A 144,179-nucleotide genomic window follows, 5' to 3' on the forward strand; every position below is an offset into this window, starting at 1 on the left:
TTCCTTGAGCAGTAGTTTGTGGTTCTCCTTAAAGAGGTCCTTCACATCTCATGTTAGTTTTATTCCTGGGTATTTTATTCTCTTTGTAGTGATTACAAATGGGAGTTCATTCATGATTTTGTTCTCTGCTTCCCTATTGTGAGTGTAAATGAATGCTTGTGATTTTTGCACATTGATTTTGTATCCTGAGATTTTGCTGAAGTTGCTTATCAGTTCCAGAAATTTTGGGGCTGAGATAATGGTTTTTCTAAATGTAAAATCATGTCATCTGCAAACAGAGACAACATGACTTCCTCCCTTCCTATTTGAATACCCCTGGGCCTGAGCCCCTAGAAAGAGAGGTGGCCGCAGTCTCTGTGGAGCACCAGAATGGTAATTCTGTGGAATATGGGCAGCCAAGACAAATGAGTTTCCCCCCAGCAAAGCACACCCTCTCTGCCAAGGATCAAAATGCTTCGTTAAATGGGTTCTGCTCCCAATGCCATCCTACTGGGTGAGACCTTCCAACAGGGGTTGTCAGGCACCCTATACAGGAGCAATCCTACTGGCATCAGGTTGGTGCCCCTCGAGGTCAGAGGTCCCAGAAGAGGTAACAGGCACCCGTTTTTGCTGTTTTCCAGTCTCCTTAAGTGACATCTCCAGGCACATGAGAGAATTCATTGAATAGGGCCCAAAGTGAACCCCCAGAAAACAGCAGCCCCTACTGAAGAGAGACCTGGCTATTGAAAGAAAAACAAACAAGCAGAAAGCAACAACAACAAAAATGCCCCCACAAAAACCCCATCCAAGGGTCAGGAGCCTCAAAGACCATAACTAGACAAATTCATGAAGATGAGAAAGAATCAATGAGAAAGTCCTGAAAACCCAAAAGGCCAGAATGCCTCTTCTCCTCCAAATGATGACAACGTCTCTCCATCAAGCACACAGAACTGGACAGAGGATCAGATGGGTGAATTGACAGAAATAGGCTTCAGAAGATGGGTGATGAAAACCTACACTCAGCTAAAGGAGAATGTTCTAACCCAATGCAAACAAACTAAGAATCGTGATTAAAAAGTTGGAGGAATTGCTAACTAGAATAATTAGTTTATAGAGGAACACAAACGATCCGATGGAGCTGAAAAGCACAGCACAAGAATTTTGTGAAGTATACAAAGACATCAACAGATGAATTGACCAAGTGGAAGAAAGGATATCAGAGTTTGAAGACCACCTTACTGAAATAAGACATGCAGACAAGAAAAGAGAAAAGAGAATGACAAGGAATAAACAAAGCCTCCAGGAAATATGGAACTTCATAAAAAGACTGAACTTATGAGAGTCCTACAAAGAGACTTAGATTCCCACACAATAATATTGAGAGACTTTAACACCCCACTGTCACTTTTAGACAGATCGACAAGACAGAAATTAACAAGGATATTTAGGACTTGAACTCAGATCAGGATCAAGTGGACCTAGTAGATGTCTACAGATCTCTCTACCCCAAATCAACAGTATATACATTTTTCTCAGTGCCACATGGCACTTATTCTAAAATCAACCACATAATTGTAAGTAAAACACTCCTCAACAAATGCAAAAGAAAGGAAATCGTAGCAGTCTCTCAGACCACAGTGCAATCAAATTAGAACTCAGGATTAAGAAACTCACCTAAAACCACACAATTTCATGGAAATTGTAAAACCTGCTCCTGAATGACTCCTGGGTAAATAATGAAATTAAGGGAGAAATGAAGACGTTCTCTGAAACCAATGAGAACAAAGAGACAACATATCAGAATCTCTGGGACACAGCTAAAGCAGTGTTAAGAGGGAAATTTATAGCACTGAATGCTGACATCAGAAAGCTAGAAAGATCTCAAATTGACACCCTAACATCACAATTAAAAAAGATAGAGAGTCAATCTAATCCAAAAGCTAGTAGAAGGCAAGAAATAACTAAGATTGGGGAAGAATGGAAGGAGATAGAGACACAAAACCCCTCCAAAAAATCAACAAATCCAGGACCTTTTTTTTTTTTTTTTTTGAAAAAATTAACAAAATACACTGCTATCTAGACTAATAAAGAAGAAGGAAGCGAAGACTCAAATAGACACAATAAAAAATGCTAAAGGGGATATCACCACTGACCCCACAGATATACAAACTACCATCAGAGAACACTATAAACACCTCTATACAAATAAAGTAGAAAATCTAGAAGAAATTGATAAATTTCTTGATGCATACACCCTCCCAAAACTAAACCAGGAAGAAGTCTGATCCCTGAACAGATCAATAACAAGTTCTGAAATTGAGGCAGTAATTAATAGCCTACCAAACAAACAAACAAAAAAAGGCCCAGGACCAGACAGATTCACAGGTGAATCCTACCAGAAATATAAAGAGAAACTGGTACAATTCCTTCTGAAACTATTTCAATTGAAAAGGAGGGACTCCTTCTTAACTGATTTTATGAAGCCAGCATCATCCTGATACACCAAAAAGAGATACAACAAAAACAGCAAAACTTTGAGCCAATATCCCTGATGAACATCAATGCGAAAATTCACAATAAAATACTGGCAAACTGAATCCAGCAGCACATCAAAAAACTTATCCACCATGATCAAGTTACCTTCGTTCCTGGGATGCAAAGCTGGTTCATGCATGCATCAATAAACATAATTAATCACATAAAAAGAACCAAAGACAAAAACCACATGGTTATCTCAATAGATGCAGAAAAGGACTTTGATAAAATTATTTTGTTTTGCGCTTACAGTTTTCAGTAGGAAATCTGTGATTATTCTTACATTTGTTTATATGTCAGGGGTCTCATAGCCAATCCCCACACTTTGTTTCACTAGAATGACTCAGAGGAATCCGAGACAGTTGTATTCATGAAACAATTTATTACAATGGTCAGCAAGAGAGAAATTTGGAGGGTAAATATATTCAGACTCTGCATGTATTTTTTTTTTTCCTCCTCTGAGGGTCCACATTTGAGTGTGTGTTTTCTGCAGCAACAAAAATGCAGTAATACATGTGCAATGTTTCTGCCCTGGGAAGTCCATCAGAAACTCAATGCCCCCAAATTTGAATAGAAGCCAGTCATGGAGGCATTCTTTGCCAGCCACAATTATCACAACTTCAGACTCTTTCAAAAAGTAAAATAAGTTTTTAGTGTTTGAGGAAGGCAAAACAAACTTACCAGTTTAAGGAAACTTCTGGCATTTGGGTTCACAGATTACAGCCAAAATATAGCCCTGTTAGTAAACTCTTCAAAAGATCAACCCTGCTATGTTAATTCCTATTTGCACTTTGTCTAATATGTCCTTACTTGAAAACTATTATCAGAATTTTTTCAGGTGGCAAGATAAGGCCAATCTGCAGTATTAACATTAGTCACATCTTCTAATGGCCCCGAGTTTCACCAGATAAAACAGATCCGATTAATGATATAGATCTTTATTAGGAACCAAGTGGCCTTCTCATGTTTCTATATTAACCTTTTCCCCTGTCCTAGAGCATTAATTTAGATACAGATAATATGCTAATAATTTATACAGACGTCAGCTTAGCATGCAAGGCACATGTCTATGGCAAATGGTAATATCTGTAACAATTCTGGTGAGTGAATTGATGTTGATTTGAATATTTTCAGAGCTAAGGCAATAGCATGGTCACTTAGCTAAAGCCAGGGAACACAAGCAAGAATCATAATTCCAGAAGACACACATGATACCTCCAGCACAGGTATCCTTTGTAAATACTTTTTTTAATTGATATGTAAAAATTTTAAATATTTTTGGAAAGCATGTGATATTTTGATACCTTTATACAATGTGTAATGTTCGAATCAGGGTAGTTGGGATATTTATCACCTCAAGTATTTATCTTTCTTTGTGTTGGGAGCATTAAAAATCTTCTAGCTATTTTGAAAACTACAATACCACCTTTTTTTATCCATTTATCCATTGACTAATTCTTAGGTTACTTTCATATCTTGGCTATTGTGAATAATGATGGAATAAACACGAAAGAGAAAATATGTCTGGAATATACTCATTTCCTTCTTTTGAATATATACCCAGCAGTAGGATTATTAGATAATTTATTATTAGATATGAAATTTAAAGTAGTTTTTTCTAATTCTGTGAAGAAAGTCAGTGGTAGCTTGATGGGGATGGCATTGAATCTATAAATTACTTTGGGCAGTATGGCCATTTTCATGATATTGATTCTTCCAATCCATGAGCATGGAATGTTTTTCCATTTGTTTGTGTCCTCTCTTATTTCCTTGAGCAGTGGTTTGTAGTTCTCCTTGAAGAGGTCCTTTGCATCCCTTGTAAGTTGCATTCCTAGGTATTTTATTCTCTTTGTAGTAATTGTGAATGGGAGTTCACTCATGATTTGGCTCTCTGTCTATTATTGGTATATAGGAATGCTTGTGGTTTTTGCACATTGATTTTGTATCCTGAGACTTTGCCGAAGTTGCTTATCAGTTTAAGGAGATTTGGGGCTGAGACCATGGGGTTTTCAAAATATACAATCATGTCATCTGCAAACAGAGATAATTTAACTTCCTCTGTTCCTATTTGAATACGCTTTGTTTCTTTCTCTTGCCTGATTACCCTGGCCAGAACTTCCAATATATGTTGAATAGGAGTGGTGAGAGAAGGCATCCTTGTCTTGTGCCAGTTTTCTCTCAGCATTTGCTTGACTGTAAAGGATTCTATTTCTCCTTCACTTATGAAGCTTAATTTGGCTGAATATGAAATCCTGAGTTGAAAATTATTTAAGAATGTTGACTATTGTCCCCCACTCTCTTCTAGCTTGTAGGGTTTCTGCAGAGAGATCTACTGTTAGTCTGAAGGGCTTCCCTTTGTGGGTAAGGGAAGCTGCCCTTAACATTTTTTCTTCATTTCAACCTTGGTGAAGCTGATGATTATGTGTCTTTGGGTTGCTCTTTTCGAGGATTATCTTTATGGTATTCTCTGTATTTCCTGATTTGCATGTTGGCCTGTCTTGCTAGGTTGGGGAAGTTCTCCTGGATAATATCATGAAGAGTGTTTTCCAACTTGGTTCCATTCTCCCCGTCACTTTCAGGTACACCATTAAAACGTAGGTTTGGTCTTTTCACATAGCCCCATATTGCTTGGAGGCTTTGTTCATTCCTTTTCATTCCTTTTTTCTCTAATCTTGTCTTCATGCTTTATTTCATCAAGTTGATCTTCAATCTCTGATATCCTTTCTTCTGCTTGGTCAATTCAGCTAGTGATACTTGTGTATGCTTCACAAAGTTCTTGTGCTGTGTTTTTCAGTTCCATCAGGTCATTTATGTTCTTTTCTAAACTGGTTATTCTAGTTAGCAATTCCTGCAACCTTCTTTCAAGGTTCTTAGCTTCCTTGCATTGGACTAGAATATGTTCCTTTAGCTTCGAGGAGTTTGTTATTACTCAACTTCTGAAGCCTACTTCTGTCAATTTGTCAAACTTATTCTCCATCCAGCTTTGTTCCCTTGCTGGTGAAGAGTTATGATCCTTTGGAGGAGAAGAGGCATTCTGGTTTGTAGGATTTTCAGCCTTTTTGCGCTGGTTTTTCCTCATCTTCATGGATTCATCTACCTTTGGTCTTTGATGTTGGTGACCTTCAGATGGGGTTTTTGTGTGGACTTTTTTTTGTTGATGTTGATGGTATTCCTTTCCATTTGTTAGTTTTCCTCCTAACAGTCAGGCCTCTCTGCTGCAGGTCTGCTGCAGTTTGCTGGAGGTCCACTCCAGACCCTGTTTTCGTGGGTATAACCAGCTGAGGCTACAGAACAGCAAAGATTGCTGCCTGTTTCTTGCTCTAGAAGTTTCGTTCCAGAGGAGCACCCACCAGATGCCACCCAGAGCTCTCCTGTATGAGGTGTCTGTTTACCCCTGCTGGGAGGTGTCTCCCAGTTAGGAGGCACGGGGTCAGGGACCCACTTGAGGAGGCAGTCTATCCCTTAGCAGAGCTAAAGTGCTGTGTTGGGAGATCCACTGCTCTCTTCAGAGCCAGCAGGCAGGAACGTTTAAATCTGCTCAATCTGCGCCCACAGCCACCCTTTCCCCGAGGTGTTCTGTCCCAGGGAGATGGGAGTTTTATCTATAAGCCCCTGACTGGAGCTGCTGCCTTTCTTTCAATGATGCCCTGCCCAGAGAGGAGGAATCTAGAGAGGCAGTCTGGCTACAGCGGTTTTACTGAGTTGTGGTGGGCTCGTCCCAGTTTGAGCTTCCCAGAGACTTTGTTTACACTGTGAGGGGAAAACTGCCTACTCAGGCCTCAGTAATGGCGAACACCCCTCCCCCCACCAAGCTCGAGCATCCCAGGTCAAATTCAGACTGCTGTGCTGGCAGTGAGAATTTCAAGCCAGTGGATCTTAGTTTGCTGGGCTCTGTTGGGGTGGGATCCACAGAACTAGACTACTTGACTCCCTGGCTTCAGCCCCCTTTCTAGGGGTTTGAACTATTCTGTCTCACTGGCATTCCAGGCGCCACTGGGTTATGAAAAAGAAAAAAAGAGAAACTCCTGCAGCTTGCTCATTGTCTACCCAAAAGGCCTCCCAGTTTTGTGCTGGAAACCCAGGGCCCTGGTGGCACAGCACCCGAGGGAATGTCCTGGTCTGCGGGTTGTGAAGACTGTGGGAAAAACATAGTGTCTGGGCCAAAGTGCACTGTTTTTCATGGCACAGTCCCTCACAGCTTCCCTTGGCTAGGGGAAGGAGCTCCCCGACCCCTTGCACTTCCTAAGTGAGGCAATGCGCCACCCTGCTTTGGCTCACCCTCCGTGAGCTGCACCCACTGTCTACCCAGTCCCAATGAGATGAGCCAGGTACCTCAGTTGGAAATGCAGAAATCACATGCCTTCTGCATTGATCTCACTGAGAGCTGCAGACCGGAGCTATTCCTATTTGGCCATCTTCTGGCTTTACTCTTATACTTTACCTTCCCACTAACAGTGTATGAATGTTTCCCTATTTAGGCATCCTCATCAGCACTTGTTATATTTTTGTCTTTCTAATAATAACCATTTTAAATTAAGTTAGACAATATCTCATTGTGGTTTTTGGTTTGCATTTCCTTGATGATTAGTGATGTAGAGCTTTTTAAAATATACCTGTTGGGTATTTGTGTGTCTTCTTCTGAGAAATGTCTATTTAGGCTTTTTGCACATTTTATGAATTGGATTATTTCTTTTATGTTATTGAGTTGTGTGAGTTCTTTTTATATTCTAGTTATTAATCCCTTGTGGAATAGATCGTTTATAAATATTTTCTTGCATTCTGAAGGTTTTGTCCTCACTTTGTTGAAAGCTTCCTTTACTTTGCAGAAACTTTTAAGCTTGATGCAATCTCATTTGTCTATTTCTGATTTTGGATTTTGTTGTCTGTTCTTGTAGGCCTCACCCAAAAACTTTTGCCCAGATCAATGTCCTGAAGTGTTTTCCTATAATTTTTCTTAAGTAGTTTCTTAGTTTCAGGTGTTCCATTTAAGTTTTTGTTTGTTTGTTTGTTTGCTTGTTTAGAGATGGCGGCTTGCTCTGTGGCCCAGGCTGGAGTGCAGTGGCACGATCTTGGCTCACTGCAACCTCCCCCTCCTGAGTTCAAGCAGTTCTCCTGCCTCAGCCTCTCAAGTAGCTGGGACTACAGGTGTGGGCCACCATGCCTGGCTAAACATTTAAGTTGTTAATCCATTTTGACTTGATGTTTGTATATGGTAACAGATGAGAAATCCAGTTTTATTATTAAGTGTATGAATATCCAGTCTTCCCAGCACCATTTATTAAAGAGACTATCTTTTCCATATTGCACAGTTTTGGCACCTCTATTGAAAATTAGAGAGTTGTAAAAGCATTGATCTGTATCTGTGTTACCTATTCTATTTACATCGTCCGATTCTATTCCATTGCTCATGCTTTTTCTTATGCTAGCACCATGCTGTTTCAGTTAATATAACGTTATTGTATAATTTGAAATTAGATTGTGTGATTCCCCTAGCTTTTGTCTCCAACCGCTGTTGCTTTTTGGCCTCTGTGGTCGCATAAAAGTTTTACTATTTTTTTTTTTATGTGAAGAAAGCCATTGGCATTTTCATATGAATTGTATTGATTTTCTTTTTTATTTCAAATTCATGGGTACAAGTTTGTTACATTGATATATTCTGCAATGCTGAGGTTTGATCTTCTCTTCAACCTATCAAATAGTGAACATAGTAGCCAATAAGGAGTTTTTCAACCCTTGCATCCCCTCCCTGTCTCCCTGCTTTGAATTCCCCAGTGTCTATTGTTTTCATCTTTGTGTCCGTGTGTACCCATTGTTTAGCTCCCACATCTAAGTAAGAACATGTGATATTTAATTTTCTATTTCTGTTTTAGTCCCCCTAAGATAATGGGCTCCAGCTGCATCTATGTTGCTGCAAAGAACATGCTTTCATCTTTTTTTTTTTTTTTTTTTTGCCTGCTTAGTATTCCATGGTGTATGTATACCACATTTTGTTAATTTGATTGAATGTTGATGGAACCTAGGTTGATTCCATGACTTTGTTATTGTGAACAGTGTTGCAATAAACATGAAAGTGCAGGTGTATTTTTGATAGATTATCTATTTTCTTGGCTCTAAACTTAGTGATGAGACTGCTGGGTGGAATTGTGGTTCTACTTTTTATTCACTGAGGAATCTCCAAACTGCTTGTCATGGGGCAGAACTAATTTACCTTCCCACAAATACTATTATTGAGAGGTGAAGCCAGCTGGGCTTCTGGGTCGGGCGGGGACTAGGAGACCTTTTCTGTACAGCTAAAGGATTGTAAATGCACCAATCAGCACTCTGTAAAAATGCACCAATCAGCACTCTGTGTCTAGCTAAAGGTTTGTAAACCACCAAACAGCACTCTGTAAAAACGCACCAATTAGTGCTCTGTGTCTAGCTAAAAGTTTGTAAACGCGCCCATCAGCACTCTGTAAAAACACACCAATCAGCACTCTGTAAAATGGACCAATCAGTGCTTTGTAAAATGAACCAATCAGTAGAATGTGGGTGGGGCCAAATAAGGGAACAAAAGCTGGCCACCTGAGCCAGCAGTGGCAACTTCCACCCTGTGGAAGCTTTGTTGTTTTGCTCTTCACAATAAATCTTGGTGCTGCTCACTCTTTGGGTCTACACTACCTTTATGAGCTGTAACACTCACTGCAAAGATCTGTGGCTTCACTCCTGAAGTCAACGAGACCACAGACCCACCAGAAGGAAGACCTTCTGGACACATCTGAACATCTGAAGGACCATACTCTGGACACACCATCTTTAAGAACTGTAACACTCACCACGAGGGTCCGCAACTTCATTCTTGAAGTCAGCGAGACCAAGAACCCACCGTAAGGATCCAATTCCAGACGCATTATATGTTCCCTGCACCCCTGACAATATCTATTATTTTTTGACTATTTAATAATAGTTATTCTGACTGGCATGAGTTGTTATCTCATTGTGAGTTTAATTTCCATTTCTTCAATTATTAGTGATGTTGAGCTTTTTTTTCAATATACTTATAAGCCACTAGTATGTCTTTTTTTGAGAAGCATCTTCTCATATCCTTTGCTCACTTTTTCATGGGGCTATCTGTTTTATTTCTTGTTATGTTTAAGTTTCTTGTGAATTTAGGACATTAGTCCTTTGCTAAATGAATAGTTTGCAAATATTTTCTACCATTCTGTAGGCTATGTGTTGACTGTGTGGATAGTTTATTTTGCTATGTGGAAGCTCTTTAGTTTAATTAGATACTGTTTGTCAATTTTTGCTTTCATAGCAAAATGTGGATCCCGTTTAATTTCCTGCATGAAGCTAGTCAATTTCCCAGTACCACTTATTGAATGAGGTCTCCTATCCCCCGTGTTTAGTTTTATCTTTTTTTTTTTTTTTTTTTTTTAAGATCAGTTGGGTGTAGGTATGTGGCTTTGTTTCTGGGTTCTCTATTCTGTTCCATTGGTCTATATGTCCATTTTTGTAAGAGTGCCATGCTTGTTTTTTTGTTTTTTTTTTGTTTTGTTTTTGTTTTTGCTTTTGTTTCTCTGTAGCCTTGTGATATGATTTGGCTGTGTCCCCACAGAAATCTCATCTTGAATTGTAATTCCCATAATCCCCACATGGCCGTGTGTCATGGGAGGGACCTGGTGGGAGGTAATTGAATCATGGAGTGGTTACCTCCATGATGTTCTCATGATAGTGAGTGAGTTCTCACAAGAGCTGATGGTTTTGTAAGTGGCTTTTCATCTTTTGCTTGGCACTTCACCTTCCTGCTAGCATGTGAAGAAGGGCATGTTTGCTTCCCTTTACTCCATAATGATAAGTTTTCTGAGGCCTCCCCAGCCCTGCGGAACTGTGAGTCAACTAAACCTCTTTTTTTAATAAACTAGCCAGTCTCAGGCAATTCTTTACAGCAGCATGAGAACAAACTCATCACGCTTTAATAAAGTTTGAAGTGAGATTACATGATGTGTCTTGCTTTATTCTTTTGTGTAAGATTGCTTTGGCTATTTAGGCTCTTTTTTGGTTTCATATAAATTATATAATTATTTTTTAATTCTGTAAACATTATGTTGGTAATTTGATAAGAATAGTGTTGAATTTGCATATGTCTTTGGATAGTATATGGATTTTGATTATATTGATTCTGTCAATTTATGAGCATGGAATTGTCTTCCTTCTGTTTGTGTCATCTGTAATTTCTTTCATCTTTCTTTTGTAGTTGTCTTTATAGAAATCTATCAACTACTGGCCAGGCAGGGTGGCTCATGCCTGTAATCCCAGCACTTTGGGAGGCTGAGGCAGATGGATCAACAAGTCAGGAAATCAAGATCATCCTGGCTAACACGGTGAAACCTTGCCTCTACTAAAAATACAAACAAACAAAAAAAAAAAAAAAAAATGAGCTGGGTGTGGTGGCAGGCACCTGTAGTCCAAGCTACTTGGGAGGCCGAGGCAGGAGAATGGCATGAACCTGGGAGGTGGAGCTTGCAGTGAGCCAAGATTGCACCACTGCACCCTAACCTGGGAAACAGAGCGAGACTCCACCTCCAAAAAAAAAAAAGAAAGAAAGAAAAAGAAATCTATCAACTACTTGGTTAGATATATTGGTAGGTATTTTTTGTAGTTTTTGTAAATGAAACTGCATTCCTGATGTGGTTCTCACCTTGAATGTTATTGGTGTATAGAAATGCTACTGACTTTTGTACATTGATTTTGTATCCTGAAACTTTACTAAATTCACCTATCTAATCTAGGAGTCTTTGGAGCAATATTCCGAATTTTCTAGGTAAAGAATCATAACCTCAGTGATCAAAGATAATTTACCTTTCTTTTTTCCTATTTAGATGCATTTTATTTCTTTATCTTGCCTTATTGTTCTGACTAGGACTTCCAGTACTATGTTGAATAGGAGTGGTGAGAGTGGATATCCTAGTGTTGTTCCAGTTTTCAGGGGCAATGCTTTCAACTTTTGCCTCCTCAGGGTGATGTTGACGTTGGATTTTCTCATAAATGGCTCTTAATATTTTGAGTTCTAGTATTTCAATGCATAGATTTTTTTTAGGGATTTTGTCATGAAGAGATACATGATTTTATCAAATGCTTTTTCTTCGTCTATTTAGATTTTATACAGTATTTTTTTTTATTAATTCAGTTTATTTGGTAAATAATATTCATTGATTTGTGTATATTGAGTCATCTTTGTATTTTAGAAACAAAGCCCCGCATTTTTTATGAATTATCTTTTTGATCTGCTGCTGGATTCTGTTTGTCATTTTTTTTTTTTTTTTTTTGGTGGGGGGGACTTTCATTTCTTTGTTCAGACAACAGCAAAGAAATAAAACCAGAAGCTTATTGTCTTTGGTTTTAATTCCTTTATTGTGTCATTGCCAGATTTTGTTATCAAGATGATACTGATTTCATTAATTAGTCAGGGAGAAATGCTTCCTGGTCAATCTTTTGGAATAATTTCTGTGTGATTGGTATCACCTCTTCTTTGTACATCTGGCAGAGATTGATTATGAATCCCTCTGGCCCAGGGTTTTTGTTGGTGGGTAGTTTTCTTATTACAAATTCAATTTCATAACTCATTATTGGCCTATTTAGTGTTTCAGTTTTTTTCTGGTTCAATATTGCAGGTTATGTGTCCCTAGGAATTTACCCATTTCATTTGGATTTTCTATTTTGTGCATATAGAAGTGTTCATGGAAGTGTCTGAAAATCTGTTCTGTTTCTGTAAGAAGATTTATAATGCCATCTTTGTCATTTCTCATTTTACTTATCTGGATTCTCTTTTATCTATTTTACAATCTACCTGGTGGTCTATTAATGTGGTTTATTCTTTCAAAAAACTAACTTTTAGTTTTATTTACAATTTGTATGGCTTCTTTGGTCTGAATTTCATGTAGTTCTCCTCTGATTTTAACTATTTCTTTTTTATGATAGTTTTGAGTTTAGTTCATCTTTGATTTTCTAGTTCCTTTATGTGTGACATTGGTTTGTTAATTTGAGAGTTTTCTAACTTCTTCATGTAGGCATTTAGCACTATAAATGTTCCTTTTAACATTGTTTTGGCCATATCTCAGAGATTTTTGTTTATTATGTGTCTTTTTATTTGTTTCAAATAATTTTTTGATCTATGACTTAATTTCATTCTTTACCTAGAAACAATTAAGAGGCAAGTTATTTAGTTTTCATGTATCTAAATATGCAGGTACTGGAATGTCAAAGGTCACCATTCATATTCAACTCAAATAACAATACCCCAATATATATTATAATAACCTCTCAAAGGTCAAAGACAAAGAGAATCCTGCAAGAAGTGAGAAAAAAGGAGAAAAAAAAACCACACACATAAGGGAGATTCAATATTCCTAGAAGAAGACTCCTTAGCAGAAAACTTACAGGCCAGGAGGGAGAGGGCAATATATTCATAGTACTGAAGAAAAAATAGTGTAGTAAAAAAATGCTGAATCCAGACAAGCTGTCCTTTAGAAATGAAGTAGACAGGGCAACTTCCCCAGACAAACAAAAGCTGAGGGAATTTATTAATACCACACATGTCTCATAAGAAATGCTAAAGAAAGTTCTTCAAACTTAGAAATATGTTAAAGTGATTGCTACACAAATATTGTCATCATTGTGTGTAACCCATTTATATCTTCAATAAGAAAAGAAAAAAACTATTAAAATGATAACTACAACAATTTGTTTAGAGATAGACAATATAAAAATGTAAATTTTGACATCAAAAATTCAAAATGTGGGGGCAAAGGAAGTTAATGTTTACAGGGTTTTTTGTTGGTTCATTTATTTTGTTGTAATAAAAGTTAAGTTGCTATTAAGTTACAAATAACTTTTTATAGCTCTAGGATTTTTATAAGCTTCATGTAGCCACAAGGGGAAAACCTCTAGTAGACACACTACAAATAAAAAATAAACAATGAATCAAAACATTAGAATGTTTTTCTCTGGTAGACTAAATTACATAACCTCAAAGAAAGTTAGAAGAAAAGGAGTAATAAAAGAGAGGAGTCACTAAACAACTAAAAAACAAGTAACAAAATGACAGTAGTTAGTTGTTAACATTTAATAATAATATTGAATGTAAATGGAATAAATTATTCAATTAAAGACATAATGGGGCCGATTTTGATTAAAAAACAAGAGTCAACAAGATGCTTTTTACAAGAAAATCACTTCACCTATAAAGACACACATAAAATAAAAGTTAAGGGATGGAAAAGGATATGCCATCCAAATAGAAACCATTTAGGAGCAGGAGTAGCTATGCTTATGTAACATAAAATGGACTTGGTCTAAAACTGTAATAAGAGACAAAAGAGTCATTATATAATGATAAAGGTGTCAATTCAGAAAGAGAACATAACAATAGTAAATATATGTGTACTTAACACTGGAGCACTAGAATATATAAAGCAAATATTGTTAGATCTAAATGGAGAGCAATACTGCAGCACAATAATAACAGAAGACTTCAACACCTTACTTTTAGCAATGGACAGATCATTTAGGCAGAAAATCAACAAAGAAACATCACAGTTAAACTACTCTATACCCTAGAACAAGTTGAGCTAACAGAACACTTCAGAACACTGTATTCTACAAACAGCTACAGCATACACATGTTTTTTCTCATCAGCACGTGGACTATTTCCCAGGATAGACCTTATGTTCAGCCACAAAATAGGTCTCAAAAATTCAAAAAATCAAAATCATATCAAGTATGTTTTCTAACCACAGCAGAATAAAGCTATGAAATCTATAACAAGCAGAGCTCTGGAAACTGTACAGGTATATGGAACTTAATGTGCTCCTGAATGACCAATGGGACAATGAAGAAATTAAAAATAAAAATGTAAAAGTTTTTTAAACAAGTAAAATAGAAGCTCAACATACCAAAAGCTATGTGCTAAGTAAAAGCAGCACTAAGGGTGACGTTTATAGCAAAAACAAAACAAAACAAACAACAACAAAAAATCAAAACAATGGAAAGATATCAAATAAATAACTTGATTATGTACTTCAAGGAAACAGAAAGGCAAAAACAAACCAAACCCAACATTAGTGTAAACAAGTTTGTACAAAATTTTTGTATACTTTGTAACAAATATTTTTTGTATCTAGAGCTTGATTCATTTATATTTATTATTAAGATTATATATTATGACTTATTTTTGTCTTTTCTGTTTGTGCTGTTTTTCTAATTTATTTATCTTTCTTAAATGTTTCTGGATCTATAGTTTTTCTATGCCTTACTACACATTTGATTTTGGTAGTGTTCTTTTAGTGACTATTTGTATTATTTTAAAATGCATACTTAATATAGCAACATGAAAAATTAATGTACATCTTCAACTTTTTCCAGTTCATATATGAAACCACTTCTTGAGTTTCAATCACTTATTTTAGGATGTATTGATAACCTTGTCATCTACCCTGTGCAATGCTGCCTCAACTACCATGGAGTTCCTTAGCCATTGGGTTTATAACCTGTAAATCTGTTTCAGATGTGCCTTTGATTAGTCAACAAGTAATTGATTATGTACAGGAAATATCATTGTAAAGAAAAAGTAATACATCAGTTATCATCTTTGATTAAGCCTTTTTTGTTTTATTTTTATTCTCAGCATCCTAGTCCTTAATATCCTCTGATAACAGTATAAAAGAAGTATGAAATAATAATTGCAAATGCACCAATTACTTCCAAACCAGCATGAAAGTTGTTCAAAAGAACTTATTTTTAGATACATTTCTTCTGGGGAAAAAAATGTATTCTGCGATTAGCATTTCTAAATGTATCTTTATATCATGCCATGGTTACTAAAACATTTTACATAAAACATAATTTGAAGAAATAAAGAATGCCCTTTAAGATGGGAGGCTGAGAAAGAAGAATCACTTCAACCTGGGAGGCAGAGGTTGCAGTGAGCCAAGATCTTGCCACTGCACTCCAGCCTAGGTGACAGAGTAAGACTCTGTCTCAAAAAAAAAAAAAAAAAAAAAAAAAAGATATAGATTATTAAGTGAAGTCTTCTCATTGTACAATAGATCTCTTCAATTTATTCCTCCTATACGAGGACATTTTGTGACATTTTGTATTCTTTGACCAATATTTTTCCACCTCATTCCCCTGGCCCCAGTTAACTACCATCCTACTCTCTACTTCTAGGAGTTTATCTATTTAAAATGCATATGTAAGTGAGGTCCTATAGTATTAGTATTTCTTTTCCTGGCTTATTTGACTTAATATAATGTCCTCTAGCTTCATTCATGTTCTCATAAATAGCAGAATTGAATTCTTTTTAAAGGCTAAATAATATTCCATTGTGTATATATGCCCCATCTTCTGTAGTCATCTGTTGATGGACACTTAGGTTAGTTCTATATCCTTGAAATTGTGAATAATGATGCAATAACCATAGGCCTGCACATATTTTTTTAACATACTTATTTATGTGTTTTTGGAAAATCACTAAAAGAGTGATTTTAAGTGTTCTCACCACAAAAAAGTGATAAACATGTGAAGTAGTGCATAGGTTAATTAGCTTGATTTAGCCATTCCACAATATTTCAAGCCACCTTATTGCACATGACAAATTTATACAAGTTTTGTCAACAAAAAAAATTAATTTTTTAAAAGAAAATAAAACATAAAATAGTCAAACATATAGCAAAATTTCAGACATAAATCTAATCATATCAATAACGGCAACAAATTCTAATGGACTATATCCTCCAGTCAAAGAGGAGAGATGTTCCAACCAGATAAATAAATCAATGTAAAATACTATGTTTTATATGATTCTATTAAAATTAAATATCTAGGAAAGACATCTTTATAGAGACATAATGCAGATTGTTTGTGGGTGGCTGGAAGGATTAGTGACAGTAGACTGCAAATGAGTACAGGGCGACTTTTTGAAGTGATGGGAATGTTCTAAAAGTGATTTATAGTCATGGCAGCATAACTCATTCATTTACTAAAAAAATCGTTGAACTGTACAACCATAATTCTGTGGCATGTACATTGTAATGAATAAAGCTATTAGAATATAATTCATTAAAGCATTCCATGCAGTAATCAAAAAACATCACCGAAAATCAAGAGGGCAATTTTCAAATGGTCTCCCAGTCTGCCTTCTTCCCATTGGCAGGATTAACATTTAGGCCACAGATTACACATGAAATTCTTTGTATTATCAATTACTTCATTATTTTTAATTGAAAACTCATTCGAGGTACACATTTAACTTGCTAATTATAGTGCCAGTAAAACTGATGATATACAAATGTGCTATAGTGGATCTAGTTCTGTAGTTGATAAGAGCACACAGCCTTTTGACTAATAGATAAATCTGCTCACTTACGTATCAAATATAGTACTGTGGGATAAATGTGTCTTTCAAAATTCATATGTTGAAACTTAACCACCAATGTGATAAGTTTAAGGTGGAGCCTTTAGGATGTAATTAAGTCATGAGGGCAGATCTTTATGAAATGACATGAGGGAGTGGATTGATCCTTTTTGTTCCTTCTTCCATGTGAGATTGCAGTGTTTTTCCCTTCTGGAAGATACAACAAAATGATGCCATCTTTGAAGTGGAGACTCAACTGGAAACTCAACATACTAAAAACTATGGGCTAAGCAAAAACAGTATTAGGATTGTTGTTTTTGGCAGATACTCAATCTGCCAGCACGTTGACCTTGGATTTCCAGACCTGTGAGAAATAAATTTCCATTCTTTATAAATTACCCAGCCCTGGGTACTTTGCTACAGCAATACAAACAGACTAAGATGGAAAATTTTCTACACATGAACTCTAGTAAAAACATCACTTGGATATAAATATATTAAAACATTTTTGCAAAAAGACTATAAAACTATTTCCCCCACATGTAGAAGAAAATGTGCCAGAAGGTCATGTTTAAAATTATATTCTTAATGGAAATTAATTACCCAGACACAGTTGCCTTGTTACCAACAATTCTAGTAGATAATCTGTTCATTAACTTGTAAAAGTTTTATGACTCGTAAAACCTTCATAAATAGTCCATTCATATCTAATATAAGCCTTAATTTTACAAACAATCATATAACTTTTGCAAGGTACCTTCAAATCCATATTTATGTAACCCACTTTGAATTATAATTTTGTAATGCTGAACTGTCCATATATTTTTATAATCAGTTTATACCTAGCAAGATACTAGATACTCTGCAAAAGTTTGATACTGCTGCTACTACTGCCGTTACTGCTGCTACTACTATTATTACTGCTACTACTGTTATACTACCACTATTAATACTAATGGCTAGTATTTGTTTTGCTCTTATTATATTCCGGACATTGTGCTAAATGGCATATTATTTAATTTAATTCCTATTGTGACTCATCTATGTAAGTGCAAAGTTACAAATACTATTTTATCCATATTGTGACTCATCTATATAAGTAATCTTATTTCACCATTTTATAAATAACAAACCTGGGGTTTAGAGTAAATAAAGTGGATAAATAAAGTATGCTACCCCCAGATAATGGACTATTATCTAGAGCTAAAAGTAAATGAGGTATTAAGCCATGAAGGACATGGAAGGAACTTAACATGCCCACTTATCACTGAGTAAAATAAGCCAATTTGAAAAGGTTACATACTATATGATTCCAGCTAGATTACATTCTAGAAAAGGCACAACAGTGTGGGAATATTGGAACCAATTAAAAATTCAGTTTGCCAAAGATTATGGAAAAGGAAAAGCTGAGTAGGTGGAAGACGAAGGATTTCCAGAGTGGTCAAACTACTCTGTATTATACTATAATGGGGGACATATGTCATTATACATTTGTCCCAAACTGATAGAATGTACACAAAAAGTGAATCCTAATGTAAACTATGGACTCTGAGTAATAATGATGTGTCAATTTAGGTTCATCAGTTATAACAAATGTATCAGTCTGATGGGGGATTTTGAGAATGGGGGAGGTTATGCATGTATGGGAGTAGCGGGTATATGGAAAATCTCAATACCTTCAGCTCAATTTTGGTGTGATCCTAAAATTGCTCTAAATGTTAAAGTCTATTAAAAATATCTGAAGAGAGCTAGAAAAAAAAATGAAATTAATGATCAATGAAAGAAGACTAACTCTAACTGATTATGAACAAATTTTGATTATTTTTATCACACACCACATTCAACATATCAGGAATTCTATCAACTCTACATCCACAATATAGTTAGAATCAGCCCTCTCTTTAACTTTTCCACCGCTATCTTTCAATATAAGTTATTATATTATCTTAAGTGGAATACTGTAAAAATATTTTAGGTAGATTTCTTGATTCTGCTTTCACCCTCTGAAAATTAGTTCTGCAATCATTAGCCACAGGAATTTTCCTGAAATAAACACGCCTTGCGATTTCTCATTTTCCAAACCCCAATGTCTTCCTATTGTGCTCAGAAAAAATACAGTTTCTTATTATTTTATCAGGTTCTATTCACCGCCAACCTCTAAGACCTCACTTGTATTCACTCACCCTCATATGCATTATATTTTATTTACAACAGTCTTTTATTTTTCTTTCTTTTTCTTATTTATCAAACATACCGATATAACTCGTGCCTTGCCTTTATTCTTTCTGCCTGGAATTCTCTGTCCCCATATCTTCAACAGGCTGGTCATTTCTTGTTATTCAAGTCTCAGCACAAATGTCACCTAATCTAACTTCCCCTGCCCCCTTATCATTCTCTATCAGCTCACCCTATCTTATTTGCTTAACTACCTGAAATCTTTTGATTTATTGGATAATTTGTCGGCTTGTGCACCTTACTATAACAAATGCACTCTAAGAGCAGGCAGTCACCTTCCTTGTATGTCCACTGTTGTATTCTTAGGTCATTTTATGGCTTTGCTACCTAAAACATTTTAAACATACACAAAGATAATTAAAAACACAATTTAGTTGTAAACTAGTTCAATTATTTCAAAGAACATTTTATACTATATATGAAAACTTAAAATGAGCTCGTATTTTAACCAAGAAATCTGAGTGCTACATTTTTTTGGATATACTCTTTTATATATGTATAAACAAATGTATAGAATGATGTTAATCACAGAAACATCTGTAATAGTAAAAACAAGACTAGAAACTACGTAAATGTACATTAGTACTAACAAAATAATGTTATTTTTACACAAGGGGACATTATGCAGCTGTTTAAAAAAACATGTCGCCATTCAATGGTATTGTATAGTTTCATATGATTCATCCATGTTGTTGTATGTATCAACACTTCATTCCTTTTTTATTACTGAATTATATTTTATTGCATGGCTAAACCACCTCTTCATAAACATTTCAGTTTGTTCTACTTTTCAGCTATCATAAATAAAAATGCATACCACTCTGCATGGATGCTTGCATAAATTTGGAACACATACATATATCCTGGAAAAATCAACAAGAAAATGTTGAAAACATTTACCTCCTTTGTACAAGCCTAGAAACTATAGTTGGAAAGAGAAATGCACACACATTTCATTGTTTATATACGTCTATGTTTTAAAACATACATGTGTTTAATATTCATAACCATTAAAATAACAAATCTATTACCTTGGGATATAAGCACTCAGCTTTCAAAACTGAATGGATTGCCGATCATTTGATTTTTTGTTAGCTTTGGCTTGTTTTGAATAACTTCTCTACTTTTCTTACAACACTTGAGGTTGTAAACAGGGCAGATGCTCTGAAATTAAACTATGAGCAAGCTTTATCTTGATTTATAAGATTTAGATTCTTTTGAATATGATCTCTTACCTGGTATAAATGAAAATGGTTTCACTTTTTAAAAGTATAAATGAAAGTCAATGTGATCTACATATATCGTAATTAAAAAGCAAACATTTCCTCTATATATTGTGTAAAGACAAATATGCATCTGTGGTTACTGGTTAATTAATAATAAAATTGTGAGAAGTAAATTTATTCAATTAAGACTATGTTATATTAAAATCAAATTTCATGTATTCAGCATTATTAATAGTTTTTTAAATAATAGTCTGTATATCATAAATTATATTAAAATATATTATTTATTAGTCAAGTACTCAATCTTTGTAATCTTTTTCATTTATTTATCTCATATTATTTGAACCAAGGATAGATGAAGAAAATATTTCAGAACAATCTTGTATGTGCTTCAGTAGTTATAAGAGACGATGAATGAGATTCCCAAATGTGATTTTAATTGGTTCAGGGACCTTCTCATTTACAAAATTTAAAAACATAAAGACATATTTTTTCATTACAAGTTAGAATCACACCATTACAAATAATATAGAAACCTAATTGGCATTTTTGTTACAATACTTGAAGTTGAGTATTTGCTACATATGCATATTTATGTGATAAAAAAATTATCTAATGTTCATTATACTATATACATGTGTGACAGTAGGAGAAAAGCATAATGATGATTTTTTATTTTATACAGTAGTGAAGATGCAATAAATTTAAATTTACATGAAAATAAAAACTAAAGAGAGAAGCTATGCTAAGCTACAAAAAAAAAGTTTTGGCATCTTTCATTGCTTATTTTAAAGTAGTTGTTCTAATTGTTTTAAAGACAGTCTTTCTCATGTTTTTGAATTATGAACGTCACATTACCGAATCACTTTTCTTTACGCCCACTGAAAAAGGACCTGGGTTAGATGAGTAGTGCATAATGTAATGTGACATTTGAATATTGATTAGACTTTTATAGACTTTCTCCTTTCTATGGAAGAAGATGTGTATGGGGTAAATGTCAAAACTATTTTATCCACACTAAAGTTCTTAGTCCTAATATTTTCTAAGTTATACCTAAGGACTTATATTTTGGGAGAGCTATACTTAGTTGACAAAATAATTACAATTAAATGCTTTGTTAACTGCTCTTTAAGTTGATTTGCTTGATCAAATTTAATTATTATTTGACCTAGTTAAGACACTTTAAACTCTTAATTAGAATGTTTATCAACATTTTGATATTCTCTTTCTCAACCCTTGAATAACCCCAATGCTTTCTACATAAAAATCTTAGGATGTCATATTTCTAAATACATTTCATCATTGACCTCAATAGAAATATAACTGAAACATTATTTAATCACATTGATATATAAAGCAAGATCCTAGAAGTATGGCCTTACTAGGCTTTCTGATCACACTTTGCTCATCTGCAAATTGGAATGCAAAGTAAAAATTGAATGACTAGTCAAGGGACTTGGATTTGTTTTCCATTGCTTTTGTGGCGAATTACAGTTAGTGGTTTACAACAACATGACTGTTTCCATGGATCAAGAATCCATGCCTCATATGGCTAGGTCCTTTTACTCAGGTTTCACCAGGCTGAAAACAAGGTATTGGCTAGGGCTGTGTTCTTACCTGAAGCTTAGGTTCTCTCCCAGTGGTTGTTGGCCCACATTAGTTGATTGTGGCTATTTTTTGGTAACTATCGGTCTTTTAGCTCTTAGAGGTCACTGCATTTTCTTATCACATAATCCCTATAAGCCATGCTATTTACAACAATGCTGTTTACTTTCTTACTGGCTAGCAGAACAACATCCCTCTAACATATTCTCCTCTCTGATCTGCCAGAAAAGAGCCTCATATAATTGTAACCTACTTACAGGAGTGATCTTCAACCACCATTGACCACATAACGTAATCTAATCAAAAGACAGACTATCCTATCATAGTCACAGGTTTCACCCACATGAAAGTATAGGGCATTATACCTGGTGTATACACCGGTAAGTGGGAATCTTGAGAGCAGTCTTAGAATTCTGCCTACCATAGGTTCAAATCAGTTTAGTTTCAGTTTAACTGAATTTTGATTCTCTCCCTACTATGTGAATACATTAACATGATATAATTACTTCTGTCATACTTCTAAATTTGCTAGTACATCTCATTTTAAGTAGGATTACCCCTAGATACACTTGTGAAGAATAAATTGTTTTAAATATCTATTCTTCCAAACTTTTATAGGAAGTTCAACAACCAAAACTTAACATTTTAATGGTTTTTATTTTTAATTGACAAAATTTACGTTGGTCATGTATTAACTTTGCATTTAAAGATGTAGTAGAATGATCATGGGCTGTGGAGTCACATATACCCCAAGTACAGTTCTGCCTTTATCATTTAGCAAATTACCTTCTCCACAAGCTTCATTCATTTCCTCTGAGACTCAGTTTCCTTACCAAAAACATGAAGAAATAATACTTTGCTCTCAGATTTATTGTGAGAATAAAATGTCAATGAGTGTGAATGTGTTTGGTAAACCCTTCTGCTTATCATAATATATGTACTCAATATATACACTCGGCAAGCCAGTATTTAATATCTTACTACTACTCTCAACTACCTAGAGGTTGGATTGTTGATTGTTACTTATGGAGGTTGCCTTTAAGCAATTATTTCCCATTTGCTCAACTTTATATGACGGCTGTACAGAGTAGATTTTTCCAGGAAGCTTCATCTGCCAACATGAAACCAAATTTCTATTAGTTTAGATTCGACTCTTATCATCATTGCAATTTTAAAGTTTCAATTTAATGGTTTAACGTAAAGTAAATGGTGTGCATATATATTTATGCATCAGAAAACCATTATGTGAATTCATAAGATTTACAAAAATAATTAATTTGCTCTTCTGAAGAGAAAGGTTATATTACATATCAGAGTGAAATAACTGTAATTTTTCTATTTCTTTCCATTATTATCCAAATCATAGAACAAAGTAAAAGCCATTTTACAGTAGGTCCCCAAGTAAAAGTAAGCACACCTATAAAAATTATGATGCTTTCTCTTAAAGATGCTTTGTTCTGAATTATGAAATACTATTAATAGTTTAAAAGAATAGAGATATTATCACTTTAACTTTTAATTATCTAAAAAATAAAAATCTCATTCTATTTTGCACTATGTGGCATTGAGTATTGTAATAATTCGGTAGGTCAAATTATTATCACTTATTAAATGTAATTTTAATTTGGTTTCTTTTGTACTACTAATCTTTGTGAGATTTGGTTTCATTATTTTTATAATCTAATATTGGCATGTTCTGACAGAAAAAAAAAAAACACCTAAATAATGTGTATTTTAAAAGTCAGATGATGCCTTAGGTCCACTGTTAGTGGTTTCTCCAGTGATCAGAGAAATGTTAACAATTTTACCTTGCTATTCTGTCCTTGAATAAACAACGGAAATTCTACATATATCTATGTTTGCGTTAAAGTATCTCATGTGATTTTCAATTCTATGTAACTTTTGTGGAGTACAATAGGGCGTTTCTAGCTCACTGCAGCCTCCAACTCCTGGGATCAAGTGATTGTCCTACCTCAGCCTCTAGAGTAGCTAGGACTACAGGCACACATCACTAAACCCAGCATTGATTTTTTTTTTTAAGAGATGGGGTCTTGCTACATTATCCAAGATGGTCTTGACTGCTGGATCCAAGAAGTCCTCCGGCTTCAGCACCCCAAAGCACTGAGATTTACAGGCACAAGCCACTGTGCCCAGCAATTTTCTGTAACATTCGATATGTATATCTTACCCATCTTTTTCATCTATTTCTTTAGAAATTTTTTGTGGCTTCTGTTCTCTCTCCACTGAATATGTCAATTCCACATTTGACATTGTAATATATAGGAGAAATATGGCAATAAGGCACATGTGAAAAATTAACTTTCAGGATCTTTTCTCCACACTGGCAAAAATGATTATGGAATTATGCTGCAGAAAATTTCAGTCCTTTGTCAGCTGATTGCAATATAGTCTGTTTTAAAATTTTGCTTGCTTTTCTTAATACAAATGATGATCGCAGTACCTGTTTTATTTTCCAACTTTTTAAGTTACTTTAATAGGATATTGTGGGCATTCTTCTGGGTTAGTAGATCCGGATTTTAATCATAATGATTCATAGCTGCTTTTTGTCCTATAGTTTGACTTTACCATAGTTTATTCTATTATAAATTCTTAGTGGTAGCTGTTTCAATCACTATAAGCAATATTGTGATGAACATTTTAGTACATGTATCCTCAACTACTTTTTTTTTTTTTTTTTCAAATTTTGTTTTGTTTTAAGCTGAACTACAATGAAACTGCTTGGTCAAATGTATATGTAGTTTTAATTTTACTAGATGTTTCCAAATTGCTTTCTTGAGTGGGTCTAAAGATGTACATTCCAAGCAGTACTCCATGAAAAACATGTTCCCTTGGTATTCATTATTATGAATCTCATTTCTTAAATGTTTTATAATCTTTTTAGTGAAAAAGCATGGTATATTAATGTTTAAAATTACTTTTTTATACCATGATAACAGTACTTCTTGTTGTAAGAGATATATATCTAATTTAAATATCCTGAAGAAAGAAATGAGAATCAACTGAATCATATTATTGAAAAGTCCAGGAACAGATACTAAAGCAAGACAGGATGAAATAATATGACAAGAACCTGGCTTCTTTTTTGCTCTTGGTTATATAGTTTCATGAGTTGATTTCGGTGTCATGCAGTTTTTAAAATTATGCTTTACTGGTGCATTAACTTTCAAGAATAATGATTTCTATTTAAACATGTTTTATATCTACATTTTCAACAGTTATTTAGACCATTCTATATTTAACTGGTCTTAGTTCCCAGTGCCTGTTCCATTATGTTATGAGTGTGTCATTGTTTAAATTTTCAACTTTTATTTTAGATATAAGTGGTACATGTGCAGGTTTGTTACAGGGGTATATTGCATGATGCTGAGGTTTGGGGAACAGACTCCATCACCTAGAAGTGAGCATAATACCCAACAGGTAGTTTTTCAACTCAAGCCTTTCTACCTAACTCCCCCTTCTAGTTGTCCACAGTGTCTATTTTCCCCACATTTATGTCCATGTGTGCCCGAAATTTAGCCTTCAGTTATAAATGAGAAGATGCGGTATTTTGTTTTCTGTTCCTGAATTGATTTATTTAGGATTATGGCCTGCAGATACATCTGGATGGCTTTAAAGGAAATGATTTTATTCTTTGTATAGTTACATAGTATTCCATGGTGTGTATGTGTCACATTTTCTTTATCCTATTCACATTTGATGGACACCCAGATTGATTTCATGTCTTTGCTATTGTGATTAGCATGGCAATGAACATGCGAGTGCATGTGTCTTTTTGATAGAATGCTTTATTTTCCTATCGGTATATACCCAGTAATAGGGTTGTTGGGTCAAATGGTAGCTCTATTTTTTTTTTTTGTATTAAAAGTGATAAATTTATTATTTTTAGCCAATAGAGAATATACAGACAATCCCCACTTAGTACTTACAACAGTTTGATTTACAATTTTCAACTTTCTGATGGTGCAAGAGTGATATACATTCAGTAGAAACTATACTTTTTTGAATCTTTTTCATCTTTTTCTGAGCCAGCAATATGTGGTAGGACACTGTTTTGCAATGCTGGGTAGCAAGCCAAGTTGCATGTCCCAGTTAGCCAGTGATTGATCATGAGGGCAAACAAATTATACTCTGTGGTATACTGTGTTGCCAGATGATTTTGCCCAACTGCAGGCTAATGTACGTGTTTTAAGCACATTTAAGGTAGGCTAAGGTAAACTCTGATGTTTGACAGGTTAGTGTATGGATTGGTAAGGTGGATAAAAAAGGAGATGGAATGACAGAGCATTTGCATTTCACAACAAGATTCTGATCAATATTCACCAAAAAAAATGACATTAGAAGGAAGGTATGTCCTATGTTCACCCCTAGTCTTTACTACTGTTCATAATGGTATACCTCAAAAATCACCAAATAAACATGTACAGACGCTCTTTGACTTACAATGGGGTTATGTGCCAATAAATCCATCGTAAATTGAAATTATAGTAAATGGTAGCTCTATTTTAAAGTTATTTGAGAAATCTCCAAACTGCTTTCCACAATGGCTGAACTAATTTACATTCCCATCAATAGTGCATAAGCATTCCCTTTTCTCTGCAGTCTCACCAGCATCTGTTATTTTTTGACTTTTTAGTAATAGTCATTCAGACTGATGTGAGGTGGTATTTTATTGTATATTTGATTAGCATTTCTCTGACGATTAGTGATGTTAAGCATTTTTTCATATGTTTGTTGGCCACTTTTATGTCTTCTTTTGAGAAGTGTCTGTTCCTTTCTCTTGCCCATTTTTTACTGGGTTTGGTTTTTTGTTGCTTCTCAATTTATTTAAATTCCTTATAGATTCTGGACGTTAGACCTTTGTTGGATGCATAGTTTACAAAAGTTTTCTCCCATTCTGTGGGTTGTTTGTTTACTCTGTTGATAATTTATTTTGTTGTACAGAAGCTCTTTAATTTAGGTTGCACTTGTTAATACTTGGTTTTGTTGCAATTGCTTTTGGGGATTTAGTAAAAGAATCTTTGCCAAGGCTAATTTTGAAAAGGATATTGCCTAGATTTTCTTCTAGGACTTTTATATTCCTAGATATTATATTTAAATATTTAATCCATCTCAAGTTAATTTTTATGTATAGTGAAAGGTAGGCATCCAGTTTCATTCGTCTGCGTATGGCTAACTAGTTATCCCAACATCATTTATTGAATAGGAAGTGCTTTTCCCATTGCTTTGTTTTGTATGCCTTGTCCAAGATCAGATGGTTATAGGAATGTGCCTTTATGTTTGAGTTTTCTGTTCTTTTCCATTGGTCAATTTGTTTGTTTTTGTACTAGTACCATGCTGTTTTGGTTACTATAGTTTTACAGTATATTAATCGTTTGGAGTCAGGTAGTCTGATGCTTTTGGATTTATTTTTGTTGTTTCAGATTGCTTTGGGTATTTAGGTTTTTCTTTAGTTCTATATGAATTTTAGAATAATTTTTTATTTAATTTTGTGAAAAATGTCTTTGGTAGTTTTATAGGAATAGCATAGAATCTGTAAAGTGCTTTGGACAGTATAGCCATCTCAATGATATTGATTCATTCAATCCATGAGCATGGCATGTTTTGTTGTCATTGTTGATTTCTTAATTTTTCTTCGTTACTTTCTCAATTTCAATATATTTTCAAGTAACACTTTTATTCAGAATGCTGCATGAGTATCATACTGTTTAAACTCGTATATATCCAAGGATGTGCATTATGTTCACGTGTGAAAAACAGATTTGCTTTACAATTTAAGGTGAATGTCCCCATCAAAATTAATATAGTCACATCATCATCTAGTATTTCTCTTTGCACAGGAAACATATAGAGATAAACCTAAATATATTACATAAAACAAATGAAGGGGGAAGAGCCTATTATAAAATCATCAGATCTCATCAGAACTCACTCACTGTCATCACTATCATGAGAACAGTATTGGGGAACCACCCCCATGATCTGGTCACCTCCCCCCAGGTCCTACCCTCGACATGTGGGGATAATAGGGATTACAATTCCAGATGTGATTTGGGTGGAGACACCGAGCAACCATATCACCTCTCCAATTGTTATGGGCAACCTTTGTTCTTTTATCTAATGTGGTGGGTCAAATTTGTGTGTAAAATTCCCGGTCAAGTTCCTGGTGGACATGTACAATACGCTTCTCTGATATTTGAACTATAAAAATGTTTAATTCAAAGGAAGAGATAGCAAAGTAGCAAAGAGATCTTTTTTTTTTTTTTTTTTTTTTTTTTTAGACGGAGTTTTGCTCTTGTTGCCAGACTGGAGTGCAATGGCACAATCTTGGATCACCGCAAACTCCGCCTCCTTGGTTCAAGCGATTCTCCTACCTCAGCCTCCCAAGTAGCTGAGATTGGCAGGCATGCGCCACCACGCCCAGCTAATTTTGTATTTTTAGTAGAGATGGAATTTCTCCATGTTGATCAGGCTGGTCTCGAACTCCAGACCTCAGGTGATCCACCCACCTCGGCCTCCCAAAGTGCTGGGATTACAGGCGTGAGCCACAGTGCCCAGCTTCTTTTTTTATTCGCACAAGAGCATTAGTATGACTGCATCAAAAATTATCACCTATTTAGTACCCAATTTACTGCTAAGTACAAGTTTTGGGCCTCTAATTTAAGGAATAAAGAGTAACGTGTTATAAAGTAGCTTGCTGACTACATTCAGTTTGTGTTTCATTGCCAGAGAATATTAGATCATTCTTGGCATATTGTTTTGCTTGCTTTGCATTTGTTCTCTTATTTAAAAATAATCTTCATTGACGTTTGTCTTTTTCTATGAGAAGAAATGTATATATTTTTTATTAATTTTAAACAAGCCTTAATTATCTATCTAGTAGTAAGTCTTTATTTTCCCTAAGTCTTCATAGCAATTCTACTTGGAAGAAAAGAGAGTTTGTGAAGAGGATTGTTCCTGTACCTCATAAAACTTATATGCCCATTCTATGTCAAATAAAATTAATTATAGTCACGAGAGAAAAATTTAAAATACACCTTCTCAATAAATGGAGTTGAAAAATATTCACTATAAAGAGTTATTGTAAATCAGTTTTTGAAAAATAATTTGCAGGAATTTAACTCAATATGCGTAAATCAAAGGGAACAATCTTTCCCTTGTTTGTATAGGGAACAATCTATTTTTGCCAATTGAGTTATATTTATAGCAAGCATCTAGAAATAATATAATAACCACAGTGAAATTAAAATTATTGATCTTTAAAAACATGACACTATTTTGAAAATGTGGCACTTGCATTGCATAATTTAAATGTCTACAACATATAAAAGTATAATTATTCCATTTTATATTTAATTGCTATATTAAGTTAATTCTGAACTCCTGTAGCATATGTTCATTACAAAAGTGTAATATATTTTAATGAGTATATTGTCAAAACCCTTTAATAATTCATTTTTATTAGCAGTATAGGACTATGCTGACATTTCCCCAGGGTACACTGGGTGAGGTTAAGCAGTCTAAATGTCACAGTTAGTAACGTTGTTAAGACAAAGCCCTTGTAGTAAAATTGCATTTTAGTTCCCTGTTTTACTGCCCTTAACAGTAACATTACAAATAGGCCTCTGTTTTAAATCATGCATTGCATTTATAAGAATGAAATAATAGGGTACAAAATTGTGACTCTTAGATGAACATACTCACTGTCGAATGAGAATATTTGACAGAAGTAGTAATAATCAGTAGTTGGAGGGCAGATATGCAAAAAACGAAGTAGTAATAATGGATATAAAATCAAATGATAAGTTTCATTTACGCTGTGCTTTCAGGAAAGAGACAAAACACACATCACAGACATCTAATGCTATCCAGTTCAGACTAAGCAAATAAATTAGAAGACAGAGAATTTTTACATTTGAAATGTTCATTTCCTAAATTTCTTCTAATGTCCTACATTTTTAATACTTGTGAAAGGGTCTTATGCTATAGCATGCACTTTCCTCACTCTTTACCTGTACCTGAAGGTCTGTAAATAATACATTAATAATGTATTGTTTTAGTAAGTGAAATAACATTTTAAAAATAAAAAGGTTAATATGAATTTTGCTTATTACTAAAATAATATTCTAGATCTGAGGTAGAGGTATCAAAGATTCACATCAGAACAATCAGTGCATCTACTCTAATAATGAAATATTTGCATTAATTTGTTATAACTCAATACAATCATCATGCTCTGAATTCATATACAATAAGAGTAAATAAATACTATGTACAATTTTGAAAGAATGTTTCAAGTTATATGATATTTTAATTTACTATATTTACTCAGCCTACTTTGGATCTTTCTCTCTTTTTTCTCTATTAGTCTAGCTTGTGGTCTATCAGTGTTATGAATTCCATCAAATAATTAAATTTCTTTGCAGTGGTATTTTGTATGAAATTTACCTGTCAGTTGCATTTAGTTCAGCTTGATTTTGATTATTCATTTTCTTCTGCTAGCTTTGGGGGTGGTTTGCTCTTGTTTCTCTAGTTCCTCTAGGTGTAATGTAAGTTGCTAATTTGAGATCTTTCTAAGTTTGGTATGTAGGTATTTAGCACTAAAACTTACCTCTTATTACTACTTTAGATGTGTCTTAGAAATTCTGGTGTGTTGTATTTTTGTTTTTGTTAGTTTCAAATAATTTATTGCATTCTGCCTTAATTTTATTCTTTACCCAAAAGTTATTCAGGATCAGGTTCTTTAATTTCCATGTAATTGTATGGCTTAGAAAGATCTTTTTGAAATTGATTTCCACTTTTATATTGCTGTAGTCCAAGAGTGTGGCTGGTATAATTTTGGCATTTTTTACTTTGTTGAGAATTGCTTTATAGCCAACCATGTGGTTGATCTTAGAGTATGCGCAATGCGCAGATGAACAGAATGTATATCTTGTTGTTGGGTGAAGTGTTATGTAAATATCTGCTGGATCCATTTAATAAAATGTTGAGTTTAGGCCCTGAATAGTTTTGTTAATTTCCTGCCTCAGAGACCTAATACTGATAATGGGGTGTTAAAATCTCCTGCTAGTCTTGTATGGAAATAAAAGTGACTTCATAGGTCCCTAAGAATGTTTTTTATTTTTTTTTAATAAATCTGAGTTCTCTGATATTGGGTGCAGATATATTTAGAATATTAAAATGTTCTTGTTTAATTGAACTGATTGTTATTATCATTATTATTATTTAATGCTCTTTTTTGATCATTGTTGGTTTGTATTCTGTTTGGTCTGAAATAAGAATAACTTCCCCTACTAAATTTTGTTTTCCATTTGCTTGATCAATTTTTTCTCTATCACTTTACTTTCAGCCAATGGATTTTCCTGCATGTAGGATGGATCTTTTGAAGACAGCATATGGTTGGGTCCCGCTTATTTATTCATTTTGCCATGTGGTGCCTTTAAGTGGATGATATAGTTTGGATATATGTCCTCACCAAATCTGATGTTAAAATATAATTCCTAATGTTGGAGATGGAACCTGGTGGCTGGTGTTTTGGTCTTGGTGGTGTATCCCTCGTGAATGGTTTAGCACCATACCCGTGGTGCTATTCTTGTGGCATTGTGTTCTTATGACACATGATTGGTTAAAGGTGTGTGGCATCTCCCACACTCTTGCTTCTGCTTTTGCCATGTGACATGCCTGCTCCCACTTTGCCTTCCACCATGAGTAATATTTCCCTGAAGCTTCTCCAGAAACTGAGCAGATGTCAGTGCCTTGCTTCTACAACCTGCAGAAATGTGAACCAATTAAATTTCTTTTCTATCTAATTTACATAGTCTTGGGTATTTCTTAATAGCAGTGCATACATGACCTAACACAGAAAATTGGTATTTTGGAGTGGGGCATTGCTATAATGATATCTGAATATGTGGAAGTGACTGAAACTGGGTAGTGAGAAGAGTTTAGGAGAGTTTGGAGGACTCAGAAGACGACAGAAAGATGCAGGAAAGTTTGGAAGTTCTTAGAGACTGCTTAAATAGTTGTGACCAAAATGATAATAGTGACATGGAGAGTGAAGGCCAAGCATAGGAGGTCTCAGATGGAAATGAGTAACTTATTAGGAACTGGAGCAAAGGGCATCCTTGTTATGCTTCAGCAAAGAACCTTGATGCCTTGTTTCTATGCTCTAGGGATCTATCTCAGTACGAACTTAAGAGCAACAACATAGGGTAACCTATGGACAAAATTTCTTAGCAACGAATTGCTCAAGACGTAGCATGGCTGCTTCTCACAGCATACACTTAGATTTGGGAACAAATAATTTACTTAAAGTTAAAACTTATATTTAAAAAGGAAGTAGAGCAGATACATTTGAAAAATCTGTAGCCTGACTTTGTAGCAGAGACAAAAAAAAAAAAAAAAAAAAACATTATTAGTAGAGAAATCCAAGTGGGTTGCAGAGCAACCACTTGCTAGAGATATTTGCATGCCTAAAAAGAGCCATATGCTTATAGCAGAGGCAATAGGAAAAAGGCCTCCAAGGCAATTCAGAAGACTTCCAGCTTACCCCTACTATCCAGCTCTCCCTTACTTCCAGCTCACCTTTACTATCATAGGCCAAGAGGTCTAGGAGAAAAGAATGGTTTCATGGGCCGTAGACAGGAAACCACAGCCCTGTGCCACACCAGAAGATTGCTTCTCATATATTTGACTCCCTGGTTCTAACTACATCTCAGAAAGCCCTAGGGATGACTCAAGCTTCTGCTTCAGAGGGTGCAAGTTCTATGCTTTTGTGGCTTCCATGTTGTATTAAGCCTGTATGCATGCTGAGTTCAAGAGTAAAGTAGGTTTGACAGCCTCCACATAGATTTTAGAGGATGTATGAGGAAGCCAGCATTCCTAGTCAGAAGCCTACGACAGGGGCAGAGCTTTCATAGAGATACTTTACTAAGGCAATGCCAAGTGGAACTGTGAGGTTGGAGCCCCCACACAAGTTCTTAAATGGGGCACTCCCTAGAGGAGCTGTGTGAAGAAAGCCACCATCATCAACAATCCAGAATGGTAGATCCACCTGCAGCTTGCACCTTGAACCTGGAAAAGCCACAAGCACTGAACTCCAACCATTGAGAGAAGCTGCAGATGCTGTGCCCTGCAATGCCACAGAGGCAGAGCTTCCCAAGTCCTTGGGAATCCACTTCTTGCATCAGTGTGCCCAGATGTAGATATAGTGACAAATAAGGTTATTTTGGAACTTTAAGGTTTGATGACTTCCCCGCTGCGTTTCAGACTTGTGTTGATTTCTCTCTTTTGCTATAGGAATGTATACCCAGTGCCTGTACCCCCATTGTACCTTGGAAGTAAATACCTGTTTTTTATTTTACATGCTTATAAGTGGAAAAGACTTGGCTTGTCTCAGATGGGACTTTGAAGTTGGACTTAGGACTTTTGGGTTAAATGTAGAATGAGTTAAGACTTTTGGGATTATTGCAAAAGCATAATTGTATTTTGCAACATGAAAAAGACATGGAATTTGTGGGGTCAGAGGTGGAATGATATAGTTTGGATATATGTCCCCACTAAATCTCTTAATGAAATTTAATCTCCAATGTTGAAAGTATAATCTGATAGGAGATGTTTGCAACATTAAGGGGCATCCCTCATAAATTGTTTAGTGCCATCCCCTTGGTGATTTCCTCAGGATAGCGAGTGAGTTCTCATGAGATCTGGTTATTTGAAGATTTGTGGCACCTCCGCTCCCCGCACAACTTGCTGCTGTTTTTGCCATGTGATGTGCCTGCTCCTACTTTGCCTTATTCCATGACTAAAAGTACCCTGAGGTCTCCCCATAAACCAAACAGATGCTGAAGCCATGACTGTACATCCTGCAGAACCATAAACCAATCATACCTCCTTTCTGTATAAACTACCCAGTCTCAGGCTTTCTTCTATAGCAATTCCAGAACAGTCTAACATATGCATTTAGACCATTCATGTTCAAGGTTATTTTTTATATGTGAGAACTTGGTTATATCATGATGTTGTTAGCTGGTTGTTAGGTAGACTTGATTGCATAGTTGCTTTACGGTATTAATGGTCTATGTACTTAAGTTTGTTTTTGTGGTATCTGGTAATGGTCTTTCATTTTCATGTTTAGCACTCCCTTAAGTAGCTCTTTTAGGGCAGGCTTGGTAATAGCAAATCCCTTAGCATTTGCTTGTCTAAAAAGTGTTTTCTTCTCCTTTACTTACGAAGCTTAGTTTGACTTTTTAGTTTTTGTTTTTCGTTAAGGACGCTGAGTATGAGTCTGCGATATCTGTGATATCTTCTGGCTTTTAGGATGTCTGCTGAACGGTCCACTGGTAGTCTGATGCGGTTCCCTTTGTAGGTGACCTGACCCTTCTCTCTAACTTCCTTTAATATTTTTTTCCTTCACATCGACTTTAGAGAATCTGATGACTGTGTGTCTTGGGGACTGCCATCTTGTATAGTATCTCACAGAGGTTCTCTTAATTTCTGGAATTTAAATTGTTGACCTCTCTGATGAGACTGGGGATATTGTAATGAACAATACCCTCAAATACATTTTCCAATTTGCCTTCTTTTCCTCCCTCTCTTTCAGGGAGGTAATGAGTTATAGATTTGCTGTTTTTACATAATACCATACTTCTTAAGATATTTTGTACATTATTTTTATTTTTTTCTTTATTTTATCTGACTGAGTTGATTTGAAGAACCTATCTTCAAACTCTTAGATTTTTTTCTCAAGTTGACCTTCTATGACCGTTAATACTTCTGATTGTATTATGAAACCCTTGTGGTGATTTCTTTTAGCTCTAGAAGATTAGGTTAGTTCTTTCTTAAAATATATATTTCAACTGTCAGCTGTTATATTATTTTACTGAATCACTTAGATTCCATGGATTGAATTTTAACTTTCTATTGAATCTCAATGAGCTTCATTGCCATCCAGATACTGAATTCTACATCTGTTGTTTCAGCCATTCCAGTATTATCTATACAGATAGATAAATTTACATTATATAAGACAAATACTAGAGAGAAGAAATAAAGGAAGAAAAGTGAACAGAGCCTCAGAAAAATGTGGACAATATTACGTGCACCAATATGCATACAATGGGATAACCAGAAGGAGAAAGGAGATAAAAAGGTGAAGAAAAAAATATTCAAATGATTAATGGCTGAACTAGTGTGGAACTTTGGAGGTAAGGAGACCCTCTGGCTTTGTGAGTTGCCAGACTTTTTGTGTTGGTTCTTTCCATCTGTTTGGGCTAATATTCCTTAAATCATTAAAGTTACTGTCCCTGGAATGGTGCTTTTGGCTTTTATATTCTTTGATGCTCTTGAGAGTTTGATTGTAGTGTAAGTTAGGTTCAGTCAGCTGACATTATTTATGGACAACTTCAGTGGACCAAGGTTCAGCTCAACAGTCATGGGCTGCATGTTCTAATCCTGTTTGGCTAGGTCCAAGCATGTGGCTTTGTTCTATGGTACCTCAGGGTTAAGTAACTCTTATGCTGGAGGGAATAATGTGTTTCTTGTTTGCTGGCAACAAGACACCAATGTGGTGTGCTGTCAGATGTGCTTCATCAGGTCAGGGGAGGCAGAATCTGCATGCGTGTACTGTTGGTGTTGTGGCAACACAGTGGGGTACGCGTGTATGTGCTCACACCAGCAGTGGTGAGGTGGTAGAGTCTACATTTGCTATCATGCTGGCAGTGGCAGGGCAGTGATATCTGCTCATGAATGTGCTCTGGCGAGGGCAGGGTGGTGAGGTTCACATGTGTGCCTACCACAGCAAAGTAGTTGTAGGAGGCTACAGGTGAGTGTGCACCAGCAATGTGGTGGGGGTAGGCTGTGAATGAGTGTGTGCCTGCAAAACAGTGGCAGGCAGCTGCAAGTAGGTGTGTGCCAGTGGGAACCCACCTGCAGAAACTCTTGTCTGTTAGTTGGAATCTGCCAGCCAGGGAGTTATGGTGGTAACTACCAGGAAACACCTCTATTGGGAATCCAAGGCTGTATTGTAATTGGGCATGGCCAATCCGGGACCCCAGGAGTGGCTGGCAGACTGGGGGATACACAGATATGAGTGGCGCCATCCCATGGTTAAGACAGTCCCTCTCTGTCCAAGTTCTGCAGTCAAAAAAGGTCATAGCCACCTGGAGGAGTGCGGTGAGTCTTGGGGAATGGACATCCCTGGTTTTGCTTCAGTGAAACCATTTTCACACCAAGCCCTCTGGACTCCACACTGACTGGATTCCTGTCCCTGTCAACTTTCCAGGCAGCTGTCTCTGACAGTTCAAATGTTCATGGGGGTCATGGATTCTCTTGCACCTGGGATTCCGGAGGTCCAAGGAGAGAGTGGGTCATGCTATGCCAATTTACTTCACCCCTTCCCTAGGAGCCGCTCAGGTCCAGGAACAAGTCCTGGCACTCAGCAACTCTGTACAGGGTTCCCAGATTCCTTCCCCTTCGGCCCAAGGTCTGTGTTTTCTCTCTGTCCACTCTCAATGCCTTCCTTCTGAAGATCTGCTGAGAATGTGCTGGTCTTCTTAATGGCCTGATCTCTTAATGGGGTGAAACTCTTCCTGGCTGCATCTGGTTGGCCATCTTGACTCTTACATGATAAAAACACTTAAGCAACTGGGAATATAAAAAAGTGCCTCAAAACAATAAAAGCCCTATACAAAAAATTCAAGAAAACATCATATACTCAATGATAATGGGCTAAATCTTTTAATTGAAATTTAGAAACAAAACATGACACCTGATTTTGCCAATACTATTCCACATAGTATTAGAAGTTATATCCAGAGGCCGGGCGCGGTGGCTCAAGCCTGTAATCCCAGCACTTTGGGAGGCCGAGACGGGCGGATCACGAGGCCAGGAGATCGAGACCATCCTGGCTGACACGGTGAAACCCTGTCTCTACTAAAAAATACAAAAAACTAGCCGGGCGAGGTGGCGGGCGCCTGTAGTCCCAGCTACTCGGGAGGCTGAGGCCGGAGAATGGCGGGAACCCGGGAGGCAGAGCTTGCAGTGAGCTGAGATCCGGCCACTGCACTCCAGCCTGGGCCACAGAGCGAGACTCCGTCTCAAAAAAAAAAAAAAAAAAAAAAAAAAAAGTTATATCCAGAGTAATTAGGAAGAAAAAAAATATTAAAGGCTTCCAGATTAGAAAGGATGAAGTCAAATTGTTTCTGTTTGCACATGACATGTACTTATACAAAGCAAACCCTAAATACTCTACCACAATCTTAGAAAAAATAGACAAATACTGTAGGATGCAAAATCAACACACAAGAATTAGTTGCATTCCTTTACAATAACAATAAAAATTCTGAAAAAGGAAATTAAGAAAACAGTTCAATTTGCAATACCATCGAAATGTATAAAATACTTAAAGATCACATTAACTGTGTAGGTAAATGACCTATATACTGAAGACTACAAGGCATTGCTGAAGGAAATTAAGAAAGACATAATAAATGGAGAAATATCCTGAGTTAAGAAATTGAAACATTTGATATTATCAAGATATCAATACTACCCAAATAAATTTGCAAATTCAATGCAATCAATATCAACATACAAACAATGATTTTGAAGACATGCAAAAATTCAATCCCAAATTTATATGGAATCTCAAGGGACCTCAGCTAACCAAAAAAAAAAAAAAAAAAAAAGCAGCAACAACAACAACAACAACAAAAAACCCTCCGGAAAATGAAGAACAAAGTCACAGGACTTACACTTCTTGATTTTACATCTTTTTACAATGTTACACTAAACAAAGCATTGTGCTGGCATAAAGAGGCATATATACCAATGTAATAAAATAAAAAAAAATCCATAGAAAAGCTTGGATCTAGAACTAGAAATACCATTTGACCCAGCCATCTCATCACTGGGTGTATACCCAAAGGATTATAAATCATGCTGCTCTAAAGACACATGCATATGTATGTTTATTGCAGCACTATTCACAATAGCAAAGACTTGGAACCAACCCAAATGTCCATCAATGACAGACTGGATTAAGAAAATGTGGCACATACACACCATGGAATACTATGCAGCCATAAAAAAGGGTGAGTTCATGTCCTTTGTAGGGACGTGGATGCAGCTGGAAACCACCATTCTCAGCAAACTATCGCAAGAACAGAAAACCAAACACACATGTTCTCACTCATAGGTGGGAACTGATCAATGAGGACAGTTGGACACAAGAAGGGGAACATGTTGTGGGGTGGAGGAAGTGGGGAGGGATAGCATTAGGAGATATACCTAATGTAAATGACGAGTTAACGGGTGCAGCACACCAACATGGCACATGTATACATACGTAACAAACCTGCACGTTGTGCACATGTACCCTAGAACTTAAAATATAATAAAAAAGAAAAAAAAAAGAAAAATAAAAAAGAAAAGCTTTTAAGTACATTATCAAATGCTTTCCAACAAGAGTACCCAGATCTTTCAATAGGGAAGAGTGTTTTCAAAAAGTGCTTTTTGTAAAACTGAATATTCACATGCAAAAGAAAAAAATTGGACCTTTACCTTATGACATATAAAAATTAACTGAAAATAGGTCAAAGATCTAAATGTAATAGCTAAAATTATAAAATGCTTAGAAAAAATATATAAGAGGACTGCTTCATGACATTAGATTTGGAAATACTTCCTTGGACAAGACAGCAAATGCTCAGGTAACCAAAGGAAAAAAAATGAATAAATGTTTTTTGACCAAGTTAAAAACATTTCTGCATCAAAGAACACTATGAAAATAATGCAAAGGCAACCAAAGAATGGGAGAAAATATTTGCAAATCATCTACTTTGTAAGGGAATAATATCCAGAAAATATAAAATATCCCTACATTTCAACAACAACAAATCAATCAATTCAGTGTAAAAATGGGCTAAAGACTTGAATAGATTTTTTTTCCAAAGAAAGTATGCAAATTGCCAACAAGCACATAGAAATATAATTATCAACACTAATCATTAGGAAACATAAAACATCAATAAGATTAAATAGCACATAAAGTAAAATTTGTTTTATAAAAAACAGTCAACCAAAAACAGAAAATAACACAATGTTGGTGAGGATGTGGAGAAATTTTTAGTTTAGGCATTGCTGGTGGGATGGAAAATGCTGCAGCTGCTGAGGAACTCAGTCTGGCCCTTCCTCATAAAGTTTAAGATTCAGCAATTTTACTCCTAGGTTTATACCCAAGACTACTGAAAGCAAACATTTGAACAGATATTTTTACACCCATTAACATAATAGCATTTTTCATAAAGGCCAAAAAGTGAAAACAACCCAAATTTCCATTTACAGATAAATAGATGAGGAAAATGTGGTGTACATTTTTGGTATACACAAAATAGAATATTATTGAATATTGTTCAGACTTAAAAGGAATGAAATTCTGATACAAGCTTCAGCATGGGTGAATCTTACAGATGTTACACTAAGTAAATTTAACAGACATACAAAAAACAAATATTGTATGATACTTTTATGAGATGCGTAGAGTGATCAAATTCATAGAAACGTAATAGTTTGGTGGTTGAAGAAGCTGCAGAGATGTTAATTGGTGAGTTATTGTTTAATGGGTTACAAGTTTATAAAAACAAAAAAATTATGGAGATGAATGGTGTTGATATTTTCTCAATAATGTTAATGTACTACATAATACTGACTGTACACCTAAAAATTGCTAAAATGGTAAATGTATGTTATATGTATTTTACCACAATAAAATCTCTACTTCAACAAGTTTCAAATACAGATTTTATATTTGCCTTGTTTTCTGTGTGTATTAACATTTGCATGAATTCCTATTATTTACTGTCTGTAATCTACATTTCTTAATAGCATAATTTTTTCTGTTTTTAATTTTAATTCACAGTCAGTTTGGATTACTTAACAATGTGTTAGTGGATGTCTGCTTTACTAATTAATTGCATCTATGAAAATAGTTTCATTATCTTTCAACATGATTGATGATTTCAGTAGACAATAGAGTATTATTGAGTAAAAATTTATTGTCCTAAATATTACTCTCATTCCATTGATTGGATATACTTGTATGTGTGTACATGTGTGCATGTGTTTATAATGGAAACAAAAGGAGGTATACATTTTTAAAGAACAAGTAGTATCAATTTATTTATATGCATTGTATATATACCTCATAGACATAAATATAAACATATAGGTAAATAAATACATAGAAAATGGAAACGGTTAGATACACGGTAAAGGTAAATGTGATATTTCATTCATAATGATGTTTAGGTCTTCTGCATGTCCATTGTATGCTCAATAAATTGTAAACTGAACATACAGAAACTATTTTATTTTGGTACATATTTTATAATTTCCATATATTAATATATATATACTTCTGTAAACATAAAGATATATACTTTATAGTGTGCTATCTGCAAAAGTGGTATACCTGAAGAAAACTAAAGATATATTTTCTCAATTATGAAATAATTTGGAAAAAATTTAAACATGTATGCCATAAGGATCATGAGACAAATCATGAGAAGGCTAGATTCTATTCTAGGTAGAAATTTTATAAAGTTTTTTTTTTTTTAAATTTGTACCTTGTAGATAATGACCATTATCCCAGGTTTGTAATAATCAAATTAAATAAAGTGTGTAAAAATACTTTGAAATTTGTAAAAGATTTCAAATATTTTATTGAACTTTAGCACTTACAGAGACAAAACTGACAAAATATGAACTTTATTTCACTTTTTGTCCCAAAATGTTCATATTTGGAAGAGTAGTATTTTAGCAGGTGCTTTTATTTTTGTATTACATGTTTTTAAATTAACCATAATGATCTTTCTAGTCTTTGTTCTATCAATATGTCTTCTCAAAAAGGAACATTCTTTTAAAAATAACTCTTTTATTCCATGATTGCTACCATCTGTTAGCATCTGGGAATTAAAAAATAGGACATTTAACTTATACTATTGCTTCTTCACAAGTTAAAATTAGTGAAATTATTTCCTAATTGTCATGATTTAAGTTCTACATTCTTAAGAAGTTAGAATATAATTACATATATTATTACTGTGTCATGAAAAGCACAAATTGTTTATAAAACACGAAAATAAGTGTACATTAAAAAGGACAGAATAAACAGATAAACAATGGAAAATCCTTGAAGAGGAAATAAACAGGTACAAAACAACGTAAGTAAAATATATGAGACACTCTATATGGACTCTTTATTACATGCATGAAAAATTCAAATGACAAATTAGGGTATTTAACTATTATTAGAGAATAGTGAAATTATGCATTTATATTTCCATCTAAATGGCCACCATGAGGACTTTTAATACAATATAGTAATAAACATCATTTGGGAAAACAGACTTTACTCAAGATTACCATCCATAATATACATGGCTCTTCTTTTACAATGCAAAACCACCAGAGAAGAAAATTAAAATCAATAGTAATCAATGCTGATCAGAAGTCAGGACCCAAATTTGGACTCTAGCTTATATGATGTGAGCTAAAAGGAAGTGTCCCTGGAACACTAGAAATGGATCAGAACATATAAGAATCTTGAATAAAGCAAGGTAACTTCAGAAAATCATTGGTAAAATACAGATATTGGTTGAGGAGATATTATATCAACACATTATTAATTTAGAATAATATTAGTTGAGACTCATTACTTAGAGGAAGACAGTGTATTTGAAACTACTTCTTCAAACTAGTCTGAATTAGGTTTTTTTAGTCTGAGGAGCAATTTATGCCCTAGAATATTATTGAATAACACAGACCAATCAGTCAGTATTTAGGTTAGCTAAATAGCTAGGTGTGATCTAAGGAAGAAACAGTCAAAGAGCCTAGCCGAAACCAGACAGAATATGGGCCTACACAAGGCTGTGTCCCCTGTGGAGTAACATCAGACACAACACTATAGTTTTGGTGGGTGGGTTGATAAAGAGGGTAAGTCAAAGTCAAAAGTTCAGCTGAGCAGGAGAGAGTGAGACTGTTGAGTTGCCAGATGTCCAAGTAGCAGATTAAAATAACAAACCAAAAATGAAACTAATAATTAAGCCTTTAATCACTTACTGTATGATAAGCAGGAGGCTAAAAGTAGAAAATATGCTGACTTCCCCTTTGTTCAGTTTTTTCACATGGAATGGCATGCTAGTTCAGGGGCCAGTCATCTCACTGTTAAAGAAGTTGAAAATAAAAGGGTCTTGCATTTTTATGGATTCTATGCCAGAAAGGGGGGTGATTGGAGTGGAAGTTAATGACCACTGAGTCAGATTAGAGAAAAGTATCTTCAAGGTTTCTCTCTTTCCTCCCCGCCTCTAATATGGAGGCCTTGATTGACACATCTGAAAACCTTAACAGTAGGCTCCAGATAAGGAAACTCCTGGATGAATGGGCTTTAGCTAGGATGCAAATATGTGTAGAAGCAACGCTGCGCACAAGCGCTTGAGTTGAGTTTACTTCCTTCAGAGACTGCAATGCACTGGCTGTGCACTAAGTTTGGTATGACATGGAAGGCACCTTTTTCTCCAGTGAGGCTTCCCGGTTAAACAATTCATGATTGCCTCCCACATGGCTCAAAAAATTACACACAGGTTTTAACCAGCGACTGGACTCCTCAGACTTTACTAAAATAATCCAGAGTACCACTAAACAAATTAAGAAGCAAATAACAAAAACAAGCCCTGTGGTGGTAGGGACTGGTACCCAAAATTGCTACAATACTTTCTCCAAAGTGTCCAGTTTCCAACAATAAAAAATTGCAAGCCATGCAAAAAAAAGAAAAGTGTGACACATTTCAAATGGAAGAGAGTAAATAGGAGAAACTTCCTGTAATTAGAAGCAAATGTCAGATTAAAGAAAGCCTTATACGTTGTCATTATAAATACTTTCAAATGAATAAAGAAAACTGTGATTATTGAGGTAAAGTTTTGATGACCATGTCCATGTCATTCCAAATAGACAATATCAAAAAAAAGTTTTAATTTTTTTGTTTCTATTTTTATATTTTTCTTCCAAATTTTGTGTTAGATTTGAGGGTACATGTGCCACCTAGTTACATGAGTAATTGTGTGTTGCTGGGGTTTAGTGCACAAACGATTTCATCACCCAGGTAGTGAGCATAATACTGGATAGATAGTTTTCAATGCTCACTCTCCTTCCACCTTCCACCAATCAAGTAAGTCCCAGTGTCTATTTTACCCATCTTTGCTTCCATGTATAATTAATGTTGTGCTCCCACTTAAAAGTGAAAACATGTGGTATTTGGTTTATTGTAATGTTTCAATATTTCACTAGAATTGTTAGCATAAATCTGAAGCTGATTCTGACATATTAGGATGCATATGATAAGCCCTAGAGTGACCAATAAGAAAATTATTCAAAAAAATACAGTGAACATATCATTAAAGTTAAAATGCTACATTTGAAAATATTCACTTAATGAAAAATACATGGTAAAGGAAGGGTAGAGAGAAAGGACGTCATGGACGTCCAAAACACATGGACATGCATATTATCTTCTAGGAGTTTTATAATTTTGTTTTACATTTGAGTGTACGATCCATTCTGAATTGTGTGTATGTAGGTCTATTTCTGGGTTCTCCATTGTTTTCCATTGGTCTATTTGTCTATTCTTTCATTGATATACCACATTATCTTGATTATTATAGCTTCATAGTTTGTCTCAAAGCCAGGTATTGTCAGTTTATTGCTGGTTCTGTTGAAGTTTAAATATGTTCTTACTAAGTGATTCTCTGCCTGCTGGATCTGTCAATTATTGAGAGAAGCAGTGAAGTATTTAAGTGCAAGAGTGGATTCGTCTATTTCTCCGTGCATTTCTGTTTGCTTTTGTGCAGTGTATTTCAACATGTTGTTAGGCACATTTCCATTAAGGCCTGTTATGTCTTTTTGAAGAATTTACCCTTGCATGATTATGTAATGCCCCCATTTGTCCCTGATACATTTCCTTGCTCTGAAATCTGCTGTGTCTATAGGACATAGCTCCTCCACCTTTGTTAATTTTTTTAACTGATAAATTATTTTTAGAGCAGTTTTAGGTTCAAAGCAAAATTTTGTTAAAGTACAGTATGTTTCCATATACTCCTAGTCTAAAAAACATGTACAACCTCACCTACAACTGACATCCCATACTACCGTGATACACCTTGGCACATCATTATCTCCCAAAGTCTTTAGTTTACTTTAGTGTTCACACTTGGTTTTGTACATTCTATGGGTTTTAACAAATGTAAGATGACGTGTTCAGAACTGTTGTATTATACATATTTTCAGTGTCCTGAAAAATCTCTGTGCCCTGTCTATTCTTTCCCTCTTCCCAGCAACTTTTGACAGTCTCCATGGTTTTGGCATTTCCAGAATAAATGTCCTATAGTTGAGAAAAATAAGGTAAGGAGCCTTTTCAGATTGTCTTGTTTCACTTAGTAATATATATTTAAGTTTCCTCTCAAAACTAGCTTATTTCTTTTTAGCACTGAATAATACTTTATTATCTGAATAAGAGTTTACTTATCCAGTCACCTATTGAAAGACATCTTGGTCATTTCCAAGCGTTAGCACTTATGAGTGAAGCTGCTGTAAATATTGCTGTGCAGGTTTTTTCATGAACATGAAATTTCAATTCATTTGGGTAAATAATAAGAAACAAGAGTGCCGCACAGTGTGGTAAGAGTATGTTTCTTTAGTTTTGTAAGAAACTACCAAAATGTGTTCTGAGGTGGTTGTACCATATTACACTAGTAATAAATGATAGTTTCTTTTTATTCACATCCTCATCAACATTTGCAGTTATTATTACTTTGAATTTGGGGTATTGTAGTAACTATGTAGTGGTATCTCATTGTGGTTATAATTTGCAGTTCCCTAATGACATATGATGTTGATCATCATTTCATATGCTTATTTACCATCTCATCTGTTTTTGTGAGGTATTTGTTCAGGCCTTTTACCCATTTTTATTTTTATTTATTTATTTTTATTTATTTGTTTATTATTATTATTATTATTTTATTTTTATTTATTATTATTTTTTTAGGTGGAGTCTCGCTCTGTTGCCCAGGCTGGAGTGCAGTGGCACGATCTCAGCTCAATGCAAGCTCCACCTCCCGGGTTCACACCATTCTCCTTCCTCAGCCTCCCGAGCAGCTGGGACTACAAGTGACCACTACCATGCCCGGCTAATTTTTTGTATTTTTAGTAAAGATGGGGTTTCACTGTGTTAGCCAAGATGGTCTTGATCTCCTGACCTCATGATCTGCCCGCCTTGGCCTCCCAAAGTGCTGGGATTACAGGCATGAGCCACTGCGCCAGGCCGCCTTTTACCCATTTTTAATCAAGATCTTTAATTTATTACGATTTAATTTTAAGTGTTCTTTGTGTATTTTGCAGTTTTTTATCAGCTATATCTTTTGGAAATATTTTCTCCTGTTTAGTAGCTTGTCTTCTCATCCTCTTGATATTGTCTTTCACAGAGCAGAGGTTTTTACTTTTAATAAAACACATTTTATCAACTATTTCTTTCATGGGCCATGCCTTTTGAACTGCATCTAAAAAATCATTGCTATAACCAGGGTCACTTAGATTTTGTGTGTGTGTGTTATGTTCTAGGAGTTTTATAGTTTTGCACTGTACATGTAAGACTACGATTCATTTTTCAGTTAATTTTTTAGAAGTTAACTGTCTAGATTGATTTTTTTGCATATGGATGTCGATTTGGTTCCACATAATTTGTTTTAAAAAATATTTTCTCTATTGTATTACCTTTGCTCCTTTGTCCAAGATCAATTTATATATTTATGTAGATCTATTTCTGGGTTCTCTACTCTCTTCCATTGGTATGTCTGTCTATTCTTTCACCCATACATGCCATCTTGATTACTGTAGCTTTATAATATGTCTTAAAGTCAAGTAGTGTTAGTCCTCTGATTTTGTTCTTCTTCAATATTGACATGACAGTTCTAGGTCTTTTCCAGTTAATGTCAATTTGCTGATACCTGCAAGATAATTTGTTGACATTTGGTTGGGATTGTACTGAATCTGTAAATCAAATTGCATCGAATCTATAGAATCTATAGATAAGAACTAACATTTTGACATTGTTGAGTCTTGTTATTTATGAATATGTAATAGTCCTCCATTTTATTATTAATATATTTCATCCAAACTTTTTAGTTCTCCTCACACAGATTTTGTACATATCTTGCTAGATTTTACCCAAGTATTTCATTTTAAGAAATTCGAATGCAAATGGTAATTTTTTAAAATTTTTACTTCCACTTCTTCCAGCTGGTGTTCAAAAGCAGTGGTAAAGGGGGCCAGCTATCTTTTGATTAGTGTTAGCAGAATAATTCTTTCTCCATACATTTAATCTGTATGTGTCTTTATGTTTAAAGTGAATTTCTTGTAGACAACATATAGTTGGGTACTGTTTCTTGGTCTACTTTGGCAATCACTGTGCTTTAATTGTTTAAAAATTTTATTAATATGGTTGTATATGTATCTACCACATTTGTTAATTATTCTATTTGTTGCTCCTGTTCTTTCTCTTGTTTTTTTTTTTTTTTTTTTTGTCTTTCGTTGTTTCTTTTTTTTTTAATTTTTACTTTATTTGGTTTTAATTGAGCGTTTTACATATATCCATTTTCTCTCCTTTCTTAGCATATTAATTATACTTCCAATTTTACTTAGCTAGCAAGTGATCTAGAGTGTGAAAGATACAATTAAAATTAATTCATTTTCAAATAACACTCTGCCACTTCATGGGAAGTTCAACGACCATATAACTACATATTTCCAAAGTATTTTGGGTAAAATGTACCTCAGTATTTCCTTCCTTTTATTCTTTATGTCATTGCCATCATATATTTTACTTATCCACAAACTATAAACATTAAATATGTTGTTGCTATTATTAAACAAACTGTTATCTATTAGATTTAAAAATAAGAGTTTTATTATTCCTTCATTTACCTTCTGTAATGGTCTTTTTTCTTTATGTAGATATGAATTTCTAATCTATATCATTTTCTTTTTTCCTGAATAACTTCTTATAACATTTCTTGTACACAAGTCAAACTGCAGCAAATTTCTTCAATTTTTATTTGTTTGAGAGCATCTTTATTTCTTCTTCACTGTTGAATGATAATTTTTCAGGACACAGTGTTCTGGATTGGTGGATTTTTTCTCTCAACACTTTAAATATTTCACTGCCTTCTCTACTTCTTTACATGGCTGCTAAGGAGAATTCTAATGTAATGCTTATCCTTTCTTATTCTGATGTAATTTCTTCTCCTTGTTCCTCTATAGGCAAGTTGTTGCCCCCAAATCTGGCTTGTTTCAAGATTTTATATTTGTCTTTTATTTTTTGGAGTTTAGGTATAATATGCCTCAGTGTAGATTTCTTGTGTTGCTTAGTGTTGTCTGAGCCTCCTGAATTTGTGGCTTTATATCTGACATCAATTTTGGAGACTTCTCAGTTATTATTGCTTCAAATATTTATCCTGTTCTCTCTTCTTCTGGTGTTTCTATTCCATATGGTACACTTTTTGTAATTGTTCTACAGTTCTGAATATTCTGTTATTTTTTAGTCTTTTTTTCCTTTTCTTTTCAGCTTTGAAAGTTTTTACTGACATATCAGCAAGTTTTCTAATTCTTTTCTCAGCCATGCCAATTCTGCTCATGAGCTTTTCAAAGGAATCATGCATTAATTTTTTTTTTAATTCCTGGCATTTGTTTTTTATTGTTTTCTAGAATTTCCATCTCTATGCTTATGTTACTCATCTGTTCTTTCTGATCTACTTTTTCATTAGAACCTCTCACATGAAGGGTCCTAGTTTAAATTTGGAATTGAAATTGAATTTTAAATTGAATTTAAATTTCCAGTGATAACTGTGACATTCTTGCTATATCTGAGTTGCTGTTGATATGATTTGGCTCTGTCTCCCCACACAAATCTCACCTTGAATTGTAATAATTCCCACATGTCAAGGGCGGGACCAAGTAGAGATAATTGAATCATGGGGGAAGTTTTCCCCATGCTGTTCTCATTATAGTGAGTGGGTTCTCATGAGATCTGATGGTTTTAAAAGGGGCTTCCTTCTTCACTCGGCACTCATTCTCTCTCCTGCCCTGTGAAGAGGTGCCTTCTGCCATGACTGTATGCTTCCTGAAGCCTCCCCAGCCATACAGAACTGTGAGTCAATTAAACCTCTTTATAAATTACCCAGTCTCGAGTATTTCTTCATAGAAATGTGAGAATGGACTAATACGGCTGTGACGTTTGGTCTCTCTTCGAACTGTGATTTGTTCGTTTGACTATGCCTTATAGATTATTGTTGACAGCAGACACGATGTACTGGGAAAAACAAGTAAACAAACGAACAAACAAAAAACTCCAGTAAATCGGCTTTTAGTTATGTTATAACAAGGAATGTGGGAAAGAAAAGTGTTCTAAAATCATATGATTAGGTGTAGGCTTTTTAGTGAGACTTTGTCCCTGGTCTGTGTCCCTTACTAGTGCTTCTCAGGTTCCCCTTCCCATCCTTAGGGAAGGAACCCGATGGCTAGAGGGACACATGTGGGTTTTTCTCTGCCCCCATGTGGAAGGCTGGAGTGGGTCAGAGTTACATGTTTCCCTTTCCCTAGTTCAGTTATGCTCTGATAAATCCCAGTAGGTTAGGGTCCGGTAAAATAGTTTATTTTCAGAAATGGCCTTTAAAGATAAATTAAATGCACTGGGTCCATTTCAAAATGGCTTCTTTTCCCCACCTCCTACTGAAATCAAGAGGGGATTTTTCTTCAATGATCCCTTTAAGAATCTGGTAGGACTCAAGGAGGTAATACTCACGAAAGAATGACCTTCTATGTATGATGTTCTCTCTCTTCCCCTTACATGTGGTCCTTCTGGATTTTCTGATTATCAGACTTTTAAACAATTAGCCTCTAACAATTTGTCAATTATAACAGTTTAGATTTGTCTTACCCTGCTTCTGGTTCCCCAGGTAAAATGCTAGTAATATGGGAAACAGAATGTCAGGTATAAGGGATATTTTCCTTCTCTGTACTATCCTTGCATTTTCTCTGTGGATCTAAACTATTTTACAATTTAAAAATTATTTAAAAAATAATATGTACTTTGAAAGAGTAATTAAGTTTTTGGAAAAATGTCAGAAGATGAAATGTTTTAAGCTGACTGTTTCTCTTTGCCCAAAACTGTTCCAGATTTAACACTGAAAATTACCTTAGTAAACACCAGTCCCAGGCAAACCATTGCAGTTGTTCACCTTAAACGTGCCCCAGTAACTAATAATATTCCAGACAGCTAGGCCTCTGAGGGATTTTCCTGCCTAAACTGAATTAATTTATAATTTCCATATGTGATTATTAGCCCTTGTATGTCTTGACACATTGATGGTTTCTAGGCTTTTTCTAATAAAATATTTTATATAATTACCCTATAACTCGTGTTAGCAACTTGCCACTATATCTGCTCACCAAAGTCAGTCGAAGGTTTGAAGTACATTTGCAGCGAGGTAGTTAGAAATTTATTACTAATATACTAAAAATCTTCTGGTTTGTTACTACAGTCTTCCAAAACTGTCCAGGTTTGGGTGCTTGTTCAGCGTCCACGAGGGCACATGAACTATTGGCATATATCAACATCTGAAGCCACTATCAACAACAACAAAAAATTCTTCCTTTTAGTTTGTGTTTTATAGTTTTTAATTATTCTTGCTTATAAACCACCACTTCTTAATGTGGCTATGTTTTAAATACCATATTTTATTCTAGAATAGAGTAAGCCTCATGTAGCTTTGGAAGCAGCAAATTATTCTTGAGGAATTTATTTCTGTCATTGAACACACTAGTCTACTATATTCATATGGTAAAATAAATTAAGGAGGTTATTTCTCTGTTTACAAAATGTTATTCAGAAGTGTGTGTATGTACATGTATGTGTTTCCCATTAACATCTAAAAATAGTAGCTATGCCTAATAGGTGCTCTTAATCGTCAACTATATCATTTCTGCTTATTTCTCTAATTTTGAAACCGTAACAATGAACCTGGCTTTGAGTAATTACTTCTGTTTACATCAGATTTTCCTAAATGTGTCTGCACATTTAAACTAGTTGAACATCTTTCAAAAATTCCGAAGTCCAGACCACATTCCAGACCTTCCTCTTTCGAAGTGTCACACATATATAAGTATTTTTTGAAGCTATCTGTGTGACTCCAGAGTGCAGGTAAATTCGAGAACCACTGAGTTACATGCCAAAATAGTTTTTAGGACAATTTAAATAATAAAATGTGTATAGATGAAGTGTGTGGAGACAAGTTTCATACCTTTAAAATCACTTTTATTGAGAGTCAAACATATCTTAATATTGTTAGCTTGTGAAATATTTACCATCTTATTCATCATCAAATGTCAGAATATGGATTTCCTACTATGGACAGCTTTCTGTAATAAAGTAAAAAATATTATATTTTAATGAACATTAATATCCTCTTTACATTCTTATTCTCGGTTTTGTGAACATAGGATAGAACTGTGTGCATATTCATAAGGCAATAATTTCCTAAAGCTACTTCTTATGAGTTAAGAAATGATCTGTTTAACTAGTCTAGATCCATTTACTCTCTCAGAGATCAAAAACCATACCAGAGAAACATCTATGAAATGATAGTATATATTTTTGTGTTCTACAGTGTGGGAACCTGTTAGTTACAGGAAAAGAAATTAACTATTGAGTCATGTAGAAGTTTTTTACAATTAAAAGTTTTATTCCTGCAGGAACTACAGGACAATTAAATGAAATGCTAACAACAAATTAAATGCTTTATAGGTCAGTCATCCCATTAGGCCTCTTTAGGGAAGCTGTTCTCATATAAAGCATGCCATAACCTATTTGCATAATGATTCCATCTTAACTGTGCCTTCTGCTCTTTTATGCCATGTTGTTTATCCTGATGCATGGCTGATGTAGGAGAGATGTAAAAGTTGCTATTTACGGCAAATAAAATTTGTAGAATCTAAGCATAGTAAACTAAGCATATTAAACCTGATAGTGAGACTTTAAAAACCATAGATGTGATCTGGTATAAAATACATTAAAGCTATGCCTTCACAGTCAAAGAAAATCAGATAATTGAAGTAATACTATTAGGTAATTTGGACCAAACAAACAAAAAAATCTTTATATGAAAGAAAGTAACATGTGCGTGCCTTACTCTTAAACATTGTTCATCTACACAGCTTGAACAAACTTTGGACTGTTCAACCCTTCATTTCAGATTGCTTATGTGCACACAAGCAAAATGTAACACATAGATTTAGCAATATTTTGGTCCTGTATTTATAATGTATTTTATAGTGAAAAAAATATGTATATAAAATATTTACTTACATAGTTGACCTATCTTGTTAAATTTATTGTAAAATAGGAGAAGAAATAATTACCTGAATATCGGCCCTACTAACTTCACCTGCTTTCATTTATTTTCTTGTTTGTTTCTAATCCTCATTTACTAAATGATGTGAAATGTACTGATCAGAAGAGAGATTAATCAAAGTAGGAATCTCTTTTGTTGACATTTACAAATGTTTATTATGTATTTTTCATAGAAGGAATCATTTTAATTCAGATATATTTTGCTTTGTATTTCAGATTTTATAATTTAATAGCACTTGGTGAAATTATGCTGCCTAGTGTATTTTTTTTTTTTTTTTTTTTTTTTTGCAATAAACTCCATTGTTAGTTTTGCTAGTGAGCCAAGGTGATTCTCCAAACCAAAGAGATAAACTTCAGTATATATGTTTCATGTAAACTTTTAAATTTTAAACAACAGAACTCCAATTCTTAAAAATACAAATTTATTGCAGTCAGAATTTAAGTAATCTTTCCCTAGTAGATATATAGGCATTACCTTTGGCCAAAACACATGTGGCGGGGGGCATATGGTTAGCAAAAGGATTGTGATGGCTAATTTTATGTGTCAACTTGACTACTCATGGAGTACCCTGATATTTAATTAAACATTATTCTGGGTGTCTGTGAGTATGTTTTTGAATAAGATGACCTCTGAGTTGGTAGATTAAGTAAAGCAGATTGCAACCCTACTATGAGTGGTCCTCATCTAATCAGTTGAAGTCATGAATAGAGCTAAAAGGCTGACTCTCCAAGGGTAAAGGGCAACTCCTCCTGCCTTGCCGTTTGAGCTGGGAAATCGGTCTTTTGTTTCTCTCTGTAGACTCAAACTGAAACATCAGCTCTTCTTTGATCTTGAGCCTGCTGATTCTCAGATTGGAACTTACATCATCAGCTCTCCTGGGTCTCCAGCGGGCCAACTGCAGGTCGTGGGACTTCTCAGCCCCCATAACCATGTGAGGCAATTCCTTATAGTAAATCTCTCTCCTCTCTCTCCTCTCTCTCCACACACACGCACGCACGCACGCACACATTCTAACCGTTCTGTTTCTCTGGAGAGCCCTGACAAATACAAAGAAAAAACATTTTTGTGTGTAACATAGTTATACAGTAAAATCTTTCTCTGGTTCACTTCCTCCATGCTCCCACCTATATACCAGGAGTAGTAAAAAATACGACAGGTATGATTGGATTACTTATACCACTTTCTTCCTGAAAAGAATGCCTATTTGTAAAATATTTTCGCCTTGTTGTGTTGTTCCTGTTTATCATCTACTTTCCTCTTCCAAATTTTTTTTTGTAGAAGAAACTTTTTTTTAAATTACAAAATGACCTTTGATCACTCCAACCATATTCTAATAAGAATGCAAATAATAGTCCATTGCTTAGTTTCCATGTAATCCAGATATTTCTTACCATAGTTTCCTATCTACCTGATCACAAAGCTTCATTTTCTTGGTTTATTGGTTAATCTAAAGGGCTATGATGAAACTGAACATGGACCAATCAGATTCTTAGCTTATGCTTTATATAATACAAAACTGAGAAAAATGTTTTCTTTACTCTTTACTCTCTGAGACCATTAATGTAGGAATAATGTTATCTTAGAGCAGATTGAGGTCATACCACACTTCACTCTACCAACATAACTGGCTACCTAAATTGCCTCAATTCTATGAGCTATATCAGTGTTCTATTGATGAATTTCTTGTTTTATGTATAACAATATGAGTTAGATGTTGTTACTTGTAATCCAAATGTTTCTTACTAACACATCATCACTGATAAATTGGGAACATGTTGATCTCATAGTTTATAGCAGGTGCCACAAATTGGTACTCCCTAATCCAAACCCAATCTATAGCACTGTTGTACTGTAAATCATGTCTCTGGAAAATAATGAATAGGAACTAAAAAAAAAAAAAAAAACAAGAAGAGTTGTATCATTTGCTTATTTCCATGGTGTAAATACTTTCACCATGGTTAATCTAAAGCTACCAACGTAATGTCACTAAAGGTAGAGTTGGAAAAATGTGCAGCATTAGTCATTAGTTTTCATAAGCAGACGTGTGTGTGAGTGTGTGTGTGTGTGTGTGTGTGTGTGTGTGTGTATAATCATTCTGGCTTCACTGATGCAGAGATATGTTTAGGAGAATAGGGGAATGATTTTGATCAAAATAGTGTTTGTTCACATTGTCAGCCATATGTACATTCACTGTTATTATGTTGAAAAAAAATTAGAAAAAAGTTAACTTTCAAATTTTTTTCTCCAAATTAGATTTGGCTGCATTCACAAATAAAGCATTTGCTGGAACTGCATGTCCTCCCCAGGGTTCTCACTAGCCCTATTAATGCCATGAAGTGTCAGTTGCAATTTATATTCTTATACATAATCCATATTTGCACTACGTATTTTGCTTATAAAAGCATTTGAACTTAGATTACTGCCCTACACATATTGTTTGCATTAACAATTTCTTAGATGAGGATTCAGAATTTCAAATGTTAATGGGTTTTCCAGTTTTGCTATTTATACGTAGTTTAAAAATTAGTGAAATATCTTTTGAATTTCCTTTTTAGTTTTATTTAAAAAAACAATTCCTATAAAATGTGTAAAACATGTGTTAGGGCAGAGAAGTTAAAATCTACATTATCTATTCCTAACTGGCTTTGATCCCTAACAATGAATTTTAGATAGCAAAAAAAGTCACAGGTATATGTCTAACATAATATTGCATCCTCTCTTTGGCCCATTGCTTTGTTCTTAGATAAAGGTAGTAGCAATGTGATATTTCTATTGCTGTCAGCTGTCTTGGAAAATATGTTTAAATTCTAAATAGTATTAAATGATATGAAAGATTATTCCATGTGGACAAAGTTTATCTGGGTATTTGCAGATAAACTCAACTATAAGAAAGTAAATTATTACATATTCATTAACATTTAGTTTTGTTAAAGTAAAATTTGGTGAGCTTAAAATATAACTCTTTTTCTCTGTAACACACAGTAACATAATACCCTGAATTTGTTGTATTTTTTGTGTCAACCTCTAAATGACTTGAAAAGGCTTGGAATACCAATCTTAGATTATACAATCCTAAAGAAAAGTGATCTCAAATAAGTACTGCTGGTATACTAAATCCCGTTGAATATGTATTTGCTCTGCTACATAAATGTTAAACCTGACATGATGGTATAGTGTACACTTCTGGGGATTAGCAGAATTAGAGGATTCTGAAACCTAATTCCATAGCTCCTAATTACTAGTTAAGAAGTTTTGGAAAAGTAGTAACTTATGCTCTTTACCTTAGTTGTTTCTTTTGTAAAAAGAATAACATAATAGAACCCAAACTGTTGACTTTATATGAGGATTTCAAGATATAATATATTCAAACTTTGTATCATAGAACTTGATTATAGTTATATCTCAACAATATTAACTATTATCCGTGTACACCATTATAACAGTATTTATCAGATGGGCAGATGAATGCTTAATCACTTCTATGGCAACAACTTTACTTTTTCCACAGGAGGCTTCCTTTATATTCTATGATAGTGGCCCTTCACCATGACTGTACATAGGAATCAAGTGAGAAGCTTAAGTATAAGCCCCACACCTCTTCTTGAGAGATCTTGATTTAATTTGTCCGAGGATGAGGCAAGACTCCAATATTTTTTTCAACTCCCCAGGTAATTATAATATGCAGCTGAGATTCAGAACCACTGCTCTAAGCAAACCAGAAGCCCCATATGTTATGAGCCATCTGCTTATAAAAATTACTGATCATGAGACTTCAAGTGCATTTTGTTGATAAAATGTACAATCTCAATTTCATACATATGGAATTATTAGAGCAGATCTTTCACAGTCACCAATTTAACATCACAGTTTCACTTGCTTGCATTTAACTCTGAAAGCTCCATGACTGGCTCTCATGTGTTCAGGTACTGAAGCGTTAATTGGATCAACTGGAAGGGAAAGCTTGTACGAAGAACTGAGACAACTACTGAGCTTAGCAATAGCATAGTATCTCCAATATGTCTGTGACAATAAGGCATTATTTTTCAATTTATATTTCTATATGTATAACCCTGAAGAAGATACACACACACACACACGCACACATAGACCACACATAGTAAGTTTTTCGTGAGCTGTCACTTTATGTCATACTGTCCTTTAGACTTTGGATACAGTTACTCAAACATTTTTCTACATCTCTATGAAAAGCCTGGTGTTCTACCAAAAATTTTTGTGAATTCCTACTAATCTTACAGTCTGAGAATCACTTCAGCTCTAACTTCTGGCCTCAAAATCTAAAGCCCCGTTACATATCTTGGGGAAGAACCCATTACTTTGCTCTGGTGTTGACAGAAATGTGGAACTCATTCCTTCAATTTGAGGATTGAATTCTGTATTTTTTATTTAAAGAAACAAAATATGATTTTTAAATCCTTTTCCTCAAAATAAAGAACAGTATCCAAAGATAAATCCAAAAACTGCTGACAGCTTTAAAATTAAAGGTTGTTCCAATTTCTAACCATTAGTTTCCTAAAATTCTGAGGGTTCCGATGTCAGGAAACTCTACTTGCTTTCAAACCTCCATGGAACTTTTGTGGTTCTTTGAAAAGCGCGATCATTTCCCAGAAGGTGCCTCTCTAGGCTCAAGGATGAGAAGACAGATTTTTCTATGAGTTCTCCCATTAGGAATAAATTATACTGATGAATCTGCTATTCTATTTTTTTTCTACTTTAAATGAAAACATTATCTAACCTTTTTCCATAATTAGATAAGAAAAATTTTTCAACCAGTGACCCTTTTTTTTTTTTTTTTAAACTTAACAGGCTTTTTCAAATTCTAGAACAAGACTCAATCTCATTCTTGTAGCTCCTGTTATCACACTTAACTATCAAAACTTCTATCTATCAGTGGTGATATAAGTTCTAGCAGTGGCAAATGAGTTACTTTTTTCCTTCAGTGTATCATACTTTGGTTACATATTGAGAGGAAATCTGCACATATTTAATCCACATACCAACCTCAAAGAAAATACCAGTGTGGAGTCAGTGTCCCCACCCAAACTAAAAATATGAGAGATAATTACTTAGTTGAGTATTAGACATGTGCGAGTAATGCTACATGCTGCTTATACTGATTATTTAGAGACATAGAAACCTAAATGAAATGGTTAGTATTATCAGCATGTAGCGGTTATTACTGTCAGTGAGTAAACTCCCTGGATGTGGGAAAAGGAACATTTTCATTCTCTATAACTTGAACGTGCCATGTAGTTGACAAATCTCAGAGCATTTCCCTAGATTTGAGTGACATAGTGAGAAATTCAGTTACTGAGAAGTGTTTCTTCCATTACACTTGTGTAAATACGTAATTCCTTCTGGTTTCTATGGGACAACCTTGGTCATAGCAATTAAAGTGATTATTTACCATAAGTTTTTCCATTATCCCTTTTCAAAGGCAAGACGTTTGTGTATAATACAGAGATGTGCTGTTTCAAACGGTTTCCAAATAGGTTGTCCATATTAGCAATATTTTCCATTAACTGTGGTAGCAATACACTTCATATTTGATTTTCAAGATTGCTGATATCTTAGACAAAAATTAGATCTAGTATTTATTTTAGAATTATTCCCCATATTCTGTGGCCAGAGCCACATAAGGATATCAGAATCAGAAAATGGCACTAGTGGGAAAAATCATTTGTATCCTTTGTCTTCACAAGGAGTCTTCATGTATATTTTTAAATCAGGTTTTGGTTTTGTGTAATCTCTAGTCAAAATTCTGTGTTCCCTACAAAAGGCTCTTGTTCTTTTCTCACATTTTTTTTTTTCATTTCCTTTGACGACTCTACTCTCTACTTGGTTATAATGATTTAACCATGGGTAAGTACTTGACTACAACTGTCTATGGTGGAAATATTATTAATTCCTACTATTATTTCCACAGAAGAATGTCCACAGCTTGATTTTTCCAAATGGATTGACTGGTGATAGCTTATTGGATAAGCCTAAACCAGAGAACATCAGGATCCTTATTGTTCATGAACTTGTAGCAAACATTATTATTTCTGTTACTATCTTACCCACCATGACCCGCTGTGAGTATAAACACGCAGACATGTGAATTGTTCTTAGTCCATACTTGAAAAGACAAACCTTATTTGATTTTATCTGTACTTTCCTACTTTCTAACCAATAACTGTGAAATAGAGTAGATAACCTCAGTAACATACTTTCACTTACATAATCTGGAATTATCAGCTCCCATTTTAAAACCCTCTTGTAGAATATTCAAGTTTAAACGGCTAGAAGGGGATTGGGATTGCTTTTTTATCTGCAAGTCATTCATCTGTCCCTTCTGTATTAAAATTCTGTCACTAAGAGGTTTTCAATTCCCAAATTTATTCATTTATTCATTTATTTGTAGTACCTATGCAATTGCATACTGTAAAATGAATCTTTCGTGAACCAATGGAGAAATTTCATTTTGTAAAAAAATTTCTTTCATCAATACTTTCTTTTTAGTTTTCACCATGTAAATATTGCACAAATGTTCCATTTCTCTAGCTATTTCATGTTAATACAATTTATGTGATATTTGAATTTTTAAATGTTCACAATAATATATAAATGTACTATTAAATATGAATATTGACATTGTTCCCTGTGAAATGATTAGACTTAATAGGTTAAGTAACTTTTGAATATTTACTTTTCTACATACTTGATGATATTGTCTAACTATAAAGACAGTTTTGTTTCTTCCTTTACTTTTTTTTTTTTAATCATTGTATAGGCTAATACCTCCAGTATGGTATTGAATATAATGGTGCACATAAACAACCCTGCCTCATATCCATTCTCAGCAGGAAAGCATTTGTTCTTTTGCCAATAAGTATGATGGTATGTGTTTTGTGGAATCCTATCATCAAATATAGGAAGTTCCTGATAAGATTGTTGAGTTTTTATCATGAAATGGTGTTTAATTGTGTCAACTACTTTTTCTATATCTATTGAGATTATTATATTATTTTTTAAATAAGTTGATGTCTTGGTTCATTCAGGCTGCTATAGCAAAATACCACAGCCTGGGCGACTTACAAAAACAGAAATATATTTCTCACAGTTCTGGAGCCTTGGAAGTCCAAGATCAAAATGCCAAAAGATTCCACGTCTAGTATGAGCCTTCTTCTTAGTTCAGAGATTGCATTTTTAACATACAAATTTTGGGAGGACCAAAATGTTTATTCTGTAGCAGACAGGGAAAAAGAGAGAGACAGAGACAGGAATATAGAACTATCATGTGTTCATGATATAATGAATCAAAATGATTTCCAAATGTTTAATTGATGTTAAATTTGGGTGATAACTTTCACTTGGCTATGATGTGTATCCTTTTCCTATATTGCTGAATTTAATTTGCTATAGTTATGTTAAAGACTTTTAGTCTTTTTCATGAAGCATATTAGATTATAGACATCTTTTCTTATGTTATTTTAGTGTGGTTTTGGTGTCAAAGTAATGCTGACCTTATAAAATGACTTGGAGAGGTTTTCTCCTGTTCTTCGTCCTGGCAGCAGCAGATCAATAAAGAAATGGAAAATCTGAACAAAATTATAAATCAACTAGCTCTAATAGGCATAAAAACACTTCATCCAGCAACTTGCAGAATATACATTCTTCCTAAGTGCATATAGAACACTCTTTAAGATAGACTATATGTTAGACCATAAAATAAGCTTCAACTAATGTTAAGGTATTAACATACAAAGAACATTCACCCTTCGCAATGGAGTAGAATTAGAAATTAATAACAGAATAAGTTTGGAAAATTCACAAAGTTTAATGGAACTAAATAATATACTATGAAACAAACAATGTTAAAAAACAAAGGGGAAAGTATTAAAAAATACTTTGAGATGAATGAAAATGAAGACACAATATGCCAAAATATATGGAATGCAAGGAAAGCAGTTCTCAGAGGGAAATGTATATCTGTAAATGCCCTTAGTTAAAAAGGAAGAACGATTTCAAATCAACAACCTAACTTTCCACATTAAAACACTGAAAAAAGAGTAAGCTATGCCTAAATAAAGCAAAAGGGAAGAAATAATTAAATTAAGAATAGGAAAACTGTAAAAAAAAATAATAAAATCAAAAGTTTGATCTTTGAAAAGATTAATAAAATTGATGAGTTTTTCCTATATTGACAAAAACAGTAAAAGTAGACTCAAGTTACTGAAAACATAAATCCCCAAAGGGACATTATTGCCAGCCTTAAAGAAATAAAAAGAATTGTATTTGAATACTGTAAACAACAATGTATGCAAGCAAATTGAATAACTTAGATGAAATAGACAAATTGCAGAGAAATATAAAATCAAGGTGACCTTAGAAATGCTTCCTTCAGGAGGCTCTGAGGGGAGAAACTGTCTCACTACTCTCTCTGAGTTTCTGGTGATTGACAGTAATCGTGTCATTTCTTGCCTTGTAGATTCATCACTTCATTCTCTGCCTCCATCTTACATTGTCTTCTTCTCCTTGTTTCTCTGGGTCCTCTTCAATTCTTATAAGAATACCAGTCATTGAATATAGGGACCACCCTAAATCCAGTATGTTATCAGGTTGAGATCCTTAACTAATTACATTTACAAAGACATTACTTAGAAATAAGGTGACCTTCTGAGGTTGCGGGTGAATAAATTGTCTTAGTTTTTATTGTCTGAAAGAGTTTTATTGTCTGAAAGATCTGGTTTCATATTTGGAACCATTTTCACTGGCTACCAAATTTTAGCTTAATAATTGTTTTTCTTTCATTTCTTTAAAGATGGGCTATTGTCAACAAAGACTTGGAACCAACCCAAGTGTCCATCAAGATAGACTGAACTAAGAAAATGTGGCACATATACACCATGGAATACTATGCAGCCATAAAAAAGGATGAGTTCATGCCCTTTGTAGGGACATGGATAAAGCTGGAAACCATCATTCTGAGCAAACTATTGCGAGGACAGAAAGCCAGACACCGCATGTTCTCACTCATAGGTGGGAATTGAACAATGAGAACACTTGGATACAGGATGGGGAACATCACACACCGGGGCCTGTCGTGGGAAGTGGAGTGGGGGGAGGGATAGCATTAGGAGAAATACCTAATGTAAATAACGAGTTAATGGGTGAAGCACACCAACATGGCACATGTATACATATGTAACAAACCTCCACGTTGTACACATGTACCCTAGAACTTAAAGTATAATAATATTTTTTTTTAAATTCAAACTTCTTTATCCAGAAAAAAAAAAAAAAGATGGGCTGTTGTCTTCTGGCTTTTGTAGTTTCTGTCAAAAAGCCTGAGTTCATTCTTGTATTTGTTCTTTTATGCCTTTTATATCTTTCTGTTTTGTTTGCTTTTCAACTTATAAGTATTTAAATAAATTGTTTGTAGGCTTTTGATTTTACCCTTGACCCCATCCTACAAATGTCAGGCGTGGTCTGCTTCATCAAATTATTGTATGGAGACTGAAAGTTTTGTACTAGATTCATATTTTTAGTTCTGTATTTTATTCAGTAAGAATGCAAATAATTAGAAAGAATAAGTTTTAAGCTCACTTTCATCTCTGTAACGATAAATATATGAGAGCAGACGGAGAGTTTGGGGAGAGCAGGTAGTAACTATAAAATCCTGGGACACCTGTAGAAAATTATCATGAAAAGGAAGAAGAGCAATGAAGACAAAAACAGGTGTGTGATAATTGGACCGATTCATTCATTCTATGTATTTGCTTATTTCACTTATATTTTTAATATATGTACTAAGTTAATGCAGAAATAGCAAGGCATAATTGAAATGAATGAATAAAGCCAAACCTTTACTATCCCCAAATATCATTTCTAAGGCCAGTTATACAATAAACCACTAAGTATAAAATATTATTATGGATTAGCTTTCAATTAAAATGGTGATACTTACAAAATGACCAAGATTGATTTCTGTTCATATGGAGTGTGTGCTTTTTTGTAAGCAATACTGATCTTGTGTGTGTGTGTGTCTGCATGTGTGAGTGTGTGTGCATATGGTTACATAAGTGGTACGCTTACAGATAAATTTTGTGATTATAAATATAAGTAAAGAACTGTCTAAAACTCTGTTCACGTGAGCTAAAAAAAAAAAATGCCTTGCTGATTTCTGTAACATTTTTAAATAATCAAGAGCTAAGTATAAAAGTTTTGCCTAAGCACAGCATTCCCACATCAGTTCAAACGTTAATTCTTTTACATATCAAAAGGGTGCCCTTTGAGGCCAGCTGAGAGCAGAGGATTTATTTTATAAAGCCCACATTCGCTGGGCATGCATAGTAAATATTGTCATTAAGAATTTAGTGTAAAGGAGCTACACTACTGTTCAAAAGGGGCACTGAGGTGAACACGATAATGAAAACAGGCCGTTAAGAGGTAGTCACTTCCAGCAATTTTTGAATTGTGCTTTTCCTATTTCGTGCCTTTTAAAAAAAATCAACTTGAGAAGGTTGCAGATAAGGTTGGAAGAAGAGAAAGAACTGATGTACGGGTCAAGAGCTCAGAGTTTAGAGGAGCCTGACCCAGAAAGGACAAGTTAGTGTTGTTACAGCTAACAAAAAAGCAGAGTGCTTGTTAAATAAAGCCAATGACAAAATCTAGAGTGTAACACTTTGGGGAAAGCTGATAATTAACCCTCCATAACCTCTTATTTTTCTGTGTGTGATTAGAATAAGTTGCCAATAACAGATGGAAAATTGATCAATTTTGTATTGAGATGTAAATTGCAAACCAGATGTGGTATCTGAACGTGTGAAGGGGGAAAGAAATCACCACCAAAAAATGTTAAAAATAACAAAACTTTTCGAACATTTTAGCAACATATTTCCTGTGGTGGAGTGGCATTAACCATTTCCTTTCTCCACATCCTGACCAAGCAGTATGAGAAAATTCCAATCAGCCTTAAGGAAAACGAATCCTGTCTTTATCCACTTGCAGCAAACTACGTACCAGGGAAAATAAATTTGTTAAAATAATTAAATGTCATGTATTGATTCTGTAGCAAGAGCTATTTAAAGTAAGCCTGGATTAAGTAGCATTGGATGGGCACTGAAAGCAATAAAAATAGCATATGGTTCTTGCACAAATAGGTTAGCTATTAAAAAGACTAAAGAAATATTTTGATTTAAATCCTGCCTATCTAAGGCACAACAGATATATTCTGAACCTCTTTTCCTCATCCCTTGGCTAACTCTGACAAACCATAATATATGCAGTTGGATTTTGTGCCAATTTGTGTGTGTGTGTGTCTGCATGTGTGAGTGTGTGTGCATATGGTTACATAAGTGGTACGCTTACAGATAAATTTTGTGATTATAAATATAAGTAAAGAACTGTCTAAAACTCTGTTCACGTGAGCTAAGAGCTGCATATCCATCTAGAGAGCTCCAAAAATTATTCAGTTCATCAGCCTGTCCCTTCTGACTTTATTTGGCTTAGAGTCAAACTGGCCTTGAAACATAGCCCCTGAAACTGTCATTCTTACGATAAATCAGGTTGACATAACATTCGAGTCACCTGAGGGGTCTCTTGGTCATTTTTGTCAGTAAAATCTTCCCTTTCCAGTCTTTCCTATCCTTTCTGTCCTTGAGAAACATAATTTTCACTTTTATTTTGCTGAGCAATTTAACTCTCCACATTTTATTTAGCTTTTGCATCAACTTTGCGTATGGAAATAGTCATTATTGTGCAGCTAACCAGTGAGAAGAAGCTTAAAACATCCATTTCTTTCTCCCCAAACAGAAAAAATAATTATAGAAATATATTTCCTTTCCAAGGTGAAATACGCCACTTTTCTTAGAATGCAGACACAGTTACACCAACTCTAATTTTGACATGTCATTTTTTCTATTACGAATGCACACAGTTATATTCTATCATGTATTCATATGATATACATAAGAAACAGCATAGTATGGCACATGAGAGCATGAACTCCCTTTGAACCTTGGCTCAGCCACTTCCTTGCTTTATGACTTTGGCAAACTATTTAATCTCTCTGAAGTACAGTCTCAGGTTCCTCATCTATAAAAGAACAATAATTGTGAGCTCATAGTGTTCTGTTGAGGGGATACCTGGCATTTATAGTAAGCACTCAGTAACTGTTATTATCATTGCTTAATTTTTAATTTTTGTGATTACATAGCAGGTGTATATATTTATGGGTAACATGAAATATTTTGATATTGTCATGCAATGTGTAACAATCACATCAGGGAAAAAGGGTATCCGTCACCTCAAGGACTTAGCTTTGATATTTCACAGAACCCAGTTATACTCTATTACCTATTCTAAAGTATACAATTAAATTATTTTTTACTATAGTCACCGTGTTGTGCTAGCAAATACTAGATCTTACTTATTATTTCAAACTGTATTTTGTACGCATTAATTATTCCCCTTTCCCCCAACCCCCGAACTACTCTTCTCAGCCTCTGGTAAACATCCTTCTACTCACTAACTCCATGAGTTATATCATTTTGATTTTTAGTTCCCAGAAATAAGTGAGAACATACAATGTTTATCTTTCCGTGCCTGGCTTATTTCACTTAATGTCCTCAAGTTCGATCCATGTGGTTGCAAATGACAGGATCTTATTATTTTTTATTACTGACTAGTACACCATTGTGTAAATGTACCACATTTCCCTTACCCATTGTATTAGTTCATTCTCACATGGCTATATAGAAATGTGAGACTGGGTAATTTACAAATAAAAGAGGTTTAATAGGTCCACAATTCTGTAGGCTGTATGGGAAGGATAGTGGCTTTGACTTTTGGAGAAACCTCAGGAGGCTTCCAGTCATGGCAGACAGTAAAGGGGGAGCAGTCATCTCACATGGCAGGAGCAGGAACAAGAGGGTGAGAGGGGAGGTGCCACACACTTTTAAATGACCAGATTTTGTGATAGCTCACTCACTTTGACAAAGACAGTACCAATGGGATGGTACTAAACCATGAGAAAATTGCCCACGTGATTCAATCACCTCCCACCAGGCCCCACCTTCACCTTTCAAATTGCAATTTGACATGAGATTTCGTGAAGACACAAATGCAAACCACGTCATGCATTTTTTTGTTGATAGACATTTAGGTTGCTTCTAAATCTTAACTATTGTGAATAGTGCTGCAATAAACATGTGAGTGCAGATATCTATTTGATATACTAATTTCCTTCCTTTTTTGTATGTAGCCAACAGTGGGATTGCTGGATAATATGGTACCTGTGTATTTAGTTTTTTGATGAAACTCCAACTTTTCCATAGTGATTGTACTAAATGATATTCCCACCAACAGTATATGTATGAGGGCTCCCTTGTATCCACATCCTCTCCAGCATGTGATTGCCTCCCTTTTGGATATAAGCTATTTTAACTGGGATGATATAGTATCTCATTGTAGTTTTGATTCATATTTCTCTGATGATCAGTGATGTTGAGGACCTTTTCATATATCTATTGGCCATTTGTATGTCTTAAGAAATGTCTCTTCAGATCTTTTAACTATATTTTATTGGATTAGCATAATTTTTTCTATAGAATTGTTTGAGCTCCTTATGTATTCTGGTCATTAATCCTTGTCAGATGGGCAGCTTGCAAATATTTTCTCCCATTCTGTGTGTTGTCTCTTTGTTTTGATGATTGTATTTTTTGCTGTGAAGAAGCTTTTTAACTTGAGGGGATCCCATTTGTCCATTTTTCCTTTGGTTGTCTGTGTCTGTGACACATTGCTCAAGAAGTCTTTGCCCACTCAAATGGCTTGGAGAGTTTCTCCAAAGTTTTCTTTTAGTAGTTTCACAGTTTGAAGTCTTAGATTTAGGTCTTTAATTCATTTGGATTTGATTCTTGTATATGGCAAGAGATAGGGGTCTAGGTTGTTTCTTAGTCTATGGATATCCAGTTTTCCCAGCACTATTTATAGAAGAGACTGTCTTTCCCCAGTGTTTGTTCTTGGCACCTTTGGCAAAAATGAGTTCACTGTAGGTTTGTGGATTTGTTTCTGGGTTCTCTATTCTGTTCCATTGGTCTATATGTCTGTTTTTATGTAATTACTATGCTTTTTTGGTTGCTATGCCTCTGTAGTATAATTTGAAGTCAGGTAATGTAATTCCTTCAGTTTTGTTCTTTTGCTTAGGATAGTTTTTGTTCTTCTATGTCTTTTGTGTTTCCATATAAATTTGAGGATTTTTTTTTCTTTTCCTGTGAAGAATATCACTGATGTTTTTATAGGGATTGCATTGAATCTGTATATTGCTTTGGGTGGTATGAACATTTTAACAATATTGATTCTTCCAATCCATGAATATGGAATAACTTTTCATTTTGGCGGTCCTTTTTAATTGCTGGCATCAATGTGTTACAGTCTTCATTGTACAGATCTTTCACTTATTTGATTAACTTTATTCCTAGGTATTTTATTTTATTTGTAGTTATTGCTAATGGGACTACCTGCTTGATTTCCTTTTTTATTGTTTGCTGTTGGCATATAGAAATTCTGCTATTTTTTTAATCCTGCAATTTTACTGAATGCATTTATCACTTCTCATCAGTTTTTGGTGGAGCTATTAGGTTTCTCCAAAGGTAAGATTATATCCTTTGCAAACAATGAAAGTTTGACACCCTTCATTCCAATGTGGATACCATTTATTTATTTATCATGTCTGAATGCCATAGATAGGATTTCCAGTACAATGTTAAAGAGCAGTGGTGACAGTGGGCATGCATATTGTGTTCCAGATCTTAGAGAAAAGGCTTTCAGATTTCCCCTATCTAGTATGATAGTAGTAGCTGTGGTTCTTTTGTATATGGCTTTCATTGCATTGAGGTACGCTCCTTCTATGGCCAGTTTCTGAGAGTTTCTATTATAAAAAGATATAGAATAATATCAAATGTCTTTTTAATATCAATTGAAATGATTATATTGATTTTGTCCTTCATTCTGTGGATATGATGTTCCACATTTATTGATCTGCATATGTTGAACCATCCTTGTATCCCTGGGATAAATCCCAGTTGGTCATGATGAATGACCTTTTTAACATGTTAAATTTGGTTTGCTAGTATTTGGCTATTTTCACATCAATATTCCTCAATGATATTGGACTATGGTTTTCTTTTTTTGATGTGTCTTTGTATGGTTTTAGTATCAAGATAATAATGGCCTTGTAGAATATGTTTGAAAGTATCCCCCCTTCCTCCATTTTTTTTTTTTTTTTTTTTTTTTTGAATAGTTTGAGTAGGATTGGTATAATTTGTTCTTTAAATGTTTGGTAGAATTCATCAGTGGAGCCATTGCTTCCTGGGCATCTCTTCGCTGGAAGCTTTTTTATTATGGCTTTGATTTTGTTACTTGTTATTGATCTGGTCAGGTTTTGAATTTCTTCATGGTTCAATCTTGGTAGATCGTATGTGTCTAGGAAATTGTCCATTTCTTCTAGATTTTCCAATTTGTTGGCATGTAGTTGCACATAGTAACCACTAATGATCCTTTAAATTTCAGTGGTGTCAGTATAATGTCTCTGTTTTATCTCTGATTTTATTTATTTGGATACTCTCTGCTTTTCTTAGTCTCTCTAAAGGTTTGCTAATTTTGTTTCACTATTTTTAGAAAAATAAGTTTCACTGATTCTTTTCTATTGTTTTCTTCATTTCAATATTATTTTTCTATGATCTTTATTTTTTTTCTTCTATTAATTTTTGGTTATGGTTTGTTCTCACTTTTCTAGTTCTTTAAGATGTTTTGTTGGGTTGTTTATTTGAAGTTCTTCGTTTGTAGTGTAGTCACTTAGAGCTATAAATTTCTCTCAATACGAATTTCACTTTATCCCATAGGTTTGGGTATGTTATACTGCCGTTATCATTTGCTTCAAGAAAAGTTTCAGTTTCCTCCTTAATTTATTTATTGACTCATTGTTCATTCAGGAGCATATTGTTTAATTTCCATGTATTTGTATAGTTTTGAAAGTCCTCTTTTTACTGATTTTTAGTTTCATCACATTGTGGTGAAAGAAGATATTTGATTCTTTTTAATGTTTTAATACTTGTTTTATGACCTCACAAATGGTCTCTTCTTGAGAATCATCCATATGCTGAGCAAAAAAAAAAAAAAAAAAAAAAAAAGCGTATTCTGCAGTCATTGGTTAAAATGTTATGTAAATATCTATTTGTTCTATAGTGCAGATTAAGTCTGACATTTCTTAGTTGATTTTCTGTCTGGAAGATCTTTGTTGATTTTCTGTCTGGAAGATCTTTCCAAAGCTGAAAGTGGAGTGTTGAAGTTTTAAGCTATTATTGCATTTGGTTTATCTCTCTCTTTAGCTCTAACAATAATTGTTTTGTATATCTAGTTGCTTCAATGTTAGGTTCATATATATTTAAAATTATTATACGTCCTTGCTAAATTTCCCCTTTATCATTGCATAGTGACCTTCTTAGTGTCTTCCTATAGTGTGTCTTGAAATCTACTTTTTCTGATAAAGTAGAGCTACTCCTGCTCTATTTTGGTTTTCCTTAGAATGGAATATCTCTTTCCATACCTTTGTTTTTAATCTGTATGTGTCTTTATAGGTGAAATGTGCTTCTTGTCGGCAAAAAATTGTTGGGTCTTGTTATTTAATTCATTATGCCTCTCTATGTCTAATGATTGAAGAGCTTAGTCAATTTATATTTAATGTTGCTGTTGATTAGTAAGTACTTAATCTTGCCATTTTGTTTTATGGTCTTTTGTGATCTTCTCTGAGGCTTTAACATCTTAACTGATAACATCTTAACACTGTTTGTATAAACAAATGAACAAGCAAAAAATAAAAACTCTGGATCTTAAATTTATCCCCTGACTTTTTAACTCTTTTTTGTTTTTATTTATGTCTTACTGTATTGTCTATGTCTTGGAAAGTTGTCGTAGTTTTTATTTTTGATTGGTTCATTGTTTAGTCTTTCCACTCTAAGATATGATTAATTTACATTACACAGTTACAGTGTTATAATATTCTGTGTTTTCCTGTGTGCTTACTAAGACCAGTGAGTTTTTCACCTTCAGATGATATCTGGTTGGGCATAGTTTGCTCTCAATTTTCTAATTCTTTTTTTTTTTTTTTTAAATTTTCTAATTCTTTAAGATGCATTGTTATGTTGTTTATTTGAAGTTCTTCTTTCATAGTGTAGGCACACAGAGCTATAAACTTCCCTCAATACTGCTTTCACTTTATTCCATAAGTTTGGGTATGTTATACTTTCATTATCATTTGGTTCAAGAAAATTTGTTTCTTGAACTTGCTGATTGTTAACTCCCCTTTCTTTCTAGTCGAAGTACTTTCTTTAGCATTTCTTGTAGGACAGATGTAGTGCTGATAAAATCCCTCAGCTTTTGTTTGCTGGGAAAGTCTTTATTTCTCATTCATGTTTGAAGTATATTTTTGCCAGATATACTATTCTAATGTAAACTTTTTTTTTCTCCTTCAGCATTTTAAATACATCATGCCACTCTCTCCTGGTCTGTAAGGTTTCCAGTGAAAAGTCTGCTGCCAGACATATTGGAGTATCACTGTATGTTTTTCATTTCTTTTTTCTAGTTGCTTTTAGGATTCTTTATTTTTGACTATTGGAGTTTCATTTGTAAATGCCTTGACACAGTGTGTGTGTATATATATATATATATATATTTTTTTTTTGGTAAATCATTTCGATGTTCTATAATTTACTTGTATTTGGATATTGATATATTTGCCTAGGTTTGGGAAGTTCTCTGTTATTATCCCTTTGAAAAATCTTTCTACTCCTATCTCTTCTACCTCCTCTTTCAGACCAAAAACTCTTAGATTTGCAACTTTAGTGCTATTTTCCTAGATTCTGTTGGCATGCTTCATATTTTTATTATTTTTTCTTTTGTGTCCTCCAACTATGAATTTTCTAATAGCTTTCTTCAGGCTCACTTTTTTTTTTTCCTGCATGATCAATTCTGCACATTAAAAGACACTGGTGCATTCTTTAGTATGTCAATTGCATTTTTCAGTTCAAGAATTTCTGCTTTTTTCATTTCTTTCAATCTTTTGTTAAATACACCTGATAGAATTTTAAATACCTTCTCTCTGTTATTTTGAATTTCCTTGTCTTTCCTCAACCGAACTATTTTGAATTACCTGTTTGAAAAGTCATATATCTTTGTTTCTCCAGGATTGGTCCTTTTGCTTTATTTGGTTCATTTGGTGAGGTAATGTGTTCCTGCATGGCCCTTTTTTCCTCCAACTTTTATTTTAAGTTCAGAGGTACATGTGCATAATGTGCAGTTTTGTTACATAGGTAAATGTATGCCATGGTCGTTTGCTGGACCAATCATTCCATCACATAAGTATTAAACCTAGTATCTATAAGCTATTCTTCCTTATGCTCTCCCTCCCTCTACCCAACCCTGACAGACCCCAGTGTGTGTTGTTCCCCACTATGTGTCCACATGTTCTTTTCATTCAGCTCCCACTTATAAGCAAGAACATGCGGTGTTTGGTTTTCTGTTCCTGTATTAGTTTACAGAGAATAATGTCTTTCAACTCCATCCATGTCGCTGCAAAGAACATAACCACATTTCTCTTTATGGCTACATAGTGTTCCATCATGGATATGTACCACATTTTCTTTGTCCAGTCTATCATTGATGAGCATTTAGGTTGATTCCATGTGTTCGCTATTGTGAGTGGTGCTGCAATGAACATATGTGTGCATGTATCTTTATAACAGAATGATTTATATTCCTTTGGGTATATACCAAGTAATAGGATTGCTGGTCAAATCATATTTTTGCCTCTAGGTCTTTGAGGAATTGCCACAGTCTTCCACAGTGCTTGAACAAATTTATACTTCCACCAACAGTATAAAATAATTTCTTTTTTTTCCCACAACTTCACCAACATCTGTTGTTTTTTGACTTCTTAATAATAGCCATTCTGACTGGCATGAGATAATATCCCATTGTGGTTTTGATTTGCATTTCTTTAATGATCAGTGATGTTGACCTTTCTTCCATATTCTTCTTGGCCTCATGTATGTCTTCTTTTGAAAAGTGTCTGTTCATGGCGTTTGTTCACATTTTAATGGGGTTGTTTTTTGCTTGTAAATTTGCTTAAGCTTCTTATAGACTCTCGATAATAGACTTTTGTCAGATGGATCAATTGTGAAATATTTCTTCCATTCTGTCAGTTGTCTGTTCACTCAGATGATAGTTTCTTTTGCTGTGCAGAAGGTCTTTTGTTTAATTAGATCCTACTTGTCAATTTTGGCTTTTGTTGCAATTGCTTTTGGCATTTTTGTCATAAAATCCTTGCCATGCCTATGCCCTAAATGTTATTGCCTAGATTTTCTTCTAGAGTTTTTATAGTTTTAGGTTTTACATTTGTCTTTAATCTATCTTGAGTTAATTTTTGTATATGGTGTAAGGAAGGGGCCCAGTTTTAATTTTTCTGCATATGGCTAGCGAATTCTCTTAACATTGTTTATTAAATAGAGAATCCTGTCCCCATTGCTTGTTTTTTTCAGATTTGTCAAAAAATAGATAGTTGTAGGGGTGTGGTCTCATTCCTGAGTTCTCTATTCTGTTCTATTAGTCTGTGCATCTGTTCTTGTACCAGTACCATGCTGCTTTGGTTATTGTAGACTTGTAGTATAGTTTGAAGCCAGGTAGTGTGATACCTCCAGTTTTGTTCTTTTTGTTTAGAATTACCTTGGCTATTGGCGTTCTCTTTTGTTCCATGGGAATTTTAAAATAGTTTTTTTTTTTTTTTTTTTTTTAATAATTCTGTGAAGAATGTCAATGGTAGCTTAATGGGAATAGCATTGAATCTATAAATTACTTTGGACAGTATGGCCATTTTCACTATATTGATTTTTTCTATCCATTAGCATGAAATGTTTTTCCACTTATTTGTGTCTTCTCTGATTTCTTTGAGCAGTGGTTTGTAGTTCTCCTTGAAGAGATCCCCCACTTCCCTTTTAAGCTGTATTTCTAGGTATTTTATTCTTTTTGTAGCAGTTGTGAATGGGGAGTTCATTAATGATTTTGCTCTGAACTTGCCTGTTGTTGATGTATAGGAATGCTAGAAAACTTGCACATTGATTTTGCATCCTGAGACTTTGCTGATTTTGCTTATTATCTTTAGAAGCTTTGGGGCTGAGACAACGGGGTTTTCTAGATATAGGATTATGTCATCTGCAAACAAAGATAATTTCACTTCTGCTTTTCCTATTTGAACACCATTTATTCATTTCTCTTGCCTGATTGCACTGGTCAGAACTTCCAATACTATGTTGAATAGGAGTGGTGAGAGAGGGCATCCTTGCTTTTGATGGTTTTCGGTGGAATGCTTTCAGCTTTTGTCCATGCAGTATAATATTGGTTGTGGGTTTGTCATAAATGGATCTTATTATTTTGAGGTATGTGCCTTCAATACCTAGTTTATTGAGAGTTTCTAACATGACGGCATGTTGAATTTTATTTAAGGTCTTCCTTGTATCTATTGAGACAATCATGTGGTTTTTGGTTTTGGTTCTGTTTATTTGATGAATCATGTTTATTTATTTGTGTATGTTGAACCCATCTTGCCTCCTGAGGATGAAACCAACTTAGTTATTGTGGATAAGCTTTTGGATGTGCTGCTGGATTTGGTTTGCCATTATTTTGTTGAAGATTTTTGCATCGATGTTCATCAAGGTTATTTGTCTGAAGTTTTCTTTTATTGTTGTATCTTTGTCAGGTTTTGATATCAGGATAATCCTGGCCTCATAGAACAGGTTAGGAAGGAGTCTCTCCTTTTCAATTTTTTGGAATAGTTTCAGTAGAAATGGTACCCGATCTTTTTTGTACCTCTGGTAGAATCCAGCTGTGAATCCATCTGGTCCTGGGTTTTTTCTTCTTGGTAGGCTACTTATTACTGTCTCAGTTTCAGAACTCATTATTGGTTTATCCAGGAATTCAATTTCTTCTTGGTTCAATCTTAGGAGGGTACATGTGTCCTGGAATTTATTCATTTCTTGTGTATTTTTCAGTTTATGTGCATAGAGGCGTACCGAATATTCTTAGATGGTTTTTTGTAATTCTGTAGTGTCAATGGTGGTGTTCCCCTTATCATTTTTTATCATTTTTGATCACATTTATTTGATTCTTCTCTCTTTCCTTCTCTATGAGTCTAGCTAGCAGTCTATGTTTTTTAATTTCTCCAAAAGACCAGATCCTGGATTCATTGATTTTTTTTTTTTTTTTTTAAAGGTTTTTCATGTTTTCTATCTCTTTTAGTTCAGCTCTAATTTTGGTCATTTTTTTTTGTCTTCCGCTAGCCTTAAGGTTCATTTGCTCTTAGTTATCTAGTTCTTTTAATTGTGATGTTAGTTTATTAACTTGTGACCTTTCTAGCTTTTTGGTGTGGACATTTTCGTGCTATAAATTTCCCTGTTAACACTGCTTTAGCTGCATCTCAGAGATTCTGGTACAATGTCTCTTTGTTCTCATTTGTTTCAAAAAACTTCTTGATTTCTGCTTTAATTTCATTATTTACCCAAAAGCCATTCAGGAGAAGGTTATTCAATTTCCGTGTAATTGTTTGGTTTTGAGTGAATTTCTTAATCTTGATTTCTTAGTCTTGAATTTGATCGTGCTGTGGTCCAAGAGACTCTTTGTTATGATTTCAGTTCTTTTGCATTTGTTAAGGAGTGTTTTACTTCTGATTATTTGATCAATTTTAGAGTAAGTGCCATGTGGTGATGAGAAGAATGTACATTCTGTTGTTTTGAGGTGGAGAGTTATGTAGATTCCTATCAAGTTCATTTGATCCTGTGCTGAGTTCAGGTTCTAAATATCTTTGTTAATTTTCTGTCTTGATGATCTGTCTAATGTTGTCAATGGGGTGTTAAAGTCTCCCACTCTTGTTTTGTGAGGGTATAAGTCTCTTTGAAGATCTCTAAAAACTTGCTTTATAAATCTGGGTGCTCCTGTGTTGGGTGCATATATATTTAGTATAGTTTGCTCTTCTTGTTGAACATTTTACCATTATGTAATGCCCTTATTTGTCTTTTTTTATCTTTGTTGGTTTGAAGTCTGTTTTATGAGAACCTAGGATTGAAACCCCTGCTTTTTTTTTTTTTTTTTTTTTTTTTTTACTGTTTTCCATTTGCTTGAGAGATTTTTGTTCATCCCTTTGTTTTGAGTCTATGCGTGTCTTTGCTTGTGAGATAGGTCCCTTAAAGACAGCATAAAAATAGGTCTTGGTTTTTAATCCAACTTGCCACTCTGTTTTTTAACCAGGGCATTTAGTTCATTTGCATTTAAGGTTAGTATTGTTGCGGTATGAATTTGATCCTGTCATCATAATGTTAGCTGGTTATGTTGCAGACTTGTTTATGTGATTGCCTCATAGTGTAACTTGTCAGTGTGTTTTTCTAGTGGCTGGTAATAGTTTTTTCTTTGCATACTTAGCACTTCCTTCAAAAGCTCTTGCAAAGTAGGCCTGGTTGTGATGAATTTCCTCATCATTTGTTTGTCTGAAAAGGGTCTTATTTCTCATTCGCTTATGAAGTTTAGTTTGGCCAGATATGAAATTAAGGGTTGGAAATTCATTTATTTCATAATGTCAAAATTGGCCCCCAGTTTCTTCTGGCCTGTAGGGTTTCCACTGAGAGGTCCACTGTTAGTCTGATGGACTTCCCTTTGTAGGTGACCTGACCTTTCTCTCTGGCTGCCCTTAACATTTTTTCTTTCATTTTTACCTTGGATAATCTGATTATTATGTGTTTTGAGGTTAATCTTTCTGTTCAGTATCTTACTGGTGTTCTCTGCAGTTTCTAAATTTGAATGTTGGCCCACCTTCCTAGGTTGAGGAAGTTTTCCTGGATGATAGCCTGAAGTATGTTTTCTAACTTGGTTCCATTCTCCCCATCTCTTTCAGGTACCCCAGTCAGTCATAGGTTCAATCTCTTTATATAATTCCATATTTCTCAGAGGTTTTGTTCATTCCTTTTCTTTTTTTTTTTTCTCTATTTTTGTATGCCTGTCTCATTTCAAATAGTTTTCGAGCTCTGAGATTCTTTCCCCTGCTTGTTCTTTTCTGCTACTGATACTTGTGATTGTATTGTGAAGTTTTCGTTTTGTGTGTTTCAGCTTCATCTGGTTAGTTATGTACCTCTCTAAACTGGAAAATGCTATGGTTCTGACAGGCTTGTAAAGGTGCTGTGTTGATGGTCTTAGACAAGATCTGGAATAATTCTTTGGATTATCAGACAGAGATTCTTGTTCTTTTTCTCTTACTTTCTCTCAAACAAATGGAGTCTCTCTCTGTGTATTCTTAGCTGCCTGGAGCTGGCAGTGGAGTGTCACAAGCACCCCTATGGCTACTGCCACTAGGGCGGCACTACATCAGATATGAAGACAGCACAGTTCTGGGTCTCACCCATGGCCTGCTGTAACCACTCCTGGCTACTGCCTACATTTGCTCAAGGCATTGGTGTTCTGCAGTCCACAGGTGGTGAAGCCAGTCAGGACTGTGTCATTCCCTTCAGAGCAGCAAGGTTTCCCTGGCCTGAAGGGTCCAGAGGTACTGTCTTGGACCAGGGACTAAAATCAAACAAACAAAACCCTTAGAATTTGACATAGTGTTCTGTAGTACTGCAGCTGAGCTGGCACTGAAATCACAAGACAGTTTTTTCCCATTCTTTTCTCACCTTTTCAAAGGCAGAAGAACCTCACCCAATGGCCACCTCCACCACAGGCACACAGGGAGTACTACCAGGCTACCAACAATGTTTGCTTAAAGCCCAAGGGCTCTTCTGTAAGCTCATGGTGAATGATACAAGCCTTGGAACTTACCCTTCTGTATGGTGAAATCCTCTCTCACCCAGGGCATGTCCAGAAATTCCATTCAAGTGCCAAAGCCTGAAATTGGGGACCCCAAGAACCCACCCACTGTGGCAGGGCTGGTACCTAAAGTGCAAGACAAAGTCCCCTTTACTTTTCCCTCTTCTTTTCTCAAACAGAAAGAATCTCTCTTCATAGTCATGATAGCTGGGAATATGCTAATTCCCACCTGAAGGCAGAAAGTTTCAGAGTGTCACCTGAGGCCTACTATGTACTACCTGAGTACTGCCACTGGTTATTCAGGGACTAAGGGCTCTTCAGATAGAAGGTCATAAATCCTGACAAGACTGACTCCTTCCCTTCAAGGCAAAGTGTTCCCATCTAGCCCAGTGTGTGTCTAAAAATGTCATCTGAGCGCTAGGACCTGAAATAGCATCCTTGTAACTCTGATCGATGCCTTATCCTACTGTGGCTGAGCTGGTATCCAAGATCCTAGACAAATGTCATTGTTAACACTTTCCTCTCCTCTCCTCAAGAGGAACAAAGGGGTCTTTTTGAAGCCATGAGCTATTCAGCCTGCTGTTATTGGGGTGATGAAACCTGCACTCCTCTAGCCACACTGGCTTGTGTCTCAGTAGGTCACGTGCCCCACTTCCCACCCCAGTTTACTGACTCTGGGCCCATTTCAGCACTAGGACTCTTCTAGGAGTAGTAGCCTGAACTGCCTTTCAAATTTATTTAGGGCCCAGGAACACTCTAGCTCGAGGTGGCAAGGCTTGCAGGAACTCCCGTTTTGACTGCTGGGATGGGTGACTCCCCTCTGGCTGGGGCTGGTTTAAATACTCCCTCCATGGGTGGGTGACAGCTGAGTTCAGTCCGGTTTTGTTTTCTTCTATAACAGGGCAGCACTAAGTTCGATGCACTGTCTCTCCATTGCTGCACTCTCATTTCCCACGTGCACAGATTCTCTTTCCATGCTGCATGGTCATTGTCAAAAATTTGGGAAGGGATGGCGTTGACAAATCAAGACTATTTTCTCTACTTCTTCAGTGCTTTCTTCAGTGATATAAACTTTAAACCAGGTACTCTGAGTGCTCACCCAATATTTGGTTCTTCCGAAAGTCCTTTTTTTGTGCAGACAGTTGTTAAATTGTTGCCCTTGCCAGGGTGATAATTGGTGGAGCCTTCTATTCTGCCATATTTCTTGACCTATCTCCTATTATCATTTTTGACCTTGCAGTCTGTGTTGTTCAAGAACTCTAGGTTTGGGCGCCAGGCTGACAGATTAAAATATTGTTTCTTCCTTGTAGTTTGTGTATGACTTTGGCTGATTTATTAACCCCTTTGTCCCTGAGTCTCCTGTAAATAAGAATAACTGTAAATAGGAATAATAGTAGTAGCTACCTCATAGTATTTTTGAGAGAATTAAATTAAATAAATATAATGTAGTTAGAATAGTTTCCAGAGTTTAGTCTGCACTATATAGCTATTAAATATTATTAGTATTAATTTTATGTCTACTGTAAAATGTTGGAGTCATATTTTGTCTCAGTATCCTCTTTACTAAGATTCTCAGGAAATTATGTTATTTTCATAAAGCGTGGTTTTACTTTTCCTAAGCGATTGTTTTATTTTCATCTAATGGATGTTGTGTATAACATATCAAATTGTTTTCTTAATTTTATATTTACTATTATAAACTTTATAACAAAATATGAGGTTCATCTCTAATGCATTTATGAACATTAATAATAAAATCTTTTAAAATGTCTGATTAATAGGTTTGCTTTCCATCCTTTCCCTTGATTTTATCTGAGTTTACTATTTAACTGCTACATATTATTATTTCTGTTTTTTGTTCTATGTTATGCATTTTGCAATAACATAATTCTACTTTTGAACACATAGAGGTATGTATAAAGTTAAATAAACCAAAAAATAAAAGATGGGTAGGCTTTAACAGGATAACTTTAAATAAAACTTTGCTTTCTACATTCTCTTGGAAATGATATAGCGTATTTCATAGAGAACAAGGAGAATAATAATTTTGGAGTGAAATCTAGGCTTTTCTTGTTTTCTCACAATGATAATTAGTGAGTTATACCCTCTTTTCACAAACCGTGTTTTATTTTTACAAGAGTAGAGAAGCAACATAAAAGCAAGATAAATTCTAATTTATTAGACATATATTTACTAATTTTTTCATATGTAATTTATTTCTACCATTTATGAGATAATTTAAACCATACCTGTTGTGTGTGGCTGACATATGGCTCACTAGGGAAGTTATTTCTTCTTTTTTTATTCGAGACAGAGTCTTACTCTGTCACTCAGGCTGGAGTGTAGTGGTTCCGGCTTCAAGCAATTCTCCTGTCTCAGCCTCCCATGTAGTTGGGACTACAGATGCACACCACCAAGCCCTGCTAATTTTTGTATTTTTCGTAGAAACGGAGTTTCACCATATTGATTAGGCTGGTCCCGAACTCCTGACCTCAGGTGATCCACCCGCCTCGGCCTCCCAAACTGCTGGGATTACAAGCATGAGCTACCGCGTCGGGCCCTATTTTTTCTTAAAGATTACCTCAACGTAATTAGAGATCTATTTAGAATAAGTAAAAATTATTTTTACTGCATTTAAAATATTTTTTCTAGAGTAGTATTTCTTCTTTTTCCTTCTAACACTTCTAGCAATGTTTAAGTTTAAATGGTGTTCAAAAATAACTCTTTGAAGATTAATTTTTTTAAAAGCAACTGAAAATGTTATGGCATTTAAAAATTACTGCTATAATAGATTCGTTATATAAGTAGAACATGGCTGGGTGTGGTGGCACATGTCTGTAATCCCAGCACTTTGGGGGGCCAACATGGGCAGATCACCTGAGATCAGGAGTTTGAGACCAGCCTGGCCAACATGGTGATACCCTGTCTCTACTAAAAATACAAAAATTAGCTACACATTGTTGTGGGTGCCTGTAATCCCAGCTACTCAGGAGGCTGAGGCAGGAGAAGCGCTTGAACCCAGGAGGTGGAGGTTGCAGTGAGCCTAGATTGCGCCACTGCACTCCAACCTGGGCAACAAGAGTGAAACTCTATCTCATAAATAAATAAGTAAAAGGTAGAACATTTCCAGGTGATTTTCCTCCTAATATTTTCCTATCTATAATGTTTTCTGAAATACTTTAAAGATTGAGCTGCCATTTGCTGGGGTAAAAGTCTTTAGTGCTCTGTCTCTAAGATCCATTCCTATATGTTACCACTTTTTATTTTAATATTTCTGCACTTAATAATAGTAAATAATTTGTTTCTGTATTATGGAATTTATGTACTAATGATGCTTTTCATTTTCCTAAGGTAGAATTAAAAAAAAAAATTCACTGACTTTTCCCTATAGTGTTATTTCATTCCCAATAATAATTGTTTTGAAAGCTATTTTCTTATCTTTATTCCATATTGAATATGAATAATGAATAAAGCAATAAGATAAAAATTAGAAGTGATTGATATTAACCTAGACATAAAGGCATAGCTTTTTAAAATAAAATTTTAAAATGAGATTAAATTGATGCAGCAGAAAGTACCATTTTAAAATTAAAATTTAGTGGGTTTTCGTATACTCAAAATGTTGTGGAAACACCCCCATTATCAGATCCCAAAACCTTACCATCATTCCATAAAGGAACTCTGCACGTGCTAGAAATCAATCCCAATATACAAATTTCCCCTATCTGCTGTCTTTATAGATTTGTCTATTCTGGACTTTTCATAAAAATAAAAGCATACAATACATGAAACTTTCTTTCTGACTCCTTTTATTTAGCATAATGGTTAAAAGCTTCTTTCATATTATAGAATAGATAAGTATTTAATAGCTTTATTTTCATTGTGATAAAATACATATAAAAATTGCCATTTTAATCATTTTTTAACTGTGAAATGGAGAGGCATTATTAACACTCACAATGCTGAGCAACTGTCACCACTATCTATTTTCAGTCCTTAGTTTCATATCTCATATGAGACGTTTGAGTCTATTCTCTTTTTGTAAGTCACTCTCCTAAAGGTTTATCAACTTTGCTGATGCTTTTGAAGAACTCTTAGTTTCATTGATTTTCTCGATTGTTTTTCTGTTCTCCATTTTATTTATCTACGTTCTAATCTTTATTATTTTCTTTCTTCTGTTAATGTTGGGTTTGGTTTGTTCTTTTTTTTTTTCTAATTACTTAAGGTATATAATCAGATTACTAATTTAAGAATTGTTCTCTTTTTGTCTTTTTCTATAATTGGCACATAATAATTGGTTGTATTTATGGGATATAGAGTGATAATTTAATAGATATATACAATGTGGAATAATCGAATCAGGATAATTAGTATATCTATCACCCGAAACATTTATCATTTATTTGTGCTGTAAACATTCGAAATAATCTTTTAGCTCTTTGAAAAACTATAATTAATTATAATTAACTGTTGTCACTCTGCAGTGGCACCTAACATTAAAACTTATTCATTCTATGTAGCTGTAATTTTGTATCTGTTAACTAAATATTCCTTATCCTCCCCTCCACTTCCCCTTCCTAGCCTCTAACAACCACAATTTTATACTCTATTTCTATGAGAGTAAAATTGTACTTTCTCTCAACTTGTTTATTAGCTCCCACATATGAGGAACGATATACAGTATTTATCTTTATGTACCTGACTTATCACTTAAACATAGTATGCTCGAGGCTTATCTATGTTTCTGTGAATGACAGCATTTTATTCTTTTTTAACACTGAACAAAAATGGATTGTGTATGTGTACTACATTTATTTTATCTATTTATCTGTTGATTGACATTGAAGATAATTTTATATCTTGACTATTGTGAATAATGCTGCAATAAACATGAGAGTGCACATATCTTTTTGATATACCAATTACCTTTTCTCTAGATAAACATCCACCAGTGGGATTGCTGGATTATATGGTAGTTCTATTTTTACAGTTTTGAGATACCTTCATACTGTTTTCCATAATGACTGTATTCATTTCTGATTATAACAACAATGTATAAAAGATCCATTTTCTCCACATAATCGCCAGCATGTTATCTTTTATCTTATTGAACATAGACAATCTAACTCTAGTGAAATACCTCATAATGGTTTTGAATTGTATTTTCATGATGATTAGTGATGTTGAGCACTTTTAAATCAATTTCATTTATTATTGTTACATAGTAGATGTGAATATTTTCAACATATATAATAATTTAATATTTATATAATTTATAGAGAGTAATGTAATTAGAATACTCAAATATTTGTTTTTTATTTATGATAGAAATTTAAATTATTATTTTCTGGCTATTTTTGAAATATACAATAGATTATTGTAAACTATAATCACCTTACTGATTTATCAAACACTACGTATTATTTCTTCTATCAAACTATATAATTGTGATCATTAATCAACCTTTTTGTTGTCCCATTCCCTTCCCTGCTCAGTCTCTGATAACCACAATCTATTCTGTAAGATTCACTTTTTTAGCTCCCACATGACAGAGAACATGCAATATTTGTCTTTCTGTGCCTGACTTATGTCACTTATAATGACCTCTAGTTCCATCTATGTTCCTTCAAATGACAAAAATTAATTCCTTTTATGACTGAATAATATTTCACTGTGTATATCTATCCCATTTTTGTTCTTCATTGATGGACATTTAGGTTGATTCCATATTTTGGCTATTGTGCTGCAATAAACATGGAAATGTGTGTATCTATTTTCTATATTGATTTTTTTTCTCTTGTATATACACCCAATGGTTTAATTGCTGGATCATCTGGTAGTTCTATTTTGAGTTATTTTCGGGGGAAGCTCCATACAGTTTTCCATAGTGGATATGCTATTTTATATTTACACCAACAGGGTGTAAGTGTTCCTTTTTCTTCACACTCTTGCCAGCATCTTTTATTGCCTGTGGTTTTGATAACAGGCATTTTAACTGGGATGAGATGCCAACTCACTGTGATTTTGATTAATATTTATATGATGATTACTGTTGTTGAGCATTGTTTCCTGTACTCATTGGCTATTTGTGTGTCTTCTTTTGAGAAATGTATATTCAGATTCCTTTTTTTTTTTTTTTTTTTTTTTTTTGAGATGGAGTCTCACTCTATTGCCCAGGCTGGAGTGCAGTGATGCGATCTTGGCTCACTGCAACCTCCTCCTCCAGGGTTCAACTGATTCTCCTGCCTCAGCCTCCTGAATAGCTGGGACTACTGGTGCATGCCACCACACCCAGCTAATGTTTTGTATTTTTAGTATAGATGGGGTTTCACCGTGTTAGCCTGGATGGTCTCAATCTCCTGACCTCATGATCCACCTATCTTGGCCCCTCAAAGTGCTGAGTTTACAGGAGTGAGCCACCGCACCCAGCCCCTTTGTTCATTTTTAATCCGATTATTTGGGTTTTAATTTTTGTTATTGAGTTGTTTGAGCTCCCTATATGCTCTGATTATTAATCCCTTGTCAGATGAATAGTTTGCAAATATTTTCTCTTCTTCTGTGGGTCCTCTTTGGACTTTATTGATTATTTCTTTTATTGTGCAGTTTCTTTTTTAGCTTTATGTGATCCCCTTTGTCTATTTTAGCTTTGCTTGCCTGAGGTTTTGAGATCTTATACAAAAAAATTTTGCCCAGAGCAATGTCCTATATTGTTTTCCTGTTGTTTCCTTCTAGTAGTTTCATAGTTTCAGGTCTTACATGCAAGTCATTAATCCATAGTAATTTGATTTTTGTGTATGATGAGAGATAGAGACCTAGTTTCATTATTTTGCATATGAATATCCAGTTTTCCCAGAACCATTTATTGAAGAGCCTGTTCTTTCACTATTGTATGTTTGTGGCACATTTATCAAAAATGAGTTGGCTGTTAAGTATGTGGATTTATATGTGTGTCCTTTATTCAGTTTTATTGGTCTGTGTGTCTGTTTTTATGTTAGTACTATGCTGATTTGGTTATTATAGCTTTGAAGTATATTTTGAAGTCAGGAAGCATGATGTCTCCAGCTTTGTTCTATTTGCTCATGATTGCTTTGGCTATTCAGGGTCTTTTTTGGTTCCATATAAATTTCATAATTTTTTTGTCTATTTCTGTGAAGAATGTCATGTAGACTATGTATCCATATGATATACATAGGAAACAGGATGGTGTGGTACCTGAGAGCATAAACTGCCTTTGAGCCTCAGCTCAGCCCCTTTCTTGTTTTATAACCTTGGCAAACTATTTAATCTCTCTGAGGTACATTCTCAATTTTCTCATCTATAAGAAAGAGAAAATAATTCGGATTATTTTTGTGGGTCCAAATATTTTGTGGTATCACATAAATTTTAATATTTTTTCTATTTCTATGAAGAATGCCATTGGCATTTTGATAGATACTGCATTGGATCTGCAAATTGCTTTGAATAAAATTATAATTTTAACAATATGAATTCTTCAATTTAAAAACATGAAGTGTCTTTTTATGTTTTTATATCATTTTAAATTTCTTTCATCAGTGTTGTATAGTTTTTCTGGTACACGTATTTTACTTCTTTGGTTAAATGGATGCCTAGGTATTTTATATTTCTTGTAGCTATTGGAAATGGGATTGCTTTCTTGATATCTTTTTCAGATTTTTTGCTCTTGGCTCATATAAATGCTAGCGATTTTGTATAATTTTGTATTCTGCAATTTTATTGATTGTATTTATCTGTTTTAACAGTTATTTTGGTGGGCCGTGCACGGTGGCTCACGCTTATAATGCTAACACTTTGGGAGGCTGAGATGGGTGATCACTTGAGGCCAGAAGTTTGAGAAAAATCTGGCCATAATGGTGAAACTCCGTCTCTACTAAAAATATAAAAATTAACTGGTCATGGTGGCACATGCCTGTAGTCCCAGCTACTTGGGAAGCTGAGGCACGAGAATCACTTGAACCCAGGATATAGATGTTGCAGTGAGCTGACATTGCGCCGCTGGACTCCAGCCTCGGTGACAGAGACCCTTTCTCCAAAATAAATAAATAAATAAATAAATAAATAAATAAATAAATAGTTATTTTGGTGGAGTCTACAGGTTTTTCCAAGTGTTAAGATCCTGGCATCTGCAAACAAGGCTAATTTGGCTTCTTTCTTTCCAATTTGAATGTCTTTCTTTATCTTGCCTTATTGCTCTAACCTGAATTTTCAGTTATAATGTTGAATAAAAGTGAGAAAAGTGGGCATATTTGACTTGTTCAAGATTTTAGAAAAATTGCTCTCAATTTTTTTCTGTTTTGTATGATGTTAGCTGTGGGTTTGCCATATCTGGTTCTTGTTATTTTGAGGATTTTTTTTTTTTTTAGACTTAGTTCATTGAGGGTTTTAATCAGAATGCAATGCTGAATTTCATTGAATAATTTTTGAGCACGTATTGAAATAATCATAGGGTTTTCTTCCTTAGTTCTATTAACATAATGTATCTCATTTACTAATTTGCATGTGTTGAATCATCCTTATGTCACTAGGATGAATCCTACTGGATCTTGGCAAATTATCTTTTTAATTTGTTGAATTAGTTTTGCTAGTATTTTGTTGAGGAAGTATGCATATGTTCATCTATTGTGTCTTTCTCTGGTTATTGTATTGAGATAATGGTAGTCTTTTAGAATAAGTTTAGACCTATTCCTTTCTCTTCAAATTTTTGATGAGCTAGAGTAGAATTGTGACTATTTCTTCTTCAAAAGTTTTGGAGAATGCAAGATTATAGCTGTCAATTCTTGGATTTTTAAACATTTTTGATGGGAGAATCTTTATTATGGCATCAACCTATGGCATCATCCCCATTACTCATTATTGGTTTGTTGAAGTTTTCATGGTTCAATCTTGGTAGGTTGTATGAGTCAAGGAATTTATCCATTTCTTCTAGGATTTTCAATTTGTTGGTATATAATTGTTTATAATAGTCTGTAAAGTTTCTTTGTATTTCTGTGGTCCCAAATGTCATAGCTTCTTTTTTTTTTATTGGTGATTTTTATATATTAAGTAGGGCCTTCCCTCTTTTTTCTTAGTCTAGATAAAGGTTCATAGATTTTATCATTTTAGAAAGCAACTTTTCATATCATTGATCTGTATTTTTGTCAAATTGTATTTATTTCTGATATAATCTTTATTATCTTTTTCTTTCTATTAATTTTGTGTTTGTTCTTACTTTTCTACTTCCTTGAGGTACCTCACTTGGTTGTTTATTTGAAGTCCTTCCACTTTTGTATATAAGCATTTATTGCCATAATCATCCCTCTTAGTACTGCTTTTTCCCTATCCCATAGATTTTGGTATGTGGTAGGTTTTTGTTTGTTTGGTTGGTTGGTTGGTTGGTTGGTTTTTCATTTGTTTCAAAATGTTTTTAAAATTTCCTTCTTCATTTTTTTTTTACTGACTCATTCATAAAGAGCATGTTGTTTAATTTCATGTGTTTATGTATTTCCGAGGTTCCTCTTGTTATTGATTTCTAGTTTTTTTCCATTATGATCAGAAAATATATTTGATTTAATTTCTACTCTTTTGAATTTGTCGAGACTTGTTTTGTGGCCTAAGATATGGTCTATTTTAGAGAATGTTCCATGTGCTGATGACAACAAAGTGTATAATGCAGCAGTTAGGTGAAATGTTCTGCAAATATCTATGTCTATTTGGTTTAGTGTGTAGTTTAACTGATGTTTCTTTGTTAACTTTATGTCCGGATAATTTGTCCATTCCTGAGACTGAGTTGTTGATGTCCCCTGCCATTATTGTGTTGCAGACTATCTTTCCCTTTAAATCTATTAATGTTTGCTTTATATACTTAGGAGTTCCAATAGTAGCTGCATAGATATTTATAATTGTTATATCCTCTCACTGAATTGACTTCTTTATTATGTGGTGACCTTCCTTGTCTCTTTTTACAGTCTCAGATTTGTAGCCTATTTTATCTAAAATAAGTGTAGCTATTCCTGCTCTTTTTAGGTTTCTAGTTACATGGAATATCTTTTAACACTCCATCACTTTTGGTCCATGTGTGCCTTTATAGGTGAGGTGGTTATAATGCAGCCAGCATATAGTTGGGTCTGATTTATCCATTCAGCCACTTTGTGCCTTTTAATTGAAAAATTGATTCAATTTACATTTGGTGACAGTAATGATAAGTAAGGACTTACTACTGCCATTTTGTTGCTTTATTTCTCTTTCCTTCATTCTTTTATTTTTAAAGGATGATAACTTATCTTAGATCACAAATAAAAAAATAGAAAAAAGAAAAAACCTCTACACTTTAACTCCATTTTTCACATTTAGACTTAAGTTGTCTCAATTTTAATATTTTTATATTGCCTGTCTCTTAACAGGCTGCTGTGGTTATTACTGGTTTTGATAAATTTGTCACTTGGGCTTTATAATAAAGTTATGAGTGGATTGCACACCAAAATTACAGTATTAGAGTAGTCTGGATTTATCTATGTACTTAGATTTGCCAGTGGGTTTTATACTTTCAAATGTGTTGTTTTGCACATTAACATCTTTTTCTTTTAGGATGAAAAACTCCTTTTAGAATTTCTTATAATACACGACAGGTAGTGGTGAATTATCTCAGTTTTTGTTCTTCTGGGAAATACTTTATTTCTTCTTCATATTTGAAGACTAGCTGACCAGGCGAGGTGGCTCACTTCTGTAATCCCAGCACTTTGGGAGGCCAAGGTGGGTAGATCACAAAGTCAGGAATTCAAGACCAGCCTGGCCAAGATGGTGAAACCCCGTCTCTACTAAAAATACAAAAATTAGCTCGGCATGATGGCGGAGGCCTGTAATCCCAGCTACTTGGGAGGCTGAGGCAGGGAATTGCTTGAACCCAGGAGGCGGAGTTTGCAGTGAGCCGAAATCGCACCACTGCATTCCAACCTGGACACCAGAGCAAGATTCCGTCTCAGAAAAAAAAAAAAAAAAAAAGAATAGCTTTCCTGGATACAATATTGTTGGATGACAGTGGTTTTGTTTGTTTGTTTTTTGCACTTTGAAAATGTCATCATACACCCTTCCGGCCTGAATGGTTTTCAATGAGAAGTCTGTTAGATGAATTGAAACTCTTTTATGTTATTTTCTTATTTTATATTGATGCTTATAGGATCCTCTCTTCGTGCTTGACATTTGATAATGTGATTATTATATGCCTTGGAGTAGTCTTATTTGACTTTAATTATTTTGGTGTTCTCTGACCTTCCTGTACCTAAATATTTATCTCTTTCTTAAATTTTGGAAAATTTTATGTTACTATTTCTTCTGATAAGCTTTGCACCATGCTTTTGAATTCTTAGAGTTGGTTTTTTGAGATAATTTTTGACTTTTTTACTTTATCTTCATTTATTTTTATTTTTCTCCTGACTGTATTTTAAAATAACCTCTTTGAGCTCCCGGATTATTGTCTATGCTCGATCTATTCTGCTGTTGAAAGCCTCTAATACATTTTTCAGTTAAGTAAATGTATATCTCAGTTCCACAGTTTATGCTTGATATTGTCTTATTTCAATATCTTTGCAAAATTTCTATGATTAATTCCTGATTGATTTTTTATGTTATCTCAGAGAACACTATTTCTTTAAACTGCTATTTTAAATTCTTAGTTAACAAATCACCATCTCAGGATCAGTCACTAGTTTCTCACTTTGTACATAGGAGAATGTCATAATTCCCTGTTTGCTGTTGTTTGTGTGGAGGTATGTGTATTTCTTTGCGTTGAAATATTAATTATTCCAGTTTTCTCTGCTTGGCTTGTTTTGTTGTTGTTGTTGTTGTTAGATATGTTTGCTTAGAGATTTTTTGTAATTTGCCTATTGATTTTTCTTCTTTTCTTTTCCTTTCTTTTTTTTTTTTTTCTGCTAGGTTGATGCCTTCATTAGGGCACTAGATGGAGCCTTAAGCCCAGATTTGCTGCAGTTCTAGTAAACAGAATGTCTTTCATCCAGAATGAGGGAGGTAACAGAAGAAACATCCCAGTAGTGTGGGAAAGCTAATTAGGGGTTTGTACCCAGGGGAACTATGGGACAAAACTTTTAAAATGTGATGATACTGAACAGTTGCTCTCAATTGATGTCTCCTTTGGGTGAGTTACAAAGCAGTGTTTTCAGGGCTAGGAATGGTTGTCCTTTCTTCTCCATTTTTCTCTCACTGTCTTCAGGAATATTTCTCCCTTCAGGCACTCCCAAAGCTTCCCGTGGGTTGAGGCAGGGATGTGTTTTTTTGCCAGTGAAGCTGAGATCGTGAGGATGGTGGTGCCCCCTCTTGATCCCACTTTTTCCAGTGTAGAAACCATTAGTCATAAGGAAGATTTTTATGTGTTTGGTGCTGGGAAGACTGGAGGAATGGACATTACGGATATGGAAGTCTGAATCTCTTACATACGCTGTGAGGTTTCTTGACTTCACTGTGGCCCTGGGACACATCTTCCTGTGGGAGGTCTGGGCTATTGCTGGAGGGAATGTTGGCACTATATGTTTGTTTTTGGTTTTTCTATGGGGGTGGTGAGGCCAGCTTTCTGCTATGCTGCCATTTTGAAACTAAAAGTCAGCGTTGAAAATTTTTTTAATGTACTTGGTCACTTATATTTATTCTTTGAAAAATGTCTATTTGCCAAAATTTTTTACTAGAATTTTTATTGTATTTATTTATTTATTTATTTATTTTTTGCTGTTCAGTTGTTTGAGTTCCTTATATATTCTGGACATTAGTGCCTTGTGAATGAATAGTTTGCAAGTATTTTCTCCTATTCTTCGAGTTGTCTCTTTCCATTGTTGATTGTTTCCTTTGCTGTTCAGGAGCTTTTTAGTTTGACATAATCTCATTTCTCTATTTTTCTTAATGCCTTCGCTTTTGAAGTATTACCCATGAAATCTGTACCTAGGACAATGTTCTAAGGCATTTCCCCTATGTTTTATTATTTTACCATTTGTGTCTTACATCTAAGTTTTTAATGCATTTTGAGTTGTTTATTATATATGGTAAAAGGTGGAAATTTAGATTTATTCTTCTGCATATTGATATCCAGTTTGTCTAAAACTATTTAATGAAAAGAGTGGCATTTTCCTAATGTATGTTCTTGACTCCTTTGTTGAAAATCACTTAGCTATAAATATGTGAATTTATATTTGGTTTCTCAATTCTGTTTCATTGATATATGTGTGTTTTATTACAATTCCATGCCTTTTACATTTTTGTTCCTTTTTTATTTAAGTGAAAAATACATGCACAATTTATTATTTTGCTGTTTTGAAATGCACAGTTTAGTGGTAATATATGCTTATGTGCTTATTATAGATATGAAATCTTCTTTGTTTCGTTCATTTCCACCTTTGATAACCATTAATCTACTCTTCATTTTCATGAGATTCACTATTTTAACTCCATCATATGAGTGAGAAAATGTGATCTTATTTCACTTAATATAGTGATCTCCAGTTCCATCTGTGTTCCTTAAAATGATAGGATTTCATTCTTTTTTATAGCTGAATAAAATTTTATTATGCATATATGCCATATTGTCTTTATCCACTTATTCGTTGGTGAGCATTTATGTTGATTCCATATTTTGAACTATTCTAAATAATGCAGCAATAACATGGAAATGCAGATATCTCTTTGATGTACTGATTTCCTTTCTTTTGACTATATACCCAGTAGTATAATTGCTTAATCATATGGTACATATGGTAGCTTTGTTTTTTTTTTACAGAGTCTTTCTCTGTTACCTGGACTGGAGTGCATTGGGGTGATCTTGACTCACTGCAACCTCTACCTGCTGGGCTCCAATGATCCTCAGCCTCTCTAGTAGCTGGAACTACAGGTGCATGCCACTGTGCTGGGCTAATTTTTAAATTTTTGTGTGGAGACGAGGTTTCACCATATTGCCCAGGCGAATCTTGACATTGGGCTCAAGCAATTCACCCACTTTGGCCTCTTAAAGTGTTGGGATTACAGGTGCGAGCCACTATGCCTAGCAGTATATCTGTTTTTTCTTCTTTGAGAAACCTCCATAATTTTCTCCATAGTCACACTATTAATTTATATTCTCAGCAACAATGTACAAGAATTTTCCTTTCTCAATACTCTTGTGAGTTACTATTGCCTGTGTTTTTGATAAAAACTATTTTAACTGGAGTAAGATGATGTCTCACTGTGATTTTGATTTGCATTTTTCTGATGATTTGTCTTTTTTAACATTTTTCATACACGTTTGTGGTTTATGTACTTTTGAGAAATGTTTATTCAGACCTTTTGCTTTTTTTTTTTTTTTTTTTTAATACAAAGTTTCGCTCTTGTCACCCAGGTTCAAGAGATTCGCATGCCTCAGCCTCCTGAGTAGCTGGGATTAAAGGCGCCTACCACCATGCCCAGCTAATTTTTATATTTTTAGTAGAGACAGCTTTTCACCATGTGGGCCAGACTGGTCTTGAACTCCTGACCTCAGGTGATCTACCCACCTTGGCCTCCCAAAGTGCTGGGATTACAGGCATGAGCCACCATGCATGGCCTTTTGCTCATTTTTTAATTGGATTGTTATTCTTATTTTGCTCTTGAACTGTTTGAGCCACTTATATATTCTGATTATTAATCCTTTGTCAGATCAATAGTTTGCAACTGTTTTCTTCAATTCTATAGATCGTCTTCATTTTTTTTGATTGTTTCATTTGTTGTGTGAATGCTTTTTAGCTTGAGGTAATCTTATTTGTCTGTTTTTGCTTTGGTACCCTGTGCCTTTCAGGTCTTACACACAAAAAAATTTGCCCAGACCAATTTCCTAGAGTATTTCCCCAATGTTTTCTTCTAGTAGTTTCCTAGTTTCAGGTAGCAGATTATAGTTTCTAATTTACTTTTATTTTATTTTTGTATATGGTAAAAGATGGCAGTCTAATTTTATTTTTTGGCATAGAGTTAATCAATTTTTCCAACATATTTGTTGAAACAACTGTCCTTTTCCCGTTGTGTGTTCTTGGCACCTGTGTAGAAGATGAGATTTTTTTTGCAGCTGGGGTAATTTATATCTGTGTTCTGTATTCTGTTCTATTGCTCTATGTGTCTGTTTTTCTGCCAATATCATGGTGTCTTAGTTATTATAGCTTTGTTTTATTTACATATATATATATATATATATATATATATAAATAAAAATACTTCAAGTTCTGGGATACATGTGCAGAACGTGCAGGTTTGTTACATAGGTACAAATGTACCATGGTGGTTTGCTGAACCCAACAAACCATCATCTACATTAGGTATGTCTTCTAATGCTATCCCTCCCCATGCCCCCCACCCCGCAACAGGCCCCAGTGTGTGATGTTACCCTCCCTGTGCTCATATATTCTTATTGTTCAACTCCCACTTATGAGTGAGAACATGCAGTATTTGATTTTCTGCTCCTGTGTTAGTTTGTTGAGAATGATGGTTTCCAACTTCAGCCATGTCCCTGCAAAGGATGTGAACTCATCCTTTTTCATGGCTGCATAGTATCCCACAGTGTATATGTGCCACATTTTCTTTATCTGGTCTAATATTGATGGGCATTTGGGTTGGTTCCAAGTCTTTGCTATTGTGAATAGTGCTGCAATAAACATATGTGCACATGTGTCTTTATAGTAGAATGATTTATAATCATTTGGGTATATACCCAGTAATGGGATTGGTGGGTCAAACGGTATTTCCAGTTCTGGATCTTTGAGGAATCACCACACTGTTGTCCACAATGATTGAACTAATTTACAGTCCCACCGAGAGTGTAAAAGTGTTCCTATTTCTCCACATCCTCTCCAGCATCTGTTGTTTCCTGACTTTTTAATGATTGCCATTGTAACTGGCATGAGATGGTATTTCATTGTGGTTTCAATTTGAATTTATCTAATGACCAGTGATGATGAGCTTTTTTTCATACGTTTATTGGCTACATAAATGTCGTGTTTTGAAAAGTGTCTGTTCATATCCTTTGCCCACTTTTTCATGGGTTTTTTTTTTTGTTTTGTTTTTTGTTTTTTCTTTGTACATTTGTTTAAGTTCCTTGTAGATTCTGGATACACTCTAGAATAAACAGACTTAACAGCTATTTACAGCACATTCTACCCCAAAACTGCAGAACATACATTCTTCTCATCAATACATGGAACATTCTCCAAGATAGACTCTATGGCAGGCCAAAAACACAAGTCTCAATACATTTAAGAAAATTGAAACCATATTAAATATCTCTTCAGAACACAGTGGATTAAAACCAGAAATAAACATCAAAGGGAACCCTTAAAATTATACAAATACATGGAAAATAAATAATCTACTTTGGAATGATTTCTGGGTTAACAAGGAAATCAAGATGGAAATACACATTTTTTTAAATGATAATAGTGACACAAGTTATCAAAACCTCTGGGATACAGCAAAAGCAGTGCAAAAGGAAAGTTAATAGTTAAATGCCTACATCAAAAACTCTGAAAAAGCACAAATTGACAACATAATGTACCACCTCAAGGAACCATAGGAACAGGAACAAACTAAACCCAAAGACAGCAGAAGAAAAGAAATAATAAAGATCAGACAACTAAATAAAGTTGAAACAAAAAAATACCAAATATAAATGAAACAAAAAGCTAGTTCTTTGAAAAGATTAGCAAAAGTGTGAGACCGTTAGTAAGACTGACAAAAAATGAGGAGAGAAGATCCATATAAGCTCAATTTGAAATGAAACTGGAGACATTACAACACATGCCCCAGAAATACGAAAGATCATTTGAGACTACCATGAACACCTTTATGCACACGAAATACAAAACCTAGAGGGAATGAATAAATTCCTGAAAACACACAATCCTCCTAGATTCAATCAGAAAAATAAATAGAAATCCTGAACAGACCAATAACAAGCAGCAAAATTGAATCAATAATTTTTAAAAAGCCAACAAAATTCCCAAAACCAGACGGATTCACAGCTAAATTCCAACAGAAATTCAAAGAACAATTGTTGCAAATCTTACTGAAACTATTCCAAAAGATTGAGAAACACGGAATCCACGTGAAATACTTATTTGAAGCCAATATCACCCTGATACCAAAACCAGGAAAGAAAATAATAATAAAAAAACCATAGACCAATATCCCTGATAAACTCTGATACACAAATCCTCAAGAAAATACTACCTAACTGAATCCAACATCACATCAAAAAGATAACACATCATGTCCAAGTGGGTTTTGTCCCAGGAATGCAGAGGTGGTTTAACATATTCAAGTCAATAAATGTTATAGATCACATACACATAATTAAAGACTAAAGTATACAATCATCTTAAAAGATGCAAAGCATTTGATAAAATCCAGCATGTGTATGATAAAAATCCTCAATAAACTAGGCATAGAAGAGACTTACCTCAAAATAATAAAAGCCATATATGACCTACCCACAGCAAACATCATACTAAAAGGAAAAAAGCTGAAAAATTTCACCCTGAAAACTTTAAGAAGAGAAGGATGCCCATTTTCACCACTTCTATTTAACACAGTACTAGAAGTCTTAGAGTAATCAGGCAGGAGAAAGAAAGAAAGGACATCCAAGTATAAAAACAGGAAGTCTTACTAGTGCTATTCACTGATAAGATTCTATACCTAGAAAACTCTAAAGGCTGTTTCAGAAGACTACTAGATCTGATTAATGAACTCAGTAAAATCTCAGGATGCAAAATCAATGTACACAAACCAGTAAAAATGGTAAATACTAAAAATGTCCAAGCTGAGAATTAAATCAAGAACTCAATCTTGTTTACAGGAGCTAAAAAAATCTAGGAATATACTTAGACAAAGAGGTAAAGTATATTTACAAAGAAAACTACAAGACACTGCTGAAATAAATCAGATGACACAAACAAATGGAAACTTATCCCATGCCCATGGGTGGGAAAAATTTGTATTGTAAAAATGACCCTACTGCCCAAAGCAATCTACAGATTCAAAGCAATTCTCATAAAAACGCCACCACCAGCCGGGCACGGTGACTCACGCCTGTAATCCCAACACTTTGGGAGGCTGAGGTGGGTGGATCATGAGGTCAGGAGATCGAGACCATCCTGGCTAACATGGTGAAACCCCATCTCTACTAAAAGTACAAACAAATTAGCTGGCTGTGGTGGCGGGTGTCTGTAGTTCCAGCTACTCAGGAGTCTGAGACAGGAGAATGGCATGAACCCAGGAGGCAGAGCTTGCAGTGAGCCAAGATTGCACTGCACTCCAGCCTGGGTGGCAGAGGGAGACTCAAAAAAAAAAAAAAACAAAAAAAAAAAAAAAAACACCATCACCATTTTTCACAGAAGTAGAAAGAACAATTCTAAAATTCATATGGAAACAAAAAAGAGCCTCAATAGCCCAAGCACTACTAAGCAATAAGAAGAAATCTGGAAGCATTACATTACAGAGTTCAAAATATACTATCCATGAGTGTAAGTTTCCTTAGGCCTCCCAGTCATGCTTCCTGTTAAGCCTGCAAAACTGTGAGTCATTTAAACCTTTTTTTCTTTACAGATTACCCAGTCTCGGGTAGTTCTTTATAGCACTGTGATAATGGACTAATACAGAAAAATGGTACCAGAGTGGGATACTGATATAAAGATAACTGAGAATGTGGAAGCAACTTTAGATCTGGGTAATGGGCATTGGTTAGAACAGTTTTGAGTGCTCAGAAGACGGGAAGATGTGGGAAAGTTTGGAACTTCCTAGAGACTTGTTGAATGGTTTTGTTAAAAATGCTAATTGTGATATGGACAATGAAGTACAAGCTGAGGTGATCTCAGATGGAGATGAGAACTGGTGTAAAGGACACTTTTGCTTTGCTCTAGCAAAGAGACTGGTAGTATTGTGTCCCTGCCCAAGAGATATGTGAAACTTTTAACTTGAGAGATATGATTTAGGGTATCTGGTGGAAGAAATGTCTAAGCATCAAAGCATTCAAGATGTGACCTGGTTGTTTCAAAAAGTATATGCTCATATGTGTCAGAAAATAGATGGTCTAAAATTGGAAGTTATATTAAAAAGAAAATCAGAACATAAAAGTTTGGAAAACTTGCAGCCTGACCATGTGGTAGAAAAGAAAAACTCACTTTCTTGAGAGAAATGTAAGCCTGCTGCAGAAATTTGCATGAGTAAAGAGGAATGGAATGTTAATAGTCAAGGCAATATCTCCAGGGCATGTCAGAGACCTTCATTTCAGTCCCTCCCATCACAAGCCTGGAGGCCTAGAAGGGAAAAATGGTTTCGTGGGCCAGGCCCAGGGTCCAGATGCTTTGTGCAGTCTTGGAACATGGTGCCCTGTGTCCCAGCTGCTCAAGCTGCAGTCGTGGCTAAAAGGGGCCAAGATACAGCTCAGGCCATTGCTTCAGAGTGTGCAAGCCCCGAGATTGGGCAGCTTCCATGTAGTTTTGTGCCTGCAGGTACACAGAAGGCAAGAGTTGTGGCGTTGGCAACTCCACCTAGATTATGAAGGATGTATGGAAATGCTTGGATGGCCAGGAAGAAGTCTGCTGCAGGGGCAGAGCCCTCATGGAGTACCTCTACTACAGCAGTACGGAGGGGAAATGTGGGGTTGGAGCCCCCACACAGAATCCCCACTGGGGCACCGCCTAGTGGCGCTGTAAGAAGAGGGCCACCATCCTCCGTAGTGCAAAATGGTAGATCAGCTGACAGCTTGCACCATGTTCCTAGAAAAGCCACAGACACTCAATGCAAGCCTATGAAAGCAGCTGTGGTGCTGTACCCTGCAGAACCAGAAAGGCAGAGCTGCTTAACGCCTTGGAAGCCCACCCCTTGCATCAGTGTTTTTGGATTTGAGACTTGGAGTCAAAAGATATTATTTTATAGCTTTGAAATTTAATGACTGCCCTGTTGTATTTCAGACTTCCATGAGGCCTGTAGCTCCTTTGAATTGGCCAATTTATCCCTTTTGGATTGGGAGCATTTACCCAATTCCTGTATCCTTATTGTATCTTGGAAGTAACTTGCTTTTTATTTTACAGTCTCGTAGGTGGAAGGGACTTGTCTCAGATGAGACTTTGAATGTGAACTTTTGAGTTAATGCTGGAATGAGTTTAGACTTTGGGTGGCTGTTGGCAAGGCATGATTGTCTTTTGAGATGTGAAAACAACATGAGATTTGACAGGGCCAGGGGCAGAAAGATATGGTTTGGTCCCCACCCAAATCTCATCTCCAATTTTAATTCCCACATGTTGGGGGAACAGCCTGTAGAAGGTGATTGGATCATGGGGCTGAATTTTCCCCTTGCTGTTCTCATGATAGTGAATGAGTTCTTACAAGATCTGATTATGTAAAAATATGAGGCACCTCCCGCTTCTCTGTGTGTCTCTCCTGCTGCCATGGTAAGATGTGCTTGCTTCCCCTTCACTTTCTGCCATGATTGTAAGTTTCCAGAGTCCCCCAATTCATGCTTCCTGTTAAGCCTGCAGAACTATGAGTCAATTAAACCTCTTTTCTTCATAAATTACCCAGTCTCAGGTCGTTCTTTATACAACTGTGAGAACACACTAATACAACACCTTATTCAACGAATGGTGCTGGGAAAGCTGGCAAGCCATGGGTAGAAGCATGAAACTGGATCCCCATCTCACATCTTATACAAAAATCAACTCCAGATGAATCAAAGATTTAAATCTCAGATCTGAAACCTCAAAATTCTAGAGGAGCATAGATTAGATGAGCATAGATAAAACTATGGACATTGCCTAGGTAATGATTTTTTGATAAAGACCCCCAAAACAATGAAAAAATAAATAAATAAGTTGGATATAATTAAACTAAAAAGTTTCATCACAACAAAAGAAAGAATTAGCAGAGTAAACAGACAACCCACAGAATGGGAGAAAATATTTATGAACTATGCATCTCACAAAGGACTAGTGTCCACAATCTACAAGAAACTCAAATCAGCAGGGAAAAAAAAAAAAAAAAAAAAAAAAAACCTAAATAATTCCATCACAAACTGTGCAGAGGACGTGAATAGACATTTCTGAAATGAAGATATACAAATGGCCAGCAAACATTTGAAAAAATGCTCAACATCAGTAATAATCAGGAAAATGAAAAGTAAAAAGGGAACACTTTTACACTGTTGGTGTGAATGTAAATTAGTACAACCTCTATGGAAAACAATATGGAGATTCCTTAAAGGACTAAAATTAGATCTAGTGTTTGATCCTGCAGTCCCACTATTGGATATCTACTCAAGGAGAAGAAGTCTTGGATGTTCACATGCATGTTTGTAGCAGCACAATTCACAATTGCAAAGCTATGGAACCAAAGTATCCATGAATTAATATGTGAATAAAGAAATGTGGTATATATACACCATGGAATACTACACAGTCATTAAAAGGAACAAAATAATGTTGTTTGCAGCAACTTCAAAGGGGTAGGAGGTTATTATTCTAAGTGAAGTAACTCAGGAATGGAAAACCAAATATTGTATGTTCTCACTTATAAGTGGGAGCTAAGTTATTTAGATGCAAAGGCATAAAAATGATATAATAGACTTTGGAGACTCAGGGCAAAGGTTGGGAGGAGGATGAGGGATAAAAGACTACATGATGGGTAAAGTGTACAATATTTGGATAACAGGTGCAGTAAAATCTCAGAATTTACCAGTATAGAATTCATCCATGTAACCAAAAACTACTTGTTTCCCAAATTCTATTAAAATAAAATTAAAAAATCAGACTACACAGGAAGCAAATGGAGGAAACTGAGACTATGTAGAGAATATGAAATAATTTTCATGTTGATAGCAATATTTTAAATTTGAATAAAACTTTATCTTTGGCTGGGTGCGGTGGCTCATGCCTTAATCCCAGGACTTTGGGAGGCCGAGGTGGGTGGATCATGAGGTCAAGAGATCGAGACCATCCTGGCCAACATGGTGAAACCCCTTCTCTACTAAAAATACAAAAATTAGCTGGGTGTGGTGCCGTGTGCCTGTAGCCCCAGCTACTCAGGAGGCTGAGACAGGAGAATTGCTTGAACCAGGGAGGCAGAGGTCACAGTGAGCCGAGATCGTGCCACTGCACTCCAACCTGGTGACGGGGTGAGACTCCGTCTCAAAAAAAAAAAAAAAAACTTTATCTTTGCCAAAATACATTTTGACATACACCGAAATTCTCAAAAATTATCTAATTTACATGTTTTAATAATTTGTTTTTTTCTTATTTAAGCTTCATGAGAACAAGAACATTCGTTGCTTTTTCCTCACTGCTCAATCCCTAGTTTCTAGAACAATGTGTAACATAGTAATTGATCAAATATGTATTTGTTGAAAAAAAATTTTAAATATCAAATTTATTTCTTATTTTATTATATGATACAGGAAAGCAGACATGATAAATATTATGGTTTTTATTTTATGGATAAGTAAGTAATTAAAGTTCAGCGGGTAAACTTGTTTCCATGGAAAAATAGAATCTGATTAATGTCCTCTTAAAAATATTATCTGTTAATTGTTAGACATAATATCGTTGTGCATAACTTTTAAATAAAAAATATACCTTTTGTATAAACTCAAATTGCTTTACATATGATTCTGACAGCCTAGACCTCTTCTATATTTTAATTATTCTAATAAAATGTGTTTTATTTATTTATTTAATTCAGATTTATGGGTTATATGTGCCAATTTGTTACATAAATATATTGTGTGATGCTGAGGTTTGTGCTTCTATGGAAACCATCACCCAAATAGTAAACATAGTATCCAATATGTAATTTTTAACCCTTCTCCCCATATCCCTCCAGTTTTTTGGAATCTGCAGTGTCTTTTGGTCCCATATTTATGTCCATGTGTATGCAATGCATAGCTCTTACTTATAAGTGAGAACGTGTGGTATTTGGTTTTCTGTTTCTCTGTTAATTCCTTTAGGATAATGATCTCCAACTGCATCCATGTTGCTGCAAAGGATGTGATTTCATCCTGTTTGTGGCTGCATAGTATTTCACGGTATATATGTACAACATTCTTTATCCTATCCACCATTGATGGGCACCTAGGTTGATACAATATCTTCACTATTATGAATACTGCTGCAATGAGCTTATAAGTGCAGATTATTTTTGGTAAAACAATTTATTTTCCTTTGTAAAAGGAAATTCAGAAAAAGAGATTGCTGGGTCGGATGACAGTTCTGTTTTTAGACCTTTGAGAAATTTCCAAATTGCTTTCCACAGAAGTTTAACTAAATTCCATTCCTACCAACGGTGTATAAGCATTTCCTTTTCTCTGCAACCTCACCAATATCTGTTACTGTTTGACATTTTAGCCATAGTCACTCTGACTGGTGTGAGACATTATCTTATGTTTTATCAATTTGCATTTCTTTGATGATTAATAATGGTGGGCATTTTTTTCATATGTTTGTTGGCTGTTTGTATGTGTTTAGAGAAGTGTCAGTCCGTGACTTTTGAACACTTTTTAATAAGATTTTTTTTCTCATTGTTTTCTTTAATTTCCTTATGGATTCTGGATATTAGTCCTTTGTTAGATGCACAGTTTGCAAATATTTTCTCACATTCTGTAGCTTGTCTATTCACTGTGTGGATGGTTTATTTTGCTATACAGAAGCTGTTTAATTATGTCCCACTTGTATATTTTTGGTTTTATCATGTTTACTTTTAAGAACTTAATCGAAAATTCTTTGCTTAGACCAATGTCCACAAGAACTTTTCCTAGGTTTGCTTGTAGGATTTCAACAGTTTGAGGTTTTACATTTAAATATACATCCATTGTGAGTTGACTTTTATATATGGTATGAGATAGTGGTCCAGTTTCATTCTTTCGCATGTGGTTAGTCAGATATCTCAGCTTCATTTATTAAATAGGATGTCCTTCCCCCACTTATTTTTCCAAATTTGTCAAAGCTTATTTAACTGATTGTAAGTGTGTGGCTTTATTTTTGGTGTTCTGTCTTCTGTCCCACTCGTCTCTGTGTCTGTTTTTGTACAAGCACCATGATCTTTTCGTTTCTGTAGTCTTGTAGTGTAGCCGGAAGTCAGGTAATGTGATACCTTCAGCTTTGTTTTCCTCCCAGGATTGCCTTGGCTATTCAGGATGTCTTTTGTTTTAATACAGATTTTAGAATTTTTTTAATTCTGTAAAAAATGACATTGGTGGTGTGACAGAAATTGTGTTGAATCTACAGATTCCTTAGGGCTGTGTGACCATTTTAGTGATGTTGATTCTTCCACTTTATGGGCATAAAACATTTTTTTCATTTGTCTGTGCCATCTATGATTTCTTTCCCACAGCAAACATTATACTGAATGGGCAAAAGCTGAAAACATTACCCTGAAGAACTAAAACAAGAAAAGGATGTCCAAGGTCACTACTCCTATTCCACATAACACTGGAAGTCCTAGTCAGATAAATCAGGCAACAGAAAGAAATAAAAGGCCTCCAAATAGGAAAATAGGAAGTCAAATTATTTCTCTTCACTGATGATGTTTCTGTACTTAGAAAACTCTTAAGATTCCATCAAAAGACTCCTAGACCTAATAAACAACTTCAGTACAGTTTCAGGATACAAAACCTATGTTCAAAACTCAGTAGCATTTCTATACACCAATAATGTTCAAGCTGAGAATCAAATCAATAACACAATTCCATTTATGATAGTCACACAAAGAATGAAGTACTAGAAATACTTCTAACCAGGGAGGTGAAAGATCTCTAAAATAGAACTACAAAACACTGATGAAACAAATCATAAAGTGTGTTTATCAATTTCAGATAACTTTTGGAAGTATACAGAAGAATAATTTTAATCTTGTTCTTATATTCAATCCCAGGAAACTTCCTGGTGTATTACTTCTCTAAGTGTAGCATAAACTTTAAATATTCTTGGACCATTGACTGAACCTTTGTGTCTAGTTTCTTTTCTCAGCATTAGTATGTGTTTCTATGTGGGGGTGGGACTGGGTGTTTAATTTATTTAAATGTGATTCTATGATCATTTCAAACCTTTTACTGAGCAAACAGGGTGTCAGTAACATCATCCTACATTTGTGTTAATAAATATTAAATTGTAGAATGGCATTAGATTTACAGAATAGTTGCAAAATTACTACAGAAAGTTCTCATATGCTCCACACCTAGTTTCCCCTATTATTAATACCTAACATGAATATGGCACATTGTTAAAATTTACAAATCAATTAACCCAATTTGACACATGTTAAAATTTACAAATCAATTAACCCAATTTGACACATGTTAAAATTTACAAATCAATTAACCCAATTTGACACACTATTATTAATTAAACTCACTATTTTTTTTTTCAATTTTTTAGTTTTAACCTAATGTCTTTTTTTTTTTTTTTAAATTTCAGTATCCTATCTAGGATATATCTTTAAAATTAGTCATTATGTTTTCTTACTCATCACATACTCTTTTTGGCGGTGGAAATTTCTCAGGTTCTCTTGGTGTTTGATGACCTTGACAGTTTTTGAGAGGCTCTGCTCAGGTATTTTGTAGAATGATCCTCTATTCCCTCTATTGGTATATGTCTGATAGTTTTTCATGGTTAGACTCAGTTTACACGTTTTGAGGAGGAAGATCATAAATCTAAAGTACCGCTCTTATCCCATCATAACAAGAGTATGATGTAGATCTTAGTCATCAGTCTGAGGTAGTGTGTGCTAGTTTTATCCACTATAAAGTTCTTCCTCTTTCTTTTTTCATGTTGTGCACTTTGGATGAAGGTCACAGGTAAAGCCCAGATGTTACAAGTTGTGGTTATGCTCTTGTTACTTCCTATATAAATCATTTGAAATTCTTTTCCACCAGAGATGTATCTAGTCTCCTTTATTTATTGCCTTTCAGCCATTTATTTTTATATCAGTATGGATTCAGTATTAGAACTCTCAGTTGGTTACTATCCTCTACTGATTAAGGTTTCTTATTCTTCTGAGAGGTATTTTCTTTTAAAAAGAGAGAGGAGGGCCGGGCTCGGTGGCTCAAGCCTGTAATCCCAGCACTTTGGGAGGCCGAGACGGGCGGATCACGAGGTCAGGAGATCGAGACCATCCTGGCTAACACGGTGAAACCCCGTCTCTACTAAAAAAATACAAAAAAACTAGCCGGGCGAGGTGGCGGGCGCTTGTAGTCCCAGCTACTCGGGAGGCTGAGGCAGGAGAATGGCGTGAACCTGGGAGGCGGAGCTTGCAGTGAGCTGAGATCCAGCCACTGCACTCCAGCCTGGGCGACAGAGCAAGACTCCGTCTCAAAAAAAAAAAAAAAAAAAAAAGAGAGAGGATATTTGTTAATTAAAATCTCAAACTGGTGAATGTTTACACAGAAAGCTACATGTAGTAAATAAATTCTGACATAGGGAGAAGAAATTTTTGGTGCATAGAGTCCACGCTCCCTGAGAATCTACCCCTAGGACGAGTTCCTCTGATTCTCAGTATCTTTCCCTAGGAATTTTTATGTTCTTGAAAAACTTACATTACATAGTAGCTCTTTTCTTTATTTTTGTTATTTCAATAGCTTTAGTGGTACAAGTAGTTTTTGTTTACATGGTTGAAGTCTAGGATTTTAGAGCATCACCTGAGTAGTATATATTGTACCCAGTAAGTAGCTTTTTGTCCCTCACTCCTCTCCCATTCTTCCCTCTTCTGAGTTTCCAGTGTCCACTATAACACCATGTATGCCTTTGTGTACTCGTAGTTTTGCTCTAATTTGTAAATGAGAACATGTGGTATTTGGCTTTTCATTCCTGAATTACTTCATTTAGAATAATAGACTCCAGTTCCTTCCAAGTTGCTACGAAATACTTTATTTCATTTTTGATGACTGAGTAGTATTCCACTGTGTGTGTGCATGTGTCTGTGTATGTGTGTGTGTCACATTTTCTTATCCATTCATCAGTTGGTGGCACTTAATTTGATTACATATCTTTGCAATTGTGAACTGTGCTTCAGTAAACATACATTTGCCTGTGTCTTTTTGATATAGTTACTTTTTTTCCCTTTGGGTAGATACCCACTTGTGGGAATGCTGGATTAAATGATAGATCAATTTTTTGTTCTGTGAGAAACTTCCCTACTGTTTTCCATAAAATTTGTACTAATTTGTATTGCCACCAGCAATGTATAAGGGTCCCTTTTTCACAACCTCTATTCCACCTTCTTTTTAACTTTTTAATAATGACCATTCTGACTGAGGGAAGGTAATATCTCACTGTGGTTTTAATTTGCATTTTCCCAATGATTAGTGATGTTGAGCATTTTTCATATGTGTATTGGTATTTTCTTTGTCTTAATTGATCTGAGAAATGATCATTTGTTCGAAACTATAATAGGAACAAAGTATTTGATTATATGCATTTATGTATATAACTCTCATAAAGAAATTTTATGTCATTCAGTTTTTAAATATAAGCTGTAGGAAGATGCTATAATGATATTCTCTCAGTTTCCCAGAAAATAAGCCCCTCAAAATGAGAGAAAATGTAAAAACTTATATCAATATTGAAATTACAAATAATATTCTAGATACTGCCAGAATCTGGAATAAATGTTCACTCTCCACATTTACTGTGAAGCTTGCAAGAGACAATTTTTGGGAGTGCTATCAGACTTCCAGATTCTCTTTTTTGGGATTTCTTGCACCTTTCATTCAGACAGTAGGTTACATAGGTTATGGTTGTACAATGTGACTCTGTGTCCTGGGCCGCAATTCATATTGATCCACAGTGGCCATTTGTTTTTTTCACCGTTATATGGCCTTTTTAGCCATAAAGATATTTTACTTGTATAACAGTATACAACTGTAAAATAAAGAAATATTTCCATATTTTTATTTTTATATATTTGTTTCTATAGTTAGAAAACCATTGCCAAACCCCCAAATTTATGGCTTATTATTATTATTTTATTTTACTTATTTATTTATTTATTTATTTGAGACAGAGTCTCACTCTGTCGCCCAGGCTGGAGTGCAGTGGCGCGATCTCGGCTCACTGCAAGCTCCGCCTCCCAAGTTCACGCCATTCTCCTGCCTCAGCCTCTTGAGTAGCTGGGACTATCTAGCCACACACTGCCACACCTGGGTAATTTTTTGTATTTTTAGTAGAGACGGGGTTTCACCTTGTTAGCCAGGATGGTCTTGATCTGCCCTCGTGATCTGCCCGCCTCGGCCTCCCAAAGTGCTGGGATTACAGGCGTGAGCCACCGCGCCTGGCCTATTTTTTTTAAAAAAAGTTTTAAATCTCAGGGGTACATGTGCACATTTGTTATATAGGCAAATTGTGTGTTCTGGTAGTTTTGTGTACACATTATTTTGTCGCCCATGTAATAAGCATGGTACCTGATAGGTAATTTTTTTTTATTCTCACTTTTCTCCTACCCTCAGCCCTTGAGTAGGCCCTTGTGTCTATTGCTGTCTTCTTTGTGTCCATATGTATTCTATGTTTAACTCCCACTTATAAGTAAGATATACGGTATTTGGTTTTCTCTTTCTGCATTAGTTTGTTTAGGATAATGGGCTTCTTCTCCATCCATGTTGCTACAAAGGACATGATCTTGTATTTTTATGGCTTTATATTATTCCATCATGTATATGTACCACATTTTCTTTACACAGTGTACCATTGATGGGCATCTTGGCTGATTTCATGTCTTTGCTATTGTGAACAGTGCTGCAATGAAACTACACGGGCAGATGTCTTTATGGTAGAACAATTTATATTCCTTTGAGTATATACCCAATAATGGGATTCCTGTGTCAAATAAGTTTTGTTTTAGTTCTTTGAGAAATTGCTAAATTGCTTTCCACAGTGGCTGAGCTAAGTGACATTTTCACCAGCACTGTACAAGCATTCCCTTCTCTCTGTGCCCTTGCCAGCATCTGTTATTTTAAAAATTTTTAGTAATAGTCATTCTGGCTGGTGTGAGATTAGATCTCATTTTTATTTTGATTTGTATTTATCTAATAATTAGTGATACTGAGCATTTTTTATAAGCTCATTGGCTGCGTGTATGTCTTATTTTGAAGTGTCTGTTCAGGCCAGTTATGGTGGCTCATGCCTGTAATCCCACCACTTTGGGAGGCCAAGGTGGGCAGATCACGAGGTCAGGAGATCAAGACCATCCTAGCTAACATGGTGAAACCCCGTCTCTACTAAAAATACAAAAATTAGCCAGGCATGGTGGCGGGCTCCTGTTGTCCCAGTTACCTGGGAGGCTGAAGCAGGAGAATGGTGTGAACCCAGGAGGCAGAGCTTGTAGTGAGCCAAGATCACACCACTGCTCTCCAGCCTAGGCAACAGAGCTAGATTCTGTCTCAAAACAACAATAACAACAACAACAACAAAAAGTGTCTGTTCATGTCTTTCACCCACTTTTTCACAGAGTTGTTTTTCGCTTGTTGATTAAAGTTTCCTCTAAAGTCTGCATATTAGACCTTTATTGGAAGCATAGTTTGCAAATATTTTCTCTGATTCTGTGGTTTCTGTGTACTCCATTGATAGTTTTTAGTTTCTTTCTTTGTTTTGCTGTGTTTGTTTTGCTGTGTAGAAGCAATGTAGTTTAATTAGGTCCCATTTGTCAATTTTTATTTTGTTTCAATTGATTTTGGCATCTTCATCATAAAGTCTTTGCCAGGGTCTATGACCAGAATGGTATTTCCTAGGTTTTTATCAAGGATTTGTATAGTTTTATGTTTTATATTTCAGTCTTTAATCCATCGTGAATTGATTTTTGTATATGCGAAAGAAAGGTCCCAGTGTCAGACTTCTGCATATTACTAGCCAGTTACCTCAGCAACATTTATCAAATAGAGAGTATTTCCCCAATTGCTTGTTTTAGTCAACTTTGTCAGGAATCAGATGGTTTTAGGTGTGCAGTTTTATTTCCAGGATCTCTAGTCTGTTAAATTGGTCTATGTGTCTGTTTTTGTACTGGTACCATGCTCTTTGGGTTACTGTAGCCTTGTAGTATATTTTGAAGTTACATAATGTGATGCCTTCAGCTTTGCTGTTTTTGCTCAAGATTTTTTTTTTTTTTTTGGAAAAGTTTGTACTAATTTTGTGAAGAATGTCATTAGTAGTTTGATGGAAATTACATTTAATTTATAAATTACTTTGGGCAGTATGTCAATTTTAACAATATTTATTCTTTCTATCCATGGGCATGGAATGTTTTTCCATTTGTTTATATCATCTCTGATTTCTTTGTGCTGTGCTTTATAATTGTTGTAGAGATCTTTCACCTCTGTTGTTAACTGTATTTCTAGGTGTTTTATTTGTATGTGTATGACTATTGTGAATGGAACTGCATCTTGATTTGGCACTCAGCTTGGACATTATTGTTGTATGCTAATCATTTTTGTATGTTGATTTTTTTTTTTTTTTGAAACAGAGTCTCACTCTGTCACCTAGGCACAATTTTGGCTCACTGCAACCTCCACCTCTCGGGTTCAAGCAATTCTCCTCCCTCAGCCTCCCAAGTAGCTAGGATTACAGGCACCCACCACCACACCTGGCTAATTTTTGTATTTTAGTAAGAACAGGGTTTCATCATGTTGGCTAGGCTGGTCTCAAGCTCCTGGCCTCAAGTGATCCACCCACCTTAGCCTCCCAACGTGCTGGGACTACAGGGGTGAGCCACAGCACCTGGCCCAAGTATGTTGATTTTTGTATCTTGAAACTTTGCCAAAGTTGTTTATCAGATCAAGAAGATTTTGGTGAGAGATTATGGCATTTTCTAGGTATAGAATCATATAGTCTGCCAATAGGGATAGTTTTACTTCCTCTCTTCCAGTTTGGATGCCTTTTATTTCTTTCTTTTGCCTGACTGCTCTGGCAAAGGCTTCCAGTATTATGTTGAATATGGGTGGTGAAAATATGCATCCTTGTCATGTTCCTGTTTTCAAGAAAAATTCTAGCTGTTGCCCATTCAGTATGATGTCAACTGTGCATTTTTATAGATAATTCTTATTGAGATACATTAAATGCCTCATTTGTTGAGAGATTTTACGATGAAGCAATGTTGAATTTTGTCAACATCCTTTTCTGCATTTATTCAGATCATCTTGTGGTTTTTAGTTTTAGTTCTGTTTATTTGAGGAATCAAATTTGTTAATTTGCGTATGTTGAACCAACCTTGCATTCCAGTGATAAATCTGTCATGACCATGGTGAATTAGCTCTTTGATGTGCTGCTGGATTCAGTTTAATAGTATTTTCTTGAGGATTTTAGCATCTATGGTCATCAAGGATTTTGATCTGAAGTTTTATGTTTGTGTTTCTGCCAGGTGTTGGTATCAGAATGATGCTGGTCACATAGAATAAGTTAGGAAGGAGCCCCTTCTTCTCAATTTCTCGGAATAGTTTTAGAACGAATGGTACCAGCTCTTCTTTATGCATCTGGTAAAATTTGGCTGAGAATGTATCTATTCCTGGGAGTTTTCTTGTTGGCAGCCTTTTTATTACTGATTTGATTTCTGAACTCATTATTGGGCTCTGTTCAGGATTTCCCTTTCTTCGTGGGATATTACCAGTGACCCAGAAGAAATACAAAAGATCTGCAGAGGCTACTGTGAATACCTCTATGCAAACAAACTGGAAAACCTAAAAGAAATAGATAAGTTCCTGGAAGCATGCAACCTTCTAAGATTGAAGCATGAAGAAGTCATTTTAGAGTAGGTTGTTTAATTTCCTTGTAACGGTATGGTTTTCAGTGATCTTCTTAGTATTAGTTTCTATTTTTATTGCACTGTAGCTCATGAGCATTGTTGGTATGTTTTGGCTTTTTATAATTTGTTGAGAATTGTTTTATGGCTGATTGTGTGGTTGGTTTTAGAGTATGTGTTATGTGAAGATGAAAAGAACATATATTCTGATTTTTGGGGTAGAGAGTTTTGTAGGTGTTTGTTATGTCCACTAGGTCAAGTGTGAAATTTTGGTCTTGAATATCTTTGCTAATTTTCTGCCTCAATAATCTATCTAATATGGTCAGTAAGGTGTTGATATCCCTGGCTATTATTGTGTGGTTATCTAAATCTCTTCAAAGATGTCTAAGAACTTGTTTTATCAATCTTGATGCTCCTGCATTTGGAGCATATATATTTAGGATAGGTAGGTCTTGTTTAATTGAGTCCTTTACCATTATGCAATATTACTCATTTCTTTTGTAATCATTGTTGGTTTAAAGTCTGTTATGTCTAAAATTAAAACAACAGTCCCTGCTTTGTTGTTGTTGTTTTCCAAATGCATGGTAGATTTTTCCTCATCCCTTTCTATGAGCCCAAGAGTGTCACTGCATGTGAGATTTGTCTCTTTAAGGCAGCATGGGTACTGTTTCTTTATTCAACTTGCCATTCTGTGCCTTTTAATTGGGACATTTAGCTTGTTTACATTCAAGGTTAATCTTGACATGTGGCAGATTTGATGATATCATCATGTTGTTAGCTGGTTATTATGCATACTTGATTGTGTGCTTGCTTTCATAGGGTCAATTGTCTGTGCATTTAAGGTCGTTTTTGTTGTGGGCAGTAATGGTCTTTTGTTTCCATATTTAGTACTAGCTTAAGGAGTTTTTGTTAGGCAGGTCTGGTGATAATGAATTCCCTTAACATTTGCTTGTCTGAATGGTACCTTATTTCTTCTTCATTTATGAATATTAGTTTTGCAGGATATGAAATTCTTGGTGGGAGGTTCTTTTCTTAAGAATATTGAGTATTGGTTCTCAGTCTCTTCTGTCTTGTAAAGTTTCTGCTGAAAGGCCCACTGTTAGCCTGATGGGTTCCCTTTGTAAATGAACTGCCCCTTCTTCCCAGCTGCCATCAGTATTTTTCTTTCATTTTGACCTTCTACAATCTGATGACTGTGTGTCTTGGGAATGGTCATCTTGAGTAGTGTCTCAAAGAGGTTCTCTGCATTTTCTGAATTAGAATGTTGGCCTCTATGGCGAGGTAGGGAAAATTTTGGTAGACAGTATCTTCAAATATGTTTTGCAATTTGTGTGCTTTCTCACACTGTCTTTCAATGAATTATATGCTTGTCATTTCAACTAGCTCAGCCTGATTTAAGAAACATCACTGGGGAAGTAGTGCAGTCATTTGAAGTTTAGAAGACACTCTGGCTTTTTGAGTTTCCCAAGTTCTTGTGCTGGTTCTTTCTCATCTTTGTGGGCTGATATTTCTTTTATCTTTGAAGGCACGGTCCTTTGGATGGTTTTTTGCCTTTCTTTTCTTTGTTGTTCTTGGGGTTTTGATTGTGAAATAAGGTGTGTTTTGTGAACTGGCTTTCATTCTCAAAAGATTTCACAGGGCCAAGCCTGAGATCATCACTCTTGGGCTGCATGCTTAAACTCTGGAGGGATGGTGCCAAGTCTTGGCTTTGCTCTTTGGCCCCTTGATGTTAGAAGCCTGTTGTGCTGGAGGGGCCAAGGTGTTCCTGATTCTTTGACCTCAACACCCTAATGACACATGTCAGCCAAGGCGCTTTACAAGGGTAGTGGCAGTGGGATTTTTGCTCACTTGTGTGTGCCAGCAGCCATGGCAGCACAACGGGGTACACATGTGTTGGCTGGGACAGGCCACTGGTGGGAGCCTTTGTCTTAATTTTCATAATTGCTTTATGCTGGAAAAATATTTTGGTGTTTTATTTGGGGCTGTGATCCTGTAGGAGGGGCTTATGAATATTACCCAGCAGATCAGCTCTCACTCTACTGCACAGCTTTTTTGGGTTTTGGTGAAGTTGGCAGTAGTGCCCTGTAGTAGAGAGGGGGAGATGTCCCCCTCACCAAGACTACTCCTTAGCCTTAGAGGAGCCCCCTCTGATTACTGGCTTTGTGCCCACATTTCTTTTTGGGGGTATTCTGTTCCGAGAGGCTCCATCAGGCAGGGACAACAGTTTGCAGACCAGCTGTATCCTTGCCGTTGTCAGCCCTGTGGAGGCTGGCACTCCCTCTCCACCACTGGCCTGTGAACCTGGGGATCTCATGTCTCTCAGTGATCCAAGAGTGAGGGCCCATCTTTGCTTAAGCACCACACAAGACAGCAATTCCCACTTGGCTAGGAGATTTGGGTGTGGCTGCCGTCTCCTAATCTGTCCACATGCTTCCCAGGGGAACATAGGGTTGTCCCTGCCCACAGAGTTCAGGCAGAAACAGTACCACTGGACTGGAAGCTCTAGTGGGTGTGGCCCATCTGGTTATGAGAGGCAGAAGTGGGTGTGTAGTTTCTCACCCAGCCATCCAGGTGTTTCCCAGGATAACAGGATGCCGTGACCCTCGGCAAAATTCAGGCAGAAGTAGGACTGCTGGGCTAGAAGCTCTATCAAGTATTGCCCACCTGGCTACAAGAGGCAGGGATGGGTGAAGTTGCTCACCGTGACGTCTGGGTATTTCCCAGGATAGAAGGAGGATGCACTCACTTGCTGAGTTCAAACAGTAGTGGGACTACTGGGCTGAAAGCTGTAGCAGGTGTTGCCCTCCTGGCTAACAGCAGCCGAGTGAGTGAGGTCACCTGCTCTTTTATCTGCTTCCCAGAACAACAAGAGGGTGGAGCTACTGACTGGGTTTGGGCAGTAGTGAGACCACTGGGCTGGAAGCTAATGCTGAGCCTTTTTTGGCAAGGGAGGGTGGAGCAATCTTACTGTCCCCAGGTGTCATGACTATTGTGTCTATTGGTACTATGGCACTGGTGCAGATCTATTTCATAGTGCATGGCTTGTAGAGGTATCCAAGGACTTGAGAGTTGCCTCTGCCAAACACCTGGGTGGCTTTCTGTACCATTTATAAGTGTGGAGGGGTTTGGGAAGGCAGGGGGATTCTCCAGTTCCCAGTCTTGCACAGGTCCCTCTGGAGAATGTGAATCTGCCAGGAGGCTCTCACTTACCCTTTCCCATGTTGGGGAGTTTCTCCTAGCTGCACATTGATTCCAAATAGGCTGTGCCCAGCTTTACTTCTTTCTGCTCCATGTATCCCCTTGCTGCCTTTATTGATCCTGATTTGATGTCTTAGATGATTGGCCTGTAGGGTCCGTGTTCAGTAGCTTAATTATTATATTTTTTCTGTGAGAGTGGCGCACATGAACTGCTTTTAGTCTGCCATCTTGACCCAACCCACCACTCAGTAGTTCTTAGGACAATTATAATGGCTGTCATCATGGTGGGATACAGAACAGTTTGGAAAAAGGTAATATGTTTCAAAGATTTATGTTATATGTTATTCATTTTTGCATCTCTAGCAAATGGCACACAGGTGTTCTGCAATAAATAACTGCTTTTTTTCCTATCACCTACATGCCTACCTGCTGTGCTATGATTAACGTGTCTACAAATTATTACTTCTGCTTAGAGAAGTTTAGAATATTGGAAATTTCAATGATTTGAAACTAGAGAACTTAAACTGAAATCCTTGCTCTGTCACATTAAGTATTTAACCTTTCAGAACCTTAACTGTTTAAATAATAAAAGAAGCAAAAATAAAACCAAGTTTTTAGTCTTCAACATGACTGACTAGGGACATTACATGCCAGCTCTCCCTTGAAGAAAGATAAATATTAACAGTGAATGGACAAGTTTAGAGTGGAAAATGAATAGAGGAGAGTCAGGATCTGTTGGAGCACCCATTTGAAGAAGCTTGGGTGCGCGAAGAGAAAAAGCACTAAAATTCTGGCTGGGATCAAACCCCAAGGAGCTCAGAGCTCAGCAGAAAGGGTAGGTGGGAGTTCTTCTCTCCTCCTCTCATCTCTCTGACACAACTTGAATACTTAAAAATATATGACACCAAGTAGAAGAAAGAATTTAACAGCTCAAAAATTAGCTATTCAAATTAACATAGATAAAAATAATAAAAATCTGAACAAAGACTTTGAGAAATATTGGATTATGTAAAGTGATCAAACCTATGATGTATTAGCATTCCTGAGAGAGAAAAGAAATTAAGAAATTTGGAAAACATATTTGATGACATAATTCTAGAAAATTTTCCCAATCTTCTAGAGAGGCCAACATCCAGATATAAGAAATTCAGAGAAATCCTGTGAAACACTATATAAGAAGATGATGCCCAAAGCACAGTCATCAGACTATCCAAGATTGAAGCTAAAGGAAAAATGTTAAAGCAGCTAGAGAAAAAGGGCAAATTATAAAAGAAATCCCATTAGAGTAACAAGGGACTTCTGTGCAGAAACCTTAGAAATCAGAAGAATTGAGGGCCTATTTTTAGCCTTCTTAAAGTAAAGGAATGGCAGCCAATAATTTCATATCCTGACAAACTGAGCTTCATAAACAAAGGAGAAAAAAAGACTCTCAGAAAAACAACTGCTAATGGAATTCATCAACACCAGATCAGTCCTACGAGAGATGCTTAGGGAGTAATTTTTAAAATATAATTTAGACTTTCATTTTATATTCAGAGGATACAGGTGCAGGTTTTTTACATGAGTATATTATGTGAGATTGAGATTTGGGCTACAAATGATTCTGTCACACAGCTAGTGAGCATAGTACCCAATAGGTAATTTTTCAGTCCTAGCCCCCATTACTCTCTCCCTCTTCTAGTAGTCCTCAGTGATTTTTCTTTCCATACATACACAATGTTTAGTCCCCATTCATAAGTAAAACATGCAATATTTCATTTTCTGTTTTGGCATTATTTTTTATTAGAATGATGGTCTCAAACTGCATGCATGTTTCTGCAAATAGCATTATTCAATTCTTTTTTATGACTGCATAGTATTCCATGATGAATATGTAGTACATTTTCTTTATGCAAACCACCATTGATGGGCACCTAAGTTGATTCTGTATCTTTCCTATTGTGAATACTGCTGCAATGAACATAAAAGTGCAGGTGTCTTTTTGGTAGAACAATTTAATTTCTTTTGGGCATATACTGAATAATGGAATTACTGGGTTTAACGGTAATTGTGCTTTTACTTTTTTTGAGAAATTTCCAAACTGCTTTCCAAAGTGATTTTCAAACTGCTTTCTAAAATTTACATTCCCACTAACAGTCCATAAATGTTCTCTTTTATATGCAGCCTCACCATCATCTGTTATTTTCTGTATTTTTAATAATAGCCATTCTGGCTGGAGACAGATAGTATCTCATTTTGGTTTTGATTTGCATTTCTCTGATGACTAGTGATGTTGAGTATTTTTTATGTTTTTTGGCCACTTATATGTGTTCTGTTGAGATATGTCTGTTCGTGTCTTTGGCCTATTTTCAATGGAGATATTTTTTTCTTGTTTTTGAGTTAAGTTCTTTGTGGATTCTGGATATTAGACTTGTCAGATGTGTGGTTTGCAAATAATTTCTCTAAGTCTGTGTGTTGTCTGTTTACTCTGTTGATAGTTTGTTTGGCTGTGCAAAATATCTTTAGTTTAATTAGATCACACTGGTCAATTTTTATTTTTGTCGTGTTTAGTTTTGAAGACTTAGTCACAATTATTTGCTAAAGTCAGTATTCAGAATTATATTTTCTAGGTTTCTTTTAGGACTTTTATACTTTGAAGACATGCATTTAAATATTTCACCCATCTGGAGTTAATTTTGTATATAGGGAAAGGTAGGGGCCCAGTTGTATTCTTCTCCACATAGCTAGCCAGTTATCCCGGCACCATTTATTAAACGGTGAGTCCTTTCCTCATTGCTTGTTTATGTCAACTTTGTCAAATATGAGATGTATGTATGTGTGCAGCTGTATTTATTTCTGTGTTTTATATTCTGTTCTATTGGTCTCTGTCTGTTTTTGTACCAGTGCAATTCTGTTTTGGTTGCCATAGCCTTAAAATAGAGTTTGAAGTTGGTTAATGTGATGTCTGCAGCTTTGTTCTTTTTGCTTAGGATTGATTTGGCTATTCAGGCTCTTTGTTGGTCCTATATGAATTTTAGGATATTTTTATATACTTCTGTGAAAAATGATATTGGTAGCTTGACAGGGGTAGTATTAAGTCTTTAGATTGCTTTAGGCAGTATGACCATTTTAATGATATTAATTATTCCAATTTGTGATTATGGAATGATATTTCATTTGTTTGTGTCATTTCTGATTTCTTGCAGCAGAGTTTTGTAGTTCTCCATTTAGAGATCCTCCATTTCCTTTGTTAGATGTATTCTTAATATTTTATTCTTTTTGTGGCTATTTTAAATGGGATTGTGTTATTTGTTCCTCAGCGTGAACATTATTGGTGTATAGAAGTGCTACGGATATTTTACATTGGAATTGTATCCTGAAATTCACTGTAGTTGTTTATCAGGTCTAGGGGATTTTGTCAGTTTTTAAGGTTTTTTAAATATAGAATCATATCATCAGTGAAAATAGATAATTTGGCTTATTTTATTCCTATTTGAATGCCATTTATTTCTTTCTCTGGCCTGGTCTCTGACTAGGACTTCCAGTACTATGTTGGATAGGAGAGATGAGCGTCATCATCCTTGTCTTGTTCTGCTTCTCAAGGGGAATCCTTCTAGCTTTTGTCTATTCAGTATAATATAGGCTCTGGGTTTCTCACAGATGACTCTTATTATTTTAAGATATGTTTCCTGGATACCTTGTATGTTTAGTGTGTTTATCATGAAGGAATGATGAATTTTATTGAAAACTCTCTGCACTTAATGAGATAATTGTATGTTTTTAAAATTATGTTTATGTGGTGAATGACATTTATTGACTTGATTACTTTTTAAAAAATTTTTATTTCCACAAGTTTTTTGAGGAACAGGTGGTATTTGGTTACATGAGTAAGTTCTTTAATGGTGATGTGTTAGATTTTGATACACCCATCACCCAAGCATTACATACTGAATGCAATTTATAGTCTATTATCCCTCACTCCCCTCCCATCCTTTCCCCGGGTCCCCAAAGTTCATTATATCATTCTTATGCGTTTGCATCCTCATAGCTTAGCTCCCACTTATGAGTGAAAATATATGACATTTGTTTTTCCATTCCTGAGTTACTTCACTTAGAATAATAGTCTCTAGTCTAATTCAGGTTGCTGTGAAAGCCAATAATTTGTTTCTTTTTATGGTTGAGTAGTAGTCCATCATATATATACATATATATACACACATATATATCACATATATATACTGTACACACACACACATACACACAGACACATACCTACCACAATTTATTTATCCACTCATTGATTGATGGACATTTGGGTTGGTTCCATGTTTTTGCAGTTGCGAATTGTGCTGCTATAAACGTGTGTGCAGAGATCTTTTTCACATAATGACTTCTTTTCCTCTGGGTAGATACCCAGTAGTGGGATTGCTGGACCAAAGGACTTCTAGTCCTTTAAGGAATCTCCACGCTGTTTTTCATAGTGGCTATACTGGTTTACATTCCCACCAGCAGTATAGACGTGTTCCCTTTTCACTGCATTCTCGCTAACATCTATTATTATTTTTTTGATTTTTTGATTATGGAAATCCTTGCAGGTGTAAGGTGGTATCATATTGGGGTTTTGATTTGCATTTCACTGATCATTAGTGATCTTGAGCATTTTTTTCACCTGCTTGTTGGCCATTTGTGTATCTTCTTTTGAGAAGTGTCTACTTATGTCCTTAGTGTATTTTTTGATGGGGTTGTTTGTTTGTTTTTCTTGCTAATTTGTTTGAATTCCTTGTAGAGTCTGGACATTAGTCCTTTGTCAGATGTAGAGATTGTGAAGATTTCTCCCACTCTGTGCATTGCCTGTTTACTCTACTGACTGTTCCTCTGGCTGTGCAGAAATGCCTTAGTTTAATTACATCCCACTTATTTATCTTTGTTTTTGTTGCATGTGCTTTCCAAACCTAAACCCAGCAGAAGAAAAGAAATAACAAAGATCAGACCAGAACTAAATGAATTTGACATAAACAAGCTAAACAATACAAAAGATAAATGAAACAAAAAGCTAGTTCTTTGAAGAGATAAATAAAATAGACCTTTAACAAGATTAACCAAGAAAAAAAGAGAGAAATAAGCTCAATTAAAAATAAAATGGAAGATATTACAACTAGCAACACAGAAATACAAAAGTTCATTCAAGGCTACTATGGACACCTTTATGCACATAAAATAGAAAACCTAGAGGAGATAGATAAATTCCTGAATATATACCCTTCTAACTTAAATCAGGAAGTATTAGAAACCTTGAACAGACTAATAACAAGCAACGGGATTGAAATTGTAATAAAAAAATTACCAACAAAAAAAGTCCAGGGCTAGCCAGATTCTCAGCTGATTTCTATCAGACACTCAAAGAAATATTGGTACCAATCCTATTGACACTATTCCACAAGATAGAGAAAGAGGGAATCTTCCCTAAATCATTCTATGAAGCCAGTATCATCCTAATACCAAAATCAATAAAGGACACAGCAGCAACAACAACAAAAAAACTATAGACCAATATCCGTGATCAACATAGATGCAAAAATCCTCAGCAAAATACTAACTAACCGAATCCAACAGCATATCAAAAAAAAATTCACCATAATCAAGTGGGTTTCATACCAGGGATGCAGGGATGGTTTAACATATGCAAGTCAGTACATGTGATACATGACATAAACAGAATTAAAAACAAAAATCACATGATCATTCCAATAGATGCAGAAAAAGCATTTGACAAAATCCAGCATCCCTTTATGATTAAAACCCTCAGCAAAATTGGCATACAAGGCCTCAATGTAATAAAAGTCATCTATTACAAACCCTCAGCCAACATAATACCAAACAGGGAAAAGTTCTCTCTCAGAGAACTGAAACAAGACAAGGATACCCACTCTCACGACTTCTACTTATCATAATAGTGAAAGTCATAGCAAGAGCAATCAGAGAAGAGAAATAAATAAAGGCATCCAAAGTAAAGAGGAGGTCAAACTGTCGTTGTTTGCTGATGACATGATCATAAACCTAGAAAACCCTAAAGACTCATCCAAAAAGCTCCTAGAACTGATAAATGAATTCAGCAAAGTTTCAGGACACAAAATTTACACAAATTAGTAGTTCTGCTATATATCAACAGCAACCAAGCTGAGAATCAAATCAAGAACTCAACCCCTTTTACAATAACTGCAAAAAAAAAAAACAAAAACAAAAACAAAACAAAACAAAAAAAACCTTAGGACTGTACCTAACCAGGGAAGTGAAAACCTCTACAAGGAAAAAAATATAAAACACTGCTGAGCGAAATCATAGATGACACAAATGAATGGAAATACATCCCATGCTCATGGATGCATAGAATCAATATTGTGAAAATAACCATATTGCCAAAAGCAATCTACACATTCAGTCCAATTCCCTTCAAAATACTATCATCATTCTTCACAGAACTCGCAAAAACAATCCTAAAATTCGTATGGAACTAAAAACGAGCCCGCAAGAGCCCGCATAGCCAAAGCAAGACTAAACAAAAAGAACAAATCTGGAGGCAACATGTTACCTGACTTCAAACTATACTATAATGCCATAGTCACCAAAACAGCATGGTACTGATATGAAAATAGGCACATAGACCTATGAAACAGAATAGAGAACCCAGAAATAAACCTAAATACTTACAACCAACTAATCTTCAACAAAGCAAACAAAAACATAAAGTTGGGGAAACGACACCTTATTCAACAAATGGTGCTAGGATAATTGGCAAGCCACATGTAGGAGAATGAAACTGGATTCTCATCTATTGACTTGATTCTTAGGTGAGTTCTTAACACAGAAACAATACTTGCTGCCACAAAATCACATCTAAGTACATAGCCCATGCACCCTATGAAGCAACTACACAGTTGACACTAAAATGCAACTATGTAACAACATTATGACAAGAGCAAAACCTCATATATCAATATTAATCTTGAATGTAAATGTCCTAAATGCTTCCCCTAAAAGACCTAGAGTGGCAAATTGAACTACACAGTATGAACATATTAACAATATTGATTCTTCAAATCCATGAGCGTGGACTATTTTTCCATTTGTGTCATTCTATGATTTCTTTCAGCACTGTTTTGCAGTTCTCCTTGTAGCTATTTTTCACTTCCTTCATTATAAGTGGTCTCCTAGGTATTTTAATTATTGTTGCTATTGTAAATGGAATTGCATTATTGATTCGGTTCTTAACTGAAATGCTATCAGTGTATAGAAATGCTACTGGTTTTGCATGTTGATTTTGTACCATAAAACTTTACTGAAGTTATCAGGTCTAGGAGTCCTTAGGTGGAATCTTTATGTGTTTCTAGGTATAGAGTTATATAATCAGTGAAGAGAGAGATAAATTGACCTCCTGGTTTCCTATTTAAATGCCTTTTCTTTCTTCCCCTTGCCTTATTGCTCTGGCTGGAACTCCCAATACTTTGTTAAATAGTAGAGAGCGTGGAAACTCTTGTCTTGTCCACAGTTATAGAGGGAATACTTCCATCTTTTTCCTGTTCAGTATGTTGGTTTGGGGTTTGTCATAGATGGTTCTTACTACTTTGAGATGTGTCCCTTCATTGCCTAGTTTGTAGAGGATTTTTATCATCAAAAGATGTTGGATTTCATTGAATTTCATTGCATCAACTGAGATAATTTTATATGTTTTGTTTTTGATTCTGTTGAATAAATGTGTGAATCACATTTATTGATTTGTGTACATTGTATAATGCTTGCATCCCAGGAAGAACGCCCAGATAATCATGGTGAATTATCTTTTGGATATGCTGCTTAACTCCATTTGCTAGTATTATGTTGAAGATATTTGTACCTATGTATATCAGAAACATTGGCTTGTTTTTGTTGTTGTTGTGCTCTTTTCTGATTTTGGAATCAAGACGATACTGGCTTCATCAAATTCGTCAGGGAAAACCCCTTTCTCCTCAATTTTTTAGAATGGTTTAAGTCAAAAAAATGATAACTATTTTTTATACATCTGGTAAAAATTTTCCTGTGAATATGTATGATCCAAGGCTTTTTTATTTGGTGGATAGTTTTTTGGGTTTTTTTTTTTTAATTACTGTCTCAATTTGTTGTTATTGGTCTGTTCAAATTTTTAATTTCTTCCTTGTTTATGTGTGTTTTCAGGAATTTATCAGTTTCCTCCTGACTTTCTAGTTTGTGCACTTCGAGATGTTCATAATAGTCTCACAGACTATGTTGTATTTTTGTTGGGTTGGTTGTAAAGTTACCGTTGTTGTTTTTGATTGTGCATATTTAAATCTTCCATTTTTTTTCTATGATCTAGCTGATGTTCTATTAATCTTGTTTCCATTTTTGAGGGAACAACTTTTGTATTTTGTTAATCCTTGTATTTTGTCTTAATTTCATGCTGTTCCACTCTGATGTTTAGTATTTTTTTCTTCTGCTAGCTTTGGGTTTAATTTGCTCTTGTTTTTCTAGTTTGTTTTGGTGCAACATTAGGTTGTTAATTTGAGAAATTTCTATCTTCTTTATGTAGGCATTTAGCTCTATATACTTTTCTTATAACATTGGTTTTGCTGCATCCCACAGGTTTGACTTATGTTGTCTCTTTGTTTTCATTTCTTTCAAGTTTTTTTTTTTTTTTTTGCTTTGTGTTCTTTACCCAAAAGTCACTCAGGAGCAACTTGTCTACTTTTCATTTTCTGTGTTGTTTTCTTTTCATTTTTTGTGTTGTTTTAAGAGTTCCAATTGACATTGCTTTATAATTTTATTTCCCAGCACTCTGAGATGATGCTTGGTATGATTTTGATTTTTTTTTTTTTTTAATTTATTGAGACTACTTTTATGGCCAACCATGTGGCCAGTCTTTGAGTATGTTCTGTCTGCAGATGATAATGTGTATTCTGTAGCTGTTGAGTAGAGCATTCTGTAGGTATCTATTAGGCCCAATTTGTCAGGTGTCCATATAAATCTGGAATTTCTTTATTAGTGTTCTACCTTGATGAGCTGTCCGAGGCTGTCAGTGGGGTGTTGAAGTCCCTCGCTATTTTTGTGTGGCTGTATATCTCTTTGCTTAGCTCTAGTAGTAATTCTTTCATTAGTTGTGGTGTTCTGATACTGGATGCATATACACATATTTGCAAACTGTGCATTTGCCAAGGGGCAAATATCCAGAATCTATAAGAAACTTAAATCAACAGAAAAAAAAACAAAAACAAAAAAACAGATAACTCAATTCAAAGTGAGTAATGATCAGCAACAGACATTTCTCAAAAGAAGATATACAAGTGGCTAGCAAACAGATTTTTAAAATGCTTAACATCACTAATCATGAGAGAAATGAGAATCAAAACCACAATGAAATACCATCTCACACTAATCAGAATGGCCATTATTGAAAAGTCAAAAAATAACAGATGTTGGCAAAGTTGCAGAGAAAAGGGAATGCTTATATACTGTTGGTGAGAATGCAAATTAGTTCAACCCCTGTGACATGCAGTTTGAGTGTTTCTCAAAAAACTAAAAATAGAAGTACCATTTGACCCAGCAATTTCATTACTTGGTATATAAGCAAAGGAAAACTAAGCACTCTACCAAAAAGACACCTGCACTTGTATTTTTATTGCAGTAGTATTCACAATAGCAAAGGCATGGAATCAACCTAGGTGCCCATCAATGTTAGTTTGGATAAAGAAAATGTGGTATATATACATCATGGAATACTCTGCAGCCATAAAAAACAGCAACATTATATCCATCAGAGCAACATGGATGCAGCTGGAGGCCATTATCATAAGTGAATTAACACAGAAACAGAAAAAGCAATGCTGCATGTTTTCACTTATAAGTGGGAGGTAAACATTGGATATGTATGAACTAAGCATCTTTATGTATAGACATAAAGATAAAAACAATAGACAGTGGAGACACCAAAGCTGTGGAAGGAGGGTTGGAGTCAAGGTTTGGAAACTACCTATTGGGTACTATATTCACTATTTTGGTGACAGATTCAATAAAAGCCCATACATCACAATCTTGCAATATATCTATTTAACTAACTGGCACATGTATCCCCAAATCAGAAAAAGGAAACAAAGCAAGCAAACAAAACAAAGCAAATAGTTTTTACCTCAAATGGATAAAATAATCCATTGAGGAAATGTGTAATGTTTAGGACATTTTTGGACACATGGAAAATGCTCAATAAATTACAAAAGTTATGCATATAATTGTCATTATCACCATCACCATTGTCATCAAAATATTCACTGTGCATCCTTGGGCAAGTTGCTTTGTTTTATGTGCCTCAGTTATGTTTTTTTTCCAAAATGAGGAAAATCCTAATACCTACCCTATAGGATTGTTGTGTAAATTGAACCAAATAGTAAATGCAAAATGTTTAGCATTTATGGATGACACAAAATGAAGGCTCACTAAATGTTAACAATAGTAATAGTATATATTTTTTTATTGTTTTGTTTTGTTTTGTTTTTGTTTTTGAGACGGAATCTTGCTCTGTCGCCCAGGCTGGAGTGCAGTAGCGAGATCTCGTCTAACTGCAGGCTCCACCTCCTGGGTTCACGCCATTCTCTTGCCTCAGTCTCCCGAGTAACTGGGACTACAGGCGCCCGCCACCACGCCCAGCTAATTTTTTAGTAGAGACTGGGTTTCACCGTGTTAGCCAGGATGGTCACTATCTCCTGACCTCGTGATCCACCCGCCTCGTCCTCCCAAAGTGCTGGGATTACAGGCGTGAGCCACCGCTCCGGGCCAGTTGTAGTTATAATCATTATGAAGCTATGGAATGATAAAACGCTGTCAAGTTTCAATGCCAGAGTGAATGTGATCAGAGTAATGACCTAGAGCTGGTTTGCGGTGTATTGTTTGATGAAAGAAAACTCAGGTAAGAAGAAACATTGGTGACGTCTGGCACTGAGAATTATAGAACAAAGGGCAGTTAAATGCAGTAGAGGTAATTGGGTGTGGGAGAACTGTTAACTATTAAGAGAGAGACTTGTCTAAGGCATGGGAAGGACCTCAGACCCTAGGAGCATTGTGGAACTTACTTTTCCAAAATACAGTGAAGTAGTTCTCTGTTCATTTTTTAATTATCTGACATCTGTGTTTTTATATTTATCTAGATTCTCCCTAAAGATAAGCATGAAGCTTTTAGAGCCCAGCTATCCTCAAAAAATTTATTAAATTGGATAGAACTCTGCTTTAAAATCAAACAGGTGAATCCAAATCTTGCATACCCCATCTATCATGTTTATATGCTTCATAAGTTAATTAAATATACTTAGCTCCAGTTTCCTGTTCTTTCAAATGGACATGCAACTTAATTCACAGCACTTTTAAGTATTACATAAGATTTGTTCATGAAGTCTCAGGTGACTGGCACATAGTTCATGTATTTTAAATGTCTATCTCTACAATACTATGTATATGGTAAAATAATTGGGACCATGATACCCAAGGATGGACTGGAAATTTGTTTTAAAAAAGACTTTCTTGCAAATTTATCTAAATAATTTCATAGAACTTATTATATGTTCAACATGTTCAACAACATAGATGTATGTATTGTCCTATCAATTATTACATCAATGTATTTTCATTTTCAGACAGTCAGAGTTATTACAAGGCATGTATGTAATTATGTTTTGAATCACAATTGATCTTTTGGATTTTTTTCCTTCAATGTGTGTTTTCCTTCAGTTTAGCGAAGATTTGAAAATTAATTAGGTCAGGCAATACATATCACTGATACAATTTTATAAAAATCCCGTAAATAGCTTTAAAAACATTGTTATTGTTCTCATAAATGTAATGTTCTGTTTGTGCCCTCAGATTAATTTATTCATTCAGAATGACCTATAATGACTTTAATAATTTTTAAATCTCACTTGTCTTACACACCACCCACCTTCACTTTTCATGTTTCCAGTCCTAGAAATGGAAATTGTCGAATATTAAAGTAGATATTTCAAGCTCATCTAAACATTTATAACCTTAAGATAACAGTTTCCTTTGTTTTTCTGATTTAATTATATTTACTTCAGTGATTCTCAAAGTGTGGTCTTCAGATTAGCAGCATCAGCAACAAATGGGAAAGTGTTAGAGATGTCAATTTGTGGGCTCCACCCCAGACTTGCTGAATCAGAAACTCTTGGAATTGGGACCAGTAATCTGGATTTAGCAAACTTTTTAAGTGATTCTTGTGCACACAAAAGTTGGAGAGTGATGGTCCAGAGTATGTTTTGGACATATATTGGAGAGAGGGTGTGTGTCTATGTGTGTGTGTGTGTGTGTGTGTGTGTGTGTGTGTCTGAGAGAGACAGAGACAGAGACAGATATGATTACATGCAAAATACACATATTGGTAATATTAAAGCTCACATCTAGAATTTCAATTAGAATATGAGCACTTACATTTATAATTCTTACTCTCTTAATAGTATGTGTTACACCAGTTTGAGTTTTTTAAACTCATTCTCTAAATTTTTTATGATAGTATAACATCTAAACAGAAAAATATACAAATTGTAAATTTTTACAATGTGAACATACCCATATAACCAATGACTTAGTGGTTTGAATAATTTATGGACTTACAGTATAATAAGACCTGTTGGGTCCAGGGCCAGGTGAAGTACAGGTGTTCTGCCTGATGGAGGAACTATCTGGGAAGGGAGCCTTTCCCACTGGGTTGGAGGAACATAAACTGGCATAAGCAATGAAACTCACAGCTAGGCCTTTGGGGCCCTATGAGTGTCAAAGTTGTAAAGGCCGGGCTTGAAATTCTGTATTTTACAGTACGATTGATCCTTGATGCCTTGGCATCCATTTAAACATCAATGATGACTAAAACTAGACTAGAAAGAGGAGAAATGCCTCCCTGGGAAGGAAAGTAGGCATTTCACCAGGAGGAAATGGCCATGTGGTGAAGCGGTCACCAAAAACATGAACCTGAGAGGTGTTCCCAACTTTACGGTCAATGAAGACAAATGAGGGAACTTTATGGCATTGGTGTAGGGAGTGGATGTTCCCAGAAGGCTTGAACTTAGACTAATTGGTCACTGTGGAAATAGCGACACTAAACAGAGGATCTACTTATCTCTTTATAACTTAAGTAAAAATTCCTTTAGGAGCCCATTATGCCTCTCAATTTAATGGGTTCTCTGGATCCTATTAAGGAGATGAAAGTTCCATTGAATGTTTTTCCAAGAGCTAAGTACTGTGTATTGTGAGAAGTGAAGCATGTGTCTTGGTCACTATCAGTAAAATCTGCAGCTCCAAATGAGATAAGGAGACACCTGATGAGGCATTTTATTATGGCCTTATCATATGTAGAGACACCTGTACCTTTGGTTTACATTTTGGGCATCTGTGAGCGAAGACATTCCCCAGACTTCTACAAAGGGAGTAAATCTTGGGAAATAGTCCAAGAGTTTGTAAAAATGCTTGGGTAGATCTATGTGTTGGTCAAGGTATCCAGTGCTAAGATGAATGACTTAAGTTTGACCAATTGTGTTGATCCTAGGACCCTGCCCTTTATCGGGAACATCCTGATTAAGGGGATGGAAATGGCCACATTCTACTGAGCAACATCACTTATGATGGTGCTGTTAATATAGTCTGTGCCATCTATAAAGTGTATAGCCTCCCTTGTTATTTACTCAGTTAATCCTAAGGGGCTCCCTGTGTAGCCAAGGAGTCTTGGGGAGGAATAAGCTCCTCTAGCACAATAGCACCTGTCAAGGCACTTGGCGACAGGGCAGGCTACCCCAAACTGCAAGTAGAATATGTCAGAGGGCCCATATTTGCCTCCATATTGTAGCAAGCAGTCCTTGGTAGCAGTGTCAAGCTTGTGGGACACTACTTCACGACCCAGTGAATAATGGGTAGCAGGGTATGTAGGATCAGAGGCTCAAGGTCTATTAGAACCTCTATTTCCAGAATATTATGTGGCCAGCAATTGCCACTGTAATGGTGTATAGTGCTGAGAAGGGCAGGTTCTTGTCTCAGAAGCTCATGGGCAACTGATGGCCATGATAAGTGGTGCAAAGACTCCATGAGGCATAATAAAGGTTGCTCAAGCCACTGCAGTGACATAGTCTCTGGTACCTGCCGATTTCAATCTGGACTGATTATAGAGCCTTTTATTGGAGGAAGATTTGTTTAAGGAGGGCCCATTTGTACATAACAACATCAGTGAGATTAAGTAAAATTTTAAGTGAGGAAAATGTTGCCTCCAGAACCCAAAAAGAATAAAGATGATGGACTTATATACCCTTAGTGAGTGTGTCAAATAAATTTCTCCAGAGGGGGGTATCATTAATGTGATGCCATACCTTTGTTCCTGGAGAAAATTAGATGCAATGAAAAAGCTGCTGAAGTATCCCATGAGTAACCTGGTAAAGTCGTACTTTATCCCTTTAAAGGGGAAAGCAAACTGCAGCTACAAGGCTTTTCAGATGGGTACTGAATCAAACATATTAGCCAAATTTATAATTTTAAAATATTTACTAGTTGCTGATTGGATAGATTTGGTAATTTTAATAATATTGGGTGTTGATATGTGGGTTCATTGGATTAGATCAATAAGTTTGAATTAATCTACTGTGAGGCACCATTCATTCTTTCTTTTGTCAGTTTAACAGCAGTCAAACTTGGCCTGCTAAATAAAAAGAGCGATAATTACTACTCCACTAATTAAAGTTTTATAGAATAAATTCCAATTATTGAAGGCTCTGTTTTAACTTCTATTGGGTCATATTAACAATTTTACCTGTGAGGTCCATTGGGTCTCATTATTTCAAGCCAATTTGTAAGTGCAAAATAATCAAGTCTAATATATTTATCATTCTATCAGAACATCTGTGTCCACCATAGGGTATTTTAGGGCAATGGATGCAATGACTATGGGAAATTTAGTCAAGTTAGTAGTTCTGATTGTTAAGGTAGAGCATATGTATTTAATTTCTATTTTATATTTAGTTAACCATCTAAGACTATAGAGAATATGAATATCATGCTTAAATTTACTGGGACCAATTATTTTGATCCTTGGACCCTGCCCTTTATTGGGCACATCCTGATTAAGGGGATGGAAATGGCCACATTCTACTAAGCAAAATCACTTACGATGTTGCCATTAATGTAGTCTAACTAATTTTAGCCCCAACATTGATTAAGTTCATGAAGGTTTTCTATTTGGTGCATTTTGGCAAATTTTAAAGTTAATTCACACCAATGTGAAGACACACAAAAGCTGATCAGTACCCCTTTATATTATTTTACTGTATAAGTTATTTTAGCATGTTTTGGATTTCCAGTTGGGTCAAACTATTGACCTTTCATTCTAATTCTGCTGATTTCTTCTCCCTGTGTTCTGGTTTCTTTCTTATCTTTATTTTTCTTTTTTCTCACAGATACATTTGGGGGGAGGAGGTTTTTTTTTTTTTTTTTTTTTCCTCGGCTGCCATTCATAAGTTTCTTCCACTAAAGAGCCTCAAATCAGTATCATCAGGGCTAGGGACCTTTCCCATGGCAATGGTTATATGGTTTTTAAGAATGTCTAACTTTAGTCAGTTTTGAATGAACCCCTTAACTGTGCTAGAGGGATACCATAGGTGTTTCCACAATGATCTTGAAAATTAGGACTTTTATTTCAATAGAGCCATAAGTAGGGGACTGGTGCAGTTGAAGAGTTATAGGCCCACAATCCAGAAGCTGACAGGTTAAAACCATCTTCTATTATGACTCCTGCCATTTTCTGCTGCACAGTCTTTCATCGTTTGGGTACCTAGCCATCAGATAGTTTCTTTCTCTATCTGATTATTCAAAAATCAGATCTTCATTTGATCACTCATCATGCGTCTCTCTGGATAGTTATAAAAAAAGAGGTGAGGGGGCAATAGAAAATTCTCCTTCTCTGAGAATGCCCCAATCAATCTCTTCATCAATTGGGTCCAGAGATAATAAAGCTATTTTGTCTATGGCTTAGATGAAGGCCACCAAGCCTTGTGATCACAAGATTAGCATTTCGTTTGCTGTTTTGCAGCAGCATTGAGAAAAGCCCAGGTGCACCGACCAGGAGTTTTACATTGGAGAACAGAGAATACTAAATTCTCCTCTACACGTTTTTTCTAATCAGTGTTGGAAAACACGATATTATGAATGTGTAATTTGATTTCTTTGGAGTTCAGGAGTGCACTGATGAAAGCATCAAGGAAAGCAACAACAACACAGGAGATGGGAAAGGACCCAACCTTTACCTGAACAACAGTCATTCTTACAAGGGATTCAGAAAATGGTTCCTAATTCCTTTCTCATTGGTTGCCAGGATTTCGCCTTTCTCAAGCACTTAGGAGGTAAGCACCAGGCTACGTGCATGTTTTGGGGAGGTACTTTCTCTACTAATGGATGGCCAGGTGATCACTCCAAATAATCTCTCATCAACAGCCTACATGCAGTACACTGGAATCTTTATCCTTCAGGGCCTTGGCTTGATAGTCCACCAAAGGGACAGCCAGTTCCAGACGTTGTGTTCTTGTGGTCCCTACTATTAATGGCATATCAGCTTGCCATTGTCCATTATACAACCTTGTTGGTAGTCCCTCTGCCTTAGAATGAGTGGTGGAAGTCCCAGAGACCATCTGCCAGACGCAGGCCCCACTTGTTGCCATTTCATGCCAGCATATAATTAACAATAGCTATCTCCTCAGTAGTGAGAATGACACTTTAGGTGGAAGGAGGTGCCAGTACTTGAGAGAAACCATAGAACACAATGCAAATCTAAAGTGCAAGCTGGCAGTTCCATCCCAGGCACCCTTCGTGGTATCAGGAACTTATTCATTAGCAAAAGAGCAGTTAATTAAATCTGTCCATATGTTCTTGGTCCTGATTGAGCCATTTGGTTTGTGAAATAAATTGTTCTGTTCACCTACTCTTCACCCCATTGGTGAAAGAGGGATCCCATTCCCTAACAGTGCAAGATTGTTGAACACAGACCCCTGACACTAGACAGACAAGATAAACACTTGTTTATTAGTTACATCTATTTACAACCCTGTGGAAGTAGGAGACCACACACCATACAGAGTCACAAGGAGGGTGACACTGGGTAACAGACTAAAAGAGCAGGCCTACAGAATGCCTTCTTTCTAATAACAGGAGGACGGGGTGCTCCTTGGTCACCGTGTAAAGATGTTATTGGCTTCTTTGAATAATTTTGCCATTTGTCGAATAACTGAAAACTATTAGGTCAAGGACTGAGTGGGGTGCAGCTGGTTTGGCCGATGAGGAAACTATCCTGGTGGGAAATTTTCCCACAGTGTGGGGAGCCATATCAGGTTGGGGGAACACATGGCTAGGACTTTGGGACCCTGTGAAACTCAAAGATGTCAAAGTAGCACTTGAAATTAGAGGTCTGACAAAACAGAATGTCCTGATAAATTACCACGGACATGGTGCTTAAAACAACAGAAATGTATTCTCTCTAACATTTCCGGTGGCTTCATGTTCAACATCAGTATCACTGGGCAAAAATCAAGGTGTGGTCAGGATCACACTCTGGAGGCACTAGAGGAGAATATTTCCTGTCATGTCTACTTCTAGTAGATGCTTGCATTCCTTTGCTTGTGGCTGCACTGCTCCAATTTCTGCCTTCACATTGCTTTCACGTATTCTGTGTGTGTAGTGGTTTAATCTCTCTCTGCATCTCTCTTATAGGGAAAGTTGTGATTGAATTAAAGGCCACACTGATAAACCAGGAGAATCTCTCCTACTTCAACATTCTTAACCTAATTACATCTGCAAAGGACCTTTCTCTTATAAAGTAACATTTAGAGATTCCAGGGATTAAAACTTGATATCTTTGGATGGTCATTACTTATCCTGCCAAAATTAGTTGGGTCATTTAAAAAATCTGTTCTAACAATCTCTGACTTTAAATTCTTGTGTGTAAACATTTACAATAATGTAATAATTGATATGTTCAGATTTAGGTACACCATTTCATTATTTGTTTTCTACTTGTTTCTTGTGATTTTTGTTGCAATATTTCCTTGTACTCTGTTTTTGGGGGTTATTTAAACATTTGTTCTAGTCCACTATAATTTATCTAATCTAATATAATTTTGACTATATCGCTTTATATAATTTTCAGTGGATCCTCTAAGGATTAAAAAATAAATATATAATTTTTACCGTATATTTAAAATCAATATTTTAAAACTGGAATTGGAACATTGATACTTTATCACATTTAGGTCTTCTTAACCCTCCTAACTTTATGGCAACCTTTTTTTGTAAACTTAGTTATCTTCTCTGATTGGCATCATTAAAATAACAAGATTTTGAAACTTGTAATCTGTAGATGATAAGCCCCTTACCTTGGTCTTCTTTGATTTATCTCAAAAATATTTTGTAGTTTTCAATGTAGCAAGCTTGCATACATTTCTTTAAATTTATTCAGAAATATTTGATGTTTTATGATGCTATTATAAATGGTGTTACATGCTTTTAAAATTTATGCTTTATTTAATTGTTACTCGCATATTAAAAAACAATTTATTTATATTGACTTCTATAGAGCAAGTTGGCTAAATTTACCTGTGAATGCAAATAATTTTCCTATAGAAGCTCATGAATTATCTATGCACAGAAGTACATAATCTTCTAATACAACCATTTAAAAGTCTTTGTTCTATTGTATTTTTATTCATTTTGCTTATGTTTTCCCCTTGTTTTACTATGAATGATATAGTGGACAAGTTTGTTCTTTTTTGGATCTCAAGAGATAATCTTTCAATATGTCTTCGACATATTACCTACTATTTTGTTTGTAGTAGTGCTTTACTGGGTTAAGAAAGCTTTCTTCCATTTCTTATTCCCTTAAAGTCATATATCATAAATGAGTGTTTCCTTTTATCTATTATTTTTGCATCTATTGAGATACGTATTTGGTTTTTCTGATGTGGATGTTGATGATATAATACAGCATCCTTTTTTTTAAATGTTGGACAACTTTATTATTTCTGAAAAAAATTTCTATTCTTCATGATGCATGACCCAATTTATGTATAACAAGTTTATATAGGTATTAGAGGAGCTAAGTTTTATTTAGAACTTTGGCAACTATTTGAATAAAAAAACTGATCTTCCTACTTTGCTATACTCTTGTTGAGTTTTCTTATCAAACTTATTTTGACTTTATAAAAAGAGCTGATAAGTTTACCCTCATTTTTTTGGAAGAATTTATTTAAGATTGACTTTTTTTTTTTAATATTTGGGAGAATTCTCTGGTGAGTTCACTCTAGTCTGTTTTGTTTATTGAAATGTTTTTATAGTAGATTCAATTTCTTTCATGGCCATATGACCCTTCACATTAACTTTTTTCTTGTATTAGCTACTGGAAGTTTTCTCTTCCTAGGTGTAGACTTTGTGAAATTAAATAATTCAAACTTAATGCTGTTAGAACTTTAAATTATCTGAGCTTTGATAGCAATGTAACTTAGTGGCCTGAGTCAAGTAGCATGCAGTTGCAATTTCTGCTTCTCTGATTATACATTAATTCCTCTCTTTATTCTTGTACTGTAGATGATTAGAAAAAGCCAGAGCTAGATAGATCCACTTCAAGTTTATTATCCCTCTTTATAGAATGTTAAAGCAATCTTCCTTAGAATGCAGCAAACTGTAATCACTCAACTTTCTGTTACATATGTATTGGACTCCAACGGATATTGTTGCAACCCTGTTAAATTCTTATATGTCGCCTATATATGTAAAACCTCAACTTCCTCACTGACTCTCTCTCTCTCTCTCTATATATATATATATATATATATATGGCACCAGTGCAGATTTCTTACATGTATATATTGCATAGTAGTGAAGCTTTTAGTGTACCCATCATTGGAATAGTGAACATTGTATGCTACAGATAATTTTTCAACTCTCACCCACCTCTCATGCTCCCATCTTTTGTAGACTCCAATGTCCATTTTTCTATTCCATATGTCCATGTATACAAACTGTTTGACTCCCACTTATAAGTGAGAACATAGTGTGTTTAATTTTCTTTCTCTTTTTTTTTTTTCACTTAGGATAATGGTCTCCAGTTCCATCCATGTTGCTGCAAAAGACACAATTTCTTTTTTTTTTAATGGCTGAGTAGTATTCCATGGTATACATGTATAACACATTTTCTTTTTCCGATCTTTCACTGATGGGCACTTCGGTTGATTTTATATCTTTGCTATTGTGACTAGTGCTGCAATAAACCTAAGAGTGTGAGTGTCTTTTGATATCATGATTTATTTCTCTTTGGGTGTAACCCCAGAACTGGGATTGCTGAATCAAATGGTAGTTCTATTTTCATTTTGAGAAAACTCCATAGTGTTTTCCATTAAGGTTATACTAATTTACCAACAGTGTATAAGCATTCCCTTTTATCTAAACCCTTGCCAACATTTGTTGCTTTTGGACATTTTAATTATAGCCATCTGAGTGGTGGTATAAGGTTGTATCTTATTACAGTTTTAATGTGCATTTCCTCAAGCTTTTTGCTCGAATAAACTCTGTACATAATCGTATTTTCTGAATCTAATTACATGTTTGACAACTTCAACTACATTTTTAAGTTTCTTCACATAAATGTGTGAACAAATGAGTTGATAGTATCCTTTTAATATTTTTTGTGTGTGTGTCTGCTGGATGTGTAGTGAGGTATATACATTTATTTCTTCTCCATCAGTGTTGCTCAAAGTTTACCAATTTTATCCTCCTTAAAAAAAGCAGAGGCTCTGTTAGTTATTTTATGTCTTAGGGTATTTAAAAATTCTTTAGTGTTTGGACTTCAGGTGCAGATACCTTTTTCCTTTAATTAATGCCTTTTCAGACAGTCTCATGTTCAATTACTATTCCTTCCACAATTCAGTTGATTTAATCAAATATGCAAAAGACTTTAAAGGGAAACCTATCTTTTTTTCCTGCTGATAATTAACTTCTTAAATTAAGGTTTAGTAGGTGTTGTATGAATGTTGGTTTTATCATGATTATTAAAATTTATTATACCAAATGGTATAAAGTTTATAGTGTAAGTTAAAGAAATATTAAGTTTATAACCTATTTTACAAGTACTATTGTTTTGCAATAATTATTTAATTAATGCCTTTATAGCATTTTTACTAGCTTACTTAAGAGTTTTCTTATGACTGAAATCACCACAGAGAAAAATCATGAATTTCGGATATTGAAATGTCAAAAATCTCTGTCAAATAGGATTTTTTGAGACCTCATGATTAAAAATCAAGGTTTATAAATGAGACATATGTCTGCAGTTAATATGCTATTTGCTTACAAAAGAAAATAAGTACCAAGTACTAACATTTAAACTTCGAAAGGTAGTTATCGAGAATATTAGGTTATTTATGTGATAACACTCTATACTGGGATTCTATAATTCAATATCTTCTAGAAGCTGTTTTGTTCTATACTTAAATAAAAGTGAATTTTAAAGCAATTACAGTTTAATGAATGTAAACGACAACACATAGAAAAATAATTTCTTAACAATTATTTATTTATTTAGAAATTAGGAATTTTTGAGATAATCTCATACAATACAGTCACTTCCGAACATTAAGAAGCTAAAGGAGACACTGTTCTTCAAATTGCCCACTTGGATATCTTCCAAGTGCACTTTCCTTTCTTTCCTGCTCTAAAGCTTTTTAATAAACTTCCACACCTGCTCTGGAAAAAAAAAAAGGCTAAGGGATCCAACTAGTCCAATTTCATTCCTGTAGTATACCTCTCATCAGCAAGTAGTCATCTGTTCAATTAATATTTATTGGTATTTTAATATGTGCCTGGCATTGTGCTCAGTATTTTTATATATGGCATTTTATTTAATTTATTCCTCACATAAAATAGATTTTAATGATTTGTAATGAAGAAAGTGAGGCCAGAGGAGTTAACCGAATATGATCACACCTTTGTTAAATGTCATCATAATTTCTACCAGCAAATATATTTTACTTTGCATTTTATCATACTGTGTGTGTGTGTGTGTGTGTGTGTGTGTGTGTATAGATGATGAGAATTAGTGTAAAACATTAAGTACATATTATTATTTAAGTCAACTGCATTGGTCAATCAACAATCCATCAGTAAATCTAAGCTAAGTTTCTGATGTTTCAAGACCACTTTTCTTAAGGACTGTGGTGTACAAATTGTAGACTGGTAAATGTAATTTAATTGACCACTTCCTTCAAAGTGACCAAGTATTTACAATGGCCTGCTTTTTACCCTGTGCTTTCTCACCAACTTTTGATGAAGTTTCTCTTTTATCTTTAGGACCCTGAACTCTGCTTACTTGCAAGCCTGAACAAGCACAAAAACAAACAGACACAGTCGAATGTAACCTCTTTGCCTGGTTTTCCTGATCATAGCACAATAGTTTTTGTGAGAACTCATTGGTTATTTTCCCTTGTTTGTCCAACTTCCCCTCTAATGATCTTGCTTATCTCTGCTTGTCTCCTTTTTACCCTATTAAGAAAGATCATTTTTCTGCTTGATTTTGAAATGTTCATGGAGTTTTTGAGATCTGGAGCAGTCTCCCATTGGAATAGTCTTTCTTTTTAACTGAAGTGTCTTCCTATCTAAGTACCTGTTTGTCTTTATTTGACGTAAGTGTAAAGGAGCCCGTGAAATTGTAAAGGGATTTTAAATGGCTTTAGTTTTGCTGTATTCATACTGTCTAGGGAATACAAACTATATTTTTCTAGGATAAACCGGAAGGGCAGATAGGGAAGAAATAGTTGTACCAAAGTCAAAAAATAAAATTACAACGAATTTAGCTGTAGATCTAATTGGCTTTTGTTTGTGATTCACGAAGGAAGGCAGCCTTTATTCTACAAAATAGAACGAGAGATCTCAATGGACAATAGCAGAACACTGGATTATTTAAATTGGGAGCAAGGAAACAGAACAAAGAAAAAAAAATCTAATTCGTTAACATCAGGTTACTTTTTGTAATGAATAAAGCAGATGGCATTTTCTTATTATTGAATGAGGTAAACTGGAATCTCTTTTCTTCAAGAAAAAAAAAAAAGGTCACTTTGGATATCCATCTGTTACAGTAAGTAGCTAGTAAAGCATGAGCAGGGCAGGAAAGGCCCTATCCACAACCAGAAATGTCAGTAGAAAATAATGCAATGGTCAGGTGGTTTTTATTGTCTCTCTGAAATAATAATTTGTCATAGCCAGTTCCAGGGAAAGGCAGTCTCCCTATAGATTAAAAAAAAAAACAAAAACACCAAAAAACTGAAACTGGTGATCAGCAGCTTCCGGATAAGATCTCAGGAGGTGAGCGAGTGGGCTCAGACATGCGCGTTAGGAGACAAAATGGCAGAGTTTAACAGTATATGATGTTTTACGGGCATTCCACCAGCAAAGGGAAGAATGCCTTGGGAGAGCATGTGTACAAGTCCAGTAAGCACACTGCACATACTCACCTCCCAAGTGCTAGCAGGCCACTACGCATGCAGGTAGCTCACTTCAAGGGAAGAATGAAGGGAAAAGGGATACAAGATGCTGGAAGTAGGCCAGCATATAAAACTCTAAGTCCAAAGTGAAATGGAGAACTTGTCCTCCAAGATGCCCACTTGGCCCTCTTCCAATAATACTTTACTTTCTTTTAATTCTTTTTCTAAACTTTATTAATAAACGTTCACTCCTGCTCTAAAACTTGCCTCAGTCTCTTTTTTTTCTGCCGTATGCCCCTCAGTCAAAGTCTTTCTTCTGAGGAGGCAAGAACTGAAGTTGCTGCATACCCATACAGATTCACCACTGGTAACTTGGATACCCATCCCTGATAACACGTTTGCTTCCTAAAAGTTTCGTTTTGACTAGTTTGCACTTAGTATGAGTGACTCCACTTTGGTTTGGTCTGGAATGTTGGTGCCTAGTGCAAGAGCTCAGCTCAAAACAATGGCCTCTTGTAAGTTTTGTTTTACCTCAAATAGAGAATGTCAAAGCTGTGTCCTCATTTATTGAAGGTTTATGAGGTAAGAAATAGAAGATTCTCTTTTCTGAAAACAGCAAATGCTCATTTTATTTGCAGTTTCAGAAACATATATATATATATATATATATATATATATATTCTCTTTTGAGATGGGGTTTTGCTCTTGTTGCCTAGGCTGGAGTGCAATGGTGTGATCTCAGCTCACTGCAAACTCCACCTCCAGAATTCAAGCGATTCTCCTGCCTCAGCCTCCCTAGTAGCTGGGATTACAGGCATGCGCCACCACGCCCGGCTAATTTTGTATTTTTGGTAGAGACGGAGTTTCTCCATGTTGGTCAGGCTGGTCTCAATGGTCTCATGGTCTCAACCTCATGAGACTGGTCTCAACCTCATGCCTCGACCTCCCAAAATACTGGGATTACAGGCGTGAGCCACTGCGCTGGGCCCAGAAACACATTTTTAAAATCATTATAAATAACAATTATATGTGGCTACATAAAAATACGTCTACTATTAACCAAGAAATACAATTAATTTCAAAACTTCATGTTACATGGGAGATTACAATTTAAATAATAAAAAAGCAAATATCTCCTTAAATAGCTTTAACTATTATTGTCCTGTATCTCAGTAAATAGTTACTTTCTGAAAATATTTGAGCAGATTTATTCTGAGCCAAATATGAGTGAGCGATGGCCTGTGACACTGCCCTCAGGAGATCCTGAGAACATGTGCGCTCAAAGTGGTCAGAGTACAACTTGGTTTTATACCTTTTAGGGTGACCGTGAGACATCAATCCATACAGGTAACATGTACATTGGTTTGGTCCAGAAAGGCAGGATAACTGGAAGTGGAGGCTTCCAAATCAAAGGCAGATTCACAGATTCTTGTCTTCTTGGAAGTAATAATTAAGTCAAGAGACATGTAGTGATAGATAAGCAGCAGCAAACTTATTTAAAGGGATGATAAACTCTGAAAGCCAAATCAGAGCAGGCCCCTTGAGAATGAGTGTCAGCTGACACTGGGGAACCCTCTTTATAAGAATCTTACATAATTATTCATAAAAGTGGCATGAAGGGGTGTTGCTGGCACACATGTTTTGGGCGACCCCCTGGGTGTGCATGTGCTGTAACCATACATGCTAAGTGCATATGTCATATGTCTTATTAGCATGTTAAATCTCAACCGGGGGGTGTTTTAATTATTATAATGAACAGAAGGTTACTTTTAAGGTGAAGCAAGTGGAAGTGCGCATGCTCGCTACTGAGGAAAGTCCCTACTGAAGTTATTTCCTACTAGGGCCAGGTTAAGTCCCAGTTTAGGGCCAGATAATCCTAACCACAATTACATATGTGACTATTGTTTTTGTTTTTGTTTTCTGATTTTTTTAGTGGGGCACTGATTGCTAGTGCAGCAAAGTTTCCAGGGCTTCGTGTCTCCAGGGTTCCCTTTCCTGCTCATGTCTACCTATCCGCCTGCTCTAGCAGATGTGTTCTTACACATTTATCACTGGGGTTCCAGTGAAAACTTAATTTCATGAATAAAGCATTGGTTGGAGAAAAAAAAATGACATGTTTTTAAAATAAGATTAAATGTGTTTCATAAAGTGTTAATTTTCTTATACGCGATTCTATATTATACATAAATTAGTTTGGTCTTTTTCTGGGAGTGAAAGGAATTCATATATTTTCTCTGTCAACACATTTTAAAAAATATATGACATGCACTATTTATGCCCAAGTTATTTCATTATAAAAGTTTGAAACGTTTTTAAAAAATATCTTCATGCTTTATTCTTAGCATTGGTGTTCTAAAGTAAGGGAAATAAAGTTTTGGGAAGATTATTAGTTTTAATCCACAGGATCAGCATGTATTTCTTAGAGTAAAATTGTAAGATAGTATGATCAAAAAGCAAATACTTACAAAGCCTTATTTTTTCTTCTATATCCCAGTGTTTATGAGATCATGACCCAGATTCTCTTTTACCACTCATTATAGACCTAGTTAGTCCCAGGTTGCTGGCATTCCAAGCTACAATCACAATAGTAGAAGACATAGCAGCATCTCAACTCTGAGAATAAAGACACAGGACCAAAATATCTATGGTTTTACCATTTTTAATATCAAAATATATGACTAACTCCAGAGGTCATACAAATTAAATATATTATTTTATTGTATCGAAACAGTGCATGACTAGAAACAAATCTACCAATTAGGAAAAAATATGGACTGGTATATCAGCTACAATTAATACAGTAATAATGAAAAAGTGAATAATTAAAATAATAAAAACAAAAAGCAGAAGAAAATTGTAGCTACATAGAAATTGAGTTTGTTAATACCTTTTATATTAACATTGTTACATCCAATGAGAACACGTGGACACAGGGAGGGGAACATCACACACCGGGGCCTGTTGCGGGGTGGGGGGCTAGGGGAGGGATAGCATTAGGAGAAATACATAATGTAAATGACAGATTGATGGGTGCAGCAAACTACCATGGCACGTGTATACCTATGTAACAAACCTGCACGTTCTGCACATGTATACCAGAACTTAAAGTATAATAAAATAGTTGAATAAAAAAAAAAAAACATTGTTACATCAAAGCAGAAGATGGTGCATGATAGAAGACAAAGCAGCAATGAAGAAATACAGAAAATATTTCAAAAATCCAAAGCTCCACTGCTTGACAGAGGCACAGAATCTTCACAACAACATAGAGTTAAATTAAAATAAGGCTTTATAGCAGCAGTGATGTATCTCTTGAAAGTGTATGTGACGATCTAGCAGTAGTGATACATATCCTGAAAATGTACATATCAATCTATTTTTAAAGGTACCTGTTAAAAAATAAGCTTCAAGAAGCCCTTAATTATCAAAGTGTCACAATTTAACATCCCGAACTTTGTACATACTCACAAGCATGTAGGTAAATGTATATGCACTCATACAACAAGCTTCAGCCCAGTATGACTATTAAACAGTACACACACACACACACACACACACACACACACACACAGTAACTGACCACCTACAATTGCATACAACAAAAATTTTTTGGTTGTGTTACCATTATCAGCAGCTACACATTTAAAGAATAATATTACCCAGTGAACAGTCTGGATCTTCGGTGAGTGATTTCTTTATATCTGAAATGCATATTTTTACAATTGTTAGAAAATATACAACGACAAGAGAAGAAACAGGCAGGCACAAAGCCAGCAACAAAAAATTTTCATTGAAATTTATAAAAAACAATCACTAATACAACCCAGTAGATCTTAGAAACAAACAGGTTTAGTACTTTAATATAAATGTCAGGAAATTAAGTAACTTTTTTTTTGTTTAAAGGAATGAACTAAATATTTTCAAAAGTAAAAAGTAGAACTTACTACTGTAAATTTCAGCAAAATACAGTGCCCAATTAAGATTGGGAATGAGATCTAAATTCTTGTTTAACACTAGTGGCACAGCATGGTACACAGGTTTATTTTTTGGTTCCTGAAAGAGGTTTGGTGGAATCAATGGCCTTGGTTTTTTAATTCATCAAGGACAATGCAGGCCAGGGGCGTGGCTCAAGCCTGAAATCCCAGCACTCTGGGAGGCGGAGGTGGGTGGATCACGAGGTCAGGAGATCGAGACCATCCTGGCTAACACGGTGAAACCCTGTCTCTACTAAAAATACAAAAAATTAGTTGGGCGTGGTGGCGGGCGCCTGTAATCCCAGCTACTCTGGAGGCTGAGACAGGAGAATGGCGTGAAGCTGGGAGGCGGAGCTTGCAGGGAGCTGAGATCACACCGCTGCACTCCAGCCTGGGCAACAAAGCCAACTCCGTCAAAAAAGAAAAAAACAAAAACGGACAATGCAGTGCATATATATTTTGAAAACAAAAGAAAAAGGAAGTCCATAGAAATATGAGTTGTCTACAGAATTTTCCTTTGAAAGATAATGTGATATTTCTTTCTTTTGGCACACAATATTAATTTATTATATCATTGTATAACAGCTTTACTTAATTATTTAAAGCTGCCTCTCTCAAATGAGCACAAACTTCTTACGAACAAGAACTTCATAAACTGTTGGTGGGAATATAAATTAGTTCAGTCATTGCGGAGAGAAGCTTTCCAATTTTTCAAAGAACTAAGAGTTTAACTGCCATTCAACACAGCAATTCCATTTTTTTTTTTTTTGTTATGTATGAGAAGGAAAATAAACTGTTCTACCGAAAAGACACATGCACCAACATGTTCATCACAGCACTCTTCACAGTAGCAAATACATGTAATCAGCCCATGTGCCATCAATGATAGATGGGATAAAGAAAGTATGGTACATATACACTGTGGAATATTAAACAGCCATAAAAAAGAATGAAAACATGTCCTTTGCAGCTGCATGGATGTAGCTGAAGGCCATTATCCTAAGCAAATTAGCAAAGAAACAGAAGACCAAATATTGCATGTTCTCACTAGCAGTGTGGAAGCTAAACATTGGGTATATGTGAACATAAAGATGGGAACAATAGGCCGGGCGCGGTGGCTCAAGCCTGTAATCCCAGCACTTTGGGAGGCCGAGGCGGGCGGATCACGAGGTCAGGAGATCGAGACCATCCTGGCTAACATGGTGAAACCCCGTCTCTACTAAAAATACAAAAAACTAGCCGGGCGTGGTGGCGGGCGCCTGTAGTCCCAGCTACTCGGAGGCTGAGGCAGGAGAATGGCCTGAACCTGGGAGGCGGAGCTTGCAGTGAGCCGAGATCGTGCCACTGCACTCCAGCCTGGGTGACACAGCGCGAGACTCCGTCTCAAAAAAAAAAAAAAAAAAAAAAAGGGGAACAATAGACACTACAATAGGAAAAACAAGAGTAGGGAGGTAAGGTGGGGGTAAAGGTTGGAAAACTACCTATTGGGTACCATGCTCACTACCTTGGTGATGGATTCAGTCATACTCCAAACCTCAGCATCATGCAGTATTCTTTTGTAACAAATCTGCACATGTATTCCTTGATTCTAAAATAAAAGTTAAAATACAATAAAAGGACAATTGCATTTTTTTAGGTAGTGTTTTGGGGCCAAGGTGGCTGACAAGAAGCAGCTGGTGTGTGCCACTCTCGTGCAGAGGAGATAGAGTGGTAAGTACAAACTAGCTCTTCATGTGAATTGTCCAGGAGGTCACGTTGGCATTCATCAAGGAAGCAATGGTGACCTATGGAGAGAAGATAGGAGTGGGGCAGGACAGTCACCCACCAAGCACTGGCACAGAGGGAAGGGAGGCTCCCCATCATGGGGAAATGATCAGTGAGTGAGAGCTCCTGGGGACCCACATTTCTGCTGTGGACTTTTGCAATACTGGGCACTTGAGAGTCCCCCCTGACTTCCACCCTGCCTGTCCCTCTGCCCCTGGGACTTCCAGAATGGCATAGAGAGCTGCATGGAATTTGGATAAACCTACCGCTCATGCCCCAGGAAGCCCCAAGGGCCCTGGATTGCTGAGCACCCCATCATCAGCTGCCATAACACCACCACCAAGGGAGGCCAGGCTACCTTGCATGCCTCCAGTATAGGAGATGTATCCACAGTGCTAAGGAGTGGATAGACTGCAGGCCCTACCACCACTACACCTTGCCAGGCAAAGCCCGCTGACCTGAGACCCAAACACAACCACCCTACCCTGCCTGAGGACTCCAGCAGGTCACAGCTCTCCAATTTTTCTGGGATAGAGTTCCCAGTGGTAACCTACAGGACTGCCTCAATTGCTGCTGCCATGACCTCCACCCCTCAGGCTGGGGTGAGAATTACGAGCCCAAGAGCCATCATAGTCCGCCAGCATGCTGCAGCTGTGGAAAAGTGGCCAGGTAGTTTTCCACACAGGCCTCTGCCCCTGCTACCCTTCAATGGGCAGGGCCTCCTTACCTGCGCCCCCAGTGCAGCTGCCGTACAATCACCTAATCACTTCAGTCAGCAGTGGCTCTTTATTTATCTGGGGTGGAATTCCCAGATACAACTGACAAGCCCTATGCCATTGCCACTGCAGCAGTACCTGTTCTTGCTTCCCTTGGGCTGGGGAGTGAAAAAAGACCCTGATTGCTTTACTCACATCTACAACATGCTGCAGCTGCCATGCAAAGAGGAGGTCAGTCTCACTTCCTTCTGAGCCCCAACCTCCTGCTCTTCACTGGTCAGGATCCCTGGAATTTGGCCACAGCACGGCTTCCCCACTTCTGTGGGATAGAGCTCACGAGACAAGTGACAGACTCTTTGCCATTGCCACTGCCAAATTTCCCACCCCACTGCCCCAAAATTGCGGAGGGAAGAAATAGCCAGAGCTTGCCCAAGAACTGTGATATACAGGCTTGGAGGGCCAAGCCAAGATCTGTGGCCAGTACTTCAGTGGGAGAGGAGCCCATAGTCTAGGACTGAGAGAGGGCGTGGCTGAAATCATGAGGAAATAGAGGAGTCGGGGACGGGGGGGGAGGGGGGGAGGCGCTGAGTAGTAACTTATCTGCTTGCCATTATTAAGCACAATCTGATGGGTCAGAGCCCAAACTAGATCAAAAATACATGACTAATATAACCCCCTATTAAATCAAGGGCAAGAATTCAGCCACAAAAAAATACATATACTGCACAAAGACTTGGCCCTCTGAAAACATCCAGAAATGAAGTCAAATGACAAGACTCAAATTATAACACAGCTAAAGGAACATTAGGCCACACAGATGAGAAAGAGCCAACAAACGAACTCTAGCAACTCTAAAAGCGAGAGTATCTTCTTATCTCTGAAGAACCACACTGGCTCCCTAGCAATGGTTATTAATCAGAGTGAAATGTCTTAAATGGGAGACATAGAATTCAGAATCTGTATGTCAATGAAGATCATCAAGATTCAGAAAAAGTGTGAAACCCAATCCAAGGAATCCAAAGAATCCAGTAAAATCATTCAACACTTAAAAGACAAAATAGCCATTTTAAGAAAAAACAAAACAAAAAGCGATCTTCTAGAGCTAAAACATATACTATGAAAATTCATAATACAACCATAAGCGTGATTATGAAATTATGAAATACACCAAGCTGAGGGAAGAATTTCAGAGTTTTAAAACTGGTACTTCTACTCAACCCAGTCAGACAAAATAAAAACAAATTAGAAAGAATGTACAAAACATCATTACAATATGGGATTCTGCAAAAAGACCAAATCCATGGCACACTTGCATCTCTGAAAGAGAAGGAAACAGAGCAAGTAACCTGCAAAACATGTTACCCTGATAGCAAATCCAGACAAGGAAACATCAAAAAAGAAAAAAAAAAAAAAAAAGGAAAGAAAGAACACTACAGGTCAGTATATCTTATGAATATTGTTGCAAAAATAAAAAAAAAATCCTAGCAAAACAAATTCAACAATACATTAAAAATATTACTCATCTTGACCAAGTGGGATTTATCCCTGAGATGCAAGGATGGTTTAATATATGCAAATCAATCAGTGTGATACATCATATCAACAGAATGAAGGATACAAACTGTATGATTATTTTAATGCTGAAAAAACATTTGATACAATTCAACATCCCTTCGTGAAAAAAAACACTCAAAACCTGGAGATAGAAGAAACATTCCAATACATAACAAAAGCCATATATGACAGACCCATAGCTATTAATATTGTTATACTAAATAGGAAAAAGCTGAAAGCCTTTTCTATAAAATCTGGAACATGACAAGGATGCCCACTGCCACCAACCACTCTTATTTAACATAGCACTGGATATTCTAGCTACAGAAATCAAACAAGTGAAACATATAAAAGGCATCCAAATTAAAAAATTAAATTATTCTTGTTTGCAGATGATATGATCATTTATTTGGAAAAACCTAAAGACTCCACGAAGAAACAGAATAAAAAATTCAGTAAAGACGCAAGATTCAAAATCAACATAAAAAAGCAGTGGCATTTCTATATGCAAAAAGTAAACAATATGAAAAAGAAACCAAAAAGCAATCCTATTTACCATAGCCATACATAAAATTAAATTCCTAAAAATTAATGAAAGAACTGAAAGATGTCTATATTAAAAACTGTAAAACACTGATGAAAGGAATTGAAGAGGACACCAAAAAATAGATAAATAATCCATATTCATTGATTGGAAGAATCAATAGTGTTAAAATTTCCATACTACTCAAAGCAATCAACAGATTCAATCCAATCCTTATCAAAATACAAATGACATTCTTCACAGAGATAGAAAAAAATCCTAAAATTTATGTAGAACCATAAAAGACACAGAATAGCCAAAACTATCCTAAGCAAAAAGAACCAAACTGGAGGAATCACATTACTTGACTTCAAATTATACTACAGAGGTACTGTAATGGAAACAACATGGTATTGGCGTAAAAACAGACACATAGATCAATGGAACAGAATAGACAAACCAGAATCAAATCCACACATTTATAGTGAACTGATTTTCGAGAAAGGGACTAAGAACATACACTAGGGAAAAGATAGTCTCTTTTTCTCTTCCCATCATTGGCTGAAAAAGACAGTCACTTCAATAAATGGTGCTGGAAAAACTGGGTATCTATATGCTAAAGAATTAAACTAGACAAGTATCTCTCATCATATACAGAAACCAAATCAAAATGGATTAAAGACTTTAATACCTCAAATCCTGGAACTAATACAAGAATACTTTGGAAAAAATCTCCAGGACATTGATCTGGGCTTACATTTTTGGAGCACTACTCTAGAAGCACAGGAAGCCAAAGCCAAAATGGACAAATGGGATTACACCAAGTTGAAAAGCCTCTGCACAGCAAACGATAACATCAACAAAGTGATGGACAACACACAAATGGGAGAAAATATTTGCAAACTACCTATCTGACAATGGATTAAAGCCAGAATATAAGGAGTTCAAACAACACGGTAGGAAAAAATAATCCCATTAATACATGGGCAAAGATTTAAATAGACATTTCCCAAAAGAAGGCATACAAATGGCAAAGAAGCATATGAATAGTTGTTCAATATCATTGATCATCAGAGAAACGTAAATCAAATCCACAATGAGATATCATCTCACCCCAGTTAAAATGGCTTATATCCAAAAGACAGGGAATAACAAACGCTGGTGAGGATGTGGAGAAAAGGAAACCCTCGTACACTGTTGGTGGGAATGTAAATTAGTACAACCACTATGGAGAATAGTTTTGAGGAGGTTCCTCAAAAAGCTAACAATTGATCTATCATGTGATCCAGCAACCCCACTGCTGGGTGTATACTCAATGAAATGAAATCCATGTAGTGAAGAGATGCCTGTACTTTTGTATTTGCTGCAGCACTGTTTACAATAGCTAAGATTTGGAACCAACTTAAGTGTCCCTCAATGGATGAATGGATAAAGAAAATGTGGTACATATAAACAATGAATTGCTATTTAGCCATAAAGAAGAAAGAGATCCCGCCATTTGCAACAACATGGATGGAACTGGAGACCATTACGTTCAGTGAAATAAGCCAGGCACAAAAAGACAAACAGCACACGTTCTCACTTATTTGTTAGATCCACAAAAAATCAAAACAATTTAACTTATGATACTCTATTGAGGTGCAAACAGTCCAGTTACACTCTGGTTACCAGAGAATCTGAAGGGTAATGGGGGATGGTGGGGGTGGGGGAGGTGGCGATGGTTAATGGGTACCAAAAATATAGAAAGAATGAAAAAGACTTACTATTTGGTAAC

This window comes from Papio anubis, chromosome X (assembly GCF_008728515.1).
Source record: "Papio anubis isolate 15944 chromosome X, Panubis1.0, whole genome shotgun sequence".
Classification (NCBI taxonomy): Eukaryota; Metazoa; Chordata; class Mammalia; order Primates; family Cercopithecidae; genus Papio; species Papio anubis.